This window comes from Marmota flaviventris, chromosome 4, assembly GCF_047511675.1.
Source record: "Marmota flaviventris isolate mMarFla1 chromosome 4, mMarFla1.hap1, whole genome shotgun sequence".
In the NCBI taxonomy this organism is placed as follows: domain Eukaryota; kingdom Metazoa; phylum Chordata; class Mammalia; order Rodentia; family Sciuridae; genus Marmota; species Marmota flaviventris.
The window spans coordinates 70062950-70207128 of record NC_092501.1 but is presented as its reverse complement, the minus strand read 5'-3'; the positions used below and the strand labels follow the sequence as shown (position 1 = coordinate 70207128).

Genomic DNA, 144179 nt, shown 5'->3' with positions numbered 1-144179 from the left:
AAAATAAACAAACAAATGGTATAAACAAACAAACAAAAAAACCAAACAAATCCAAAAATTGTCTCAGGTCTCTAGTTTGAAGACCAGAACTCTGTTGTTCATGCTCAGAAGTAGAATTGCTTATATTATTGTGGCCTAAACTGTGTGACTGATTGACTGAAGCACATTATTGAGGACATTGTCATGCCTCTCAAGGACTTGGAAACATTCCCTCCGAATATCCACATATGTAAGTCAGGTGTCTTTTAACTTTAGGTTTTTTTTTTTTTTCCCTAAAGACAGGGTCTTTGAAGGCTGAGGCAGGAGGGCTGCAAGTTCAAAGCCACTAAATTCAGCAACTTGTGGAGACCCAGTCTCAAAATTAAAAATAAAAAGGGCTGGGATACCTAGGTGCTGTAGCACATGCCTGTAATCCCAGTGGCTGGGGAGGCTGAGGTAGGAAGATGGTGAGTTCAAACCCAGCCTTGGCAAAAGCAAGGTGCTAAGCAACTCAGTGAGACTCTGTCTCTAAATAAAATACAAAATAGGGCTGGGGATGTGACTCAGAGGTTAAATGTCCTTGGGTTAAAAAAGAAAAGAAAAAGAAAAAGGAAAGACAGGATATTGCTAAACTGCCAGACTGGCCTTGAATTTGAGATCCTCCTGCCTCAGCCTCTTGAGTAGCTGGGATTGCAAATGTGCGTTAACTTGACAGAAATCTTACGAAAAATTTATTCAAAGAATTGATTACCAAGAATAGTAACGCATTAGAATTCTGTGAGATTTGATTTCTTTCTATAATTTGTGATGATCTCTGGATGTAATTTTATTCATGAATTCTACATTTCTTTCTTTAAAGGTGTGGTCCACATCAACCAAGATGGTACCTAGGCATCACTGTAATTCATTACATTTTGTTCCCTGAAGCACAAAAGTTTTCTTTGCCTTCCCTTAATTGCAAAATAAACAGATGTTTAGTGGAGAAGATTTCTGAAATATTCTATGCTGTTTGGGAAAACCAGGGATCAGGGTTGCTTGACTTAGCTTCTGATAACAAACCCAAACTAAGTAAGCTACGAAAAGGACTTACTCTTAGAAAAAGCATCTTTTGGTTTGCATATTTCTGAATATAGTTGAAAAGGACGGAGTATTTTTTGAAAATTGCACAATGGCCATTTTAAGGCAAGACAGTTTAATTCTACTTTAAAAACAAAAATTTAATGTGCCAAATTCAAGTAATAAGGAAAAGCAGACCAGTTGATAGGATAAAATATAACAACATTGTAAGATAAACAGGATTTGAGATGTAGACATTAATAGTAAGGCATATTTTAAATCAAGGCCTTCCTCTTACTTGCTTCATCAGGTGATATAGGAGGAGTGATCTCAGGAGCTCTAGCAGCCAGTGACCTGGGGCTACATTCTGGGAAATAACCAAAATAAGAGTTTGTGTCCAGAAAAGAAATTTCAGGTAAGACATGGCTCAGAGTCACATAAATGAGGGATTTGTTTTCTTCGAAAATATACTGTTTCCATCCATTAGCTTTCTCCCAGTTCCCTGACTTTATGAAATTTATGTTAAGGAATAATTTTTAAGTACTATGACCTTTGTTTACACACGTTCTTTTCCTTTAGAGTTTTCTGTAATGTAAAACTGTGCATCTTATAGGAAATGCAGCACATATAGTAAAATGAAGCCACAGAAGAGTACTATTCTTCTATTGTATTTAGAAAAAAATAAAATTTTCCTTCTAAGGTAGGTCTGACAGCATTAGGTTTTTCTATAGAATTCTTTCTGAAGTTTCTATAAGACAAACCTAAACCACAATAGGAGTACTTTACCCTATAAACCTATTCTATTAATTCTAAAATATTGTTTTCATAAGATATTTTCATAAGAAGTACTTTATTATTTCATGAAACCATGGAATTAAACAGTGGTCTGTCAAGGTCAGGTTCAAAAAAGTAAATATAGTCAGGTTCAGTGGCCCACATCTGTAATCCCAAAGGCTCAGAAGGCTGAGGCAGAAGGATGGTAAGTTCAAAGTAATTTAGGGAGGCCCTAAGCATCTTGGTGAGACCATGTTTCTAAATAAAATATAAAAAAGGGCTGGAGATATGACTGGGGTTAAGCATCCCTGGTTTCAATCCCTGGTTTTATTTTCATATATATATATATATATATATAATTTATTTATTTATTCTGCATTCATGTGGTTGAAAATCAAAAGGCATAAAAGAGGAGCATCACATATGAATTTGAATTGTGGCCTTGGAGCTGTAAAAGTGGCCAGTTACATGTCACTTTCCCACCAGGCCTCCTACTCATATTAGTTTCTCATATATTAATAGGGGAATCTTGAAATCTGAAGGTCAGGAGGAGGATATGGGGGTAGGAAGAAAGAAAATAATAAGAGACAGGGATGGAGACAAGCGTGAAAAGATGGATGAAAGAGGAAGAAAGGGCTGTATAAAAGCAGTTTTCTCCCAGCTTTCTCTTGCAATGGCCTATGTGTGCATATGAATATTTGTATATGAACAGAAGAGAAAGAATGGTAACAGCGAAAGTAGGGAAAAGAGGGGAAGGGAATTTTTAACCAGAGTAGTATTGCTTTCTCTTCTCATATCACTTGTATCTCCATACAACTAAGTATATTTTGTATTTTGAGATTTAGGTCTTGGGAGAAAATTCAAAGCTCATAGGCATAAATACTGGCAGAAGAAAGGGGAGTAGTAATGCAGGTATTTGCTACCTTATGCTGGAGACAAGATAACCTTTCTCCAACACAAATTGGCCTGATGAAATCCAGAATTAAACTTTTGTACTCAGACTGGCCTCAGACTGACCTTGAATTTGAGATCCTGCTGCTTCCTGAGTTGCTGGGATTATAGGCTTCGGTCACCTCTGGTTCTGTTAACTGATTTTGAACCCTGATAAAGAGGCTTATAACTGTGTGGCAGCACTTTCACTGACTCCAACTCTTCAGCAGGTGGCAGCATTCCCCTTGTTCTTGGTGTTTTCGTCTTTGAAAGACGGCGGCGGGGGTGGGGTGGGGGGTGGGGTGGGGGGGTGGGGGGGGTCTTTATAGTACTACAGTTCTTTTCTGATTTTCAGTCCCCACACAACACATAACCGCTATCTCCTTTATATCCTTGTCTGGAAGGTACTTTTCCAATGATCTCAAGAACTGAGGATGTAGAAGCAAACTTAAAACACAAGACAATTTATGTTTTTGTGTTTGACTTTTTTCTTTTCTTTTTTTTTTGCAGTACCAGGGATTAAACCCAGGGGTGCTCTACCACTGACCTATACCCTCAGCTTTTTAAATTTTTATTTTGAGACAAGGTCTAAGTTGCCCAGCTTGGCTTTGAACTTGCAATCCTTCTGCCTCAGCTTCCTGAGTCACTGAAATTACAGGCGTGTGCCACCAGGCCTGGTGTTGTTTGACTTTTAAGATCCTAATCCTCATGGGCTAATTTTAGGACACGTAAGGACAGAGAGTATCAGTAATGATATTGTTCACTTATCTCCACCTTTCCCTATTCCAAACCTTATTTATCATCTCTACTTAGATTCCTTGTTTCCTTTGTTCACTCCTGTGCAAGGCTTGAAAATGTCATTAAAAGCCATTGCTAGTCTACTTTCTCTCTAATTAACTTGTTCAGGTTTCTGTAAAAGCTAGGTTTTCTTCCTTCTTTATTCATGAATAGGGTATCAGGAAATTTTCCAGGTTCCAGTCAAGGATCTCTCACTGAGTTTTATGTAATCTAGGCATGTAACCTCTTAGGTCTCAGTATATTCATTTGTAAATTAGGACTGGTAAATTAGGGGGTCTTTGCCGTTTCTTCTAGCTCTTATAAGAATGGTCTTGGATCATAAGACTACTCAGATGCAGTGGTACACTTCAGTAATCCCAGCAACTCTGAAGATTGAGACAGGAGGATTGCAAACTTAAGGCCAGCCTGGGAAATTTAGCAAGACCTGGCCTCAAGCAGACACAAACAGACCTTTAAACCTAAATGATGGAAAGTCCTTAGTATGCTCACTTATTTAAAAATGGAATTAGGTCTGAGCTTCCTCCCTGATTATTTGATATTCTTTTGATAATAGACACTTATTTTCTGCCTTAATGTGTGTGTGTGTGTGTGTGTGTGTGTGCACACGCGCTTGAGGTAATGTCTTGCTAAATTCCCCAGGTTGGGCTTGAACTTGCAATCCTCCTATCTCAGGCTCCAGAGTTACTGGGATTATAGGAGTGCGCCACTGCCTCCAAAATTGTGAGGATTCCTAAATGATAGGATTGTAGCAGAATTGACCTAAGAGAAGGACTATGAAAAATTGTGTTTCTGGGAGTTATTTATAGGGAGAGGGCTATGAGCATTGTGGTAGATTACCACCAACGTCCATCTCTCCATCCCTTTACATATATATCTCGCTCTCATCAAAAGGTGGCACATGCCTGAAATCCCAGCAGCACAGGAGGCTGAGACAGGAGGATCACTAGTTCAAAGCCAGCCACAGCAAAAGTGAGGAGCTAAGCAACTCAGTGAGACTCTATCTCTAAATAAAATATAAAATTGGGCTAGGGATGTGGCTCAGTAGTCCAGTGCCCCTGAGTTCAATCCTTAGTACCCCCCCCCCAAAAAAAAAGGTGGAGACTATTTCTCTCCTTCTTTGAATTTTTACCCTATTATTGCTTTGGTTAGTAGAATGAAGCAAAACTGATGCTATTAATAGTTCTGGGCTTAGGCCTGCCAATTTTAGTTTTGCTCTCTTGAAAGATAATCATCATGTGAGGAAATCTGACTTCTCTGCTAAAGAGGGGTATACTCCCTGGAGAGAAAGTTACTATGGAGAGAGTGAGAGGTTAAGCTAGCCTCTTGCTATTCCAGCTACTCTAGAGGAGGCAATAGATATGTAATTGAAGCCATCTTGGATCTTCTAGCCCCAGTGAAGCCAACCCAACCAACACCACATGAAGCAGAGACAAACTGTCAACACTTATTCACAGAACACTGGTATTGCCATTTTATGCTACTGCATTTTGGGGTCGTATGCTGTATGCAGTATTGATAACAGAAATTGGTATCTGAAAGTTGGGTTATAATATAATAAAAACCTTAGGGTATGGACTTTGGACTAAGGCATTGGGTGGATATTGGAAAGATAATGAGAAATTCTTTAATAACAAATTAATTAGGTTTTGAAAATTTATATTTTGAAACAATTTTAGACTTGCAGAAATGTTGCAAAAATGGTATGGGTTTATATATACTTTTCATCCAGTATCTCAAATATTAATAACTTATATAACCATAGAAAAGGTCAGGAAAAAAGAAAGAAAATGGTCGAAACCAGAAAATGAACGTAAGGTACAGACCTTAGATTTTCTAGTGATGTCCTTTTTCTGTCCCAGAATCCAATCCAGGATCCTACATTTGCACTTGGTTGATATGTTTCCTTAGTCTGGGGAGGAAAGTCTTTTTCTTTTTGGTACCAGGGATTGAACTCAGGGGTACTTGACCACTGAGCTACAACCCCATCCCTATTTTGTATTTTATTTATAGACTGGGTCTCACTGAGTTGCTTAGCTGGCTTTGAACTCGTGATTCTCCTGTCTCAGCCTCCCCAGCTGCTAGGATTACAGGCATGTGCCCCTGCACCCAGTGGGAGAAGACTCTTAATGGAGGACATAAAAGTAGTGAGGAAATTGCTATTGGAGGTTGGAGAAAAGGTGTTATGGATGGTAAAATGTTCGGTTGCACTTGTGTGTAGTAAAACACATGATAAAAAATGTACCTAATGAACCTGCAGTTCTGGCAAAGGAGATGTTCAGGCTCACTGTTCAAAGTGTCAGTTGGATTGTTTTAGTTATGTGAATGGTGCATGAGCAATGTATAACGGTATCACTAGAGAGAGATGTGTTTAAAAAGGAAATATTCAGTCTTTCAAGTTGGATGTAGATACAAGGCCTAGAAGGCTCTCTTTAGCCAGCAAGAGTCTCAAAGTAGGAAGTGACTTCAGGGGCCACCTATACAAGGTGACCACAAGGTAAAGATCCAGTCAATGCTGTGATAGATACTCCTTTTCAGCTAGACAAAAGGGTTTCTAAGAATCTGAAGGACTATGTCTTACAGTAATACCCAAAGTAGAGATGTTTGCTTTTGAAAAAATTATAGATGTTGCTTTCTGGGCAAGGAGGGAACCCCAGTAAGAATAATACAAAACTTACAAAATTTGAAAGAGAATCTATGGATAAAAGTGCCACCAGTGTGGACTAAAGAGACAGTTAAAAGTGAGCAAAAGCTTTTGGTTTCCTACTTTCTATGGGTAGGAAGCAGGAAAGGCAGTTTCTTATAGAAAAAAATAAAATTGACCCAAAGGTCCTAGCCTGAACCCCAGAGAGTGAAGCCAAGAACTAATGAGTAACCACACGAAGAGAAGCTCCAAGCCATTTCAGCTCGTCCCCCTGAGGTGCCGGACATGTGGGTAGCGTTTTCTTGAACATTCCAGACTCTGCAAAACTCATAGCTGGTGGACCACATGTCTATCTTTAACTGATATCACTGGAGAGCTGAAGAACTACTGGATTCTGCCCCCAACCTCGTCCCTATCCCAATCGTGGTGGTTGTCATTAAGTTTTAAAGTGGTTTATTATGAAGCAATAAATCATTGAAGCAGTTATCAAATATCAGGCTATTCTCTATTGCTTTAACATCACTCTGTGGGCTATAAAGAGGTTGTAACGGTATCAGCCAAAGAATCAAATTCTCAAGGCAGACTACATTCCAAAAAGGTGGACCCTATATGCCATAGTCATTATTCTATTATGTGCATAGTGTTGACACATAATATATTCCTGAATATTTGTTGATTGAATCATTAAATAAATGAATTCCTTACCATCAAGAGGACAAAAAAGATACTTTAAAGAGATTTTGTATTATGTATTTTCTCTTTCAAAAAAGTAGTCTTTGTTGTCAGAAAAACTGATGCCTCAGAGGACAGTAGGATGTTCTGAAATGAAAGATTAGTAAGAGTGAGACAATAGTCAACTTTAATTCTTTCTCAATGTTCCTTCTATACCTACCTAGTCAAATGTGAACTACTCTATGAAACACCTGGTAGATGTCCCAATATCTACCCATATTGGAATTATCTCTTTCTATTATTGGACGTAATAAAAGGCAGTATACTTGAACCTTGGAAGAATGAGGCAGTTTAAATTCAAACCAATAGTTATATATTTTTTTCTTTTATAGTTCATAGGACTAGAAGTAGGGTTAGTATTAAGACTAAAGTGCAGTACCAATAGTTAGCTTGGAGACTGAAACAAAGTGTTTTTCATGTTAGGTCTTTTCCTAAGAGAAATTGATTCAAAGGTCTAATTCCCAGGGACTAATTCCCTGGTTACAGGCATGATTCCTGAATGCCATTTGGACATAGTGAATGGCTATGTGGGTTTCCCCAAGAGCACCAAGGCCAACCCCTATTTCTCTGAGAATGATGATCTCATATAGTGCACCTCCTTGAGGGTGTGAAAGGTGACAGAGTACCATCTGAATGGCTTGATTTAGGACGTGGAAAGCTTATAGACAATAATTGGAAATTTTCTTTTAGAAAATAGTTACTTGTATGACCCATAGCAGTGCTTTCTGGAGAATGTCTTAGGCAAACCATCTTTATTTAAAAGAACAATAAAATTTATTACTAGGATAAATGAAAAAGGAAAAAGCCTTCTGAACCTTGGAAGAATGAGGCAGTTTAAATTCAAACCAATAGTTATATTTTTTTCTATTCTTTTATTTAGAAAATACTGGTTAAACATAAAACATACAGAAGATTGTTTAAACATTAAAGTCATTCATTTAGGTCTCTTCTTGAAAGGTCAGTGTGTAGGAGATGAGAAAGATTCTACAGCCACAGAGTTCATATAAAGCATTTTAGCATCAGAACCTCCAAAGAGCACATCAACTATATCACCCACATCAAGTTCCTGGTCAGTTCACTTATCAGAGAAACTAAGAAAGGAATTTTCTTTGGACAAACTTTGGCTGTAGTAACAATACAGTTTTAGAATCAGCTGTTAGAAACCATAATTAAAGCTGGTTTATCATGATCACTAATTATTCTATGTAGTTAGTCTCCCTGAAGCTTTATATAATTCTCCCTTTGTTACAAGCTTGTTTCTCCCTAGGGCATTCTGCAACCCGACAGGTAAGGAAATGAAGTGCTTGGAAACCAGTGTATTGTAATTTATGTAGAGCTAAGCAGATACATTGATTTGAATTTAAAAAAAAAACTAAAACATTTTTTCTGTGCATTAGATGCTGCTAGCCCATTAGAAGTTTCAGCTCTATCACATGGATAAGGACATCCCTGAGTAGAAGGAAAAAGTGAAGAAAAGTAAAAATTAGAAAAAGCTATATCAGTATTTTTTTTCAGGAATATAGTTAACACCAGGAAGGGAGAAGGTGGTGTTTTTTTTTTTTGGTTTGTTTTTTTTTTTGGTGGTGTGGGGGTTGGGGATTGAACCCAGGGCCTTGTGTATGCCAGGCAAGCATTCTACCAACTGAACTATCCCTGTTCCTAAGGAGGAGTTTTTAATGCAACAACCCCCAACAACAATGTGATGTTGCTGTGCCTGGCTGATTATCTGCCAACATTGGTGATCCTTTCATTCACCACTAGAGAGAAGTAGAGAGACCTGATGTTCAGAGAAGCAGCAAAAGACTCATTTCCCATTTGCTTCTGTCAGATGGAAGTGCTTGTGGGTTGGTCTCATATTCCTGCACTTCAATCCTGGTAATGCACAGAGTAACTGTGCCAAGGAAATCAAAAGGATCCTCTCACTTCAAGCCCAAGACCCAAAAAGGATAGGAATGAACCCTGTTTCATTTTCTTCCAAGTAAGCAGTTCAGAGCTTCTCACATGCTTTGAGACTAATCCTTACACTGGGTAGGCTCGAGGGGAGAGGCAGAGTAGGGCAGTGCTAATAACAGGGACTCTGGGGACAGATCAGAAACCTGAGAAACAAATACGGGACATTTTATCCTCTCCAGTCTACTTCCCTTGATCTAACTTCATTTCCAGTTTCCCCACCAAGCAGTAGTAAACACTAAATTGAGCACAGCTCAGGTTTTTACCATGCAATCTAGTAGAACACCTAGACATTAGGGACACCTTATCCTTGGATATTTGTAAAATAAAGAAATCTCTGTCACTGGAGGCTGTGTGGGCAGGATTTGCATCCAAAGAGAGGACTCTTTTCTGGTGTTTCCAGATTGTTCTCTTATTTCCTTTCCCACTTATGGTCCCTGCTTCTTGCAAGGGACCAGGACCATGCAGAAAACCAGCCTATAATAAATATCAACACTGAAGCTTCAGAAGATTGGTAATTCCTGCAGAGCCTTCTTAAAAGAATGTCATACATAAATGCAAGGTTTAAGTAGCCTCACAGATCTTTAAGAACACTGTAAACATCCCTGGCTTAATTAGTAGTCACAGAGTTAGGTAATGGCCTGTGGCTTTCTGAGCGAGGCCTCTTGAGGTTTCCAGTCTTCAGGGGCTGCTTCAACTGTGATGTACACATATACAGTCGTTTTCTTATACATTTCATAAATTCTTTAGACCTTTCCAGGCATCTACTCATAGTTATTGCAATACATTTTTAATTGATTCCTGTTTTCCCAGTTTTCTAAAATGACCCAGTGCCTCAACCTAGGTCTCAAGTCAGATACTTTTGGACTCCAATTGTAACCTTAAATTGTACTTCCCTAGGGAAAGGAAAAAAAAAAAAAGAAAAAGAAAAAGAAACTCTTAGGTTGGTGTTGATGCCCATTCTCTCCAGGTAGAAGGTGGACTACTTGCTTTGTAGCTGGTTATTGGAGGTATGGGCTCCAGTTCTCATTATTTCTGATTAGGTTTCTCAAGAGGATAGGTCAACCAATCCCGGCTGTAAGCAAATTTAACAGGTTTGTTCTGGGCTGACGACCATTGTCTAGGGTCTGCAACCTGGTAAGTCATTATGGCTGAGTCTACAGTAGGCGAAGCGCACTCACCAGTTCAGAGGTAGTGACTGGAAGTTGTAGCATTGGCAAATCCAACCAGAGGGCTGCAGTAAAAGATACCCTTTTACTCCACGAACTCAGAAATATGAGGGTTCACCCTAATTAATAAGAGATGCGTCAGACCTTTGGGGCCCAGCACTTCTCCCCTGGTTGGGATCGTGCGGGCGATAGAGGGTAAGGAGTCTCAGGTTTCAGCCTCTGGGCTTGCTCTGTCGATAGCAGGTGAGGAGTAGGAATGGGAACTCTCCCAGTGGTGTTTGGACGAGAGTGCTTGTGTAACCGGCTCTTCAGACGCTTCTGCGGGAAGCTGGTCTGTGCCCCCTTTTCGGGTACAACCCTGGGGGAATTCGCGGTTTGATGCTTATGCGGGGCGGGAGCACCTAAAGCAAAGGAAGCATAGCACTTGCCTCTGGAGCTACTAGAGGGGAGTGGGAATTTGGAAAGTTCCCCAACTAGGAACACACGTGATGCCCTCCTGAAAGTAGTTCCGACTGTCGCTCGTGTATCCTTCCACCCCCTTTTGAACCCTCCTAGGCCTTCTCGCTCCGCCTACTCGCAGGGCTGTAGCTTCCTACCGTTCTGTACTTCACACTTGGACCCCGTAACCCGGTCCTTGAGCGTGCACGGTCCGGCTGCGGGAGCGCCGAACCTAGCCCCGGGCGATCCGACTTACCAGATTTTCTCGGCGGCCGAAAAGGGGCGGGGCGAGGTGGCCTGTAAGGACTGAGCTTGAGTTCAACGCGGTGACCTGACCTGGAGGGGAAAGATGCTTGTCTCCGGGAGGCGATGGAGGGGAGTGGGGTGCATCCCACTCACCGAGATTCACTTTCAGTTCACTTAGACAGCTGTCTTTTGGATTCTGGAAATTTTGGGGAGATGTGTTTGTGTCCTTAAGCGCGCACAATGAGCGCGCTCGGTTGGTAGCTTTCGTTTTAGGGCTAATGAATCGAGTTGCCTGGGAAGAGAAAGGTGGGGCAATGAATGGGAGCCGGATGAGGTGATACGCGGCTGGAGACACAATAGGGGGTTGTTCTTTGTGCTAAGACTGACACCTTGAGGACACGGAGCGGGGAGTGAAGGGATATAAAGGCTGATACTGTTAAATTACTGCCAATGACTGATCAGACTATAGTGCAAACCGAGTGAGAATCCAGGCCTTGTCAGAGAAACGTAGGGGACGGGTGTCCTTGCTGCATTTTCTTATACACTGACCAGAGCGGTCACCTGGTCATTGTCACCTGTGAGTACAGGTAACCTCAACCCGAGAGTCGGTGACACTTCTCAAAGAAATCAGCTCGTCCTTCACCATCTCTCCCCCGCCGCTACCCTCACTCCGCCACAGCCTACCCTGCCTGGGCTAGGTTTCTGGGCAGAGGTGGAGGTTCAGCTCGTTCCCATCTTCCCGCCGCGCTGCTGCAGAGACGGCCGTGGCAAGTGCAGTTCTTAGCGGGCGTCTCGGAACAAGCCTGAGCGAGCCCCCGGCAGTCACACTGGGCATGCTCAGTAGCGCCTGCAGGTTGGGGGCTCCGCGCTCGCCCCGGGAGCTATAGCTCCCGCTCCCTCCTCCAGCCCCAGCGCCGCCTCGGCTTCCCCTCGTTCGCCTCCCCCTCCCCTCGGGTTCCCGAGGCGCACGGGCTCCCGGCGGGCGGCGGAGGGGGCGGGCAGGCCGGCGGACGGTGATGTGGCGGGACTCTTTGTGCACTGCGGCAGGATACGCGTTCGGACGCTGGGACGCGGCTGCGCTCAGTTCTCTCCTCTCGGAAGCTGCAGCCATGATGGAAGTTTGAGAGTTGAGCCGCTGTGAGGCTAGGCCCGGCTCAGGCGAGGGAGATGAGAGACGGAGGCGGCCGCGGCTCAGAGCCCCTCTCAGCGCCTGTGAGCAGCCGCGGGGGCAGTGCCCTCCGGGAGCCGGCCGGCCTGCGGCGGCGGCAGCGGCGGCGTTCCTCGCCTCCTCTTGGTCTTTTCTAACCGTGCAGCCTCTTCCTCGGCTTCTCCTGAAAGGGAAGGTGGAAGCCGTGGGCTCGGGCGGGAGCCGGCTGAGGCTCGGCGGCGGCACCTCCCGCTCCTGGAGCGGGGGGGAGAAGCGGCAGCGGCTGCGGCCGCAGCTCCGGGGAGGGGGTCGGAGTCGCCTGTCACCATTTCCAGGGCTGGGAACACCGGAGAGTTGGTCTCTCCCCTTCTACTGCCTCCAACACGGCGGCGGCGGCGGCGGCACATCCAGGGACCCGGGCCGGTTTTAAACCTTCCCTCCGCCGCCGCCGCACCCCCCCTGGCCCGGGCTCCGGAGGCCGCTGGAGGAGGCAGCCGTTCCGAGGATTATTCGTCTTCTCCCCATTCCGCTGCCGCCGCTGCCAGGCCCCTGGCTGCTGAGGAGAGGCAGGCCCAGTCTCTGCAACCATCCAGCAGCCGCCGCAGCAGCCATTACCCGGCTGCGGTCCAGAGCCAAGCGGCAGCAGAGCGAGGGGCATCAGCGACCGCCAAGTCCAGAGCCATTTCCATCCTGCAGAAGAAGCCCCGCCACCAGCAGCTTCTGCCATCTCTCTCCTCCTTTTTCTTCAGCCACAGGCTCCCAGACATGACAGCCATCATCAAAGAGATCGTTAGCAGAAACAAAAGGAGATATCAAGAGGATGGGTTCGACTTAGACTTGACCTGTATCCATTTCTGAGGCTGCTACTCGTTGCTTTTCTGTCACTGTTTTATAACGTGGGAGTAGACGGATGCGAAAAATTTCCGTAGTTTGGGTGACTGTAACGTTTACCATGATCATATTTCTGTATCATATTTTGTGTGAATGCATTCAACCTAGGGTGTGTTCGACTAGATGGAACTCTTGCCTGGTTGCAAGTGTCAAGGCAAATTGGTTTCTCAGTCTATGTGGTCTTTCGAAGGGCTATTGTCCGTTAATACAGAATACTGTACGCTGTTAGTGGATTAGTGAGCTCGGTAATCCGGTGTCCTAAATGAAAAAAAAAAAAAAGTACACGCTTTGAGGTTGAGCATATTTCGATTAAATCTTGGCTTAGGCCCTAGATCAAGGGTATAGATTAGATTAAAATGAAAATTAGTGTTGCACGTACGCATATTGCATCAGAATCTTGCAGTGATTGTTTTTAGTTTCCTGGGTTGCATTGATAGATTTTTTTTAAAATGTGAAGTGTGGACTGATTTGCATAACTTTAGAAGCAGAATCATTTTCCACATATATGGTGTGCATCTGAGGACAAAGTAGGTTTGTGTGTTTAAACTAAGTTAACAACAACTTTGAACTGTATTTAGAAGTTTTGTAGTTCGAGGGGGAACTCTTATTAGACCTTTGTTAAATTGGGCTTTTTCTTTTCTAATGAGGTGATGATGGGATGATGTAGGCTGGGCCATGAAATGTACATTTCTGTAGCATTTTATGTTCAGTGGTTTTGGCATAACTAATAGAATGGAGATTGAGCAGTTTTTGATCCTGGATGATAATGTATATGTTCAAGGGTACTGAATGTTGCAAATGGTGATTGTAGAGGTTAAACTTCAGCTCCTACTTGAAGTATTGTAAACTGAAATTGCTACTTTTTTGGGGGGTGCTTTTTAGATTTCAGGTGCTCTATCACCTTTGGGTATATCTTAGTTTTATTCGGATTTGATCCAATGTCCTGTATAAATTACCAGCTTATGTTCAGAAATGCTGGCAAGAGTCTTACTCCAGCTTCAGGTTGTAGGTTTGTTAGTTTTTTTGTATGCAGTGGATTAAATTTACTGAGTCAGCTTGTTGAATAAGACACAAACCCAATAATTTAAAGGTGTATAGTTTTGTCTAAAAGTTAAGCCTTTGTACTTCAAAAGTTAGTGGTCATGGAAAAGCATTAATCTTTGCAGTTTCAGGTATAGCTAATTGGTTTTGATTAGGAATGGGGATAGAGCCCTCCTTTTTGCAGAACGGAATTGAGAGCTATTGGTAGGGCAGTATATAAAATGTGTGAAAACAGAATTGTTATTGGTCCAAAGTGACTGAATCTAAGATTTCTCAAGGCCTCTGTTAAGATCTAAAATTTAGTGCTGTAAATTGTAGCAGTGGACAATATTTAGTTAAAATTATGTAATTGCATAAGGATATGTATATTTTTTAATTGCTGGGAATAGAACCTGGGGCAAATACTCAACCACTAAGCTATGTATGCACATTAAAAAGCATGACTTTTATTCAGAATAAAAATTATTTCTTAGCAGATATTAGTAAGCATTTTGTTCAAAAGTAGAATGGCACAAAGGTGTTTATATGTCCTGCTAATAATTGAGGGGAATATTATTTTTTAAAAAAATGTTTTATTTTGGAAGAGGTTTTATTCTTTTGGATTATAATAGCTGCATATAAGGGTGCACAGATAATTTTGCCCAAGTTTCTGTTTTGAAATGAAGTGTACTGAACAAAATTTAAGTTTAAGAGAGTATTTGGAAAATTTGGAGTCTGCATTAATTGAAAAACTGCTAAGGCTGAACTTGACCACCTTGCCCAAAAGGTTATTGGGGAAAAATTCTGATTTGTGACTTACTTCAAAAGCAGTTTATTACTGGTTTGAATTAACAGTCATCTAGATATATAAGATCAAATTAAATTTCTATTTAACTTTTAAAAAGCTCTCATGCAGAGAAATTATTAAAATGCTGTCTGGTAGACAGATGTAGCTTTCACAGTATAATTATGCTGTTTTTGCTTTTTCCACTTGATTTAAAATTTTCAGGGTTATAAGATCTTAAAATTTTGCCAATTTCTTATGTGAGTAGTGAGGTGATGGGCGATTTCTCCTTGATTTCACAGTTCGTGGGCCTCTGCACATGAAAATTTATGTGAATTAAAGAACTTTCTCTAAAACTACTTTTGGTTATGGTATGTGTACAAAGCAATATCAAATATTGCTTCAAATGAATAATAACTCTTAATTTCTATAATTGTGGTTTTATTGAGCCAATGTTGATATGAGAAAAAGCCAGAAAGGAAATGTTAATGAAGTTCTTGCTCTTTTGTTAGTTGCACTCCCAATAATTTTGATATACCAAAGCAATTTGATTTCCTTGGTTTCACTTTTAATGTTTTGTGCTGGGAGCTGGAATTAAAATGGTCATTGAAGACTGGCAGGTTGTAGTGTCTATTTCACCAGTTAGCCTGGTAAAAGTTAAATTCCTTTATAAAAGTAATGAATGGAGTAATTGTATTTGCTAAAGAAAGGTTAATAATTGATTTCTCAGAGGAAAGTTTAAAATGGTAATTCAGTTTTAAGATATTTTTTCAAATTATTCTAAGAATTTTTTAATAGGGTTTTATTCTTAACGTTAGTCTGGAAAGTAGTGACCAATGGGAGACTAAAAGATTTAGTGTCTTTAGAATTTAGAATGCATGGAAACTTTAGGTGTCTCTTGGATTTTTGTCCTTTGATAGATTTGCATATTTTCAAATGCTCATGTTCATGGGAAGTATTTTTAAATTAAAGGGAGTATAGTAATTATTAAAGTTAGCTATTTTTTTAAGGTAAGTCATTATTGAAATTTTTAAAAAAAATATCTTTTTCACTATTTTTATGTAGCTACTAAACTGTATTTCCTGAAAAACACAACTGGATGACCTAATTGCTATATAATTTACAAGCTTCATTTTGTAAAGCTTATTCAAGAAGAAATTGCATCTGAAAGGAGTAATTTACAACTTAAATAACTCGATATAAGGAAAAAGGAATTTTATTATTGTCAGTTGCACAAGAATATAGTCATCTATGTAGATTTATGTTACTTATAATATATTACTTACTAAATGAATAAAGATAAATATGTTGAGATATATAGCCACTTATTTGTAGACTTTTTTTTAGAAAAAGGAGAAAGATGCATAGTATTATCTTAAAATTTTAATAAATGAGAAAAGTAGCTAGTATTATTTTTGTGCAGAATAGTTTATCTGCTTTCTCATAACTATATAAAGTGTATAAACTTTTTACTGTTATGAAGTGGCTTACTTTTTGGAAGTGAAGTCTTTAATTCTTATTTTCAAATGTTTCATTTTGGAATTTGCCCCCTCTTGCTATTTTTTCTTTTGGTAATAGCTTGATACCTTTAAAGAATTTTAAAGCTACTTCTAAAGTAATCACTGCAGTGATTTTTAATTGAAGAATTATTTATTATAGGAAATCAATTCACAAAGTTTCAACATTAATTCAGTTTTGAGTAAACATTTAGTTTTTAAATTTTTATCTCAGTATCCAAGGCAAAAGTGTAGGATATGTTTTTATATTGATAATGTGTGTGAATTCAGTTTGTAAAGAGAAATTTAGAAGTGTGTGTATGCATATGACAGTTTTTTATATGCTTGAAATGTTAGGCCGCTGCCATACTGTAAGGATTTAGCTTTCAGAAGGTATGTTATTAATGTTGTTTAAGAAATGTATTTGGTACTGCTTCCTTTTCTATAGAAATCATTGGCTTCAAAAAACAGTTTGAACTTACATGTGTAGAACTCATTACTCTTCACCTTGTTTCCTTTTTTTCCTCCTTAGACAAACTGGATTTTCAGAGTCAGCATTGGAGAGTTCATTTGTGGCCTGAATTCATTAAGAAAAGGTTTTAGGGTTGGTTCTAAAGACAGTGAATTAGGATAAGTTTATCAGTTTTTGAGATTATGATCAGAAATGATTTTCGTACTCACTGCCTTATGTCTGTAATTCCAGAAACTCAGGAGGCAGAGGCAGGAGGATCAAAAAGTTCACAGCCAGCCTCAGCAATTTAGTGAGGCCATAAGCAACTCAGTGAGACCTTGTCTCAAAATAAAAAGGGCGGGGGATGTGGCTCAGTTGTTAAGCGCCCCTGGCTTCACTTTCTGGAACTCCCCCCCCCCCCAAAAAAAAAAAAAAAAAGATTTTGCAAATATTTAGTTCTGTTTTACAGTTGCTTTCTGACAGTTTTGAAATTACCTGATAGCTTCTTAAATTTCTAAGGATTTGTGGAGCAAACTTTTACCCTTAATTCTTTTTCATAGGCCATATTACTTCCACATATATTTCTTGCTAGGTGTGGTTGGAAGTGTTTTGGTCGGTGAATAATGGTTGTCTTTTTAAAGATTGAGGATATATGCATTCATTACTGCAAATATATTTGTCATGAAAGGTGAAATTAGTATATTGGATTTGACTCTTCACCTTGCCTTTAATTTCAAATATTTTTCATTAGTTGAAGAAGAGGTATTAGTAATTTCATTTTTTTAAAGTAATTTGCAGTGGAATAATCTTGAGTGGACGTAATTGAAGGATGAATTTATTTTGGCTGGAGTGTCTTAATTTAGTTCAGAATAATTAAGGCAGACTCTGTATTTGCCAGAGTTGACATTAGGGCATGGATGGAGTTATCAAGATATTAGGTATACACCTGTTGATAGTGGTTAAACTATGGAGAGATGACATTGTGGCTAACCTGCTAGCAAAAGAATGTTCTTGTAAGGCTGGGGATGTGGTTCAAGCGGTAGCGGGCTCGCCTGGCATGCGTGCAGTCCGGGTTCGATCCTCAGCACCACATACAAACAAAGATGTTATGTCCGCCGAAAACTAAAAAATAAATATTAAAAAATTCTCTCTCTCTCTCTCTCTCTTTAAAAAAAAAAAAAGAATGTTCTTGTATATAGCATAGAAAAGAAGACTGAATTATTTTTTAAACAATTATGCATATGGTTATCATCAGTAGTCATCACTTCGAATATGAACAGTGAATCAAATGTATTGATGTTTGAATTCTTTGAAAAAAAATATATATAAAGATAGAAAACTCTGTTCTTAATATTTCTAAAAAATGAGTTTTCTTTAAAGAAGAAATTACCTTGGAGAATATTATTTTTATAATTTTCAAACAAGTTAAATCTATTCAAATTACATTAAAATAGTGACCATTTTATCTACTCTTTAAGTGTTTATATTGCTTCATTTTAGATTTTAGGTTGGTGTGGACTCTGGAGCTAGACTGCCTGTGTTGTAATTCTGGCTCATTATTTAGTAGCTGGATAACTTTGAGTAAGTTATTTAACTTATTTCAGTCTATTTTATCTGTAAAATGGTGATGGTACCAACCATATAATGTATATCTTGAGTAAATGAGGTAATGTAAGTAATTCATTGAACATATATTATACCTGCCCTGCCTCATTGTAAATACTTAAATAGTAGCTGATATATATTTATATTTCACTACTTGGGAGGTTGAGGCAGGAGGATTACAAGTTCTAGGTTAGCCTGGGTAAAAAATAAAAGGAGGACTGGGGATGTAGCTCAGTGGTTAAACATCTCTGAGTTCGATCCCCAGTACCAAAAATAGGGGAATTTGGGCTGGGGATGTAGCTTAGTGGTAAAGCTCTAGTCTGTCATGTGCAAGGCCCTGGGATCTAACCCCAGCACCATAAAAACAGAACAACAAAATAGGTAAATTCCTGGACTGGGGTTGTAGCTCAGTGGCGGAGTTCTTGCCTTATAAGTATGAGGCACTGGGTTTGATCCTCAGTACCACATAATTAATAAATAAATAAAGAAAGAAAGATATTGTGTCCATCTATGACAAATATTTTTTTTTAAAAAATAAGTAAATTTTTTTAGGAGCTGACAGTGTAGTATGTCTGTGATTTTGCTCTTTTACCACAGGGTAAAACTCTGCTCACTCATGCTGTTGACTAAAGAAAAGTTAGTCATGCTAATCAAAAAGCATTTGTTTTAAAATACTAAGTTAAGATGAAAACTGGGCTGGGGTTGTGGCTCAGTGGCAGAGTGCTTGCCTGGTACATGTGAGGCACTGGGTTTAAGCCTCAGCTCTACATAAAAATAAATAAATAAATAAAATAAAGAGATTGTGTCCATGTACAACTAAAAAATATTTAAAAAACCATGAAAACTTACTTTATAGCATAATGAAGTAGAATTTTAAAAATAATTAGTTACAAAGTTAAATTTTTAGTGTTACAGACAAGTTGGCTTTATTCATGTCTTTACTCACAAAAAGTAATCTCATGCCTCAAATGAAATAAAACTTTGAATGTATAATACAAGAGATAGTAAACTGTTTGTCAGTAAATATATATTTCTTAGATAAATGGAAATCTATCTATCTATCTATTTATTTCTGGGAATTGAAGCCAGGGGTGCTTAACCACTGAGTCACATCCCCAGCCCTTTTTATTTTTTATTTGAGACAGGGTCTCACTAAGTTGTTTAGGACCTTGCTAAATTGGCGAGGCTGGTTTTGCACTGGTGATCCTCCTGCCCTAGCTTTCTGAGCTGCTGGAATTAAAGGTGTGTGCCACCGTGCTTGGCTTTACATTTCCTTTTAAATTCAGCTTTGTAAGGGAATCATGCAACTCTGAATGCCAAGTTATATATATTACAATAAAATTTACACAATAAATCTTCAGTGTATTAAGATAATATAGGAATTTTAATTTAGTGTTGAGCCTCTGTATTATTGTGTCCTATTTTTACTTTTGGCCAAAATTTTCAGTATACTTTAGGCCTTAGAAATGGGAAGAAAGAGCCAAAAGTTTTTTTCCTTTATTTACTCTTTTTATCAAGTATAAGGATGAATGGAATAAGTTTCAGATCTTCCCAGTAAAGCCATTACATGTGCATAGGGATAAGTAGTTTTTTCCGTTGCCTATACTGTTTCCATCTCTCTCATAGCATTCTCAGTTGTGAAGCATTTCACAGCCATGCATGGGGGTGCATACCTGTAATCACAGCAATTTGGGAGGCTGAGGCAGGAGGAACCCAAGTTGGAGTCTAGCCTTAGCAACTTAGTGAGACCATATCTCAAAATAAAGAATACAAAAAGGACTGGGGATGAAGCTCAGTGCTAAAGCACCCCCAGGTTCAGTCCCGAGAACAGAAAAAAAAAAAAAAGAAGTACTTCGATTCCAGTGAGTTTTTTGCTTGTTAATTTTGTATTGCAGAATGAATGACACTAATTATTCACTATCTGACTCTGTGATTTTTTAAAAACATATTTTGTTAAGAGTTTTGTAATACAGCTGTATTTTTGGTATAAGTCTAGGTTGTAGAATTGAATTGTGCATTCTGACATTTGAGCAAAGCTGAGTTGTGTAAATCAATGTCTTTTCTCGAGTATACCTATTTTTTGCATTATATAACTTCCTAGAACTTACTGTTTAGCATCATAAAAGTTGTTCAGAATAATTTTGACTTTTATTTCTTTTGATTTTTATAGGTTTTTTAAGCTGAAGTGATTTATTAGTGATTGCAGAGATTACATTCTGCTAATTTTATAGTTAATATTTTTCAATCTTTTGAAGAGCATGTAATTATTTAAGGTATTAGGAAATGCCCTGTGGTTTGAGTTTGGTATCTGTAAATGAAATGTAGTCTTAAAATTATTCATAAATATAGTATACTCTTATAAAGTAAGGAACAATTTTTGCTTTTAATGAATGCAATATTTTCCCCTCATTTAAAGTTCTCTCACTATCTTGAACTAGTGAGACTTTCTACCGCTGTTATATCCCCAGTCTTTTTATTTTGAGACAGGGTTTTGCTAGGTTGCCAAGATGACCTTGATTTTGTGATTTTTCCTGCCTCAGCCTCCCTGCAGCTGGGATTATAGGCCAGCACCATCTCACACAGGAGATAATTCTTTTTAAGGGTTTTGGTTGTTTCTGGTTTTAGACCAACATTTGGGGATGTTATCATTTGTTTTTACAGTGCTGGGGATTGAACTCAGGGCCTTATACATGGTAGTCATTCCCATCCCTTGGGGATGTTTTTCAGCTTGATTTTTAGTTGTTTCATTTTTTAATTATGTAATTATGAATTTAGTCTTAGTCTGTTAGATAAAGTGGAATCTGAGCTTCTCTCCTCCCCCAACAATGTGAAAACTGTTTTAGTAGATTTAATTTGGCCATGTTATACATTTTTTTCCAACATTTTGATCAAATCAATTATGAAAGATTGTGGACTTGAGTTAAAAGATTTTTCTTTTTATTAATGTCATAGAATTAGCTAGCATATACTGTTACAGTGTCTTATTTAATACTTTTTGATTAGCAAAGCCCTTTCTTTTTTTTTTTTTTTTCCCCCCTGGTACTGGGAGTTGAACTCAGGGGCATTGGACGACTGAGCCACATCCCCAGCCTGATTTTGTATTTTATTTAGAGACAGGGTCTCACTGAGGTGCTTAGCCCCTCAGCGTTGCTGAGGCTGCTGGCTTTACACTTGAAATCCTCCTGTCTCAGGCTCCTGGGCTGCTGGGATTACAGGCAGATGCCACCCTCCCTGGCTCAAAGCCCTTTTTAAATCATTAGCTCATTTGATTTTGTGAAGAAAAACAGAAGCAACCTAAGAGACAGACAAAAGTCGGCATTATTTTACTCATTTACATTTAAGAATTATAGCTTCAATGGAATCAGTAACTTGTTAAGGGATAGTGGAATATTGAGTCCAGAGAAGGATGCAGGGTGTTTTGGGTACCTGTTACAGTATATTTATCATTATATCAGTGGTTTTCAAACTTTAGTGTCTGTCAGAATAACCTAGATGGTGTGCCAAACCACGGGTTTCTTGCTCCAACCCTAGATGTTCTGATTCAGTAGGTTTTGATTGAGTTCTGAAAAGTTCCTAAGTAATACTGGGTCTGGGTTGATGGTCTGGGAATCACACTTGTGAGAATGTTATGTTACATTATCTTCCACCAAGCAGACCCTTAATATGTTAACCCTTAATCTCTTCAATAGAATTTACACATGCATCATCTCATTTGATCTGTGAACCCTAAATAGCTTGAAATAGAAAATATCCTAATTTTATAGATGAGGCAAAATGAAATGCTGCATGATGTAATGCCAGGACTATAGGTTTGGAGTCAGACGCAAATTCTACCTTAAATTTCTGTTTAGCCACTTTCAGTTGTGTATTAAAAGACAGGCTACTTTAGTGAACCCAATTTCCACAGTTTTTTTTTTTCATTTTTAGGTATGTTAGAAATATTAGGTATTTTCAGAGTATTGGTGTCAACTAAGGATGATCCCTTCCTACCTCATCTGGGAGTTTTGGCAGTCACAGACATTTAGGTGGTCACAATTAGGGTGAGAGGCTGTTAATTAGTGGCTGCTAGTGGTTTGAGGCCTAGAATTTGTAGGACCCCTCCTTTTCATCTCCAGCACAGAATTATCTAGACCCAAATGTGGTGTGGTATAAAGTATCTGGAATATAGTAAATATGGCATTTTATTAAAGTACCTTTGCCTTTAAGTTGTATTTAAGAAGGTCAAGTTGCTAATAAATGATGGAGCAAGGCCTGACATCTAGATTTTCTGATTGCTGGTAAGCCCGTATATACTTTTTTTTTTTGGTATCAGGGATTGAACTCAAGGATGGTTAACTACTGAGCTATATCCCTAGTCCTTTTTAGTTTTTATTTCAAGACAGGATCTCGATGAGTTGCTGAAGGCCTCACTAAGTTGCTGAAGCTGGCTTTCAATTTGTAATCCTCTTGCCTTAGTTTTCTCAAGCCTCTGGGATTACAGGTTTGTGCCACTGCCCCTGGCTAGGCCCATATTCTTTATAACTACTTTGTCCACAAAAGGCATCCCTAAGTAACCAAAAAAGATTTATTTGAAGAGGGCTCATGTTTTCTTTGGCTGATGTGAAAGTTTTGAACCTCTGCTAGAAAAGGTTGGAGTTGTTTTTAGTTAACATTTGTAAGTGTGATGCACTGTATGTAGTATTCAGAAGATTGTTAATAGAACTGCAACAGGGTAGATACACTTATCAGAAGAAAGCAAGTAAAAATTCTAAAAAATGTCCCAATAGTTTTTAAGTAAACTTTCTTTTAGTTTTATACTTTTTTATTCTAGAGCTACTTTTGTTATATTTAGATGTAAATAACGTTAAATTGTACTCATATATAATGGTAAATTTCTTGACAAGTTCTAAAAACTTGTCAACTCAGATCTCCCAAGATAAAGAAAAGAGAGCTGACTTGACTCTAAGATTCTCTGATGCATATTTTACATTCTTTCCTGGGCCCTAAATTTGCTGTCAGACTGTTGAATTAAACTTGCATTGAAGTGAAGTTTTTAGAAGAAAGTAGGATGAGGTTTTAGATTAGTTCAGAGATGGAAAGATGCCAATGGAGTGAGTAGCTTTAGTGGATTCTGAATTTTTTGGTTTTGTTTTGTTTTTAGGGCACATACACGTAATTATGAAAGGATTCTAGGAATAGATTGTTTGCTTTATTATTTTTTGTTTGCTTGATTTAGTTTAGTTTGCCTTATATTTTATATACATAGGTTAAAATATCAAGGCCTTATTATTATTTTTTTTTTTGCAGTTTAACCTCTATTTTTTAAATTTTTTTATTATTTCTTACATACATGACAATAGTGGAGTGCATTACATTCATATTTTTTGCATTACAATTCTTAATATACCTTTATACTACAATTTAATAACTTTTTAACAAGAAGTGTCTTATGTTACGATCACTTTGCATTTCCTACATATAAGTCTAGATTTGTTCTTGCTTTCTCAAGGCCTTATTTTTAACATCTTTTTTAATGGGGGAATGTTTCGAGATATTCATATATTTTGAAACCAGAATGACTATTTATATGATAGCTTCAGATTTACTGTGAAAAATAATAACACTTGTTGCTTTAATTTAATTGAATAAGGTTTATTGTGTTTTTCACATATAAACTCCATTTGCTTCTATACTTAAGATTTCTTTTATAAAAATATGACTATCAGCCATTGTCTTATATTCTTAAAACTTCATGTTTTTTCATGTATTTTTAAAAATCTAATTCATAGTAAGTTTGAAAGAGTGTGATTTTTTTTTTTAAATTTTATACAATTTCCATAGCACTTCATAATTGCTACAGTTATTTTAAATCATGAAACAGTCAAATATTTATTTACCTATTGTTGTGCTCTCAGCTTGTTTCCATTTTTGGCTTTTTTTTGATATTTCTTTAGAGTAGATTTAAGATAACACATACTAGAAAAGATTTTCATTTTAAAAAATCTCCATCTGTAAGTATTGGAGTCTTCAAACTTTTTTTCCTAACTTACTTCTAGGAAATCTATTTTTATATATTAAATACTTAATGCATGTTTTAGTTAAGTGAATCAAAATAAAATTTAGCTACTTTTTGATCTAAAATGCATTAAAAAAACCTTGATCTGATTATAAGAATATTGTGTTGAAATTAAAGTGAAATAGAATTTGAATAAATTATCATGTTATTTTTAAAAAATTTGAATTGATTATAACCCTATTGTTTCTATTTTGTTAATCAGAAGGGATATTGGTTTGCAGTGATGTTATTATTCCCTGAAGCATTGTTTCAACAACATGGTTTATATTTGCATAGTTACCTAAGTAATTAGGTAATTGATCAAAATTTATTAATTTATCACTAATACCACTTGTGGTCAAAAATTAGTTTTGTCACATTTTGTCAGGATATTTAAATGGGAATAATCTATTTATTTATTTTTTTAATTATAGGTAGACACAATATCTTTATTTTATATTTATGTGGTGCTGAGGATCGAACCCAGTGCCTCAAGCATGCTAGGCAAGCACTCTTCCTCTGAGCCACACCTCAGTCCCTGGAAATAATCTTTTTTTTTTTTACTTTCCTACACCAGTTTTATTTAAAACACAAATAAGAATTTCTCTTTCTATAATGGCAAATGGTTAAAATAATGCTGAACATGAATCATTGACTAATACAAGGGCTTTAAATATGAAACAAAATTATTTTTTAAAAAAGAAAAAGAATAAAGGTTATATATACAAAAAGGATCTGGAATCTATCAGCTGATTCCAAATGGAAATAATCTTAACCTTATTTTAATTTTTTTCAATGAAATTTATCATTGATATAGTTAAAACTAAAAAAAAATTGAGGTAGAAATAAAATTGTCTCTTTTTAAAAACAAAATTACTTGCTAGAATAGTATTTTTAAATGAGACAATTTTTTCAACTCTTAAGGCAATTTTGGTGTAGGTATGGTGTATACCTTCTTGGGTGCTAATGAAAATGTAGTGATGGCAGAATATTTTATATGTGTATGCATTTATACTTTTTTGACAACATGATGAAGCAGTCTAGCATTTGAGTTAACCTACTTGGACAAGTTTGGCGGAAATATATTAAATGGAAGTATACTAAAAGGTATGATACAGTTTTTCATGCCTAGGATGTGGTCAAGATCATGTGTAATACTATAAAATATGCTTAGGTGCTGGTTATTAAGACTAGATTCTTTTTAGTGCTGAAAAGGTCACACAGATTGTGATTATTGCATAGTGTCCAAGAACTAAGGCCTGCCATCTGTTACTTAAACGTAGAAACAAGTTAAGATAATTTAGTGATATAAGTAGTTTTGACATCTGTTTTTGGAATTCTCTACTATTTAGAATATTGTAAGACTTAAGGCCAACTTTTAGGCTTTTGCAAAAATGAAACAATAGTTATGCCAGTGTTTATATTTTTCTACTAAAGTACAAAGATTCTGATTAAGAACTAAAGATTATGTAATGACAGCCTGGCTTTTAGTCATTTGCTTTTACTAGATTGTTTGGATACGTAAGTGGATGCATTATGTTTTAACTTGAGATATTAAATTATACAAGATTTTGATATTTTTAAACTGTAGTTTACCAAAGAAGTTGAGATATGCAGGAATTCATTTTTATAGAACTCAACCAGAAAATTGATTTAATAAGATATTACTCAAAGATTTAATTGAAGTATTTTTTTAATACTTTTTAGTTGTTGATGGACCTTTATTTTATTTATTTATATGTGGTGCTAAGAATCGAACCCAGTGCCTCGCACATTCTAGGCAAGTGCTCTTCTACTGAGGTACAGCCGCAGCCCACTTTAAGTATTTTTTATATTCTCTTGTTTCCTCTACATATGAGCTTCCCCATTTAAAATTTTGCTGTTGCATCTTATGCCACTATAGAAACAGTTTCTGATTTTATTTCCTTTTTACCCCTAAGAACTTAGTCTTAACATGTTGTAGTAAAAATTGCCTTTAAAAGGGCTGGTGATAGCTCAGTTGGTAGAGCACTTGCTTCACAGGCACACATCCCTGGGTTTGATCCCCAGCACCACAGGAAAAAAAAAAAGCCTTTAAAAATTGTCTTCTTGGTGGGGGTGGGGTTGTTGCTCAGTGGTACAGTCCTTGCCTGTCATGTGTTAGGGCACTGGGTTGGATCCTCAGCACCATTTAAAAATAAGTAAATTTTAAAAAAGTTGTTCTGTCCATCTACAACTTAAAAAAAAAATTAAAATAATGGTCTACTTGGTTTAATAAAATTGGATTAATTTTTTTTTTTTTTGGTATTGGGGATTGAACTCAGGTGCACTCAATCACTGAGCCACATCCCCAGCCTTATTTTGTATTTTATTTAAAGACAAGATCTCACTGAGTTGCTTAGCGCCTTGCCATTGCTGAGGCTGGCTTTGAACTCGTGATCCTCCTGCCTCAATCTCCCAAGCTGCTGGGGTAACAGGTTTGTGCCATTGTACTGGCGAATTGGATTAATTTTAATCTCTTTATTATATTGACATTTTTATTTTCATGAGTTTTTTCTCATGCCACATGATTAATATAATCGAAACATTTAAGTTTAGATATTTTGAATTTTAACTCTCAAATGCAGCTTTGTGTTTGAGGCCTATATTTTTTGTAGAAGAAAAGTTTTGCCCATTTTTTAGATTAACGTCTATGAGGAAAGTAGGTTGTTTTATTAGAATCAGTTTTGTCAAGGCCATGTGAAAATGGTACTTTTTGGGACCTTTTTGTTTTGTTTTTGTGGTGCTGGGGATTGAACCCAGGGCCTTGTGCATGCAAGGCAAGCACTCCACCAACTGAGCTGTATCCCCAGCTCTCTTTTGGACCGTTTTGAATAGATAATGTGTTCATAAGTGGTATCTTGTACATTAAGAGAGAGACATAAATTGGTGAGATTTTTTTATCCAAGCACTAAAAGTTTAAAAGTCTTTAGCATTCTGTTTATGTTTACTTAATAGTAATTTAAATGGTGCCAAGTGTTAAAAGAGTTCCTGACCCTTGTTTTCATTTCTTTTCTTCCCTTTCAACTGTTGGTATTTTTGTCTTCATGTGTGTTAAACTTTATATGCTTTAAATTTTTAAATTTTATTTACTAGTTGAAAAGTTTATTTCCTTTAGTTTTTTTCTTTTAAATTTTAGCTGAACTATTTTGTAAGCTTTTTTTGTATGTTTTTTGAATGTGAAAATTTTGCATCTGATCTTTGATCAGTAATTGTGCTCCCCCTCCACCTGCAATAATTGAATTCTTTTTTTCTAATTAGTTATACATGACAGTAGAATGCTTTTTGACACATCATAATAAATAGAGTATAACTTCTCATTTTTCTGGTTGTACATGATGTAGGATCACACCACTTGTATAGCCAAATACACACATGTGGTATTAATGCCTGATTCATTCTACTATCCTCTCTACCTCCACACCTCCTCAAATTCTTACCAAAATGGTATCCATTTAGTGTTAAAATTAAGAGCGTTATCTGTTCAAATCAGGATCTATAAGTATATTTTTAAGATTTCATATTAAAATTGCATATTATTACATTCTAAAGTATGAATTTTGACTAACATTTTAGAATATGTGATTTCAATTTTTTTGATAATTCATTACACAAGTGAGTATAAAGTTAGTTTAATGATTCAACTACCTTTAGTGGGAGTAAGAATCATTTTACTATATTAAAACAAGGCAATTATAAAATCAGTAATATTCCTTTTAGTATAGTAATAAATGTCCACATGCCATCATATCTCAAAATACACATTAGTTTTTCTAGTTCATATTGTTTTACACAAGACTAAAATACTACAATTAAGCAAACTTGTAATTGCCAGTTGACAAAAAAATTAGTCATTTCCAAATGATATTCTGGCTTGTAGTACAGGTTAAAGAAATTTGATTTATTATATTAAAGTCAAGTGTAAAATGAAATAGCCTAGTGTAACTTTTTTAGATTTTTTTCTTTTCAAATACTTGTGTGTGTGTGTGTGTGTGTGTGTGTGTGTGTGTGATGTTACCAGGGATTGAACTCTGGGCCACTCAACCTTTGAGCCCAGCCCTATTGTATTTTATTTAGAGACAGGGTCTCACTCTCAAGCACCTTGCTTTTGCTGAGGCTGGCTTTGAACTCATGATCTTCCTGCCTCAGCCTCCAGAGCTGCTGGAATTATAGGCATGTGCCACCGCACTTGGCTTTGAAAATGCTTTTAAATTAACATATTTTATCTTTGAAAGATAAATTTTGATTGTAAGAATCAATTTTAAAAAGTTTTGGCTAAATTATTAGGAAAAAGAAAAAACCCCTAGCTAGAGACATGTTTGTATTAGAGTGTTTTTTTTAAAATTTTTAAATTCTTTTTAGTTTTCAGTTTTTGGTGGACACAACATCATCTTTATTTTATTTTTATGTGGTGCTGAGGATCGAACCCAGCGCCGTGCGCATGCCAGGCGAGCGAGTTACCGCTTGAGCCACATTCCCAGCCCAGAATGTGTTTTCTTAATTCCTTGTGTATAGTAGGTTTCAAATATTGGTAAATTTGTCCATGATTTCATCTGCAAGATCATTACAGATGGCAATTTTGTGATTTATTATTATTTTTTGTCAGAATGCAGCTAATATTGAGTGAATTGGCACTGAATATTAATAGGTCTTTTATTTTTTTTCTATTCTTTTTTGGTACTGGGGGTTGAACCTGGAGGCACTTTACCTTAGTCCTTTTTATTTTTTTAATTTAATTTTATATTTTGGTATCAGGGATTGAACCCAGGAATGCTTAACCACTGAGCCACATCTCAGCCTTTCTTATTTTGAGACAAGGTCTTGTTGAGTTTGCTTAGGGTCTCACTAAGTTGCTGAGGGCCTTAAACTTGCCATTTTCCTGCCTTTGCCTGTGAGCTGCTGGAATTACAGGCCCCACCATGCCTGGCCATTTTTATTTATTTATTTTGAGACAGAGTCTCACTAAGATGCTGAGGCTGTCCTTGTACTCTACAGTCCTCTTGCCTCAGACTTCTCAGTCAGAGGGATTAAAGGTGGCTGTTGCTAGGTCTTTATTCTCAAATTATTGGTGCATCCTTTGGCTTTTTACCTATTTGAATAACAGTTTGAACCTGCTTGAATAACAAGTCTTATATCTTGTTGCTTATAGTAGTCAAAACCTAGTATTTGAGGGTAGTCATTTTTGGTAAAATAAATGATAAATACATACCTTTTATAAGCAAAATGGTATGGGAACTACTTAGAGATGTAGCATTGAATATAAATATTAGAGCATTAAAGCTATGAACTTTATGCTAACATGGGATCATTGTTAACTTTTACAGTCTTTTACATGTGTTAGTATGATTTTGCTAAAGAAAAATGTTTTGGCCATTTTTTAATTTTTTTTTGCTGTAGAAAAGTAAGATCATTTAGCTTAGGTTATATGTATAATGCTCTTGAAGTATGTCTAATACATGTTATTAAAATGATAATCTTTTTGAAAACTCTTATGATGATGATGATATAACCATATTTAGTTTGATTTCTTATTAGTCATTAATGTGTTTTAGTGGGAACAGAACCATAGAAAGAGAGGGGTGTGTGTGTGTGTGTGTGTGTGTGTGTGTGTATATGTACAGCAGCAGAGTTCTGAAACAGGAAACTATTCTTATCGTATTCATCCAGAGACCTAGGAAGAAGGTAATCGTTTGGTGGACTCGTTAAAACCAGTTAGTTGGGCAACTTAACTTTTTAGAGGTTTACAGATGTAGGCTTGAGCATTATAGATACATTATTTCATAATTAACAACTGCTATGGAAAAAGTGGATTAAATTAGTTGAGAATTAATAAGCCTCTAATTAATACATTAAGGAAATTATGTTTGGATTTTAGAGTTACTAACATTGTTAGTGTCTTGGTAAGGTATTTTGTGAGGTTTAATTTGCTTAAATTTAAATAACTGAAGTACTGAGTATTTTGTTCCTGTAAAAATTAATTTCTTTCTCACTGGCCTTGAATTGCTTAAGGAATTATTCTTTAAGGAGTTCTCTTGGAAAAAAGTTAGTTATTTCAGATGTTTGTAATTGGAAATTATCTTCCTGTTAGTGTATATATGCATATTATTACATAGTTATAATCAGTGTTTTTTGTACTGTCGATCTGTTTTTTCACAGATGTAATTTTCGTCAGCAAACTTATTTTTTAAAGCTGTGTAGGTACAATTTCATCAGACGGTGCTAAATATTGTGGTTTACTTACTGTACCTTGTTAGGATTATTTCCATGGTGGGGGATTATTTTCTTATATTGCTAGAGTGAGAATTCTAGATGAAATAGCATTAATAGCTTCATAATTGTTTTTTACAGGTTGCAGATTTTTTTTTTACCAAATGAGCTAATTTATAATACTGTTATTAAGTAGAATAATAACTGGCAATTCTTTTTTAAAATATATGTGTGTGTGTATATATACATATAGTTGTAGGTGGACACAATACATTTATTTCATTTCTGTGTGATGCTGAGGATCGAACCCAGTGCCTCATGCATGCTAGGTAATGGCTCTACCACTGAGCCACAACCCCAGCTCCAATAACTAGCAATTTTTAATATTAACTTTTGAAGAGTTAAAAGTGAGGTCTAAACTTCTACTTCAAAGCAAAAATACATGCAGACTTATTAGTCATCGTAAGTCATATGCTATAAAAACATGAAAGAAAAATATGAGGTCAGGTTTGTTTGGAGAAGTAGAAAACTTTAGTAGAGTTCTTAGATTATTTGGCAGTCTGTTTTCCTTTCTGGTTTGGCATTGCTAGCAGATATCTAAAAAGTATGAAAAGGAACCTTAAATTTATGCTAAAGTAAATTTAAATTAATTAGTTTATCAGAATTCTTTTTACTGTTTGTTTATAAAAACACCACATTGAGTTCTTTGTATTGATCCTTTATCTAAATAACAGGACGTTTTAAACTCATGCAACTTTTAATATTAATAAACTTATTTACAATTACAGAGCCCTTTGCAGTCTTACAAATTTAAAAATACTTTTGCATATCTTATTTGGTCTTTGAAACAACCAATGAGAAAGTTGAAACAAGTATTGTTATTATTATTATTTATTTTATTTTATTTTTTTACAGAAGAACAAAACAAAAATATTTGAGGCCCAAAGATTGAGTAAGTGATTTATGAAGTGATAGGATTTAAATTGAAAGTTGGGATTGGAGTCTTCTGTATTAAATGACAACATTCTTTAAGTGCTTAGCACAGGGCCTGTCACCTAGTAAATATTTATATGTTCCTTCATGTTTCTTGAAACCCCATTTTGGAGTACTCCTCCTCTTAACATTTTTTTTTTAAATAAACTTCTGTACTTATGTGTCCGTTTCCTTTGGAAAATAAGGTTTTGAGCAGTATTGATTTGGTCTGTGTAGGAATGATTATGTGCTTTATATATGACAGAGTTTTCTTAAATAATGAACAGTTAGCACTTTATCAACTGGAAAAATCAAGTTAACTGTTATTTCTGCTTTCCTCTCAGTATGAATCTTCAATTTATAAACAAGAGCCCATTATGAACATTCAGCAAACTTAATAGGAAAAAGTTAAATCTAGTAAGAAATAAAAATTTTTTTACCAAGTAAGAAAGTCTTAGAAATCCATGAGAATGGTATTTAAAGCATAATTTTATTAGAGAGGTTGATAATATGGCATAATTGTGACATACTTGGAAAGTATTTGTTGAATTTAAATTGTTAAAATTTATTGAAAGAAATGTAAACCTGATAGAACTTATGAATCAGTGGCTCAATTTGTTTTCCCTCACATAAACCTCTGCTGTCTTCTGGTTGAAAGCACTGGCAGAAAGCAGGGAGAAAACTCCAGAAATTCTCAGGAAATATAATGAAATCTTTCTTTCCATTCCTATTCTGTTATTAGTCTGTTTCTTCACTTCTATCAGTTTGGCTGTGTGATCCTTTTTTTTTTTTTTTTTAAATTGACCTCAGGGGCATCTTAGTGAGGCCCTAAGCAACTCATTGATACCCTGTCTCTAAATAAAATATGAAAAAGAGCTGAGAATGTTGCTCAGTGGTTAATCTCTCCTTGGGTTCAATCCCCAGTACCAAAAAACAAAAACAAACAAACAAACAAAACCCCAAAACTCATTGAACTGTTCACTTAAGATAATGTGTATAAATTATATGTCTATCAAAACAAAACAAATTGTACTTGTTAGCCCAGTGATGGGGGAAAAGACTGTCCAGTGTATCTCAGATCTTCCCCTGTTTGTGGTAGCCATCCAACCTACGTAGGAAGTACCATGTATGCATTTTTTTTTCATCTTTTTTTTTTTTTTTTGTATGTATGGTAGCTACTGATACTGTGAGAAAAGGACTTCTTTTGGAATATTTTACATATGTTCTTAAGTTATAGTAAATACTTAAAATGCAAATTGATATAGGAACAATTTTGAAGAGTTTAAGTTTGTTAGGCTTTAATGTTTTTTGGAAGGATTAAATTATTCCATAAATCATCATTGAAAAAAAGTAGTTATGGTAGACACTTATGGAATAAATCTGTATCATTTTGTTCAGGTGATAGATAACTGTAACTATGTTCTAAGTATAGTGTTCATATAGTCATGTAATCTTCCTGTCAAACCATATATGCTAAGTATCTTTATTAGCCCTGTTTTACTTAGGAAACTGATGGAGAGGTTTGTAGCCTGCTCAGGGTTAGACAGAAGGTGAAACTGGAAGACATGTTCGTGTGTCCGCGCCCCCCCCCCCCCAGCGATTGAACTCAGGGGCACTCAACCACTGAGCCATATATATCTCCAGCCCTATTTTGTATTTTATTTAGAGACAGGGTCTCACTGAGTTGCTTAGCAACTTGTTGCTGAGGCTGGCTTTGAACTCCGTCCTCCAGTCTGAGCCTCCTAAGCTGCTGGGATTACAGATGTGCCACTGCACCTAGCTGGAGCTTGTTCTTAATCATTATTCCACACTGCCTGCAAGTCGATCTCTAGATCCAGAAATACTTGATTTCTTTTAGTGACCTAGTTAGTATAATTCTTTATGCTTGCTACTTAAAGTCATTATTTCATATTTTTTATCACTTATTCAGAAGGTTGTCCACTGTGTTAGGTTAAGGCTGTTTTGTATTAGAAATCCAAACATATACAGAGTTGGTATTTGTGGGAGTGTATTCTAGAAACCCCCCATACCAAAATTCACGAATGCTTAAGTCCTTCATATAAAAGGGTGTAGTGTTTGCATATAACTTATGCATTCTCCTATGTATTTAAAATCATTTCTAGATATTTTATAATATCTAATACAATGTAAATGATATGTTATACTGTGTAGTTTAGGGAATAGGGATAAGAAAAGTGTATATATTTAGACACCATTTCTTTTTTATATTTTCAGTTTATGGATTGTTAATTTGGCAGATGTAGAACCCAAAGATAGAGAGGGCTGAGTGTGTGTACAGGCAAATATGTGTTTGTGTATATTAGTTCTTTGTGGTTAAATAATTAAGTGGTTAAATATCAAAAGTATATTGTGTGGGGAAGCAAAAACACATTAGAAACATTTTGTTTGTTGGTATAATTATTGTCCTAAGAACTATTTGCTTCAAGATTCAGTACTCATTTAGGTAGTAATCAGTTTTGGAAATAAAAGTATATTTTTTTATACCGTATCAGCTCTTATAAATTTTTCAGTTTTAATATTAATCACTTTTATTTGAACTTGTTGCCTTTATTTGGAAATACAAAATTCTCTGTCTTCTTTGAGGCAGTATTGTATAGAGAGTTTGGACTTTGTAGTTATATATTTAATTTGGGTTTGAATTATAATATACTTCTTATTGTCTTTGGGATCTTGGGCAGATTACTCATTCTTTTTGACCCTTAATTTATTCACCTATGAAATAGTAATGTTATTTGTTAGGATTAAATGAGAATGTATTTGGCATACTGATATGGGATATTGTACAGATAGTAGTTGACTAGTTTTGTACATCTTTCAAACTTGTCATGGCTGTTAAAGCCTTAGTAAAATCTCCAGCTGTAAAGTAAGAAAGGTAGGAATCTAAAGAAAATGAAACTGTAAAAAGTCTGTATTCCTGAATTTTTTTGGGGGTGGGGTGGGGTACTGGGGATTGAACTGGCCCATGGCTTTGTATCTGCTAGGCAAGCTCTTTTCCACTGAGTTACATTCCCAGCTCTTTGAACTCCTTTTAAGAAACAGGGCCACAATCAAAGTCTTTGCTTTGCAAAGAGCTCCCATGTTAATCCTAGTCTTGGACTCCTTAAATCTGATTAAATTGAACTCCCTGCCCTAGTATCCTTAAAACTGATGCAGTGGATGTTTTTGCATCTTTGTGTATGAGCTCCATTGGGCTTCTTTTTCCTGAGTATTTCTTGCATTTTCATTGTGCATTTTCATATTCCTACCCTCTGGAATGTTCTGATTGCTTTTCTTTCTTTATCTACTGATGTCTAACTTAACCTCCTCTTTTTATTTATTTCTGTCTATGTAGTTTTAGGGATGGAACCCAAGAGTGCTCTACCATTGCTATATCCCCACCTGATTTTAGTTTTTTATTTTGAGACAAGATCTCACATAGTTGTCTAAACTGGTTTAGAATTTAAGATCCTTCTGTCTCAGCCTCCTGAGTTACTGGGATTACAGGCTTGTGACACTACTTAGGATATATTTGACCTACTTGGTGAAGCTTTATTTGTGCCTCTGCAGAATAAGCCCCTCTCTCTTTAGCTCTTAAAATGTCTTGATCTTTTATAAAATAAGACCTTTGGTACCATTTTGGGTCTCTGTGTGTGTCTTTGAGAGAATAGGAATTATTGAAGGCAGAAATTTTTTCTTGCTTAGCCTTGGGTTTTCCTGTGCCCCTTGCACAGAATGTTCAAATTTTGTTTGAATAATTATGTGAAGAAGGGGGCCAGCTGAGTTTAATGAGTATTTAACATCCATTTATGTGTATTTAATTGGTAAGTTAACCAAATCCTTTGCCAGTTTATTTGCTTCATTAATTAGTATTTATAGTGCAGCGATACATTTGAGCTTAGTCCTATTTTGACCACATTTTAAGGGGCTGTATAGACTTTTATACTTTTCTAGGAAAAAGTTAGTTTCAGATAATTTTGTTAATGGTAAGAAGCATTCCTTCCTTTAGTAAAACAATTTTTGTTGTATTGTTCAGGGAATCTTAAATAATTTCAATTTATATTTTTGACCAAAATGTATTTATAACTTTTTAGATCGTAATTCCAGACTGGTGATAGCTGCCACTGTTTTAGGTTTTCTTCTGCTGCTCTTGGGGGCCTCATTTTTTCCTTTTCCCATCTTATGTTTGTGCTTCAAGGGAGAGTTAAAAAGTAAAGATTCTTCAGTTCAAGAATTATATTGCTTTAGGCTTGATTGAACCTCTGCTCTCTTCTGTGTATTTCCATCATTAGTGAATATAATATACCAAAACATTTTCATAATTAAAAAAGCTACAGTTTTAGATGAAGCGACTTTGTTATTTTAGAATAATGGAAGATATAGCTAATATTCGTGATGTTAGCAATGGTAATCCTAATGGTTTTCTTTCAGAGTCTTTCTAATAAGAACTCTTTAAGGCTGGAGGTGAACATTTAAATAAAGTAAATGTTATTTAAGTCTGTGATATTTTTGTTAAAACTTTTTTTGGGGGGGTACCGGGATTGAACTCAGGGGCACTCAACCACTGAGCCATATCCCCAGACCTATTTTGTATTTTATTTAAGAGACAAGGTCTCACTGAGTTGCTCAGCAGGTCTCGCTTTTTGCTGAGGCTCTTTGAACTCATGATCCTCCTGCCTCAGCCTCCCGAGCTGCTGGGATTACAGGCATGCACCACTGTGCCTGGCCAAAACTTTTTAACTAGAAATTAAGCTTTATTTATTTATTTTTAGTTGTAGTTCGACCCAATACCTTTATTTCACTCATTTATTTTTATGCAGTACTGAGGATCGAATCCAGGGCCCCAAGCATGGTAGGCAAGCACTCTACCTCTGAGCCACAATCCCAGCCCCTAGAAATTAAGCTTTTTAAAAAAACAATATGCAGAACTGATACTACATCATAAAAATTCCTACTACCTAGAAATAATTACTTTTAGTACCTTAGTTTGTAGTCTTTTTGTCTATATCTATCTGCATGGCTATGTATACATATTCTTTTATCAAAGTGGTGTTATACTACTAGTATTCTATTTTGAAACCTGCCCTTCATGGTCTTAATGTCTACTTTTTCACTTCAAGAAATTTTCATTTCATCTAATTCCCAGATTATATTAAAGGTTTCTCTATTTGGCTTTAAATTTTTTTTTTTTTTATGACTGGTTTGTCTAAAATAATATGTGGGCTACCATTGCACTGGTGATATTGGCCATTAGGAACCTAAAGATTTTATAAATCAAGGGCAGCCACCTGTTTCTTAAAAAAAAAAAAAAAATGGTACTGACTTGTTGAGAGACTGGGTCATGCCCTGTAGACCTTTTAATATGTATGATTTACTTTCTCAATGTCATTTAGCTTGTTCTGTGTTTTTCTGTAAATTAAACTTTTTATCTAAAAAGTGAATTTAAGTACAAGATACTTGGTAATCAGAGATGATTCTCAGTCCTTTATACTGTATTATATCAAGTTATTTGATCTCTGATTCTTGGTAATGCTGAGATTGGCCACTGAGATTGGGCAATGACAATTTTTTCTGCCATTGTTCATCTCCTTACTTTAGAAAGTATTTTCTGTAGTATCATTTTGACTCTTAAGAAAACCTATTTCCCCCTCAGCCTCTTGCTTGGATTGATTATTATTTATCATTACCTATATCAATAAGGCTTGCAAAATGTGTCTACTTTGTGTGTGTGTGTGTTGGGGGGGGTGGTACTGGAGACCAAATCCTGGGCTCTTCACATTCTAGGCAAGTTGCTCTACCACTGAACCACACCCCCAGCCCATTTTTGGTATTTTTATTTTATTTTATTTTTTAGTACTGGGGCTAGAACCCAGGGGTGCTTAACCACTGAGCCACAATCCTAGCCCTTTTTATTTTTTAAGACAGGGTCTTGCTTAGTTGCTTAGGGCCTCACTAAGTTGGTAAGGCTGGTCTTGAACTTGCAATCCTCCTAACTCAGTCTTTGGAGTTGCTGGGATTATAGGTATGCGCCACCACACCCAATAAAATAATGACTTCTGTTTCTGTCTTTTTCACATCTACTAGTTTCAGGTTTTCCCTCAAGCAGAATTTATGAAGTGGGCTGTTTTGTTGTCCTGATAGGTATTTCCTATAGAAAAAGCAAGTTAAATACTTGAATCCCCTACTGTTGCCAATTTTCAAAGTGAAGAACTATTCTTCACTTCACCATCTCAAAAGGTGACAGATGAAAGGGTTTTTGTTGTTGTTTTAACTTTTTAATTGTTTTGAGTATCTTTATAGGTTTAGGAATTTTCATTTTATTCTTTTTTTTTTTTTTAATGGTGGTGCTGGGGATTGAACCCAGGGCTTTGTCATGCTAGGAAAGCACTCTACCATCTGAGCTATATTCCCAGCTCTCAGGTTGTTTTAATTTACTCATTTAAATTTTTTCTGTGATGCTCAGAGTATTATAGCCATTGAGACCTCCTTTATGTCAACTCATATGGCCTTTAATATTTGCTATTAATTTCTATTTTTCTTCCTTGCTCTCAGCCACAGAAGAGTATGCTCACATGAACTTTCCTGCCCCAGATCTGGCATCATCTCTTCCCAAGAAGTTAGTACCTTTTAATGTATTAGTAGAGGCAAAATCTGAGCTCTGGGAGTGTTAAACTACTGTTTGTGTGACATTGCTTATAAGCCATTTCAGTGAAAAGACCTAGAAAATACAGGCTTTTATAAACAAAAATCTTTTTTTTTTTTTTTTTTTAACATTACTGTGGATTGAACTCACAGTCTCATGTGCTAGGCAAGTACTACTGTGCCACAGAGCTATGCCCCCAACCCCTTTGTGGGATGTTTTAAAAAATTGTTAATGGTTTAAAGATCAAAATTTTGACTGGGTTTTTTAATTCAGTGGTGGAACACATGCTTAGTATGTGCAAGACCCTGAGTTCATCCTAGCACTGCTCTCACATACACAATAAAACAAAAAGTTCAAAATTATTCAAAGATATAGACAGCAGTCTTGCTTCTATCTGTTCTTCCTAGGCTTCTCTCTTCCCTTTCCATTCTCTTTTAAGCAACCATTTTAATTAATTTTCATTTATTTGTGTGTGTAAATTCAGATTTAAGCAAATGTGTATGTGAATGGTGTTCAAGAAAATATGTAGTGTAACCAAAAGATGTATACCAAAGATGATATAGTTTGACTTGTGTATTTTTTTGCTTAAAGTATTTATAAATTTCTCTAGTAGTTATCTTATAGAACATATAATTCTCAGATAACCTTTTCTTATGACATTAAAATGAAACCTTTTGGTAATTTGGTAAATTATTTTTGGATTGAAAATAATGTTGAGAATCGGGGATGTGGCTTAGGGATGTGACTCGGTGGAATGCTTGCCTAGCATTCTTGAGGCCCTAGCTTTATTCCCAACATGGAAGAAAAACAAAACAAAACAAAGAAGAAGAAGAGGAGAACATAATAACATTGAAATCGATAATATAAGGTCTTCTAGGACTAAATTTAAAAGATATAGAAAAGGGCACTGGATCAGGTGAATTTTGAATTGTATTTGGAAGGTAAATGGATTCAAAAGTAGGTAGGTAGAAATCTTTAGTGATGGGAGACTTTACACAAATTAACTTGGTTGGTATGAAAGATCTGTATTGGAAAATCATGAGATTAGAGAAGGTTGATGGAATAAAAGCAAATGAAAGCTGGTGTGCTGGACAAGAATCAGGAATCTAGATTGTTGGTGATTTTTGTAGGTAGTTGGGAACACTTTGAGTATAGAAGTTTGTTTTCATGTAATGTATAGCATAATTGAATATAATGGGCATGCTAAATATTGACTACATTGGTTAGAAGTGACAATAATAAAATTTCAACCTCAGATTGATGTATCGAGTCATAGCCAGGACTAGAAGGGACTTTTAAGAGTTTATCTCTTTGAACATAATCATTATGTAAATGGGAAATTGAGGTTTAGAAAGTTTAAATGACTTCTCCAAATTATATAACTAGTTAGAGGTATAGCCAGTTCTTAAATATAACTTCCTGAGACTCATCCACTTTTTACACCATAGTGCCTTTTTTAACATGAAAAATTAGAAGCTTACAGTTAAGTCTTTTCAGGCAAGTGCAGATTTTTTTTTTGTTGTTTTTATCCCCCCATATATTAGTTTTATAATTTACAAAATCTTAGGGTTTTGCTCTTTTTTTAATACATAGATACTATAAATGTGGAAATTACCTTTTACTTTAGGTGCATTTTCAGTGTACTAAGTAGAGGGGTTTAAACATTATTTTGCTATAAAATTGTTTTGAGGATCTTTTTGTAAATAATGTATTTACCAATATTTCTTAATTATGCATCATAGGTTACAGATACATTTCACACAGTTTTATAACTTGCTGTAGTGGGGACACCCTTTTTATTTATTAGCCAATGTTTTAAAATTGTGCATATTTGCATTTTGCATATTTCAGATATTTCCTTAATTTAAGTACTCAGATATTTATCCAAACATTATTGCTATGGGATTTCCTGCAGAAAGACTTGAAGGCGTATACAGGAACAATATTGATGATGTAGTAAGGTAAGAACTCTTTTGATTTTTTTATTTCAAATATTGATGTATTATATTTATATTATCACTTAGAAAAAATTTCCAAAACACAAAAAAGAAAAACATTGTGGTGTAGGCTTTATGATGTTCTGTAACTCCTTTTTTTAACTTACTATTTTTAACTTAATGTTAACTCAGTGGACTACAGCTTATTTGATGAGAACCTAATTAAGTACTTAGATGAAGTGATTTCTTAGATTCCGTAAAATGCCTCTCACTAGGTTAGTGCCTGGATTCCATTACAATATTTTTGTCTTTTTGTTTTTCCACAGTTGGGGATTAGGCTGAAAATCCTTGGGTAGATTAAATACTATGTAGTTTTTTGTAGAACAGCTTTTAATGGGGCACACCTGTACCAAGAATCTGAAAAGTGTTTGGCACAATGGTTAAAGAAAGGAATTGCTTGGCATTCAAAGCCTAGATTAATCATTGAACACTTTTGCATAATTTTCTAAGTATAATTATTATTCAGTTCATAACAGTGTCTTTCTCAAGACCCACTTAAATATTACTTTTTTAATATTTATTTTTTAGTTTTAGGTGGACACAGTATCTTTTTCATTTTTATGTGGTGCTGAGGATCAAACCTAGTTCTCACGTATGCCAGGAGAGTGCGCTACCACTTGAGCCACATCCCCAGCCCCTTAAATATTACTTTTTAAAACATTTATGACCCAAGACTACATGGGAATTTGTCTGCTGTGCATAATCTTAATTTTTTTCTGATTTCAGAGCAAAAATATAAATTCATGACTAAATTAACACTAAATTGTCAATACAAACTTTAATGACTTTAAAAGTTAAAATTCTGGATTTCATATACTCTTTCATAAATGTCTTTGTGTAGCCTTTTAATTTAAATAGTTGGTGATTGTGGGAATTAAGTTTTGGAATGGTGGGAAAGTACTTTGTAATTTATAAAGCATCATACAGATGTAGAATCCTTTTATAATATTTGCATAAGTATATAACTATTAAGCCCTTTTATGAGCTGCATATAAGTTGCTTTTTTAAGTGGTTAATTTTTAGCAACTTGATTGGAACTATAGTCTATTTACATTTTTGAAGTACTGAGTTGCGTTCCGTTCAATTTTTTTGGCATTTATTGTGTTCAGAATTAGATATCATTATCATCTCTTTGTACCTTCTATTAAATTTCTAGGTGGTACATGGGAATGTCAGAGGTACTGTTAAGCACTTGAAAATAGGAAAATGAATTTGCCTTCTCATAGTTAGGCAAGACACAGTGCAGGGATACTACGTAACATTGTAGACCCATGGAAGCAGCAGCTAGATATAGCTGTCAGTGATACTAACACACCTAAAGAAAATGGAGTAGGCCATAGGAAAAAAAAAAATGAGGAAGGTAAATTTTGAATCATGAGAGGTGGCAAGTCTGGGACATGAATAGTACCATTGATCACTAGACATGTATTTTCAGTTGTGATGCGGAAATGTTTATCAGACTCTTTATGGTCTGAATGAGATATCTCATGATGACTTAATTCATTGGCTTTGTGGTGCACCCCTGAAGTGCCAGTGACTCTAGAGGCTGAGACAGGAGGGTGGAAAGTTTCAGGTTAGCCTCAGCAACTTAGTAAGGCTCTCAACAACTTAGTGATAACCTGTTTGAAAGTAAAAAGTTCTGGGAATGTAGCTCAGTGGTAGAGCGCCCCTGGGTTCAATCCCCAGTTTAAAAAAAAAGAAGATTTACTTGACATTACTATAATCCTATACTCAGTCGAGTATTAATTCAATCAAGCCAGATTATTCCTGTAGTCACACTGAAAAAGTATGAGTATTCTGAATAGAGGGCAAGTTTTCTAATGTGTATAAGGTTCTCATGATAAATTAATCTGGCACACTAATTTTTATATTATATTTAGTGTGAATAAGTCACCAAGGGTGACTGATAATCTTTTAGGTTACTGATGGAGTCCAGTTTTTAGAGCTTACACCTTTAGATTATAATAACTTCAAAAAAATTCTGTTGGAAACTATTTTTGTCCCTCATCTTCTAATTTCATAACTCCTGTCTTTATGCCTTTGAATTAAAAGATTCACATATTTACTTTACAAAGTAAAGTAACCAAAGTTGAAATTTATTCTGTGTATCTTTATGTAGTTTGTTTTATTTAGGCTTATGTTTTTTTTTTTTTCCTGAACTGTTTTTCCTAAAAAATGTTTTGTATCTGGATTGTTACTTAGTCAGTGGTTCCTTTAGCCACCTGATCTTGTCACCCATTATAATATTGGTATTAGCCATATCCCTTGCCCTTTTTAATTTTTTATTTTGAGACAGGGTCTTGCCAAGTTGCTTAGGGTCTGGCTAAGTTGCTGAGTCTGTCTTTGAACTTCTGATCCTCCTGTCTCAGCCTCCAAGTCACTGGTATTACACCCAGCCTTTGTTTTGTTTTTTTGATTGGTGAGTAAATGGCCAGTAAGACATTGATAGTTTCTGTTACTCAGTCTCCTCCCCTTTTATAACCAAAAGGATGAACAGTAACCAGGAAGGAAGATGTAGTGTTTTCTATAAACTAAAATGAAAGCATAATTTCTAATAATATTCCTGTTAGGATTGAGTTCTCCAAGGGATCAGTTGATGTATCCAGTGCCTAAATAGCTGTTTTTGGTTGCTTCACACTGTATCAGCCACATTTGTAATAATCACTAGTGACTTTATTTTGGGTTCAAAGTTGATAACGCCTCAGTGGAAATGTTTCATTTTCACATACCTTTTGCTTTTGTGTTAAAATCATTTTCAGTTAGATTTTTTCTTTGCCTTCCCTTTGTGTCAAGATATCCAAAGGGCATTTAAAATTATTCCCGGGCTGGGGTTGTGGCTCAGTGGTAGAGTGCTGGCCTCGAATATGTGAAGCCCTGAGTTCAATCCTCAGCACCACATAAAAATAAATAAATTAAAAAGGTATCAGTTGTCCATTTAAAAAAAAAATAATAAAATTATTCCCTTTTCTCTAATTCCATAGTTTCCCTGTGATTTTCCCACCCATCAGGAAATGTTGTGCAGAGTCTGGTCTTTGTGGTCATCATTACATCATTTCCTTGAGTAAAATAAACTTAAATTTCAAATATATTCATGCTTAAACTATCCATTATTATTTAATTATATATTTGTAATGATCCAGTATTATTATTGATAAGGGTGCATATTTTGTTATGGCAATGTGAGAATTTACATTTGAGATCCAGTATTGATAAGGGTGCATATTTTGTTATGGCAATGTGAGAATTTACATTTGAGATACTCAAAGTATTTTTGAGGCAAATATTTACCGATATTTAACTTCTCCATTTGAGATAACCATCAAGAATCAGGAATTAATGTAAAAAAAAAATCAAGGGAAAGGGGGAAAGTGAACCAAACTGAATTTTTTTTTTTTAAACATCTTAACTGCAAATGTTTTGCTTCATAAGCAATCAGAACTGAAAGAGTAGGACAGAGACATCTCATAGAAGGGGAATTAAAGAGCTAATAACTCTTCCAAAGTTCCTTTTCCTCTTAACTACTATCTTTTCTCCTCCTTATTTCTTGCCACTAAGTTCTTGCATTTGCTTGGTGGTAATATGAAAGTTTTCTTCAGATAATTGATTATTTTTTTATATGTATCTTAATGTTGTTCCTTGGGCTAATATTTTAATTATCAAATTTATATGTGATCTGGTATAAATCTAAAGAGTTTAATAAATTGGTGCTTCATGTGTTTAAGAGGCATAGTTTGAGAACTGTTAAGTCCCTAATAAATCAAAATATAAGTTTAATAATGATGAACTGGCTTTCCTACTGTAGAACTTTTGCAATTCATTGTGAATCTTCCAAGAGTAAGATTGTAGTATGTAACTTTTCTTTTTTCCTTTTCATTTCTTTTCCTTCCACCTCCTTTTTCTTTTCTTTTTTTTTTTTTTTTGTGGTATATTAAATATTTTTTCAAAACAGTGTATCATGGAGCATAATTTGGGAAATGTTGAAAATGAAAAAAATGCTTTCCTCTTTTCTGGATCTATAGGAAATTATTCACTTCCTTTTTTATTGGAAAGTTTTTTGTGGGAAGATTCTTTAAGTTATTAAAAGGAAATACTTGGAGCTCAGTCTTCTGACATGTAATAATTAAAAAAAAAAGACTTATCCATTGTTTTATATGCTGAGCTTCTTTACCCATTCTAAGTATTTGTATTACAGGTTTAAGAATCTATGTTCTTCCTTAATCTGTTATATACATTTTCTTTCTAAAGAAACTTTTCAAATGTTTTATTAATTCTATATTCATCTCTCAGTCGCACTGAATCTTATGTTGGTTTTCTCTTCTTTCTTCCTTCTCTTCCTCCGTGTGTGTGTGTGTGTGTGTGTGTGTGTGTGTGTGTGTGTGTCTCTCTCTCTCTCTCTCTCTCTCTCTCAACTTATTTGGTGGGGATCAAACCCAGGGGTTTGTGCAGGCAAGTTCTATACTACTGAGCTATACTTGTAGCCCATAAGTGGATTTTCATTAACAAGGAAATGTTTTGCCCTAAACATTATCATTATTGGCTATTCTGTTAAAAAGAGAATTTGAAAAGAGATTAGAAGCAGACTTAAAAATAATTTAGAGAAAGGAATATTAGGTCCATTTAACCTTTTTAACAGTTTCTGACCCCCCCCCCCCCTTATATTATCTCCCTGTTTCCCACTTTTTTCCTTTATTGCAGAAATTCACATAACGAAATACTTATTTTACAGTGTATGATTTCTGTGACATTTAGTACCTTCACAGTACAACTACCACCTTTGTCAAATGGCAGAACATTTTTTGGCCGCTCCAAAAGATAACTCTTTTTTCCATTGTCTGCCTTGGTTTTCTCCTCCCCTAACCCTTCTTTACTCTCTCCTCCACCGTCCCCTGCCCTCAATAAGGACCTTCAATGGAATAGACAGTGTTTATAACAATGTTTATATTTATTTTGGGAACCAATTTACTTTTGGTATTTTAATAGTAGATAACATTTTTCATGGATTTATTTACATACTGATTACATGTATAACTTGTATAAGTTGTTTACATGTGCCGTTATATTAAATCTCTACAGTAAATCTATCCCTATTAAAGGAAGTTTAACTGGGTCTGTTAGATTCCAAAGCTGATAATGTGTTCATTTCTGAGAGATGAACATAGAATTAATAAAACATTTGAAAAGTTTCTTTAGAAATAAAAATGTATATAACAGGCCATTAAGGAAGAACATAGATTCTTAAGCCTGTAACACAAATACTTACAACGGGTAAAGAAGCTCAGCATATAAAACAATGGATAAGTCTATTTTTTTTTTTTTTAAATTATTGCAAGACTGAGCTCCAAGTATATAATAACCACAGCTGGTAAATAGTGAGGTTGAAAGTTTGAATCTGGGTCTGTTAGATTCCAAAGCTGATTTTTAAAATAATTATATTATTTCATATACATGAGGACAAAACCTATAAACTCCTGGGCTAGTCTAGCCTGTTCATTTCCCTTGGCTTAATACAGTGTTGGTCCACACATAGTGTTAAAATTGGAATTTATTGTCTATACTTAAAAATAATCAGGAAGGTTTATGTAAAAGGCTGTATTTCTAATTTCTTTTAAAAAGTTGAAGGATCTGCCAAAACTCTGTTCACATGGCATTTGAGATTGTAATGTTGATTCTGTATAAATTCATAAAATCAATAATTAAGTCTCTATGTGTATGAGCTTTTGCTTTGTTAATACACATATAGCCTGCTTTAGATACTCAGTATTGTAGAATAGTATTTGTGAATTGTATTATTTAAGAATGTACTGTAGAATCATTGTGTAGAGGTCTACTTTTAGTCAACAGGCTTCATAAAGAGAAAAAAAGGAGAGCCAGGCAGGATGGCACACATCAGTAATCCCAGCAATTTGAGAGGTTGAGACAGGAGGATCACAAATTGGAGGACAGCCTCAGTAGATTATTAGTGAGGCTCTCAACAACTTAGTGAGACCCTGTCTCAAAAAAAGGAGGACTAGGGATATACTTCAGTGGCAAAATGCCCCTGGGTTCAATCTCCAGTACAAAACAAACAAAAAACCAGAACAACAACAATCTAGGAGGGGAGATCATGAAAGAATTAATACTGGAAAATTTTTTTAGGATTCAGATTTCTCGATAGAAACTACCTGCATAGTATCAAGCAGAATAAATGGAAAAAGGGCCCATGCTAGGCAAGTTATTATGAAATTTGTTTTAAAACACTAGAAATAAAGAGACTATCTTAAAAGATTTTTAAGGATTCTTTATAGGAGAGATTAGGAACATGATTGACATCTATCTTCCTGGTAGGAGAATTAAAGGATGAAGATGGTGGCACACTACCTCAAAAGTTCTGTTTGTAGCCTAGAATTCTCTAGGCGAAACCTTCCAGAATGGGAGAAAATGCTCTTGAATTCAAAACAATGGGATCAAGAAATCCGACAAGAACAACATAGTGAGGGCTCCTGGTTTGAGAAGTCTGAGTCCATAACTGATTCCATAGCTGTGAGACAGAACATCATGGCAGAGGGGTGTGGCAGAGGAAAGCAGCTTAGGACATGGCAGCAAGACAGAAAGCAGTGAGTAATGCTTGCAAAGCACAAAATCTAAATCCCAAAGGCATTCCACCAGTGACCCCCCTCCTCCAGTCACACCCTACTTGCCTAGAGTCTGTCAGTCCATATGAGATTAATTTATTGATCAAGTTGCAGCTTTGATAATTCACTCACTTTACCTCTGAACATTTCTGCATTATCTTACACCTGAACTTTTGGGGACATCTTCATATCCAAACCATAACAAACATTTCTTAGGAGTGTTTTAGAAGATATGCTTTCAGGAAACAAAGGAATAAACTGAGGAAAGGAGAAGGGTCAGAAGCAATAAAGGAAAGCCCATAGATGACAACTGAACTACAAGCTAAAGAGCTACCAGCTCTGTTTGGAACAGGGGGCCAGAAGACTTCAGGAAAGAAAATTGAACTGATAGGTGAATGTTGAAATATTTGGGGGGAAAATGAAGTAGATTCTTAGAAAACTGAACAAATTTAGAAAAATGTACTAGTTAGCTGGAGGGGAGGGGCGGTGTATACCTGTAATCCTAGCAGCTTGGAGGCTGAAGCAGGAGCATAGCTGTTCAAAGGCACCCTCAGCAATTTAGCCCCAAACAAAACCAAAACTCCCAAACCAATTAGCGTTTCTTGATTTAACCCCAAATTGTGATATTACTATTAGTTGGATTTTAAAATAAGGAAGGTACGAGGGTACAACTAATTGTGCAAGCCAGCCCTACCATGATAGGAAAGACGTAGGTAATAAATCCATAGCAAACAATATAATGAATAATATTTAGAAATACTGAATTAAGTATCTCTGGGAAGAAGCAGAAATAAGAATATGATTATGAATAGGGCCAGAGGAGAGTAATTTTTTTATTGTAGTAATATATATTTTTATATATAAAAAGATAAAATTTGCCATTTAGATGTTTTTGAGTGTACGTGTGACATTAAGCACATTTACATTGTTTTGTAACTGTTACCACTATCCATTTCTAGAATATTTTCATCATCCCATACTGAAACCCAAGTTTATTAAATAGTAACTATCTCCTCTCCACTCAGTTACTAGTAACCATTGTTCTACTTTCTGTCTCTATGTGTTTTGACTTTTCTACAAATGGAATCATGCAATATTTGTCTTTTTGTGACTGACTTATTTTACTTAACATGTGTCCAAGGTTCATCCATTTTGTAGCATGTATTAGAATTAACTTTTAAAAGCTGAACAATAAATATTTCATTGTATGTGTATGCCACATTTTGTTTGTCCATCCATCCATTGATGGACACTTGGGTTCCTTTTGGTTGTTGTGAATAATTCTGAATGTGTTGCTTTCAGTTCTTTTGGGTATATACCCCCCAAAATGAAATTGCTAGATAATACAGTAATTTGATAAAATTTTTGAGAAACTGCCATATTGTTTCTTACAGTGACTGCACCGTTTTATGTTTCTTTCTTTTTTTCCGGTGATGGAACCCTAGGCCTTGCATATGACAGGGCAAGCGCTTTACCACTGAGCTACATCCCCAGCCCACCATTTTACACTTCCACCGGTGGTTTACAATGATTCCAATTTCTCAATATCCTCACTAACTCTTATTTTAAAAGTAATAGCCATCCTAGCAAGTGTGAAGTGGCATCACTACGGTTTTGATTTGCATTTCCTTAATAATTGGTGATGTTGAACATTTTTATGTACTTAACTGTTGTATATCATCTTTGGAGAAATGTCTGTTCAAGTCCTTAACCCATTTATAAATTGGGAGTTTTGGGTTTTTTTGTTTTTAATTTTAGGAGCTCTTCTGGATATGAATCCCTTATTAGATTCTTCCATTCTCTGAGCTGCTTTTTTGCTTTGTTAGTTGTATCCTTTGCTGTGCAGAAACTTTTTAGTTTGTTAAAGTAAAATTTGTTTTCTTGGATGCGCTTTCAAGTGTCATATCCATGAAATCATTTCCAAATTCATATCATGAACCATGAATACTCCTGTTTTTGTCTTAAGAATTCTATAGTTTTAGCTCTTACATTTAATTAAATATTGTGTATGGTATGAGGTACAGGTCCAGTTTCTCAGTTTTGCATATGGATATCTAGTTTTCCTAGCACCATATGTTGCCATTCTTCTCATTAAATGGGTTTGACATCTTTGTCAATTAATGAAGGACCTACTTTTGAGCTCTCTGTTGTATTTCATTGGTCTCTTTGTCTTTTTGCGAAGACTACATTATTTCCATTACCGTTGTAAATTTTTATTTCCATTACTTTTGTAAATTTTTGAAATCAGAGTTTCCTTCCTCCATCTCTGTTCTGATATTTAAAGAGATTTTTGGTTGGTTGGTTGTTTTTGGTTGTTCAGGGTACACTTATGTTTACACATAAGTTTATTACTGATATAGAGGGATTAACTTTTGTCATTTTTCTCCTGTATGTTTTATGACTTTTCTGTCCCTCATTTTCTGCCTGTCTTTTGTGTTCTTTTAATAGTTTGTAATGAAATGTCTTACATTTTTTATCATTTCCTTTTTGTTTATGTTGTATAGCTATTTTCTTGGTGGATTACATTTAGCATCCAAAAGTTACAATACTAATTTCAATTAGTATTAGTTTGCTTTCTGTAGCATATAAAAATTTATTTCCTATTCAGCTCCATTTCTCCTTTTCTTTCAGCCGTTGATATCACAGAATTACATCCTTATACATTATGTATCAAGATTAATAATTTTTAGTGCATTAGTGTCTTAAGTCATATAGAAAACAAACAATGGAGTTACAAAACTAGTTATAATAATACTAGCTTTGATAATTGTTCATATACTTAACCATTTAGCAGAGATCTTTCTTTCTTTCTTTTTTTCCTCCTGTACTGGGAATTGAACCCAGGGATGCTTTCCTTAATCACTGAGCTACATCCATCCCTAGTCTTATTTTTTATTTGTAAATTTTGAGACAGGATCTAAGTTGCTCTGGGTCTTGCCAAGTTTGCTGAGACTGGCCTCTAACTTGTCATCTTCTTGCCTTCACCTCTGGAATTACTGGGATTACAAGCATGCACTAGCATGCCTGGCTCTTTTATTTTTTAATGTGGCTGCAAGTTACTCTTCTCATTTGTGGTTTTGCTTTCTGAGGTTTTAGTTAATCAGGGGTCAACCATGGTCTGGAAATAATCAATATTCATCTTTACTCTTTCAGGAGAGAGACCATATTTATATAACTTTTATTATAGTATATTTTGTAATTGTATTTTATTAATATTTTACTGTGCCTAACTTATAAATTAAACTTCATAGATATGTATGTATGTTTAAAAATGAAGACAGTGTTTGTTCTCATGTGTAAGTAAAAAGATTTTTGTATATGGAAATTATTTGAAATAAAATATAGTTTCATTAGAAAGATGTATTTTAGATAACCCAGGTTTTGGGAATATTGCCTTTCTGTTTTTAGTCTCTACTTTCCAAGTATCTATAGGCAAAATTTCCCATTTCCCTTTGGAAAGTGCTGTTTTTTTTGCCTTTTTAGCCTTTCTATTGTGTCAGACCTTCAAGACAATGAGCCAACTGTGGGTGTGAAATCTTTGGGAGGAGAGAGGAGGAAGTGGGAGGGACAGCCATGATGAATGTTTCCCTAAGTAATATTCAAGTTCCTTGAAAGAATGTAAACCCTCACCCCCTCACACACTTTTTAAAATGCTGTACTATTTTCTTTTACCCAGATTGTTTATTCTGCTATCAGCCTGACTGTTGCTCACAGTATTAGCTAAGAAATCATGAAGTTCAGTTTTTAGAGAGGCATATGATTTCTATAACGCTCACTCAAGCTATAGGAAAGTAATGGGGGCAAAAAAGGAAGTTTGAGTTCTTGGTTGAAAAGGATAGAAAGGGACTAATTAAACTTAGTTAGAAAGGAATTTTTTTGAAAAGTACTAGGCAGCTTATATCTTGAGAACTTGGTTTAGAAGTTGGACAGAAGCTCAGGGAAGCAAAATATGACCAGGAGGTTGTAACAAGATCAGTCTGCTTAGACTGTTGCTGCTTGGATGCTTGCTAAAGCGCAGGTACTGCTGCCATGACTATATATTGGTGACTGTGCTCATGAACTCTCAGCAACACCGGTCATGTCTATGAAGAATCCCTAACGTCTGCCTGTTGCCCTTACGCACTAAAATTCAGTGTCCAAAGCAGAAGGGCCTAATTGGCCTCAGGCCTGTACATGTGATGAAAGATGAAGAAAGAAATACCTTCTTCTGATCTCTTGAACTTCTCTCCAGATTGCAATGGTGTTTGATTGCTGAGCAGCCTAAAGATGATAAATGTCCCCTACAGATTTCTCCTACTTTATATTCTTGACCTTCAGACCCTATTCCCAAACATTTATTAAAATTTTTTAAAAAATGATTTTATTGTTCATAAACTTTTTAAAGAGCAAATGCAAAAATATTGCACACTATTCTACATCTCCTTTTTACATTCGATCAATATATCTTTTATATTGGCGTGGACATCTGCTGTTATTTTTTTTTTTTTACTACCTTTAATTTCATTTTATTATCATACCATAATTAACACTGCCATAAGATGAATATTTGTTTCCTTTTTTTTTTTTTTGCCATGAAAACAGTGCTCTAATAAATATCTTCACATGAGTATCTTGGTGTTATTTTGCAAATGTATTCTTAAAGGAAAAGCTGTGGAGTTGCTAGGTCAATTGAGTCCATGATTTAAACTTTTGCCTTAAAAAATGGCATTGTATATTAATGCCAAAATGTTTGAGTGCTTCCTCCCTTCTTTACAACCTCTATAGACATTTAACTTTTTGTAGTTTGTTGGCAAAAAGTGTGATTTGATTAACTTTCTTGTGAGGTTAAGTGACTTTTTGCTGTTTTATTGGCAGTATATATTATATATTTTTGTTGGGGTATGTTTATGTGTGTACTGACCCTGTCTTCAACTTGTTTTTTTTTTTTTCCCCCAGATTTTTTTTTTTCCTTAATGATTTTTTTAAACGAATTCTCTTAAAAATAAGGAAAATTCTTTGTGCAGTCAGTCTTATAATGTCTTGCGTCTCTTGGCCATTTGAATTCTGTGACTACAAAAATAAGCAGTGAGTTGGATGCAGTGGTGCATGCCTGTAATCCCAGCACACCTATGATCTCAGCAGTTTGGGAGGCTGAGGCAGGAGGATTTTGAGTTCAAAGCCAGTCCCAGCAAAAATAAGGTGCTAAGCAACTCAATGAGACCCTGTTGGTAAATAAAATACAAAATAGGGATGGGGATGTGGCTCAGTTGGTTGAGTGCCCCTGAGTTCAATCCCCTGTAAACCGCACCCCCTCACCCCCACAAGTAGTGAGAGATTTCTAGTAGTGAATAGCTGTCAACTTTTGGAATTCTAATTTATTTTAATTTCTTTATGGTTCTGTTGGGTCTACTTTCCCCTTCCTCAGCCTTTTATTTTAATACCATTTCTATGTTCTTTATAAATACTACCATTTTGTATTCATCTATGATTATTTTCTCCTATTTTTGGCCATTATAAATGTTATCTTTTAAATCTAAGCTCTGTAAGTAAGTCTTCATAGCTAAATTGGTTGGTCTTCTAAAAAGTTTGTCTTTTTAAAAACTAGAATTATTTGTACAAAATTTTAGTTGTTAAATCCTCTTCATAGCCTTTCCTTTTATGTTGCTTATGAATTCATAGCCTGTTATTTAAATGAAGCTTTTGAAATCTGTTTAACTGATCTGTATCATATCTAACTATGCCAGTATTTCCTTCCTTGTCTGACGTGAACTCTAAAATTATATGAACACTTTCTCTCTGTTTCCTGGCATTTCCACTCAAACTTGTTCCTCATTCTTTGTTGAAAATATATTCAAAGTTGTAGTTTCCTTCTTTATTTTCATTAATCAAATGATAAAATTAACCAAGCATATCAAGAACTTGACAGAAAACTGCATTTTGTTAAAAATTGTGAAGTCCCTAATTATTAGTGTATTCCTGTTTTCCAATTTTATGCTTTATTTCAAGAATATACCATTTCCATACATGAGTAGGAGGCATGGGTATGGTGTTCAGTGAATTTTTAAAGATCTCTGAACCCAGTAGACACATGTAGCTATTTATGTTTGAACTTACAAGAATTAAGTGACTCATTCATTTGCACTAGCTACATTTCAAGTATGCAGCAGCTACATGGGGCTACATATGTATTGGATAGCACAGTTCTACAACATTTTCATCATTGTGGAAAGTCATATTGGATATATACTTCTTGATAATCAGTGCTGTTCTGCTGCTTATTCTTAAAAGTTCTAATCCTTAAGATGATGATTTCCTTTTTATTGCTGTCCCCTAGTATTAAAATAAATTTGAGAATTTTTTAAAAAGTAGGTTGCATTTTACCAACTGATATTTATAAATCAGGCTATTCGTCTTACTTTTTTATTGCTCAATTTTATTGAGGAGTAAAATGTACCCTAAAAAGTATACTGTTCAATGAATTGACATGTAACCATATCTACCCATCCACCCATGCAAATATCACCATTATCAAGATTTAGTTACAAGAAGTTTCCTTGTACCCATCTGTGTCACCTGCTTTCTATCATTGTAGATAAATTTTGCCTATTCTAGAATTTTTTATAAATATTGTCATATGGTATGCACTCATTTTTTAGCTGGTTTCTTAGAGTAGTATTTTAAAAATTTTCTTTGGGCTGGGATTGTGGCTCAGTGGTAGAGCGCTTGCCTCACAAGTATGAGGCACTGGGTTCGATCCTCAGCACCACATAAAAATAAATAAACAAAATAAAGGCATTGTGTCCATCTACAACTAAAAAAATATTAAAACAATTTTTTTTTTCTTTGTTGCTTGTTAACAGTATAGTCTTCCCTTGGTTTCCATAGCATTGGTTCCAGGACCCTCCTGCTTATACCAAAATTCTCAAGTCCCTTATATAAAATAGTGTAGTATATGCATATATGTTCTCTCTCTCTCCCTACACACACACACACACACACACACACACACATATATATTTTAAACAGTACTAGGAATGGAACTCAGGAGCACTCTAGTACTGAGCTACATCCCCAGCTGTTTTCTTTTGAGACAGGGTCTCATTAAGTTGCTATGGCTGGTCTCGAACCTGCAGTCCTCCTGACTCAGCTTCCCAAGTAGCTGGGATTACAGGCATGTGCCTCCTCACCCAGCTCTTTTGTATATTTTAAATCATCTCTAGATATTTACAACACAATGGAAGTGCTATATAAATAGTTGTGATACTGTATTGTTTAGGAAATAATGACAAGGAAAAAGAAATACATGTAACCCTCCCTCTTCATCTGCCATTGGTTGAATCTACTGATGTGAAACCCATGACATGGAAAGTTGTTGACTGTCATTTTTTTTTGTACCTGGGATTGAGCCCTGGGGCACTTATCCACTGAGCTCCATCCCTAGCCCTTTTTAAAAATATATATTTATTTTAGTTGTAAATGGACCTTTATTTATTTATGTGTGGTGCTCACACATGCTAGCAAGCACTCTATCACTGAGCTACAACCCCAGCCCTTCCCAGCCCTCTTTTAAATTTTTATTTAGAAACAAGGTCTTGCTGGGTTACTTAGGGCCTTGCTAAGTTGCCAGAAGCTAGATTGAACTGGCCATTCTTCCTTAGCCTCCCAAACTGCTGGGATTACAGGTGTGGGCCACCAGTCCAGTCTTCTGTGATTTGTTTTTGTTGCTAATTCATATTGTATGGACATGGCATAATTTATTTATCCATTCACCTGTGGTGAACACTTGTATTGTTCTCAGGGTTTATCATGAGCAAAGTTGGTATGAGCATTCGTGTACAAGACTTCAGGAACATATTTTTGTTTCTGTTGATTAAATACTTAATGGCATAGAATAGAGATTCCACAAAAAAATTTTTGACAAAGATGCTGAGATTAAGTTGGTACGGGAAGGAGAGTTTTTTTTTTTTTTTTTTGGCAGGGTTAAATGTTTATTAAACCAAGCTTTAAATTATATATCCACTTACAGTCTGTAAACAAATACAGTACACATGTAAGTAAATGGGCAGCAAATTAGAATCAGTGGAAAAACTAAAGTTCCCTTTGCACACTGGCACCTCACCAGAACATCCTCCGCAGGCCAGCAGCACAGGGCTGTGCTGGAGTTAAGGGTGAGATGAAAGAACCAGAGGGTGAGTTCCACTCCATCCCGAGGGTGGGTGTCAAGACGGGCATCTGTTCCACACCAGGCAGGGTGGACCACAGCAAGGCCACAGGGTAGTTTTTACATTCACAGATTGGCTGAAATAGTACAAATGAACTTCCTAATCTCGGTGTCTCCCTCCCTATCACCATCATTAGTAAGAAGTGTGAATTAAAATAAATGACGGACCACAGGTGGTTACAAAAATAGATGACTCAGAGTAATAAATATCTATAAGTAGCAGAGCATAAACTTATGTAAAATTTACCTTTTCCCATAATGTGCAGATTATCGTAAGTATGTTTGAGAGGTATGGTCAGCAGAATTCACAGTGGTAAGAAGGGATTTTTTTTTTTTTTTTTTTTTTGGTACCAGGGAGTGTATCCAGAGGCACTTAACCACTGAGCCACATCCCCAGCCTTTTTTATACATTTTATTTAAAGACAGGGTCTTGCTAAGGGAAGGAGAGTCTTTTAACAAACAACACAGAAAACGAAATAAAACTTGATGTATAACTCTCATTATACTCAAAAATTAAAATAGATTATAGGCCAAAACATAAAAGTGAAGTTTTAAAGTATAAAACTTACAGATAGCAATATGGAAGAAAATCTCTGGTTTAGTTGAAGATCTCTTTGATATAAGAAATCTTATATTTCTATTTCTTAGACATAGAAAATTACTTTATAAGAAAAAGTGGACAAATTTGACTTCATCAGCATTAAAAACTTATGCTCTTTGAAGAGCACAATTAAGGAAATGAAAGGGCCAAGGACAAAAAGAGAAAAAGATACAAAGTTTAAAAAAGAGATAAATATATGGTCAATAAACATTTGAAAAGATGTTTCAAATCAGTCTTGAGGGAAATGAAAATTAAAACATGAAATGCTGTTTGATGTTTACTGGAATGGCTAAAATTTCACAGGATTAACAAGGGTGGCAGGGATGTAGATCAATTGGAAAGCTCAGGCCTATTGGTAAAAGCACAAAATGATTCAACTTCTTTGGAGCAGTGTTTGACTTAGCGCCTCCCTTTTTTTCTGAGGCTGGCTCTGAACTCTTGATCCGCCTGCCTCAGCTTCCCGAGCTGCTGGGATCATAGATGTGTGTCACCATGCCTGGCAACATTTCTTATATTAATTAAAAATTTTTTTTTAGTTGTTGATAGACTTTTATTTTATTTATTTATATGTGGTGCTGAGCATCAAACCCAGTGCCTCACACATTCCAGGCAAGTGCTGTACCACTGAGCTCCAGCCCCAGCCCTCTTATATTACTTTTGATGGCCAGAATTTCTTTGGCGAGTTATAGGTCACTTCTGCTATGGCTTATTTCTTCACCCTTTAGTTTTATACCTCTTTAGAGAGAGTAGATTTTCTTGAGTACTGGGAATCACTATTTTTTCAGTGGGATTATATGAAGCTGTTATTTTGGTTCTTCTGTTATGTATGAGAAAACTACTGTGAAGGTAAGAGTTAAGTTTCACCATCATATTTACTTTGTCATTGGATATATATGGGAGATAGTAGTTAAGGTCTAGGATGTTTGGAGCTAACCTATTTTAATGGGGTTAAAGCAGGAATTATTTATGTATTTAAAAAATGGTTCCATGTATTAGTAATAGCTATAACAATTGTAATTATACTCAGATTCTAAGAGCAAGTGTAGATTAAATGTGAATATAGCAGGGGAAATATATATGGTTCCCAAATAACTACAGAAGGATGTAGCAAATAATTTTGCTTTTCCAGATGCTAATTTTTCTGATTCATCTACTTAGGATTATTGGGAGATATCCAATGTCCTTAGGCTGTTTTTTGAATGGGATATCTTAAAAAGGTTCTCCACTGGGTTTCTCAAGGAGCCTTCATAATTGCAATTGTCAGTACTTGAAGTTACATTACTATTGTTTCTGTAGTAGCTCTGGCAAGTGCTTGACAAATATTTGTTCAGTGAAATTTTGGGAAATACAATCTGCCACACCTTTCTTCTGCTGTCTTCAGTTGAGGCTGTCCAATAGACTTTTCTTCTTAGGTATTAGACTTTTGAAGACTGGATCTTCTGTCTTTTAGATTGTCTGTATCTTTTTTTTTTTTTTTTTGAAACTTTTCATCTTTTCACTCATTTTAATCATTTTCCTTTACATTCTTGTACATATTTTGGAACTGGTTCTGTTGACTTTTTTTTCCCCCTCCTTGGTTATGGGTCATATTTTTCTGCTCTGCCTGTCTAGTAAATTTTAATTGATTCTTGAATGTGAAGGGATTCAGATTGTTATTTTCTCTGAGGGTACTGAGATTCATTTTAACAGGCATTTAAATTAATGGTTGATTTGATATTGTTAGGCTTGGTTTTCTTTGTTAAGGTAGGCCTATTTCAGATTTATCTTTTGTACAGTCTTATGGTCCCTACTTCTAAAGTGTGGCCTTTCTGTGGTCTCAGCTGAATATCAGGGGTACTCAGGTCTTTCCTCTCTGGTTGGGCCAGAATTCCAGCTTCTTTTAGTATTGCACTGCCTCTGGTGTCTTCTCATTATAATTTCAGATTCTGCATATATGCAGCCCAGCGCTTTGCCAAAAACCTGAGGTGAAATCTATGCAAACTTGTTTTTCCTTTTTCCTATACATTACCTACCACATCTCTGGCACCCTGCTTTACAGACTCTAGCTAGCTGTCTTACCAACTCAGATTTCTAATTCTCTAATCTCTGCCTTTTCACCTCAGCTAAACCTTTTATAATCTACCTGTAACAATTGTAGTGTGAATGAAATATGTAACTTTTATTAGTGGTAGTTTGAAGTACTGCTTGTACTATCATATAACATGCTTTTTTTTCACATTCAAGTTCATGGACTCTCTTTCTCCTCCCCATTACACACATATTTTTAGATTTCCTCTCCATTTTCCCTCCTTCTAATAGTTATATTGTAGTTTTGGTTATATTGAGCTTTTTATGTGGTTATTACTAGATAAATGGCATTCCTGGCTAGCAATATAGTATATTGTGACTAATATTTTTTCCTACATATTTAGTTTTCCCTCATTTTTTTTTCTTTTACTTGTTTAGTTTTCTATGTTCTTAATTTTAATTAATTCACAAATTCACCCCAATTTTATAAGTCCACCATGTTTGAGCACATTTGGTGTTCTGTCAGTTTTATCGTCTCCAGGATCTTTTTTATCAGCCCTAACCTGGATTAATTGCTCTCTAGACTTGCTATATGGAAGTCTTTGATGCCTCTCCCCATCATTCTGGGGATTCACCTGTCCTCTCCTGTGAGTTGGATTCTTCAGTTCCTGGAACCTGTCATCAGTTTTCATTGCTTTCTACTCTGGTTTTGGCATATCTTTGTAACTTCCTGGGAAAATATAGGAAAGTAAAATTATTTTAGAGTTTGCTTATTTTAAGATACTTTTATTTTATACTCATTTGATTTATAGACTCTGTCTTGGTGTAGAATTCTAGGCTGAAAATATTTTTCATGAAAATCAGAATGTTTTGCCTAATTTTTTTAAAAGATATTAGATACAGTGGTATGTGTCTAATCCCAGTGACTCAGGAGGCTGAGGCAAAAGGATCTTAAGTTTGAGGCCAGCTTTAGCTACTTCGTGAGACGCTGTTTCAAAAAAAAAAGGCCGTGGATATAGCACAGTGGTAAAGTGTCTCTGTGTTGAATCTCTACTGTTGGCAGGAAAAAGGGGCACTGTCATTTTGATTCCACATTCTTTTTATGCAGATGTTTCCGGCAGTGTTATAGGGTCTTCTTTTTGTCTCTTCAGCATTCAAAAATTTCAAAATTTTACTGGGTATTCATGTCCCTTTTTGTTTGAAAACTCATTTTTTAAATAAAGCTTTCTGTTTATCATTTGTCTTCTACATTTTTTTCTGATAGTTCTTCAGTATTATATTCTTATAACTCTTCAATTACCTACCTCATAAGGTTGAGGATTAAACAAATTTACATACATAGAATACTTTAAATAAGTGTCTGACATGTAGTAAAGACTTGTGGTACCTGTAATTGTTACTGTTTAGTTCCATAATTGTCTTGAGGGCATAGTCTTTGGTTTTGATTCTTTTACTTACTAGTTTTGAGATCTATCTCTTTCCTCTGTAAAATGTGAATAAGCTATCCTCTCAGAAGTTTGTGAGAGGTAAATAAGAGTATATATGTGAAAATGCTAATAACTTTTACAGAGTTAATAGTTGCTGCTTGAATCTTAATGTCAAGCTCTTTGTTTGAAAGAAAACTATGGCTGAATTTTAAGAGTACTAGATTTCTTGTACCTTGCAAATTTGTGTGAGCTAGGTGAACTTGAGTTAAATACTAATGCTGCCTTTTTCAATAAATTATTTCTTACTGCTCAATCTTGTTTTGTTATTCCAAAAAGAGAAGATAAGGAAAATATTCTGTGAAAAGCTCTGGCTTTACTTCAGATTGTATAACTCTATGTAATGTAGTAATTATTTAAGAATGACATGATTATTTATTTGGGTTATTTATTTATTTTTACTTAAAGGTATTCGAGATTAGGAAAAATAGAATCTGTCTTTTGGTTCTTCTCAATAGTTTTTAATGTAATTTCAAATGTTAGCTCATTTTTGTTAATGGTGGCTTTTTGTTTGTTTGTTTTGTTTTAAGGTTTTTGGATTCAAAGCATAAAAACCATTACAAGATATACAATCTGTAAGTATGTTTTCTTATTTGTACGCTTGCAAATATCTTCTAAATAACTAATAAGTGAAAGTTATTTTTTTGTTAGAGTAAGGTAGAGTTAAAGATATATATTTTACTAGAATTGTATTCCTAAAACAATTAGTTGAAGAAGACTGAGAACACTGTTAGATCATTTAGAAAGTGTAGTGATGAGATAAAACAATGTTGGCACAGATTCACGTTACTTGATCTGCTTTAAATGACTTGGCATCTAGCCCACTTTTGAGCCCCTAACCCTGTGGTTATTTGAAGTGTAATCCATAGGAGAGCTCTGTTAAGATGTCTTCCATGGAGGCATTCTCCAGAGTGTATATGATTTTGTTTATTCAGTCTCTTGATCAATTGATTGAAGAAGGTATTAGAGTATTTGGTTTGTAACATAATAAGTTATCTAAAATTGTTGAATTAGATAGTTTCTATTGTCTTGGGCAGGGTTTTAAGGGTTGCCTACTTGATAGAGCTAGTTGACCTTATCTTTAATTTTCTGCTTTTTCTTTTGACTTTGGGAATAGAGACATGAAAGGAAAAAAAGAAGGGAAAGAAGGGAAAAAAATACTTAAATGATTTTGCCCTTGAAGACTATTTTTCCTTCTCAAAGTACTAACCATTTTCTAATTTTTGAAAAATTGGAAAAACATTACATTTTAAAGACTGGTACCTGGCCTTTATTTTTTTTCTATTTATAAATGATTACAATAGAAAAAAATATATAAAGTTATATACTTGGTCACAATTGTTTTTGTAGAGTTATTTATCAAATGTTATAACAAGATTCTCTTATGCCTCCAGTGGACATTTAAATCTTTTACCAAAAAGAATGAAAGATTTTTTATGCCTTGTTCTTTTATAATAATAAAACTCATAGGTACTGGGTGTGGAGTAGACACCAATGTTGTTGTCTAATGAGTTTTCAGTGACTTCTTCAGATTCACAAAGGTGCAAACATTTAGTGCTTGCCACATGTTAGACATTATAAAACACACTGGGCGTGGGTACAGAAAGGATAAGATACCAGTTCAGTCCTGAGGTAGCTTGTAGTCTAATGTGAAAATTAAAGTATTATAGAAGATGTAATTCTTAAATACAAGAAGGCATTGAAGAGAACAGTAGAAATAGTAATTGTGTTCCATATGACAGTTTTCATAAAGGAAGGATATTTGAGTTGTAGTGAACAGAATCAGTAGGGACTGACTCTTAGGCCAAGGAAGAAGGAAAATGGCATAGCAGAGTGAATAGCAAGTAAGGAGATTGTTGGCATAATAGTGTTTGGAATGTGGCAGATCATTTATTTTTGTCGGATTGTGATGTGTGTATGTGTGCCTGGGGAGTTTCAGTGATAAAACATGCTTAAGTTTAGGTGAGCCCAGTTTACAAATGATCTGTGCATTTAGGGGTCATCTATTCTAGATTAACCTTTCTTATAGTGCCTTGTTGTTGTTTTGTAGGAAAATAAAAACCACATAGCTTTGTGGTTTTTGAACATCTCTATTCAGAAGTTGAATTAACAACAACAAAAAAGAATTGTCAAAAGCTGAAATCCATTACATAGATCTTGTCAGTCTTAGACTCTCAGAATTGGGGATTTGGAATCTTAAAAGGGAGGTCAAAAGACAAATTCTGCAATTGTCATAATTTTATTCCAGTTTAGCATATCTAAAGGGAAGGAAATTGTTTTCATTCCTGTATGTAGTGGCTTCCTGCTTTCTGGAACTTAGGATTTAGGCTTGTACTATTGATGTTGTGGGTCACTACATTATTATGGTTAAAATTGGCTTTGGGGGATAGCCTGGGAATGGGAATGCCTGATTTGTATTTCTAAACATTGGAATCCCAAGATAATGAAATAACTCTTTATTAGTCTAGAATAGCTTTTAATGCATATTAACTCCCCCTCCTCACATGAAATGTGGACTTTCAGAGCTGGAAAGTACTGAAAGAAATCTTTTAGTATAACCTTCTCATTTTACAAATGGGGAATATGAAGCCTACAGAAGTTAAGAGAGTTAACAGTCATAGTAGCAATCCATCCACTGTTGATGCCAGTGTTCCTTTTATTTTAACCTCCCCCAATTTTGTTCTCTTCAAAAGTTTCTAGAGCTATCAGTCTGTAGTATGTTTCTGATGTTACTTTCCAACCTTTACCTTCTTTCCACCCCTGCTTATTGTATATCTGGTTCTGGGTAAGTGAGTCTAGCATCATTAACAGTTGTTTCTATTTTATTTCTTTAATTTTTAGAATAGTAATTACATGTGATATCTTTTTCTTTGGAAACATACAGATAGGAAGATCTTAAAATATTTACACTAGGTATACCCACATTTAATAATATGTTATGTCTTTTGTAGCAATTGCAATTATGACATACATGGAGGAAGAAGAACTCTTAATGTGAACTTTGTAATAATTAAATATTCATGTCTCTATAGTTTCTTCAGGCTTTCACTAAATTATTTTTAAGACTAGGTAAAATTAGCCTTATAGAATTATCAAAATTTAAGTATACTGATGCTTGTTAAATTAATCAGTATATTTTAGGGTACAAATACTTTTTATTTTTTGTTTTTCCCTCTTTATAATCTATACACTGGTAATGATAGGGAAGGAAGGGAGATAGGAATAAAGTCATATATAGTTAACCTTAGTATTCACCAAATGCTAATTTTCAAAAGATTTATATATTTCATTGCTTATTTTGCTGATATACTTAATCCTTTTGTAGTAAAACTTTAGCTAGTATTGATTTTTTTTTTTTTTTTTTTGGTGGAGGTGCCGGGGATTGAACCCGGGGCTTTGTACATGTGAGGCAAATACTCTACCAACTGAGCTATATCGCTAGCCCCTCGTATTGATTTTTTTTAAAAATATTTTTTTAATTGTAGATGGACATAATACCTTTGTTTTATTTTTATGTGGTGCCGGGGATTGAACCCAGTGCCTCACACATGCTGGGCAAGTGCTCTACCACTGAGCCACAACCCTGGCCCTCCTCCTATATAAGATAAACGTAGCTATGTTGTAGAGTAAAGAAGAGACTCACCTGCTTAGCTAACTATATGGCAAGTATCACTTCTTTGGAAATTTTTCCTATTCTTATCCCTTTCTTCACTCTGCCTACTACCTCTTTAAAAAAAAAAAAAAACCCTCAGTACTTCTTCATTTTTCTTGTCTCATATAAGTAGTATAAGGGTAATAATAAAAAATTATATCTTTTGAGTTTTAATTATAAAGATATTGAAATGATTAAATCCCAATTGTTTTCTAAGTATCTTTGATTTTAATATGTTGAGATTTATCACTAATATATCACAAAAAAATATAAAAGAAATTTTGTTGGGGGGAGTGTTGTGTGTGTGCATACATGTGTTTAGGGAGAGCAGAGTCTTCGTCTTTACCCTTCTAGCCCTTACCCTGAGCATTTGCACCACCACCAGTCCTAGCTTATACTTTCCAGACCCCCATATTACCTGTAAAGATCATCATAATGTTTTTGTTTTTTATCATCACTGTTAGTTGGCTTTGTATTTTGTGACAAATATTGCTTGAGTAGGAAGGTGGCTTTGATTAAAATTTGAATAAAATTTGTAATTGCTTTCATATTTAAAACTTTTAATGTTTTTTATTCTAAGTAGAAGTATGATGCAGTAATAGAAAATGTTTTGTAACCAGTGATACTGAGCTTGAGTTCTGATTCTTCATTAATATATTGTGATTTGGGGCAAGGTTTTAAATGTTCTGCTTTCTCATAAAAATATGAGGCTAATATTAGTCATTATTACATGTTTGTGAGGATGAAAAAAAACATAAAAATTCTTAGAAGGTTTGCGCATCTCATAGCATTTAGTACTTGTTATTTCTCTTTCCCTCCATATATTCATCTTAGAGTACTATGCTGGGATCAAACCTAGGGCTTCATGTGTGCTAGGCAAGTGCTGCACCATTGAGATACAACCTTCAGCTCCCAAACCAAACATTTTGATATCCTGAAAAAAGTATGGGAAGTTTAGAAAACTGAATCTACATGAAACTGACATTTATTTTCTTTTTTCTTATTATTTTTTAGTGTCAATGGACCCTTCCTTCCCTCCTTCCCTCCCTCCACAGTGCTGAGAATCAAACCCAGTGCCTCACATATGCTAGGCAAGCACTCTACCACTGAGTTACCACCCCAGCCCCTGACATTTATTTTCTTTTGAGCTGTTATGAAACTGGCTTCTTAGAGTTATTTTATAGCCTTATATCCCACTTCCTAAGCCTTTACAGAATTCCTTTTAAAATACTGCACCATGGATTGTTCACTACTGGTCAGTCTGCTAAAGAAAGTATAAAATTTAACTATTTTATTGGTCATTTCTCTTCTGTTTATCATGTTTTTCACATTTGTGTGGAATTATTTAACAGGGATACATATGACATTACTAAATACATTTTCTTTTTAGCCAAACTCAGTATTCTAAATTACAATATACTAAAAAGAAAAAAAACTTTGTTTTGAGTGGTAATGTGAAAGTCGATTTATTATAAGTATGACCAGTTTTTTAACAGTTTTAATTTATAATTAGTTAAATTTCTTGTGAATTTGAAACTTTAGAGGAATTATATAAATGTTTTCCATATTTCTAACTGTATAATACAGGTTCACAGTAGCTTATTTAAAAATTTTGGAGCTAGTTATGTTTTAATATTCTGAATTTTTTGGTTTTCAGAAAGGCAATACAGAAGCATATAGAGACTCTTTAAGTATATTAATTAAGGACTACATACAGTCTTAAAACCTCAAATCAGATTCTACAATTGAGATTGCCATAAATTAAAAGAAAATGTTAGCTGTTTTGTAAGTTTAGGATTTTGTAGGTTAAGGAGCAGTAGATCTTAATTTGTTCTAAAATATTGATTTTTATTTTAAATAGTTTTAAAAATCTGGTTTGGTGGTAGTTGGATTTACTATGATGCTGCTGACCACACTGTCAATTATGAGTAAGCCAGTACATAATAACAAAGACATCACTACCATTAAAAAGACAAATATTTGTATGCTGTATGAATGCAATGTTAGAATTTTACTATCCTGTATTGATTTTACTTATTCTTTCATTGCTTTCAGATATTAAAATTTATAATCTGAGAGATTATTTAACTGAATTTTATTCCAGGCATAGGTAAATTCTGTCTCAGAGCCCAAAGAAATTTCCAATTTATTTGTTGAACCCTTTAAACCATGAGAGAACTGGAGAGTTTGAGAAGTTTGCAGATGTAATCTCAGATAGGCATATTTGCCATTGATCCCTCCTGAAAATCTAGAGTGGATTCACTAAAAATGACTTTGGTTTATCTAAAGGGAGAAAGGTCTGGTTTAAAAAAATTAAGTAAGCATCGTGCCCAAATAGATTAGCATCATTCAGTTTTCTTTTGTCCTTTTGCTTTTAATATTTTTAACATGTTTTCAAATAATAGTTTAAGAATTGTATGTGCTCATCTGATGAGATAAAGACAACAATGAAATTATTTACTTGTTTACAGGTACTTGTGAAATAAAAAAGTACATTCTAATAACAAGTAGAATTTTGTAAATTTGAAAATTATAGATGCAATTTAATTTGTAGGGCTGTATGATGAGGGCATCACAAATTTGATAAGCAAATGTATAAGCTCTGTTTGCATATACTTCACATCTTAAACCTTCACTTCCTTAATCATAAAATGGGGATAGTTTTAGTACCTACCTCACAGAATTCTTGGGATTAAATGAAAGAGTGAATATAAAATACTCAGCACAATGCCTGATTCAAGAAACTTTTTGTTATTATGCCCAAGTACAAAAGGTAATTTATGCCACTTTAAATTTTTCTTTTAGATGTGCTGAAAGACATTATGACACCGCCAAATTTAACTGCAGAGGTATGTATAAATGTACTGTAGTATATTGTATAACTTAAAACCAATAGACAATATTGTACTGTCATAACAATAATGAGTTATCATGATATAAATATTTATCTTAAGGATAATCTTAGACAACTTGGAAAAACTAATTTTGCTGTTGTACTTTAGAAAAAAAGTATCATATAAACCTATCTATTGTCTGGAAGACTATAAAGTGTAGAATAGACAGGAGAAATTACTAGACTGTGTTTGTATCATAAGGAGGGGGTTTCCCTACTGTTTAAAGCATTTGATGTCAGTATGCAGTTTCAGAGAGAAAGCAGAACTACTTTTCTGCTTTGAGGAATGACTTAAAGATAGGAAGGATAAAATAACATGGATAAAGAGGAGCTATTTAGGTGAAAGCATGGAACTATTTTTTTAATTTTTTATTTGTTTCAATTAGTTATACATGACAGCGGAATTCATTGTACATGAATGGGCACTTGATCTCTGAGCCGCATCCTCAGGCCTTTTTATTATTTAGTTTGAGACAGGGTCTTGCTAATTTCTCTGATTATGCACAATATAGAGGCACATCGTTCATGTACCTAGGGTAATGATGTCTGTCTCATTCCACCATCTTTCCTACCCCCAATCTCCCTTTCCTTCCCTTTCCTCCCCTCTCCTTTCCTTCCCTCTCCTCCCGTCCCTGCCCCTCTCCTGCCTCTCCTCCCCTTTCTTCCTCTTTCCTCCCCTTTCCTCCCCTCCCTGCCCGTCCCCTCCCCTCTCCTTCCTTTCTCTCCTCTCCCCTCCTCTTCCCTCCTCTCCCTTCTTTTCCCCTCCTTACCCTCTGCGAAATCCAAAGTTCCTCCACTCCCCCACCCCCCATTATGCATTAGCATCCACATATCAGAGAGAACATTTGGACTTTGGTTTTTTGGGAATTGGCTTACTTCACTTAGCATGATATTCTCCAACTCCATCCATTTACCTGCAAATGCCATAATTTTATTCTCTTTTAGTGCTGAGTAATATTCCATTATATGTGTATACCACAGTTTTTTTTATCCACTCATCTATTGAAGGGTATCTAGGTTGGTTCCACAGTTTAGCTGTTGTGAATTCAGCTGTTATGAATAATGATGTGGCTGTTCACTGTAGTATTTTTTTTTAAGTTTTTTAGTTGTAGATGGACACAATACCTTTTAATTTTATTTATTTTTATAATGTGGTTCTGAGGATTGAACCCAGTGCCTTACATGTGCTAAGCAAGTGCTTTACCAATGAGCCACAATCACAGCCCCTAGTGTGTTGATTTTAAGTCCTTTGGGTATAGACAGACCAAGGAGTGAGATATCTGGGTCAAATGGTGGTTACATGCCAAATTTTCTAAGGAATCTCCATACTGCTTCGGGAACTGTTTTTTAACTGAATTTTATTCCAGGCATAGGTAAATTCTGTCTCAGAGCCCATAGAAATTTCCACTTTATTTGTAGAATCTCTTAAACCATGAGAGAACTAGAGAGTTTGAGAAGCTTGCAGATGGAAGCCTCAGATAGGCATATTTGCCATTGATCCCTCCTGAAAATCTAGAGTGGATTTTTAAATGGATGGTTTGAGAATTCTGAAGCATTAATTACCAAGAGTAAGTTTAATTTCACTAAAAATGTTTTTTTTTTTTTTTTTGTGTGTGTGTGTGTAGGAAGGTAGGTAGGTAGAGTTAGGTTTTTGCTTACTAGACAAAGCATGCCATTGGTTGAGGTTTCTTGTTCTCTCTCTCTCTCTCTCTCTCTCTCTCTTTCTCTCTCTTTGGTACCAGGAATTGAACCCATGGGCACTTGATCTCTGAGCCACATCCTCAGGCCCTTTTATTCTTTAGTTTGAGACAGGGTCTTCTTCCTAAGTTGTTCAGGGCCTTACTAAGGTGCTGAGGCTGGCTTTGAACTTGTGATCCTCCTGTCTCAGCTTCCTGAGTCATTGGATTACAGGAGTGTACTACCATGTCTGGCAAGGTTTATCTCTAAAGAGATATTTTACAGATTTTCTTGAATGTTTTTGTGTGCCATTTAGGAAATGAAGATGAAATAATGGTCTAGTTATGCAAATGACTACGTGAAAACTGTCCCACTAATTGTATGTAATAGTAGTCATTATCTATCAGAAGAGCTTTCCTGTCATACCAAAGGATTTAATTGATCGTAGTCTCTACTATGTTATTATGACTCGAAGATTCAAGACATAGTGTTCACATATTTAGATGACATAGAATAAGTAGTACATTGGTGTCAGGATGTTTAAGGATCTTCTTAATAGATTGAAACCAATGCATATACTAAATGATAAAAATTTAATAGTGATATATATATATATATATATATAAGTGTCCTGTTTCTAGGCAAATTTTAAAAAACCTCAACTCTAACTTAGGGAACAGAGAAGTCTTGGATTTTTAATAATTTATGTGAAAAAACTTGAAACTTCATTTTATAACTTTACTACAATTATAATCTTTTGTAAGTAATTTTTTTTTTTCAATTTCTTTTGTAAATGCTTTTCAAGTCATGTATAGATAACACTAAGATTTGTAAAACCATCTCTCTCTTTTTCTTTTCCTTTGGCACTGGGGATTAAACCCAGAATCACATTACTACTGAGGCACATCCCTAGCCTTTTTATTTTTTATTTTTTGAGACAGAGTCTCACTAAATAGCTTAGGGCCTTGCTAAGTTGCTGAGGCGGGCTTCGAACTTGCCATCCTCCTGCTTCAGTTTCATTTATTTATTTATTTATTTTTATATATGACAGTGGAATGCATTACAAATCTTATTACACATATAGAGCACATTTTTTCCCCACAGCATTTTTATTTTATGAAGTTAAAATACAGTCCTTTCCACAGTTGATTCTATTGGTAATCTATACTTTCTTTGAAATATTTTTTGTCATGATGCAGTATTATAAATATTGTTATTCATTGAGAGACCCATGTGACATTTCATTTTGGATTCAGGTATACTTCTGGTGTATTGTGACCTCTGCTCCCAGTCTTACAGCAATTTCCTCCTTCATGAAGTGAGAAACATAATGCTTGGGTACTTTTAGAAGTTAGCAATAGAGTATTCTCTCTTCAAAAATTAGAAAGTTAATGAGCAATAAGGTATTTGTATTTAGTTTTTCTTTCAAACACCTAAGTTTATAATGCAACATTTCTAAAGTTTACCTACTTTTAATTAAAAATTCAGGAGAGATTTTTTTCTTACTCTGAGATTATCTTTTTACCACAGTTGCACAGTATCCTTTTGAAGACCATAACCCACCACAGCTAGAACTTATCAAACCCTTTTGTGAAGATCTTGACCAATGGCTAAGTGAAGATGACAATCATGTTGCAGCAATTCACTGTAAAGCTGGAAAGGGACGGACTGGTGTAATGATTTGTGCATATTTATTACATCGGGGCAAATTTTTAAAGGCACAAGAGGCCCTAGATTTCTATGGGGAAGTAAGGACCAGAGACAAAAAGGTAAGTTTTTATATTCTGTTCTCCCTTTCTTCTTCTAGATCCAAGAATTTATTGCAAGACAGACTTTTTTCTTTTTCTTTTTTTCCCCTTCACCTTTCTTAAGATATAATGTGATATTTTGATACATGTATGTATTGTGAAATGATTACTACAATTGGTCTACTCATCATATCACCTCATATAATTATTGTTTTCTCCCTATTGTGGGGAGAGCATTTGAGATATACTCTTGTAGCGATTTCTTTTCTTTTCTTTTTTTTTTGGTACTGGGGATTGAACCCAGGGGCGCCTAACCACTGAGCAATATCTCTAGCCATGTGGCCCCCTCACCCACATATATTTTATTTTGAGACAGGGTCTTGCTGAGTTGCTTGAACTCATGATCCTCTTTACTTCAGCCTCCCGAGCTGCTAGGATTTCTCTTAGCAATTTTCAAGTTTGTAGTATATTATTATTAACTGTAGTCACCATGCTGTTTATTTAGTCTCCAGATCTCATTTATCTGGCCTAACCGAAACTTTGTATAGTTTATGAGTAATATCCCCCTATTCCCATCTACCCCCATCCTCTAGAAAAGAGATTTTAAAAAGATAGTTGTTAATGCCTAATTTCTTTCAAAAATTTTAATCAAGTACTGCCCCACCCAACTTCTGTATGAACAAGTATCTAATTAATTTTTCAGACCATGCTGCTGTTTTTATATCATGATAGCAAATCTTACCTATTAACTTTATGACATATTGGATCTTACAAAAATCCTTATAAAGTAGCATTTTAAAAACAGCATATTGCTGGCCATGGTGCTACATGCCTACAATCACAAACTTGGGAGGCTGTGGCAAGGGCATCATAAATTTGAGTCCAGCCTTAGCAATTTAGCAAGGCCCTAAGGAACTTTCCTTATCTCACAAGAAAAAATAAAATAGGCTGGAAGTGTAGCTCAGTGGTGAAGCATCCCTGGGTTAAATACCCAGTATACAAAAAACAGACAAACCAATCCAAAACACCCCTGCATATCAATCAAAAGTAAGCTTACTGTTGCTGAAGCTTGCTTGAGAATAAAATGTTTTGGGATAATTACCTGAATATGATTATTACCTAATAAAGTGTGATCATTTATAATAAAATTCATTCTTTCATGTGAATAATTATAAAATGGAGTTACAATTAATCAGAGATTCTTCAGTTTTTTAGAAAACTAAAAACCTTAAAAATCAGCAACAAATTTAACTTACTGCATTTGAGGGCGAAAAGCAAACTCTTGAGAGGTTTTTACAATTTTTCAAAGGGTCAATTTCTTTGGATGGTAAGTATAATAAAACATATTACCTTTTTAATATCCTTTGTATTAAAAAGAGTTTTTGTACGTTTCTTTAAGTAGAACAAAACCCAAACCTCTCCAGATGGAGAAAACTCATTTAGGGAGAGAGACATTAATCAAAAATTTGTTGTAGTTTTAATAATTTTATAACTAGGCAGATTCTTCTCCAGGATAAGCCAATTTCTTCTTCATTCAGCTTCAAAACAAATAGAGGTTATCATATTCATCATTTTAAGCTGAGTAGTTGTATCAGTTTCTTTTTCACCTCTTGTTTTTTAACCATTTGTTTGTCTTTGTGACTTTCTGAGTTATATGTAAGGACGCCAAAGTACCATTTATTGGAAATAGTTCACAAAATTGGGTATTAAAAGTCGGGTAAAAAAATTTTGTTTTGGTAAAGTATAAAAGTTGTGTGATGAGCAGAACGCTAGATTTAGTAAGCTAGGAGCTTTAAAAAAACCTGTTCATGTTATATAGCTTTAAAAAATCTGATGAAAGCCAGACATGACAAACACCTGTAATCCCAGCGGCTTGGGAGGCTGAGGAAGGAAGATCTTGAATTCATAGCCAGCCTCATTTTAGCAACTCAATGAGACACTGTCTCTAAATAAAATACAAAAAAATACTGGGGATGTAACTCAGTTGTTAAGTGCCCCTGAATTTAATCCCTGGTACCAAATCTGATGAAAGTTTTAAGTGTTTTCCCATTAAACATAGGCATGGATACATAAAAAAATTTTACTTATGGTTTTTAATTGTACTGAAACTTATTTAACAACATAGATCATAAAAGACACCTTCAATTTATTTGTGAGTTTTTTCCCATACAAATATCAGTGGCCACAGTATATGAGAATGATGAATAAATCAAAGTGGTATAAATTAATCAAAATTAAACTTTAGTTTTCTTAGTAGTAAATTTTAAGGAATGGGCTAATGTTATTTAACTTTTTAAAGTAACAAGTAAAAACTGTGCCATTTTCTTTGACTTTGCAACTTATATGCCATCTTTGATATCCATTCAATATCTCACAAATAAAAGAACCAAATGGAAGATGTAGAATCCTTTGCCCAATGAAAGTAAGCTTGTGTCAAGAAATAAGAGTATGTCAAGACTCTTAGATAAATTCATGCTGCATCATTTTCCTTGCCTTCAAGTTAATGAAATAATTTTTTGGCAGTATCTGCATCATTAGTGCTGTGTTATGAAGGAAAGCATTATGATTTCACATTTCAGTTTTAAAGTTGAAGAGTTAAAACTCCTTAAAAGAGTTTGAGAACGTCTTGATTTAAAGTCTTGGCTTTTATGAATTTGGCAACTATTACAACAGATTTTTTCATGACAGTTCTTGCACAGACTATGATTCAAAGCTTGGCACTTACAAAGCAGTAGAATACTTTCACAACAACAGATAAGGTTTCTTTCAGGATTAATGTGAGTCTTGCCACTCTGAGGCACATGGATGAATAAAGCAGTGAGTGATGATGGCATGGAGAGCTTCTGTCTTCGCTAGTGCAGCAAAAGCAGATGTGCTGCCTGACATTGAGGTATACTGTTTTTTACAGAATATTGAGGTTTCTTCTTGGCAAAGAAACTTGGCCATTTTGAAAATGTTATCAATGTTTCCCAAAATTTTCAAAAATAACTCTTAAGATAGGCATCATTCATTGATTGTGTGACCATGTATGTATTTGATGAAAACTACTAGCTGGGTGCACTAAGAAGTCATATGCTGAAGGGAGGTGGTATTTCCAGTCATTTCATGACCTGTTTTATAGTCTCAGAAAAAAAAAGTCAGTGATAGAGGTTTTGACATCTCATTGTGATACAAATGAATATCATGTCCTATGCATTTTATTGGGTGAATTAGTCAGCCTGTAGTAGATTGAATTGTGTCTCCCTTCATGAAATAAAAATATGTCCACCTGGAAAAAAATTATAGAGGTTTTGAAACAGTATTTTTCTGTTGCAAGCTACAAACGTGCTTGACTCTTTCTGAGATGTTTGCTTTCATCATGTTCAACTGTGTGGCTTTTTGTTAGTTTGACATTAACCAGTAGCCTGGTAGGTTGCTTTATTCAAGATTTTGAGTCGGGTCAAACAAGAGTTTTGTAATGGTCTGGGCTTTTCTAAGTTGTGCTCTCAAATGTACTGTCGTCTTCTCCCTGTTCCCTTCCTCTTAAGCACACCTTTCCATCCATATGTGCATATATACTCTGTCTGATAATAAGTGCTTCTTCTGAATAGTTGGCTATAGGCTGCTGATGGTGATAATTTGCCATGTAAGAAGCATTTGGGATAATCTGTCTCATCATGTTCAAGATAAAGGTAAAATCTAAGGATGCTCAAACTTTCTCTGTTTTATCCAGTTCAAGTTAAATCCAAGAGAAGTTTTCATAATCAAAAAGTGAAGACATACTTAATTTGTCAGAACATATTTAGTCATCACAATCTGGTAACATTGTCAGTTCTGTTTCTCTCTAGAAGTGAGGAAGGGGTGTTTAATGAAATGGCAAGAAGCCCCATGGAATATTGTGAGATAGGGTCAGAGTAAAAAGATTGCTAGAGAAGTATTTATGAAAATAAAACAAATCTTGCAGTGTCATGTGATAAAAAGTAGTAATACTTCATTAGTAGAACTGCTCTCTCTTGGCATCTCCCCCAAGAGAATGTGATGGGCTAGTAGAAAGTAGAAAATGTAGACCTATGTGGACTGCCAGGAATGTATTTGATAAAATTGTCAAGTTTATTTGTTACAAGGTATTAAAGCACAGTTAAATGGTTTTAGCTAAGTTGATCACTTTAGCTAAGTTGATCACTTTAGCTAAGTTGATCACTTTTAGTGTCAGAATAAAATAAATCATTGAGATCTACTGTTCTTAGCTCATGCTTAGTTCATATACCTAGACCATGTTTTGGATGAATTATTCACAGGTCCTGAAGAAATGTATTCCTACCTTTTATCCCTGTGTGTATATTAAAAGGCAAAAAATAAATTTGTGAGCAGATGATGTTGACTAAATTGTGTTTTACTTAATGTTTGCATTTACATTTTAGTTTGAAACAGCATTAGAAAACTAGGAATAATGGATAAAACTCTTTAAGATTGTTGGGTTCCCCACCCCCTCTAAAGTTTCTTATTTTATAGATGATAAAATGGTAGAAAGGTAAAATATTGTCATCAGTATTATCCATATGTCAATGACTGCATTGAGAGTAAAAGTTGAGTCCCTTGCTGCATTGTTAAATTTCTTTCTACATTATCAAGTTCACAAATATTTGAACTGAAAAAGAATTTTGAGATTCTTCAGAATAATTTATGTAGACTCCTGAAAGTTTAGATAATACTGATGAAATAAGTCTATTTTGAAGGTTCCTCGTTTTATATTCTTATTTTTTAAATGTTATTTATTTATTTATATTTATATGTATGTATGTATGTATTTATTTATTTAGGGGAGCATACTGGGGACAGAACTCAGGGGCACTCGGCCACTGAACCACATCCCCAGTCCTTCTTTGTACTTTATTTAGAGACAGGGTCTCATAGAGTTGCTTAGCACCTTGCAGTTGCTGAGGCTGGCTTTAAACTCTTGATTCTCCTGTCTCAGCCTCCCAAGCCGCTGGGATTACAGGTGTGCACCACCATGCCTGGCTTAAATGTTTATTTTTTAAAAAATACTTTTAAGTTGAAGGTGGATACAATACCTTTTTATTTTATTTATTTATTATTATGTGGTGCTGAGGATTGAACCCAGCTAGGCAAGCGCTCTATCACTGAGCCACAACCTCAGCCCCCTTGGTTTATATTCTTTACAGATGCTAGAACATTTAAAGACCCCTGATTTAAGGAGAAAGAGAACAAGTTGAGGGTATTGGTCTTATAAACTTAAGGCTGTACACTTTCTCAAAATCTCTTCAATTTAGTGATATCACTTCAATTCAGTGATATCACTTGTTTGATGGTTAGAGTTCTAGTGAAATTATATATGTATGTATATATATGTTACGTACACAACAACATGTATGTATATTATATATATACATAAGTATATGTATGTATATGTGTGTAGTTTGTTTATGTATATTTATATTTTATATACACACACGTATATGGGGGATTGCTGGGAATTGAACCCAGGATGCTTTACCACTAAGCTAAATCCCCAGACCTTTTTCTTCCTCTCTCCCTCCCTCTTTCTCCTCCTCCTTTTTCTTCTTCCTCCTCTTTTTTTTTTTTTTTTTGTACCAGGGATTGAACCCAGTGTCCTTAACCACTGAGCCACAACCCCAACCCTTTTTAAATATCTTTTATTTAGAGTCAGGGTCTTGCTGAGTTGCTTAGGGCCTTGCTAAGTTGCTGAGACTGATTTTGAATTCTCTATCCTCCTGCCTCAGCCTCCTGAGCCACTGGGATTAGAGGCTGGATTACAGGCATGTACCACCATGCCTGGTTTATTCTTTTGAGGCTGGATCTCCCTAAATTGCTTAGAGCCTTGTTAAATTGCTGAAGTTAGCTTTGAACTTGACATCCTCCTGCTTCAGCCTCCTGAGTCTCTGGAATTATAGGAGTGTGCCACAATACATAGATAATCATAAATATGATTATCCAAAGTAATTTTATTCTTAAAACATCTGATAGTAGATTTATTCACTTCTTATCAATATTTCCTTTTAGGTTGAGCTTGTGCATTCACATCTTTTTTAAACTGTGAACCACTATTACAGGAGATGAATACATGTTATCTATTTTACAGTTTGTATAGAATTAATTTCATTAAAACTGTCTTAAATGTTATTTTACTTATATCCTTAATTATAGAGAAACATAAGAAGCTGAAGAAAGTTGTGTTCTTGTGACATTCGTATGGGAGCAGAATCTTTTTTCAATTTGTTTTGAAGAGAAAGGAGATAGTTTTCATGAAAATTTGTAGACTTTGCAGAGACTCTCAAAATATTCTGACCTATTACAGTCTAACCCAGTTATGACATATCTGCAGCATGCAGTGATGTAAATTACATGGCAGGGTCTTGGGTGCAAGCTGACCACAAAATGTAGCATTATGTTAGGAGTGTCTAATTAGTACTTGAAGCTGTGACTTGTTGCAGGGAAGTCAAGCAATTGATACCTTCTATAAAGAAAAAATTTCTGGGCGTGAGGTAACTGCTCAAGGGAAGGACGACCCCTTTTCAATACCTTTTAAGAATGAAGGTATGTTAGGCTTCCTTTGGGGTTATTCATTTGTATATTTGATATTTGACTTTATGAGTATGCTAAATTATCCAAAAGCAAACCATTTATGTTTTTTCCCCTCCCCCTCTAAGAAAGCATGTTTCAGGATTCCCATCTCTCCTGTGCCCAACACTGTGTGCATCTACACTTAATTTGTAGTATTATAAAAGATAAAGTCCCATTTATTGTCAACTATGAAAAAAGAGTTAAAGCATGTTAAGAATGCTGGTAAGTATATTGTTTGGAATGATTCCTCAAATTTCCAACTTCAGAGAGGTTAATTTCCATTTTATGACAAACCTACATAGAATCACTGCTATTTTCCTCTTTTACCTTACCACCCTCCCCCACTTCCAGAGTAGTGGCAAGTAAGCATTAATATTTATTTTCTTTCATTAAACTTTTTTTGGGAGGGAATGGGGCTGCTTTCATTTTCTTTGTTTCCAAATCAGTTATTAGAGAAAAAGTTCCTATATATCATGAACTCTGTACATGAGTTCATCGATCCTACCTTTAATGAAAATTTAAAGAAGAAATTTTTTAGTTTTCCTGGGGGATGAATTTTTATGACTTAATTTCATAATCAAGTTTCTTTTTTCTAATTGGTTTACTAAATTTTCCTATATTGTAACCTAATGAACTTTTTGTATTTCTTCATTTGAAACACATAAGGTATATTGTTTTTTTAAAAACTCCTAATGTGACATTATTTTTTAAAAGATATTTATTTTTTAGTTGTAGTTGGACACAATATATTTATTTTATTTATTTATTTTTATGTGATGCCGAGGATTGAATCCAGGGCCCTGTATATGTGAGGTGAGCGATGTACCTCTGAGCCACAGCGCCACCCCCTAATGTAACATTTCTTATTTTTCCTAACATTAATTCTGCTGGGCCAAACTGTGTTCCTGTGATACATGCTATTTAAATCTGTTATCCATTCTGTAGATTCAGGGAACCATAGAATTTTTATACCTGAAGGATCTGATTATTTAATTCAAAACTATTCTAATATAAATAATAAACAGATCTGCAGAGTAGTCTGCCCTTAGTCAAAATCGTTTTATCAAATAACTCAAAACTATATCTCTTAGTTAACTTCAAACCCAGTGTTCTTTCTGTTGTCTAATTTTTTTCTTAGTTATTTCTATCACAAAAGTAGAAACTGAAACTTAAAAAAGAAAAAAAATAAAGTAGTTACCTTACAATGTATGAGGACTTTTTCAGTTTCAAGTTGCAGAAACCCAACTCTCCAAGTAAGCTTAAACAAAAAGAGACATTTATTAACTTATATAACTTAAAAGCTTTGGCCTAGATTTAGATGCTAAACAGTTATCAGGAGTGTCTTTCCCTTCCTTGCTCCCTCCTCTTCTCTCTTCTGTATATACTTCATATTTTCATGTAGGCTCTCTCTGTAAGTAATGGCAAGGTATTGTTCCTTGTAGCTTTAGGCTTGCATTCTAACTACTTCATCAACTGCAACAGGAAGAGACTACAACTTGAGCGAAAATTTCTCAGTTAAGTTATGATTTTCCTGGACTGTGCATGTGCCCATTTCTGAACCAAATATTCTGACCAGAAAATGGAATTCTCTGATTAGGACAAGTATCTGAAGGTTAAGAAAAAAATTCAGCATCCCTAAATCACGGGGAGAATGATAACTTCCCAAAAAGCAGGAAGAAAAGATGCTGGGCAGAGATGTCTGCTTCACAGTTAATTGTGAAGGATTCTGTGGATAATGCAGCACTATTTTAATATGGAACTCATAATTACTTTCATAGAACTGGAGCATAATAATGCTCTAAACTTTGAAGATTCTTCATAGATGTGAAAAATAAGAGCTTAACGAGGGTATGACCTCATTCAAATCACATAGTTAATACACCTGCTGTTCGTAAGTAAGGACTCCTGAGTAAGAGATTCAGACTCATTCACATTTAGGTTCAAATCCTGGTTTTGAGTGAGGTAATTACATGCAGTTAGACTGTTTTCTTATCCTTAAAATAGAGGTGATAACATCTTGTTGAGTTAGAGTTAGGAGTATATGTAGAATATTGGCAAATAATAACAGTACTGACTGTTACATGTTGTCATTACAATAACAGCCATTTCTAAATCCATATAATAATTTTATTGTGATCATTCTGAAATACAGCTTTGTAGGCTTCAAGCAAACACTGATATGTTGAAACATCTACATTATTTCTAAGTGCCAGAAAAGTACTGAAGTAGAAACTCACTTTGAGGGACGGACACTAGAATTGAATCCCGGGGTGCTTTACCACTGATTTAGTTTTTATCTTGAGACAACTCTTGCTTAATTGTTTAGGGCATTGTTAAGTTGCTGAGATTGGCATTGAACTTGTGATCCTCCTGCCTCCACTTCCTGAGTTGCTGGGATTACAGGCATGTACCACCATGCCTGGCTAGAAAATCACTCTTTAAACTTGAGTCAGATTGTGAATTTATCTTAGGGAAGGTGATCTGAGAGTATTGACACATAGAATATGAACAAACATTACACATCGTGTGTTGTGGTATTAAGGTGGTAGTCTAGTCTGACAGTATTGTGGCAGTATTTATAGATTTAAAAGGTGTGTAATCTATGCTTTAAAGTCTCTTTCCTAAGAGTAATCACATAAAAGAGATTTACATAAAATAAGGCTTAAAAATAAATGGTTGATTAAAGACAAATCAGAAAATGTAAGTTTCAAAAGAGGATGATGGTATTTCAGTATCTGAGTAGACTTTAAAGCAAAAAAGTGTATAATTGGATCAATCATGTCATTTTATATTAACACAGGATATACTCCACATATTAGCAGTTACGAACTTATGGGTGCCATACTAACACTAAAATGTATCAAGCAAAAGGTGAATGAAATGGAAAAATTATTAAAAAATTAATGACAGCAGAAGCCTTTAATATACTTCAAGAAGGCACAAAATAAGATATGTGGGTGGTTTGAATAATGTGATAAAATTAGCCCAAAGAATGTATTTATTTTTCTGTCATCCACAAAATAGTTACCAAGATTAATAATTCATTAGTCCATCTGCAAGAAACAAAAAACAAAACTCCCAAATAGAAATTATACAAGCCCCATTTCTTGATTATAATTTATTTTTTTAAGTTCAATTGAAGTCTATATGGAAATTTAAAACCATGTTCTTAAACAATTTTTTAGTCAATGAGGAAACCCAGATTCATATTAGCGTTTTTAAGATTAATAACAAGAATCAACAAAGATAATATAATGAATTGGGAAACAGTAAATCATTTGAACTAATAAATCTAAACACTGACAATATGAAAATGCCAATAAAATCATTGTATCTCTCTTAAAGCCAATAAGGGAAGACAGAAAAGAAACATAAGCCCTTAAAGTATTAAAAAGGAGGTAGAATTATAGTGTGGAGGTGACATTAGAAAGGTTTCTGATGTTAGGAAATATGTAAAACTCAATAGGTGACTGCCTCCTTACTGTTACATCTTAATCTGATAAAAGATTTTTTTTTTTTTTTTAAGAAAGAGCAAACCAGAAAGTACAATTTAGGAGAAATCAAATAGTTTGACCAAAAGTAGGAGTAATTGTTGGCACAAGAGAATTGTGAGAGGTAAAAGTGGAAAAAGAGGTTGGGGCTCTATATTTATGTGATTGAATTATACTATGTGATAAGTCCTTGTTTGGGTGGACACCAAGATATCATTTAACATTTGAATTAATCAGCAATGTGATTATCTTATACTTTTATAAAATTAGTTCAATAGTGGTATGAAAGATAAATTGACCTCCTTTCTTCTGCCTAGACCTTTGCCATATTGCTGAGGTTCCTTAACTTCTTTTCTCTATAACTCTGTGTATATCACTACTGACTCTGAGCTTTGTTTCCTTCCATAGCAGGAAGAACTATAGGGATTAAATGGATGTTATGAAGTTTGTAATTTAGATTCAGCTGGTATTCACACATAAATTATTCGCTCAGTGATGACAACTAGTAAATTCATATATTCTTCACTTTGCCTACCTCCTTTTGTTAAGGATTAACTGAATCTTGAAACACCTACATTATAGATGTATAGTCACTTGCTACTTGAGAAAACTTTAAAACTCTGAAAACCTTTTATTATCACATGCAAACTTGTGCCAAAGATGGAGATAAAGAAAAAAATATCTACCATTCATTAAGTCCCAAAAAATGATAACTTTACAACTTGGTTTCTTATAGACTTGTACTGACTTTTTTTTTAGATTTATTAAATTTTTTGACTAGATAATAAATTCACACGGTTCAAAAAAGTATCATTCCCATCTATACTCCATCTATTATTTTCTCCATTAGCAATTATGTATTTTATTTTGATAAACATGAATGACAGGGGCTCGGATTATACTCAGTGGTGTGAGGCACTGGGTTCAATCCTCAGCACTACATAAAAATTAAGATATTGTGTTCATCTATAACTAAAAAGATATTTTAAAAAATGAATGACAAGTTGTTTAATGAAGTTGCATAAAATAATGTATTGATAAACCATCTGGAGCCTAAACATTTTTAAGTGCTAAGGACACTTTTTTACTGTTAATTTTTTTTAACACTTCTTCAAAATAGTGCTACTTTACTACTGTTCCTGTAAGAATACAAACAAATAAAATTCCAGCTATCCCAGAATTATATCTTAACACAGGTAGACTTTATTAAACTTTAAGACTGTTAACTATGTATCATTTGTAGTTTTTAGCTTGCTTTTGTGTAACTGCTTTGGTGTTTATTCTTCACAAAAATCCTGTTACGAAGGAAGGGTACACGATATTGTCCTCAGTTTCCTGAGGAAACAAATTGGGGTTTGTGTTTTGACTATCAGCATTCAAATAGAAGTCTTCTGACTATAAAATGTTTGTTCTTTACTGTGACCAAAATCTTAAATCACTTGTTCTGATTTCAAATGATTTATATCCATTTTTCAACTGTGTGTGTATGTGTGTTTATAATAAAATCATGCTAACCTTTAAAAAAAACACTGATTCTATTATAGTAAGTATCTTCTTAAAAAATACTGATTGTATTATACTAGTTTGACATTCAGCATTTGTGTTTTTAAATTCACAAAAATGTGCTTTATATTTTTCATTGAAAAAGGGATATTTGTGTACAGAATTTTTAACACATTGGGGAAGTTTAGGTGCTAATGATAACTTAAAAGAGAAATACTGTGAGAATTTTTCCTCTTGAATATACTTTAAAGAATGATTTTTCAATAAGTTTCTTCTAACGATTATACTTAATGTTGTTTATTATTTTCCTTATATTTCTAAGTTGAATTTTTCTTAAGTCACATTTGTAGTAGAAAAAACCTTAGATAAGCACTTTAATACCTCATTTATTCAGCTTCATTAGTGAACATATTATTGCATACATCAATTTTTTTAGAAATTCAGGTTCTCCTTTTAAATATGTTAAATATATTTAAAGCATTTTTAATACTTGGTATTTTCTAAAACATTTTATACTCTCCTTGCTTCTCCAACAAAGAGATGTATGTGACAGAGACATCTTTAAGTAACTTTGTTAGTGGACTATTGGATTCATTTATGTAAACTGAATACTCCTATTTTTTTTCCTGCTCTAAAGCCAACGTTTCTTTTTGCTACTGCCTTGTCTGCCTCTTAAAAGGCAGTTTGCATTATCTAATCTGCTGATTCTGATATACTTTTGCTTGGAAAAATTTGTGAGGAATTGTGTGTTTAATAAGAGTCCATAAATCCTTGTGGGATATATTGGTATAAAGAACATAGCTATAATGCTGAGAGGGCTTTGACAATTATTTTTGGATATGCAGTGACCTTTGCTAATTGGATCAGGGTCAGAGCATATTTGTGAGTTTTGAATAAATGAGGTGTTATTGTATTTGAAGGAAGTAAAGTTATTCAGATATTTTTCTTTGTATTGATGTTGTTCTGATTTACTCTGTTATTGAACTGGATTTAAGTATTAATTATTTAAGGTCAATTTTTTTTATGTGTATATGTTTTCCAATGGGTACAACCCATTTACCATAGCAGCTTAGTAGAATAACTATAATGGAACTTTCCATTTGAATTTGGCTTTTCTCTTTCTTTTTTTCTCTGTTTCTCTATTTTTTTTTCTTCTATCCTCCAGGGAGTAACTATTCCCAGTCAGAGGCGCTATGTGTATTATTATAGCTACCTGTTAAAGAATCATCTGGATTATAGACCAGTGGCACTGTTGTTTCACAAGATGATGTTTGAAACTATTCCAATGTTCAGTGGCGGAACTTGCAGTAAGTGCTCTAAATTCTCTCATCCTTTTATGTTTTGGAATACTTTTCTTAACACATGTAGAAGTGTATATAAAAATCTAGAAAGAAATTTACCACATTGAAAATTTTATGCAAAAGAGTTTATTTCTGAAGTATCCAAATTAATTGGCTCTGTTGTTCATCTCCTTGGACTGAGTTGCCAAGAACAGTGGGTTTAATGTTTTTGAAGTCAAATTTTATTTTATTAAGGAAGTATTTTGTGTTACAACCACCAAATGGAGCTTAAATTCTGAGCAGATGACTGAAAAACCTATCTCACAGAGGTTCAACATAAGAGTGACAATGAGATTCATCAGTTTATGGTCTTGGGGCAGGGACTAATTCTTTCATCTTAAGAATATTAGATATTTACATTTATGGTGACAGAACAATGTAAAGGAAAGTGATAGGACTTGGCAACAAGCTCAAGTATAATGAGTAGGGGTGGGGTGGGGAAGACTGAGTCAGAGTATGTAAAGTGAGGAAGAAAACCTGGATTCAGATGTGAGTTCCAATCGTAGCTCAATCATTAATGTACTGTACAACCCTGGTCATACCATCTACCCTTCTTTGAGTTTTCTCATCAAATAAAATACAGAGATTTTAAAATCTGGAACTCCTAAATAAATACTAAGTATAAATAATGTCACTGATGTCTGCTTCTAGTTTATTTATCTTTTATCCTAACCTTTGTAAGCCTACCTCATCCATCCCTATCCTATTCTGCTTCTCTGCTATTCTTGGCTAGAGTTCTTAGCTAGACTGATGGGAAGCTTACTACTTGGATCAAGAGACTCGTAACGGTTTTTAATCCTGGAACTTAAATACAACCAGGAAGTGGTCAGTCATGTTTTCATGTTCAAGAAATATATTTTGTTAGTATTTAGAGGACAATTATGTGGTTTCTAGATAAGATACCACTTTATTATTTCTTTTAACAACTCTAATATTATTTCAGTGATATTTTGCAATGTTAGTGGTTTTAGCTTTTTTTTTTTTTTTTGGTGGTACCTGGGATTGAACCCAGGGGCATTTAACCACTGAGCTGTATCCACAGTCTTTTTAAAATATTTTATTCAGAGACAGGGTCTTGCTGTCTCTAAGTTCCTGAGTCTGGCTTTCAACTGGAGATCCCTTACCTCAAGTCTTCTGAGCTACTGGGACTACAGGTGTATGCTACTATGCCTGGCTAGGTTTTTAGCTTTAAGTTTTGTTTCTTGAAAATATTTGTTTAAATTAAACATATTTTGTCCCTAAATTAATTTGTACCTAGAAAATTACTTCCTTAATTTTTTTTCTTTTTTAGTGTTTGACAAGTAGATGGGATTATCTATCAGATCTTTCCTGTTTAAGAGCAAGGCAACTTTATCAAAGATCACAGATAGGCTTCTTAAGAACTGCATTGATTTTTTTTTTTTTTTTTAAATCTCAGTACAATTTTTAAAACTGTTGAATGCAAGGCACTGGGGTGTTTGAGGTGATTAATGTAGGGACTTAGCAGAATCAGAGGAAAGGAAAAGGAAGAAAATAAACTTCCTATAGGGTAGATTTTAAAAGCCAAATAAAAGGTTTTATGGAGATAATGAGAAAAAGAATATTCAGTTCAGTAATCATTAGTATAATTTTTTTACATTGACCTCTCTAGCAAATTTTTTTTTCAGTTCTACTTTGCCTGCCCATATTTAAACCCTCTCACAGCATTACATTTCTAGACTTAAAATTATTAACTACTAAAATATTTCTAAATTTTTTGTGATATTCTGGTTTCTTGTTTATATACTGATTTAATTCTGTGTATTAAAATAATTAAAATACAGTTAATATAGTGTTAAATTGGAGGCTTTATTTATAAATTATTCATGTATTTTTCACAAAAAGAAAGTTTGGAAACTGTCAACACATTTTCATGAAGGAAGTCCTTCAGCCTGTGTGTGGGCAAATTTTTTTTTTTTTTTTTTTCTCTCTCTTTTTTTAGTTACTGGTGCTTGAACTCAGGAGCACTTTACCAATGAGCTACATCCCCAGTCTTTTTTATTTTTTTTATTTTGAGACAGGCCTGTATAAGTTACTGAGACTAACCTCAAACTTGATATCCTCCTGTCTTATCCTCCAGAGTTGCTGGGATTATATAGGTGTGTGCTACTGTGCCTGGCAGTTCACCAGCTCTTTATTGAATATTGGGGAAAGCATGCAGTTTAGGTTGGCATTAAATCTGAAGAAAGTATTGCAGGTAATAGGAAATAGCTTTGAACTAAAGCACATCAGAAGGAAGTGAACTGGATAAGAAGTGTAAAGAGCATAGAATAGGAATGGAATGTCTGAGTTAGAAAGTCTTGAAGGGGATTTCAGGCTTGGTTTGATAAATATAGTATTACAAATAGTATGAGAGATTTAAACCATGTTTTTCGGACAGTTGTATAGAAAGTTGTGATTGAAGAAGGCAAAAGCCTTATGCCAGATGTGCTAGAGTAAGCAAATGGATGTTTATTTTTTTCTTTGCTATTGATATACAAAGATTTCATCAAAGTTTCAGTCCTGCTCATGTAGATGATTCACAGGAAGGAGAAGAAAGAAAAGTGAGTCTGAGATTAATTTTTGGTTTCAAACATGTTTTAAATCTGATGAAAGTGAATTTTTCACATGGAGATATTCAGAGACTACTGGGATTTAGGTTCAGATAGAGGCGAGAGATATCTGGTATTTTGGGATGCATAAAGATAAGACTTCTTAAATGTTTTCATGTAAATATGTTGTGGAGTTAGGAATAGGAAGACTTGGAGTAAAGCAAAGGATGAGGACTGAGATGATGAATGGCAACTTGGGTTCAGGAAGAAGAAGGGAGTAAGTGAAGAAAGCTGGTGGTGAAAAGTAATCTACAAAGTTGTCAGGGGTTAGCAACCATTTTCTTACTTATTTTAATATTTTGAAATGAAGGGAAAGTTACTGTTTTATTTTCTAAAAGGGTTAAGAATGTTAATAAAGTTGGCCCATGTGGGTTTCTGTCTCTGCACATACACATATCTATACCTATAAATCTAGGAAATTTTAAATTTGATTTTTATTTACTCTAGGTGTGGCTCTTATCATTTCCTTAGAACAGTCAATCATATCAAAGAATATGTATCAAAATGGTGTCTTAAAAGACCACACCAATGTTGGACTTTATCTAAAATGTGAAATTCATATTGTATTTTCCTTAATGATTTGAGGAAACTTACTAATTTTTGGTACTGAAATTTAACCCAGGGTACTTCACCTCTGAGCTACATCTCCAGCTCTTTTTGATTTTTGAGATACGGTCCTACTAAGTTGGTTAGGGCCTACTAAGTTGCTGAGGCTGACTTCAAACTTTTTGGGATTATAAGCTTGTACCACCGTACCTGGCAAACTTATTAATTTTTGTTTTGTTTTGTTTTGATATCTGGGATTGAACACAGGGTCACTCAACCACTGAGCCACATACCCAGCCCTATTTTATATATTATTTAGAGACAGAGTCTCACTGAGTTGCTTAGCACCTTGCTTTTTTTTCATGATCCTCCTACCTCAGCCTCCCGAGCCGCTGGGATTACAGGAGTGCACCACTGCACCCTACACCAATTTATTAATTTTTAGTAAAACATTTTAAGCCTAGCTTTTAGAGGAAATTCTGCATAATGCCAATTTGTAATTAGCTTGTGGATTGTTTGTAACAGTTCTCAAGTTCTTGAAAATGTGCATTTCAGATGTAGTTTCTTTGAAATCTGGCTTATACTGTCACTTTTCTTTTTCAAATCCTAAAATCAGTATTACCAGATTCTGAATTAGTAGGATTTAAATTAATAAGATTATAACACATTTTCATCTTGACTAATTTATCACAGCTTTGAAATTATAACTTGGTCTTTTGCTTTATTCAAGCTAGATTTCCCATGAAAATTTCAGTATCACATAAAGACTTGTAAAATGGTTCCCTGTACTTTGAACCTTAGTCAAAGGAGTGGAATTTATTGACAGGTTATTGGTGTAGCATTTCCCCTTTTTGGGGTGACCTTTCCTCATGATATGTGTCTTAACAAATCCATGTTAGAATAACCCCACACACTTTTAGCAAACATTTATGGGTATTAATTAAATGGAAATTTCATTCAGCTTGGTTTGACTTTTTGCCTCATTTGCAGTCTTGGGTCACATTGATAAATCTGAAACTTTTTTTTTCCTTGAAAGATAATAGTGCCTTTTGAGGTGCTGAGGATTTTAACTGATATATGTACACACATACACATACATACACATATACAACATTTATATATTTCTCATATACTATATGCAAGCTCTTTTTTCTGTTTATTTTCTTGTCATGTTTTCTTTGAGACTTTATTATCTCCTAAGATTAATCAATGGACTTTAAATAAAATTCTTCAGTATACTACAAATAAATTATGCCTCAAATGAATTGGCAAGTTATTTAATTTGAAATTTTTAAAGTTGTAGAATCTTAACATTAATGAATCTTTCATTTCTGTCACTGAAGTTATTAGATATAAATGAACTTTTGAGTAGAATTTTAAAATAAAACAAAAATCTCTTCCACACTTTTATCACCTTTTTTAGTTAAATTGCTAACATAAAAGCAGGATGAATTTTGAGAAGTTATACTTTACCAACTATTTAAAAACAGATACAGCCCAAAGTCAAAATGGTTATTAATGTGTTTTGGAGGGAAGGGAAGTTTATGCTGCAATTTACACTTGAGATCATTTCTTAGCAGACATCTCAATCATTTCCTCTTTCTCATGGTGCTGACTTTATATACTTTTAAAATGAAATGTGGGCTAGAGGTTAAATAAAAAAAAAGAATGATGGGTAATATTTTCATAAATACTAGGTCTTATGCTTGGAATTTATTATGATTTTGTTATAGGTTATATATTCTTTCCTCTTGCGAACATGTAATAATTTTTATTTTGTGATTTTTGGCACAGGCTAGAGCCTTCACAACACCAAAGGAAATGTTTTAAAAGTTACCATTTATGTAACTTACAAATATTCCAGAAAACTATTAAAATTAATTTTGTACTTTATATTAAGATTTTTAGTATAATTTAAAAGTCAAGTCTTGATGTTAATATATTGCTAGATATCTATTTTTGGGACTGGTTCATGAGACAGGAATTGACTGTCCTACCAGTGGAACCTTATTTTATAGATTCAAATCGTAGAAAACCATACCTTGATTATGTCATTGACTTCATTTATTTCCACTAATTCGTTTTAGTCAGGATTACAGATGCGTAGTTACCATTTTGATTATATTGCTGATAATTGATCATTAAAATAGCTTTTGGTAGTTGAAGGCATTTCCTGTGAAGTAAAATAGTATGTATTTAACCATGCAGATCCTCAGTTTGTGGTCTGCCAGCTAAAGGTGAAGATATATTCCTCCAATTCAGGACCCACACGACGGGAAGACAAGTTCATGTACTTTGAGTTCCCTCAGCCATTGCCTGTGTGTGGTGACATCAAAGTAGAGTTCTTCCACAAACAGAACAAGATGCTAAAAAAGGTTTGCACTTTACTTTTTTGGGGGAAATTATCGAAATAGCCATACCTGTAAGAGTAGCCCTGGATCTTTTATTTAAAGCCTTTAGTTAGGCAGAAGTCATTCTATAAAGAGAGATTGATTAAAAGCTGTATTTTATTTTATGATGAACACTTAATTAACTGTGGTTAGCTTTCTTAAACATAGTTAAATATACAGATGCTTTACTTTCTTTTGGTGTTAATGGAACATCACAATGGTAAATAATCTTGTTAAAAGGAAAACTATATGACATTGTAACACGAAATTAATTTTTCTTGGTTTATGCAAAGAAGTTTTGTAAAAGTGTTAGATTGTGTACATACTCCCATTCAGTCACTTATAATTCCCCCCCCCCCCTTTTTTTAATTTTTAATATTTATTTTTTAGTTTTCCACAGACACAACATCTTTGTTTGTATGTGGTGCTGAGGATGGAACCCGGGCCGCACGCATGCCAGGCGAGCGCGCTACCGCTTGAGCCACATCCCCAGCCCCTATAATCCCCTTTTAAAAGATGGTGAATTAACTGAAAAGAAATTAGCATGGGACCATAGGTTTAAAAAGTGCTAGACTTATAGACAGCAATAAGATCTTTTCTGTGGTCTTCTGTAATGACACAAACCACTTTTCCCCATTTTATGTTTCTTGAGAATTGGTTGTTTTATTTTTAGTTTTCCCAGATTCACTAAATATTTAGCCTTTTATCTAGGAGAGAAATAGTTATGGAGAGGAAATAATAAGGAATGAAAAAAATGTGGTATTTAAATATGCAGGTTTAGAAAGTGAGGTTTGTGTTTTACTAAGCTGTGTTTAGAGAAGGCAGAGAAGGCAAGAGCTCGATTATAAAATAAACTATCTTGGTTTAAAATATTAAGTGTGGACATTAAAAGTGAGCTTAAGGTGCAAAATTTTTAGGTAGTAATGGGAAAAAAGCACTGATTTTGTGTGGTGTTGCTGCCTCATTAATCATACTAGATATATAAACAGTACTATTTTTTAGACATGTCAGATTGATTTAGTTTTCTCAATTTTTAGTTTTTCTTTTGAAAGAAAATAAGAGGAAGTTTCATTTATTACTAAAAATTTTAACACTGTTCTGACTTATCAGAAGAAATGTTATTTCCTTTATTCAGAATTCAAGTAGTTAGAAAAAAAAATTACTGAATATTAAAGTGATATTTTTCACCAGAAATACATTTTTTACTCCTGTGTTTAAATAAAAATTAAATATATCTCAGTAGCTTTGAAATAATAATTTTTGGGAATCCATAAAGTGTTAGCAAATGCTTCAAAATCAAGATAATTAGTAAGCTATGGGTTTTTGTGGGTTTTTTTTTCTCTCTTGTACTTTATAAGACTGACATACATAATACACATAAAATTTTATATTTTTCTCTTAAAAACACACACCTGCTTCACCATTTCTTTGTACTTGTAGGAAGGTGTTAATTTTAATTTTAGTCCTTCTGTACTTCACACTTAGCACATAAAATTGAAGATTAAATATTTATATTTTTGTATGTCTTGGATTACTTTACATTAATTTCAAATTCTACATGATTTTCCCTGTCTTATTTAACTGTCTGCTCTGATTTAAACAAAAAACAGTTTTAGTATAATCAGTACATATTAGAAATCCACATTTTTGGAAATTTAAATATTATTAATTAGCTATTTTCTTCTAAGTAAAATATAATTCCTAACTTGTGACTTTGCTAAAATAATTGTAATTAACAAGTTTTTTTAAATATTTATTTTTTAGTTGTAGATGGACATAATACCTTTATTTCACTTATTTATTTTTATGTGGTTCTGAGGATTGAACCCAGGGTCCCACATGTGCGAGCCGAGTGCTCTACTGCTAAGCCACAACCCCAGCCCTGTAATTAACAATTTTTAAAAGGACTTGTCATGTATAAGATTATCTTGCTAGGTAGGTATATTATGAGTTAGAAAGAAATTTAAGATCCTTAAAGAGTCTTAGCATCTTCTTGAGGAAAAAACAAAAATTTCAAGGTAAATTAAAATAGAAAGTTTATATGGCAGTGTAAGGCACCAGATAAGATGCCACAAGGCTTTACATCATTAACTGTCAAATGACCATACAAGCTTAACTTTTATGTTGGTAACCTCCCCCACTCCCATTTTATTATGAAAGCTTTCAGGCATACATTTTCATAGAAGAAAATGGAGTCAGTCAGATTTAAATATTGATTTAGAAGTAAAAATGTATTTGCCATGCTTCATGAGGGAAGTACCTCACAAGAACTTTTATGAAAAATATCTGAGTTTTGTTTATACCTACAAATGCATAAACACAAAAAACATTTTTAACCCATTTTGTCCCATCATCCCAGATGCAGAATACCTATAAAAACTTGCATATATATTCTGTATTATGTGTAATATATAATAGAATTATATAATATATACCAGACTTAGGTAATTATAATAGAATTATAATTATATTAACTGATATTAGTTAACACATGTATAATTTCTAGATTGTGATTTCCAACTTATTTATTTATTTATTTTTTGGGCGGTGCTGGGGATTGAACCCAGGGCCTAGTGAGGCATGCACTCTACCAACTGAACTATATCCCCAGCCCCTGATTTCCAACTTATTTTAATATACCTGTATCGATGCAGAATTGAAAATTTGTGATTTAATGGGTTAAAGCTAGTATTGGACTAAAAAGGAATATTTTACTTATAATTTTAAGACAAAAGTAAGTTATCTCTGATCATATGAGATTATATTTTTGAACTAAAAATTTGAAAGAAAAATTCTCATAAATGTAAATGCAGCAGATAACCCACAGATTGTATTTACCTTTATTTGAAATATCGAATGTATATAGTTTAATTTGTTGACTTCTTGGGGCAAGTATTTATTTACAGGTGACATTTAAAAAAAATTAGTAATTTGTTTCTTTTATTTTCATAGGATAAAATGTTTCATTTTTGGGTAAATACGTTCTTCATACCAGGACCAGAGGAAACCTCAGAAAGAGTAGAAAATGGAAGTCTATGTGATCAAGAAATCGATAGTATTTGCAGTATAGAACGTGCAGATAATGACAAGGAATATCTAGTACTTACTTTAACAAAAAATGATCTTGACAAAGCAAATAAAGACAAGGCCAACCGATATTTTTCTCCAAATTTTAAGGTCAGTTAAAAGCATTGGGATGTATTGGTGAAGACATGCATGCTTCCGTGTGTGTGTGTGTGTGTGTGTGTGTGTGTGTGTTGTCCTCTAGGGTAAAGAACTGAAGAACTTATCTTGACTCATTTTTAAACTAAATTATTCATTACTTAGAAGTATATCCCATCTGATTCAAATGTATGATATGTCAAGGTCATTGTATTGTCATGTGTAACTAATTAAAACAAATAAAAAAAAAGTAGTGTTTATGTAGCAATAACCTACAAGTTTATAATGAAATACTATTATGCACACAGACTACAAAAAGCTGCATTTTTCCTTAGCATATTCTTTTTCATTGTTATTTGATGAAATCTGGGGTAGACGTGTGGAAGAAGAGTTAGGTGAGTGGGATATGAAGTAGGAATTGAGGAATAAAGAAATGAATAGAAGCTCAGGCATTTGGGAATGATTTTTAGATAATTTTTATTGGTGCATCGTAATTATATATAATAGTGGGATTCATTATGACATATTCATACATGCACATAATTTGGTCAATTTAGAAAATAAATTGTGTGGAATGTTTTCACCACTTCCACTCTCGTCTCCCCTTCAATTTATTTTCAAGTCTTCAGAGTATCATAAGAATAGATTTGATTGTTTCACTATTATTAACGTTTTTTAAAGACCTTGTAGGTACTATAAAGACCCATATGATTTAGCACAGACCTACCTCCCATCCCAGTTCTAGCTACGTTCTCTGTTTGTTCCCCAAAATTTAGCCACACTGGTCTTGCTTCAGTTCTGCAGAATGCAACACTTCTGCCTCTACTGTTTACAGTTTTATTCTTTCTTCCTCTACCTCTCTTCCCTACCCTTTCCCCCGACCCTTATATGTCTCCTGACTTCTCATGTTTCCAGCTTTAATTTCAGTCTCATCTGCTCTGTAAAGCCCTTTCTGATTGTCCTCCCTTGTTATTCCCTTTTAAAAATTATTTCTATTTCCACATGTATGTCTTGCAATTATTTGGCTTCATTTTATTTTTTGTCTATATATGATAGGGGTGTATGTGGTTGGGTGTGCATGTATTTCTATTTATAGACAAGAATTCTTCAGATTAAGAAAATTGATTTGTGAACATTCTTGAATGGTTGTTTGCCATTTTCTTCCATTTCTTATTCTACTTTTTTTTTTTATCTTTTAGCATATCTTGTTTTCTTTTATGTATTTGTCATTGTAACAAATCTAACAATAGCTTATAAACACATTACTAGTAATACTTAAAATGTAGAGGGAGATCTACATGTTCATAAGTGAAAAGAGATCTAACATTAAACACCTTTGGATCTTAAATTTGTGTTTAAAAGTTTCCTTTAGAATTCACAGGTTTCCATCTCCTTTCTTTTCTCTAAATCTGAATTTTCCTCAACAATTAGACTTTAAAATATCTTTCTACTTTTATTTTTTTCTCTTTTAACATTACCAAAAGTTTTATATTTGTGATTGCAAATAAAAGCTATTTTAGTTGTCAGTGCATAGTTAACAATGTTATACATGGTAAGTGCTATGAAAAATAGAGATGGGAGTAATCTTGTCATTTTTTTTTAAACCTATGATAGCTAGAGAATGCCTGATCAAGTGAATGACATTTAAGTAGAGGCCTAAATGAGATGAGTGAGTTATACAAATATCTGGGAAAAAAGGGAAGTATAGATCAATGCAAAAGCCCTGAGATAGGAATAAGTTTAGTATATTTGAGTAACATTAGTCATTTTGACCAAAGGAAGTAGATGAGAAAACCCGTCCTAGGGTGGAAACATTATGTTTTCAGCATAAGAAAGATATAATCTCAATTTTGTCTTTGAGTGGAAGCTAGGAAATCAGTTAAGAGTCTGTTAGCAGTGGTTTAAAACATTCAGGTGAGAGATGGTTGCTTGGATGAGAATAGTGGCAGGGAGGGGTAATGAAACTGTCAGATTGGGTATATGTGGTATTTTAAAGATAGAACTTAAATGATTTACTGATGAAATGGATGTTGGTTATTAAAAAAAGAAGAATTGATAACGACTCTTGAATAATAGAGTAGAGGCTATAGATACCACAGAATAAGCAGGGGATTAAGATCCCACATCTATTGTCTACCAGATATGTTTCTCATTAAAATGAAAATACCTAATATATCAGCGATTTTTGAACAATTATTGTAACTACGCATATAAAGGCCATTGACCCACTGTTTAGGCCACTATATGGTCTATGTTAACTTCCTTCTCCTCAATTTAGGCAAAGTTTTTAGGGCTGTATGCTTCATTGAATCACTATGTATGTTTGTATAGTATGGTTAGTATCAGAAAATATATTGAGTTTTAGACAGGTAATGAGAGAAACATTCTTTCAGAATTGAGCCATTTGTGAATTGAACTTTGTGACTGAAAAATTACATTATGTGAATACTGGATGATCTTCAATCTGCATTTCTTTGTAGGATTATTTAGTTAGTGCTTATAGCTTGTGTATCTTAAAAAATATTTTATTAACATCCCACTTTGTCTTTTCAGTATTTAGCAAGAAAGAATATGTAGGAACTCTAAATAAGAAGAGGGTTATTTGAAAGGCAGTTGCTCTTTAAAGATATGTTTGTTATAGTATTTTAAAATGAATCTATTAAAATATACGTCTTTATAAGTAACTTAAAATTAGTCATAATAATGGATTTTCATTTTTAATTTTCTTTTTCTAGGTGAAACTGTATTTTACAAAAACAGTAGAGGAGCCATCAAATCCAGAGGCTAGCAGTTCAACTTCTGTAACACCGGATGTTAGTGACAATGAACCTGATCATTATAGATATTCTGACACCACTGACTCTGATCCAGAGAATGAACCTTTTGATGAAGATCAGCATACACAAATTACAAAAGTCTGATTTTTTTTTTATCAAGAGGGATAAAAATACCATGAAAACAAACTTGAATAAACTGAAAATGGACCTTTTTTTTTTTTTTTTTTTTTTAATGGCAATAGGACATTGTGTCAGATTACCAGTTATAGGAACAATTCTCTTTTCCTGACCAATCTTGTTTTACCCTATACATCCACAGGGTTTTGACACTTGTTGTCCAGTTGAAAAAAAAAAGGTTGTGTAGCTGTGTCATGTATATACCTTTTTGTGTCAAAAGGACATTTAAAATTCAATTAGGATAAATAAAGATGGCACTTTCCCATTTTATTTCAGTTTTATAAAAAGTGGAGGCAGACTGATGTGTAAACGTAGGAATTTTTCCTTTTGTGTTCTGTCACCAACCTAAGTGGTCTAAAGAGCTTTGTGAATTACAGGTTCACATCCTACCCCTTTGCACTTGTGGCAACAGATAAGTTCACAGTTGGCTAAGAGAAGTTTCTAAAGGATTTTGCTACCTTCTAATGCATGTATTTGGGTTGGGGGAATGGAGGGAATGCTCAGAAAGGAATATATTTTATGCTGGACTCTGGACCATATACCATCTCCAGCTATTTACACGCACCTTTCTTTAGCATGCTATCATTATTAATCTGGACATTTGAGGAATTGGCCGCTGTCACTGCTTGTTGTTTGTGCATTTTTTTTTTTTTTTTAAAGCATACTGGTGCTAGAAAAGGCAGCTAGAAGGATGAATTTGTATTGGGGTACAGGAATGAACCTTTCGCAACATCTTAAGAATCCACAAATGAAGGGATATAAAAACAATGTGGGCATAGATAAGAAACACAGCAACAATGACTTAACCATATAAATGTGGAGGCTATCAACAAAGAATGGGCTTGAAACATTATAAAAATTGACAATGATTTATTAAATATGTTTTCTCAATTATAATGACTGCTCCATCTCCTGTGTAATCAAGGCCAGTGCTAAAAGTCAGAAGCTATTAGTACCTACATCAGTCAACAACTTACACTTACTTTATTAGTTTTCAATCATATACCTGCTGTGGATGCTTCTATGTGCTGCCTGCAAACTTCCTTTTTCTCATTAAATATAAGATATTTTGTAATGCTGCACAGGAAATTTCAATTTCAGATTCTACAGTAAGTGTTTTTTTTTTCTTCAAAGATTTATGATGCACTTATTCAATCCAGTAGCTGTCAGCTGTTCCACCCTTTTGACCTTACACATTCTATTACAATGAGTTTTGCAGTTTTGCACATTTTTTAAATGTCATTAACTGTTAGGGAATTTTACTTGAATACTGAATACATATATGTGTATATTAAAATTGTGTTAAAAAGGAAATTAGAGTTGCAGTAAATTTTCAACACTGCACAAATAAGGCATTTAATTTTTCAATAGAAATTGTTCTACATAGGCTTTATTGATTTGCTATTGAATAGTTTTTTTAATTTTTTTTTTTTTAACGTGCAGTGTTAAGTCATTTCATAGTATTAGAATTGGGACTAGGGCTTCAATTTCACTTCTTAAACATCATATATTTGATATGCCCAGACTGCATATGATTTTTAGCAGAGTACAATGACTATTGTAAAGCTAATGTGAAGATACTATTAAAAAGGATTTTCCCCCAGAAACTTGGTATCTTTCAAATTATACCTTGACCTTGACATTTGAATACCTAGCCATTATATTTCTTAATGGTGTAGAATCCCATTTTCAATAACTTATTGGTGCTGAAATTGTCCACTAGCTGTGGTCTGACTAGTTATAATTTACAAATACAGATTGCATAGGACCTACTACAGCAGCATTTATAGACTTTAATGGTAAATAGATTAGGCAGAACTTCATCTAAAGTTTTCTTGGTAAATAATGATGTTTTCCATACTTCATCAATTTCACTCAACAAAGTTTTTAAATTTTTAACAAAGCTCCTAGGATTTACACATTTATAATTAAACATTGATATATAGAGTATTGATGGCTCATAAGTTAAATTGGTAAAGCCAGAGACATCTATTCCTAAAATCTCACCATTGAAATTTATGACACCTTATGTTTCATAAATGCTGAAAATAATTGACTAAAATGAGATATCTATTCCTGTTTTGAAATTAGTTATTAATATTGTTCTTTATTATAGTTTTGGGCACAGCATATTAAAACATAACTTGTATTGTTCCAATATGTAACATGGAGGGCCAGGTCATAAAAAATGATATTATAATGGGCTTTTGCACTGTTATTATTTTTCCTTTGGAATGTGAAGGTCTGAATGAGGGTTTTGATTTTGAATGTTTCAGTGTTTTTGAGAAGCCTTGCTTACATTTTATGGTGTAGTCATTGGAAATGGAAAAATGGCATTATATATATATTATATATATATAAAAATATATATTATACATACTCTCCTTCCTTTATTTCAGTTACCATACCCCTAGAATTTGACAAGAATTGTTATGACTGAAAGGTTTTCAAGTCCTAAAATTTATTTATGTCAGTATTCATAATTAGCCTGAAATACATTCTGTAGGTAATCTCTCCCAAGTTTCTGGAATATTTTCTTAGACTTTTTGGATGTGCAGCAGCTTACATGTCTGAAGTTACTTGAAGACATCACTTAAGAAAGCTTACATTTGGGCCCTGTACCATACCAAGTCCTCTGTAACTCCTCTTGAACATTTTTGCCATAATTTTGAAAGGGTAGTTGAATAAACAGCATCACCATTCTTTGCTGTGGCACAGGTTATAAACACATAAGTGGAGTTTACCGGCAGCATCAAATGTTTCAGCTTTAAAAATATGAGTAGGGTACAAGTTACATGTTTAGTTATAGAAAATTTGTGCAATATGTTCATAACGATGGCTGTGGTTGCCACAAAGTGCCTCGTTTACCTTTAAATACTGTTAATGTGTCATGCATGCAGATGGAAGGGGTGGAACTGTGCACTAAAGTGGGGGCTTTAACTGTAGTATTTGGCAGAGTTGCCTTCTACCTGCCAGTTCAAAAGTTCAATCTGTTTTCATATAGAATATATATACTAAAAAATTTCAGTCTGTTAAACAGCCTTACTCTGATTCAGCCTCTTCAGATACTCTTGTGCTGTGCAGCAGTGGCTCTGTGTGTAAATGCTATGCACTGAGGATACACAAAAAAAAAAAAAAAAAAAAAAAAAATATGTGTACAGGATAATGCCTCATACCAATCAGATGTCCATTTGTTATTGTGTTTGTTAACAACCCTTTATCTCTTAGTGTTATAAACTCCACTTAAAACTGATTAAAGTCTCATTCTTGTCATTGTGTGGGTGTTTTATTAAATGAGAGTATTTATAATTTCAATTGCTTAAATCCATTGAAATTTTAAATAATGGGCAGCCAAATATGATTAAGAAGTTTTCTGTATCTTTTTTTTCCCCTCTGCTGTCCTTAAAACCTACTATTTATTTTAAAAGAATAGCCTTTGTCAGTTTCGGAGTAGAGTATATGTCTACTCATGTGGCTTTTCTTTATAATTCTGTATTCTGCCATCAACATATGGGAAGCGTCATCTACTCAGTGTGACTTGTGCCATATAAAAATTGATATTCCAGAATAGTCTAAAGGACTTGTGTACTTGAATTTAATCTTGTTATTTGTTAATATTCTTGAAAGATTAAAGACTAAGGCATATCCTTTCAACAAAACATTATAAGGTAATAAGTAAAAGTATAGCTTGTATAAATGTTCTACAAAAGTAGACAGACCACTAATGTAACAGTGGAATTTAATGTTATTTCAAGTTTTACATGTTCTCTGTGTGACTTTTTAAAAGTAATGTGAATGATGTGTAATAATGTAAAGAAGTATGAAGGCATGTGTGTATTCACACACTTTTTTATAGGAGTACTAATTACTATGGTTGGAGATAATACTGGAGTCAAAGTATTTTGATTTATAAGAAAATATTTTGGTGATGTTTGAAAAATAGGAGTTTACTGGCATTTTGTTTTATATCATGTCCTCAATATGCTGTAATCTGAGCTAGCTTGGTTCAAGTGAATGCCATCACCATTTCCATTGAGAACTTAAAAATCACCAGTGTTTAACATGCAGGCTTCCAAAAAATCAAGACCCTTAACGTTTAATTTGCTGTTAACATGAAACTCTCTTGGTTCTTATATTTTTGCCAGATAATTAGCAATATATCCAAAGTTTACTCTTAAAAATGGCTTAACATGTAATTTTTAATTAATAGTTGCTAGTGTAGAGAGAAATATTTTTTAAGAGAACAGTAATAGTCCAAACTGGTATAGGGACAGAACCTAAAAACTAGTAAATAAGATATGGAGAAAAAATTTTGAAGATGCGAAGTAGACACTGATTTTCCTCTAGAATTTTGTAACGATAGGTAGATTGGTGGTCAGGTAAAGTTACTTTAATCTAACTTTTTTTTTTTTTTTTTTCTTTCCAGTACTGGGGATTGATCCCAGAGGTACATTACCACTGAGCTACATTCCCAGCCCATTTTATTTATTATTTTTGAGACAGAGCCTCACCAATTTTCTGAGACTGGCCTCAAACTTGCAATCCTCTAGCTTCAGGTGATCCTCTAGCTTCAGTTACCTGAGTCACTGGGATTACAGGCATGTGCCACTGCACCCAGCCTGTTCTTCCATCTTTCAAGATCTGTTAAGTGTGTTAGAATGTAGGTAGCCACTGTGACAAATTTGATGTTGGTTGGTAGCTTTAAATGTTTGTAATGTGAAGAAAGGAAAGGACAAAATAGTTTTCACTGGTAGTACTCTGGTTCTTAAATTGTCTATTTTTAGAATACTTTCCCAGCATAACAACAAAATAATTATAATCCCACCACCTGGAGACATAGCCATTATTAATATTTTAGTGACTATACAATCGTTTTTTCTGTATATTCATGTATATATTTTCTTTAAAAATGGAATTTATACTGTGCATATTCTCAAAGCCTTTTAACTTGGTGTTTCCATCATGAATTTGTAGAATGTTCCATTGCCTCAGAAAGTGAGCAGTAAGTTGATCACTTTCTAATGCTACAGAAGCAGATTTTGTGTGGTCACTGAGAGTCCTTTCCAATTCAGTCGGTTAATCATGAATGTTTAAATATTGTTGGCATTAAATACATGTCTAAGTAAAAGTTACATTTATTTAGCATAGTCAAGCTTAACTTCAAGAGCCATTTTAAACAAAGCAGAATGCGTGAAACACTGTTAATTTCATCACCTTTCTATTCCTCTTTTTTTAATTTTTTAAATTCTAATTTGTTATATATATGTGACAGCAGAATGCATTATAATTCATATTATACTTATAGAGTATTCCTCTTTTAGATTGGAAAAAATAACTTTGGTTTTTATAGTTCCCAAATAGTTGCTCAATTTGGAGCAAATTAGTTTAATCACACACACACAGAAGTAAAACTGCTTTTATCACTGGTTTATCACTCAGTTGTCTTCAAATCTGTGCTCATGTGACTTATATCAAAAACTTGAAGTTTCATGAATACTTACCCCTCTTTGCTCTGAAACCATGTTTAGTACTAAGGTGGGTTTAGAACATACATTTCTTTTTGACAATTATTTGAGAATTTTGGTGGAAAAAAACATTTTAGCTGAGGGCAGTATATAACTTATAAACCAATGTATTGATACTTTAAAAAACTTTTTACATATATGAGTGAAGTTAACTGCCATCTTTGAGCATTACCACATTTTAAAATAAAGCTGCCTATTTTTAAATGAAGTGTTTAACAAGGATTTATATTTCTCATTTTTTAAGATTAAAAATAATTTATATTTTCTCTGTTGCATGTGGATTCTTATAATGTAGAGATTTGTTTGTGTGGAATGGAGCAAGGCTTGTAGTCATGGCTCTAGTGATTCAGTTTGCCAAATTTGTTTAGTGAAATTCTTAATGTTTAGGTGTGGTTTTCTGTAGCTATCACTGGCTATTATTTATATGCGCCTTTAGGATTTTCTGCGTATTCTATAGAGTTGTCCAAACAGTATCCCACATTTACAAATGTCCTTTCAACATCTAATTTCTGTGTCCATTAAATTGCCCTCATGCCCTAATGAGCAGTTTGTAAGTGTGTGCATGTGTATGTTTGTGGGTGTGTGTATGAGTGAATTAGATTTTCAAGAATGCTAAACTCCAACTTAAATAGTTTGGTTCAGGTGAACATTTCTCACTGGAATTTCACAGTTCATTGTAATGAAAATGTTAACCATAGATGACCTTTGACATACGGTAATGAATCTTGAATATAAATGAATTGTTAGTAGCATCTTGATATATGCATTAATGAGTTATTTTAAAAGTTGTGCATTAAACCAAAGTTGGTGTTTTGAAAATGTTTATATTGAGTTCCATTTGGCTACTGATGGACATAAGAATAGAAATGCCTTCCTATGGAGAGTATTTTTCCTTTAAAAATTAAAAAGGTTAATTATTTTGACTATTTGTTTTTTAGCTTTTTATTCTTTCAACAAATATTTATCAAGTGCCTGCTATATATAACAGGTATTTGGAACACATTAGTAAGCAAAAGAAACATACCCTGTCCTTGCCCTGGAAGAGTTTATACTCCAGTAGAGGAAACAGACTTTTCTGAAATAATGATATGCTGTGATACATGCTGTGAGATACGAGATGCATATGATACAGTGATGATCGCCAAACATTCCACACATCCCTAAATTTCCACCCCACTTGGAGTTAAATGGGGTGCATGAAACTAGTTCATTCCAATGAAATACAAGTTAAATAAAGGCATGAAAAAAATCCCCTGTACCATCCAGTTTTTCTCTTTGCCTACCGCGTGACCAAGGGTTTGACATGTTTAAGGTGGTACAGCTATCAGCCGGAGTCTTGAGTCAATATATGGAGCAGGATTCCTTCAAATTCTCCCCACCCACACTAAACTTGTATGACATTAGCACAAGCCAGAAACAATTAGTTTATACATACTTTGGGACAACTTGTTACTACAGCATATATAGCATTCTGACTAAAGTAGTGTTTTGAGAAAATCAGGGACGGTTTTCTTCAACAACAAAGAGGGAGTTAAGAATGAAGCAAAATGAAATATCTTTTAAACAGCTTGATGCTATAAACTAAATTGCAAGACTGCCAGAAGTTATGGAATGATAGTTCTTGAAATAGGTTACTGAAGCATTGTTCTACACAACTTTGGTGTACAATTGCATGAACAGAAGATCCTTTCCCTTGTGGAGCTTCCATTCTAGCAAGAGAAAATAGATAAGAGGAAGCATGCCATATGTCAGGTAATAAGTGCAATTGGGGAAATGTGATCAGTTAAAGGAGATCAGGATTGCAGAGTAGAGAGATTGCATTATTGAATAGGGCAATCCAGGATAGGCCTCACTGGGAGAGTGAGATTTGGATAGACTACTGAAACAGTGACAGAATTTTCTTTCACCCTTTCAATCAACAAGATGCACCCAGAATCCTCTATAAAATTTTATTCTAATCTTGTACAACTGTCCATTAACTTCTGGGTTTCAAAATTATTAATGGTATGCCAAGGGAGAATTTTTAAGAATACACCCAAGTAGCCACAATGTTCTAAACCATTTTGTTTTCTAAATTGGTTTGCTAAAACCTGTGCAAACACTCTTCCTCTTGATTCTCAGAATTTAGCTTTTTAGTTTTGTGTGTGTATGTGTGTGCATTTTGAAAACACTACTTTAAGAAGTTTAAGTTCTGTTATGTCTTAAATATTTCTGTAAGGCTGAAAGGAAATGTCATTTATGATTTACTTATAGAAAATGTTATAAATTTTGAGTTAAGAAAACAGATGAGATTTATAGCCCAATGTTATATGTTTTAATTCTTAACCCATAACCAAAAATCTGGAAAAATAACCAATTTGCAAAAGAGTGTTTTTGTTTGTTTGTTTCACAAAAAGGGTTCACCCAACCTCAAGGATCCAAGAACTTTAACTTTATGGAAATTTGCAACTATTTATTCATCAGAACATAATTTACTTTTTGCTAGTCATCAGTTTCTAATGAAGTCAGATATATACAATTGGGCATGAACACTCGAAAGAAAATTGTTAACTATTAGCTTTTCCTCTTTCAATTCTAATTTAAAAATAGATTTTAAGCAATTTAGAAGACATGTTCTTGGACAATTTTTTTTTGACATTTCATTTTTTTTAAAAAAAATTAAGGTAGCTGAATGGATTTCCCTAGTGTGAGAAATGGATTTAACCTTGTGTGAGAAAAATCATCATATAAATTTAGGGAAAAAAATTGTATATATCCTTTGGTTTTGGCTGGAGGGTTAAAATTTACTTAGAGTGTCTCCTGAACTCATATCCTTGGTAATTTCAGTTGCTCTTTTAAATATCCATAAATAGGCCCAACACCTAATTTTCAAGGAAGAATACTGTAGTATTCTTTTTGAAAAACCTGAAGGTGGAACAAATTTAGTAATCAATATATTAAGTAATATACACAGTTCAGCTGGGCACAGTGGCACACATCTGTAATCCCAATGACTGGAGGCTGAGGCAAGAGGATTCCAAATTCAAGGTCAGACTCAGCAATTTAGTGAGACGCTGTCTCAGAAAAGGACTGGGGATGTAGCCCAATGGTAGAACATCCTTCAGTTCAATCCCTAGTGCCAAAATAATAACAATAAAAACAATGACAATAACTTCAACGTGATTCATAGATAGCATGAAATTTAGCAAAATTATAATCTGTAAAAAGTACTAAGTGTGCCAATACTCTTTAAGTAATAAAACTTAGAAAGCTAAAGTAAGATGAGGTTAAATTATCAGCAAATTAGAGTCATATTAACACTTTTTTCAATTATGATCAAGTTTTTGAAATGAGATCTCCCCATTTATAAATCCCTATTATCTTTAAGGAAGACAAGTATATTTAAGTTTCCCAAATGGCATATGAAAATCACTTAAATTTTTAGTTTAATATTTCCACAAACGCGTTATTGGCAGGAAAGGCCAAAATTTTTATTTGATTATCTTTAACAAGGGAACCACGAGTGGCTCTTTACGTAATTATCTAATAGCTTGTTTACTGTGTGTAGTCATCATTAATAATGAATAATGCATAGGCTTCTTATGATTAGTAGTATTGTATTTTAAATGAACTTTCAAACAGGAAAATAACGTTTCTATAGGAATCCAATAAAGATAAAACAAAAATATCACTATGAACATTAATTAGGCAAACTCTTGGCTAGGAGGTATGTTAAAGTGACAAGCAATCGAATCTTTCTCCAGAACACAGTTCTACACAGAAAACCTGAAGACTCCTATTTAAAATTCATAGAAATTCTGTGAGTTCAGCTCAGTATGTATCAGCTAAAATAAAGGGGCAGAGAGAGCAAAAAAGCAGAAGCAGGAGGAAAAGAAGCTTCTGCAGAGCTCAAACTACCTTTTTATCCATGGAAGGCTGCTAGAGTATTAGGAAAATAATAAATAACTGTTTCATGATTTTGAACCTGCAGTACATACACAGCTTCACCCTTTATGATTTTATCTCATAAAGAAAAACTTGAAGTCAAGGTGCTTAAGTTACTCAGGTTTTACAACCAGGAAGTTGGGAAGTAGAAGTGAACCCAGGACAGTGTATTATTCCAACAATACTATGCATGCTATTTCTTAAGCAGAATCAAATTTACAAAGCACACAGAAAAGAGAAACCTGGAACTTACAGGCTGCGGAGTCATGCCAATACTCTATTACTGACAGAAAAAAAGCAAACTTCAATGAAAGGTACAAATTTTGCAAAATGAACATCAAAGATAACAATCATTTTAAAATTGTTCAAGCTATAAAAAAGAAAGTATCCAACTTGTGAAGTTCTTGAAAGGTAAGATGGGAAGATATTGACACACATTTTGCTCTCAAGACTCTGAATGAGAACTTCTTGATTTGCCAGTTTGGTGTTGAGTCCACCTAAGAAGCTTATTTTTGCTTGAATTGGAATACCCAGACTGTTTAAAAAAGTGATCAATTCTCAGTTTAGCAGGCTTACCAGCCAAACAACAAGTCCATTGGGATTATAATAGTGCAGAAGTCAGAAAAGGTCATACATTTTAAACAGGGAGAGGAGCAGATACAATGGCTTGATGTAAAAACCAACTTGGCCATTTAGGAAACTGGGAAGAGAAAGGCTAGAGCAGAGTACTGTCGTGAGAAAGATAAATTTTGGGGAAGTAGGAAGAGGAACTAGTGGTTTCCCCTAAGGCAGAATAAAACAACTAAAATTTATCTCTCCTGCTAATGACAGCTAAAGACAAAAATGTACCAAAGACAAAAAGTAACTATCTGAGAATTTGAAAATAAACAAAAATAGGTAAACTGAAGGATCAAAACAGAAAAGCAATCTATATAGGGATATTTGCTGGGGTTTTGTCGTTTGCTTACTTTTGTTGTTTTTTGTTTGTTTGTTTGTTTTGTTTTTTACTTTTTTCTCTTTTAAGATGAGCCCCACTTGGGGAGCTACACAGTGCCATGAGTAGCTAAAACAGAGAAATACAGTTTTCTGGCCCAAAGAGTCAGGGTCCAGAGGGCATGGGAGATATAGGTGAGGGATTGGGAAAATCCTGGTGAGAAGTGAGTTTGGAAAAAGGGATCCTCTAATTCTTTGTTCCACAAGTTCTAGGTTCACCCCTGAGCTGGCATGTACAGAACAGACCCAAAGGAGCATAGCAAAGCCTTCAGAGATGAAACTGAGGTTGGAATTTCTACTCACACCTGTGAGTAGAAATTACAATCTTGAGCCTAATGGTTGATTGCCTGTATCAATCAATCAACCTTTTCCAGAAAATTCTAACAGAACCCAGAGTCTATATGACTCAGTATCCAATATTACTTAAATAGGAAGAACCAGGAAAATGTGACAAATTCCCAAGGAAAAAGATAATCAAGAAGATGCCAACTGCAGGATAACCCAGATGTTGGAATTATCAGATGTAAAAACAACTATTATAATTATACACTGAGATAAAAATAAACACTTGAATGGAAAGATAGATGGTCTCAGCAGAGAAATAAACTTACGAAAAGAATCATGGAAATTTTACGACTAAAATTTTCATTATCTAAAATAAAAAGAACACATGTAATGGGTACTTGAAGAATGGAAATGAAAAAAGAAGGGACAGTACATTTGAAGATAACTGGATAAATATTTAATTTTAATTATGGCTTTAGAGTCTTAAAGGTGGATGAAGCTTTGAAAAGAAAATGTATTTGACTGTAATTAGCTACAGGAAGCCTTACTAAGATACTAATTCAAGTGCTTTTATAAGGCTTTCACAGATAAATATGAAGTTCCTGCTGTTTGTCAATTATATTAAGGAATCACCATTATCGCAGGTCCAACTGTAATAATTATGAGAATTTTCTGTTACAGTGTTAAATAGGATTAAAACATGTTTTGAAAGTTCTATCTGTGGATTACAAAGGTCCAAGATACTGTATGTATTGACATAGAAAAGTTTTCTGATTGAGTCCATTAAGTTGTATATCTGCAGTAAAAGTAATTTGGAAATATAGTAAAGTCATCATTAGCTAACTGTCAAGTTCATCTCCAGAGTTGGCACTTGGTAATTGTTTGTCTGCTTATATTAACTCTTTGATGCAGTGTTTGCAATAGGATGTTTTTCCACTTGTGATTTAAAAAAAAATTTATTTACTATAATTTGTGACAGCATAATGTGTTTCAATTCATATTACACATACGTAGCACAATTTTTCATGTCTCTGTACGCAAAGTAGAGTCACACCATTTGTGTCTTCATACATGTACCTAGGGTAATGATGTCCATCTCATTCCACCATCTTTCTTACCCCCATGCCCGCTCTCTCCCCTTTGCGCTATCTAAAGTTCCTCCATTTCTTACATGCTCTCCCCAATCCCCATAATGGATCAGTATCCACATATCAAAGAAAACATTTGGCATTTGGTTTTTTGGTTAACTTCACTTAACATAATATTCTACAATTCCATCAATTTACCTGCAAATGCCCTGATTTTATTCTATTTTAATGATGAGTAATAGTCCATGGTGTGTATATATACCACATTTTCTTTATCCATTCATCTACTGAACAGTATCTAGGTTGGTTCCACAATTTAGCTATTGTGAATTGTGCTGCTGTAAACATTAATGTGGTTGCATCTCTGCAGTATGCTGTTTTTAAGTCCAAGGAGTGGGATAGCTGGGTCAAATGGTGGTTGCATTCCAAGTTTTCCAAGGAATCTCCATACTGCTTTCCATATTGGCTGCACCAATTTGTAGTCCCACCAGCAATGTGTGAGTGTGCCTTTTTCCCCATATCCTTGCCAACACTTATTGTTGTTTATCTTCATAATAGCTGCTATTCTGACTGGAGTGAGATGATATCTTAGTTTTGATTTTCATTTCTCTAATTGCTAGAGATGATGAACATTTTTTCATATATTTGTTGATTAAGAAGTGATTGATACTTCTGAGAAGTGTCTGTTCATGTCCTTGGCCCATTTATTGATTGGGTTATTTTTTAATTTTTATTTGTTTAGTGTTAAGATTTTTGAGTTGTTTTATATCCTAGAGATTAGTGCTCTATCTGATGTAGATGTGGTAAAAATTTGCTCCAATTTGCTATGCTCTCTATTCATCTCACTGATTGTTTCTTTTGCTGAGAAGAAGCTTTTTAGTTTGAGTCCATCCCATTTATTGATTCTTAATTTTATTTCTTGTGCTATAGGAGTCTTGTTGAGGAAGTCAGGGCCTAATCTGACATGATGAAGATTTGGGCCTACTTTTTCTTCTTCTATTAGGCATAGGGTCTCTGGTCTAATTCTTAGGTTCTTGATCCACTTTGAGTTTGGATTTGTGCATGGTGAGAGATAGAGGTTTAATTTCATTTTGCTACATATGGATTTCCAGTTTTCCCAGCACCATTTGTTGAAGAGGCTCCCTTTTCTCCAATATATGTTTTTGGCAACTTTGTCTAATATGAGATAACTGTATTTATGTGGGTTTGTGTCTGTGTCCTCTATTCTGTAACATTGGTCTACAAGTCTATTTTGGTGCCAATACCGTGCTGTTTTTGTTACTATTGCTCTGTAGTATAGTTTAAGGTCTGGTATAGTGATGCCAGCTGCTTCACTCTTCTTGTTAAGGATTGCTTTAGTTATTTTGGATCTCTTATTTTTCCAGATGAATTTCATGACTGCTTTTCCTAGTTCTATGAGGAATGTCATTGGGATTTTGATTGGAATTGCATTAAATCTGTGTAGTGCTTTTGTACTATGGTCATTGTGACAATATTAATTCTGCCTATCCAAGAGCAAGGGAGATCTTTCCATTTTCTAAGGTCTTCTTTAATTTTTTTCTTTAGCATTCTGTAGTTTTCATTGTAGAGGTCTTTCACATCTTTCCTTAAGTTGATTTCCAAATATTTGATTTTTTGAGATGATTATAAATGGGGTAGTTTTCCTAGTTTCTTTTTCAGAGGATTTATCACTGATGTACAGAATGTCTTTGATTTATGAGTGTTGATTTTATATCCTGCTACTTTGCTGAATTCATTCATTAGTTCTAGAAATTATCTGGTGGAATTTTTTTGGATCCTATAGGTATAAAATCATGTCATTGGCAAATAGTGATAGTTTGAGTTCTTCTTTTCCTATACATGTCCCTTTAGTATCTTTCCTCTGTCTAATTGCTCTGGCCAGTGTTTCAAGAACTATGTTAAATAGAAGTGGGGAAAAAGGGCATCCCTGTCTTGTTCCAGTTTTTAGAGGGAATGCTTTCAATTTTTCTTCATTTAGAATGATGTTGGCCTGAGGCTTAGCATAGATAGTTTTTACAATGTTGAGATAAGTACCTGTTGTCCCTAGTTTTTGTAGTGTTTTGAACATGAAGGTGTGCTATATTTTGTCAAATGCTTTTTCTACATCTATTGAGATGATCATAGGATTCTTATCTTTAAGTCTGTTGATGTGATGAATTACATTTATTGATTTCTGTATGTTGAACCAACCTTGTATCCTTGGGGCTGACCCCACTTGATCATGGTGCACTGTATTTTTTATATGTTTTTGTATTCAATTTGCCAGACTTTTATTAAGAATTTTTGCATCTATGTTCATTAAAGATATTGGTCTGAAGTTTCCTTTCTTTGATGTGTCTTTGTCTGGTTTTGGAATCAGATAATATTGGCCACATAGAATAAGTTTGGAATTGTTCCCTCTTTTTCTGTTTCATGAAATAATTTGAGGAGTATTGGTATTAGTTCCTTAAAGGTCTTGTAGAACTCAATTGTGTATCCATCTGGTCCTGGGCTTTTCTTGGTTGGTAGGCTTCTGATGGTGTCTTTTATTTCATTGCTTGAAATTGATCTGTTTAACTTGTGTATATCATCCTGATTTGGGCAAACCAAATGACTCTAAAAATTTGTTGGTACCTTTGATATTTTCTATTTTACTGGAGTACAAATTTTCAAAATAATTTCTAATTATCTTCTCTATTTCTGTAGTGTCCATGGTGATATTTCCTTTTTTTTATCACGGATGTTAGTAATTTGGGTCTTCTCTCTCCTTCTCTTCATTAGCTAAGGGTTTATCGATTTTACTTACTTTTTTGAAGAACCAACTTTTTGTTTTTTTCAATTGTTTATTTTGTTTCAATTTCATTGATTTCAGCTCTGATTTTAATTATTTTCTGTCTTTGCTTTTGATGTTGAGTTGTTCTTTTTCTAGGGCTTTGAGGTACAATGTTAGGTCATTTATTTGTTGACTTTTTCTTCTTTGAAGGAATGAATTCCATGCAATGAACTTTCCTCTTAGTACTGCCATAATAGTGTCCCAGAGATTTTGAAATGTTGTATCAGCATTCTCATTTACTTCTAAGAATTTTTAAATCTCCTCTTTGATGTCTTTTGCAACCCATTGTTCATTCATTCAATAGCATATTATTTAGTTTCCAAGTATGGGAGTAGCTTCTATTTTTTATTTTATCATTGATTTCTAATTTCAATCCATTATGATCTGATAGAGTGCAGGGTAGTATCTCAATTTTTTTATATTTGCTAAGAGTTGCTTTATGGCATAATATATGGTCTGTTTTAGAGAAGGATCCATGTAATGCTGAGAAGAAAGTGTATTCACTTGTTGATGGATGAAATATTCTATATATGTCTGTTAAGTCTAAATTATTGATTGTATTATTGAATTCTATAGTTTCTTTGTTCAGCTTTTGTTTGGAAGATCTATCCAGTGGTGAAAGAGATGTATTAAAGTCGCCCAGAATTATTGTGTTGTGGTCTGTTTGACTCTTGAACTTGACAAGAGTTTGGTTGATGAATGCAGATGCTCCATTGCTTGGGGCATATGTATTTATAATTGTTATATCTTGTTGATGTATGGTTCCCTTGAGCAGTATGAAGTGTCTTTCTTTATTCCTTTTGATTAACTTTGGCTTGAAGTCTACTTTATTTGATATGAGGATGGAAACCCCTGCTTGTTTCCACAGTCCATGTGAGTGGTATTTTTTTTCCCAACCTTTACCTTCAGTCTGTGGATGTCTTTTCCTATGAATCTGTTGAAGGCAGCATATTGTTGGGTCTTTTTTTAAAAACGCAATCTACCAGTCTATGTCTTTTGATTGGTGAGTTTAGGCCATTAACATTCAGGGTTATTACTGCGACATGATTTGTTTTCCTGGTCATTTTTGTTTATTTTTGGTATTTAACTTGACTTGGTTTCTCCTTTGATTAGTTTTTCCTTTAGTGTAATACCTCCTTTTGCTGATTTTCATTGTTGTTTTTCATTTCCTCCTCATAGAATATTTTTCCAAGGATGTTCTGTAGTGTCTAGGCTTTCTAGCTGTAAATTCTTTTAACTTTTGTTTATCATGGAAGGTTTTAATTTCATCATTAAATCTAAAGCTTAATTTTTCTGGATATAAGATTCTTGATTGGCATCCATTTTTTTTTTTTTTTCAGAGTTTGGTATATGTTGTTCCAGGATCATCCAGCTTTCAGGGTCTAGGTTGAAAAATCTGCAGCTATCCTAATTGGTTTCCCCCTATATGTAATCTGATTCCTTTCTCTTATGGCTTTTAAAATTCTTTCCTTATTCTGTATGCTACGCATTTTCATTATAATATGCCTTGGTGTGGATCTTTTGTGACTTTGTACATTTGGCATCTGTAAGCCTCTTGTATTTGATTTTCCAATTCATTCTTCATGTTTGGAAATTTTTCTGATATTATTTCATTGAATAGATTGTTCATTCCTTTGGTTTGGACCTCTATGCCTTCCTCTATTCCAATAATTCTTAAATTTGTTCTTTTTATGTTATCCCATAATTCTTGAATATTCTGCTCATGGTTTCTTACCATCTTCACTGTGAGATCAACATTCTTTTCAAGATTATATATTTTGTCTTCATTGCCTGAGGTCCTGTCTTCCAAGTGACCTAATCTATTGGTGGTGCTTTCTATTGAGTTTTTAGTTTTGTTTATTATTTCTTTCATTTCAAGAATTTCTGAATTTTTTTTTCAGAACCTCTGTCTTCTTATTGAAGTAATCTTTTGCTTCCTATATTTGCTTATGTCGCTCTTTATCGAAATGATCTTTTGCTGCTTGTATTTGCTCTCTTATATCATCCTTTAATTCACAGAACACTTTAATTATGTACATCCTGAACTCCTTCTCTGCGGGGTTTCTGTTTTCTCGACTAAAAGGCTCAGGGGTCACTCCAGTTGAACTGGGCTAACTGGGCTGCGCAAAATAACCACACAAGAGACACAAATACCTTTTTCTTTGGGGTCACTATGATGGCTCCTCTGACCTTAAGGGTCCGCAGAAAGAGAGAGCAAGAGCACATGCTGACCCCTTTTATTGAGGAGAAGTTATTTAAATGAGGCAAGGGGTCAGGTTTCAGGGGGCTGAGTCTATTTTCATGATGTGTCCACTGTCAGCAGGTTGACTGACACCTGGGTAGGCCACACCCAAGGGCACAGTAAGAGATGGGGACACACACAAGCCACTATCATGGAAGATTCTATCCTAAACAGGACAAGGGGTTATATTACAAAGGAACAGGTGAGCATAGCTTCACCCATGGAGCTGTAGTAAGACACACCCATGCACAAGACACCGACCCTCGAACCCAAGAAGGTGAGGAAAGCTCTGCCACATTTCTGTGACTGAGTGCCTCAGCACCCAGCTGGGGAGTGTGAGTCAGTCACGTGTAAGGTTGGTCTCCCACACTTCTCTGTATTTTCTTCTGTTGTGCTGGCCATGGATTCCAATAATATAGTATCTTGGTTGGTTTGGGGCATTTTCTTCCCTTGTTTTTTCATGCTGTTCATATGTCTTCCCTTCTAGTAGTGTGGATCCAAGGCATTACAGTTTTTATCCTATAGGCTTATAGTGTCCTTAGAGGGTTCCAATACCTCTCATTTAAGGGGGAGATCAATATTAACTGATCTCAATACAAACAATATACAACCTAAAACCAAATAGTTGCTATTAAGACGTCTACAGTTTTGTCACAATATTTAGAAATGGTAAGTTCAATTATTATCTATAATATAAGCAGTAGGTTTGCAAAAGGGTCTGCGTTTTCTGACGGTGAATAAAGAACTTGGGGTGAGGTGTAGGATGAGATGTTGAGGGAGTAGGAGGTAGGGATATACAGTTATTTGATCTTATAAAGCATAAAAAAGGAATCTAAAGAAGTTTGTTAGTAGCAGGAGAAGTCAGAGAAAGTGATTTTGGGAAGACAAGTAAGTGGGAAGATAATAGAGTACAAAAACCAAACATAAATATTAAGAAAAAGAAAAAATGTAAAAATAGGAGGTAAAAGAATATACAACACAACTATAATAAACTATTCAGACATCCCAGTCCTCAGAAGCCTAATTAATGAAAATGTTGGGGATGTGAGGGTGGGAGGAGAGAGAGAGAGAGAGAGAATCTCAAAGGATGATACAAGGATTGTTTTTATATAAGATCAGTATCTTTCCTGCATCCCTTCTCATCCAATAGGTGGGGTTGTCTGTTGTTTGATGCTATCTCTACCCTCATGACGATGAAGGTTATTAGGGTGGAAGTTTGGTCTGGGGGGTGTAGCTTCTGGAGGTGGGGTATAGCACTTGCTGGTCCCCATTGGGAGACAGCATCCCAAGGATCTCCTTTGGGGCCTGCTCCTGTGATGTGAGCACCTGGTCTTATCTCTTTATATCACTGTGTGATAGTAGGAGCAAATGTGACTCCATTTTGTTTTATGACTTCATCCTGTAAAACAACCATGCCAAGTAGAAGAGTCATGACTGGGGCAAGATGTTCTTTTCCTTTTGCTATAGAAACCTTTAAGAACACGGAACTACCTATTGGGGCATTGTTTCTGTAACTAGGGTAACGGGGCTCTGTTTCTGTAACTGGGGTGACTCGGCTAACTGTGATTGGTTAGGCTTCCCTCCGCTTGACTGCACTGTCCCGCTTCTGTAACCTGGCTTGCTTGCATTGGCTAGACCCCCCAAACATCCCTTTTGCGGTTTTCAGGCTTATAAGGAGCGCCCTTGCAATTGTTCGGGGCTGATCAGGGGAACAGCTTTATGTTCTGGTCAGCTGCCACCGGCGTGCTTTAATAAAGGCTTGATTCGATTATATGTGGGTGGTCTGGAAGTCAGTTTATGAAACCCTGGGACAAAGCTTTAACTATAACAACTGTAAACCTTATAATTCCTGGTCTCTAATTTAGTCTCTAAGCTGTATATCACTCACCCCCTCCCTTTCTACTTCCCAATCAGGAACCTTTCTCTCCCCGTGTCTTGTGGGTTGTGCTCTGGGTGCTCCGCACCTGTTGCAGAGAGCTGTTTTGTATTGGGCAGCTCAGGACCAGGTTTTGCAAGCTACAGACCCAGGCATAGCCATAAGCACTGTGCTAGGTTAGTGGCTGCTGGGGAGAGGGGGGAGTTGGGGACATTCAGTACCTTGATATTGCTTCTAAGCCCCAGCCTGTGTCCCAACCTGAGAGTTGCCCCAACTAAAGATGGTGATGAAGGTGTCCCTAGATGAAGACAGCTATTTTCAGTGATGGGTGTGGCATTGGGTGGGGCTGGGTAGTGGCGGTGTGCAGCATGTTCTGAGATGCAGTTCTGTGGAATATAGTGTTGTGGCTGGCGGCTGTCTCCAGACCCTGTGCAGTGTTCCCGGGTGCAGGCTACTGCATGTAGGGGACTATGGCAATGGTTCCAGTGTCCCAAGATGGAGGCGACCAGGGGGGGTCTCATGTTGGTAAATGGGGGTCCACACAGGAGTGGCAGCTGGAGTTCCTGCGCATCCCATGTGCAGTGGCTGGGTGTCCTGCATATGAGCAGAAGCCGGGATTCCTGGGAGGTTAGGTGGCCAGGAGTCCAGTGCTGGTGCTGTTGCTAGTATTCCTGCTCACGCACCAAGAGGTCCTGCGTGGGCAAGTGGTTGGGAGTCCTGTGCTGACGCTGAGGCCTGGAGACTTGTGTGGACACCATGGCCATGACTCCTTCATGGAAATAGTTGTCGTGAGTCCTCTAATGACTCAAGGAGAAACAGTATTCCCACTATTTGACTCACAGGTCACAGAGTGACATAGAATGCAGCCTCCCTCTAGCACGCCATCTTGGATCCTCTCTCTTGTGACAGTTTTTATATAGATGTCATATATTTTTTTTCAGCAGAAAAAGACTGTAATAGAAAAAAATGCAATGTTTAACGCTACTTGTACTGAGAAATCTGTTAAAACAAAACAACATTGAGTTTGGAGAAAAATGTAGCTGTTTTGCATTTGCAGAAACAGCTTCCTGATAAAGGGGGAGAACTTCAAGGATTTGGAATACCTCCCACTGTTATATTAGAACCATATTACCCTTGAAAGGTAGTAAAAATTCTTGTAATGACAATGACAATTCTTGGTTTAAAAGTTTAACAACTGTTGCATTTAATTCTCATAAAGTAGGAAATATAATTCTATACATCTTACACATGAGGAGCTGAGAAACAGAAAACTCAAGCCTTGTTGAACATAGAAGATCATAAGTGACAGATCCAGGACTTAAATGCAGGTGTCGTAGTTTGGATCTTGAATATCCCAAAGACCAATATGTTGAGTGCTGATCATCTGATCCCCAGCCTCAGGTGCTACTGGGAGGTGGTGGACTTTGAAAGGTAGGGCATAGAGGAAAAAAACGCATTAGGGGTGTTCCTTCAAAGGGGATAGTAGAACCCCAGACCCCTTTCTGTTTGTATCTCTCTCGGCTCCCCTGCTGCAATGAGATGAAAAGGACTCTTCTATCATGTGCTCCTGTCATGATATGCTGTGTCATCAAAGGCCCAAAACAACAGTGTCAACTGACCATGGACTGAAACTTCCAACACTGTGAACCAAAGTAAACCTGTCCTTTTAAATTTAGTATCTCAGGTGTTTTGTCACAGTGACGGAAAGCTAACAATTATGCCAGGTCAATTTGATTGCCAAGCCTGGGCCATTAAGTACTGTGTTATATGTGTTACTTTCCATAAAAATTGAGACATTTCATTTTTTTCTTTTGAGGATATCATCTTTGAACTGACATAAGTATAACCGTGGTATAAAAAGATCTCAAGCTATTAGGTCTCAGGACTCCTTTACACTCTTTTTTTTTTTTTTTTTAAATATTTATTTTTTAGTTTTCGGCGGACACAACATCTTTGTTTGTATGTGGTGCTGAGGATCGAACCCAGGCCGCACACATGCCAGGCGAGCACCCTACCGCTTGAGCCACATCCCCAGCCCCAACACTCTTGAATTTTATTGAAAACCTCAAATAGCTTTTGTTATATTTACCATATTTGATATGGAAACAGACATTATTTGTTATCTGATAAATATTTGTTAATTTAAAAATAACAATAAACCTATTACATTTTGGCATGTAATGTATTTTAATAAAAATAGCTATATTTTTCAAACCAAAAATTTTAGAGATAAGCATTTAAAAAACATTCATGTCTTTTGAATGCTTGAAAACCACTGAATTTTCATAGGCTTTTATATTTGATATGATACAGTTTTATTTGCAATATATGAAGAAAATATGACCTCAAACAAGCATGTCGTTAGAAAAGAAAGCTATTTTAAAAGCCTTTTCAGGTAATTGTAGATATACTTATTTGATACTATTAAACTTGTCAAGTTGTTATTTCTTTCTTTCTTTCTTTTTCTTTTTTTTTTTGGTGCTGGGATTGAACCAGGGCCTTGTGTGTGGTAGGCATGCACTCTACCAGCTGATCTACATCCCCAATCCCAAGTTGTGATTTCTTAAAGATTAGTTGCAATGTAGAATTTAAAACCCACAATGAATTTTTTGTAGTGTTCCATTATCTTGTCTCTGACCTTTACCCATGGTTGATTTTGTAATATTATCCAGTGGTTATTTGGAAAAAGTTCCACTGAGTTTTCCAGATCTTCCCAATATGGGTACATTTTATTATACAACATAAAATCACATTTGTTAACATTACTATTAAGCTTACCAGAAAAGCATTTAAATATTGGGAAGCTGTCAAGTTTATGGTGGTGGGTACAAGATTTGTAAAATATTAACAGTGAATTTTAAGCCAGGCACCAAGTTACATGCCTGTACTTCCAGTTTCTCTGGAGGCTGAGGCAGGAGGATTGTTAATATCAACCCAGCCTCAGCAATTTAGTGAGTCTTCGAGCAACTCAGTGAGACCCTGTCTTTAAATAAAGTATAAAAAGAGCTGGGATGTGGCTTAGTGGTTAAGTGCCCCTGAGTTCAATGCTTGGTACCAAAAAAAAAAAAAAAGAAGAAAAAGAAAAAAAAAAGTGAATTTTATTACTGACAACAAATATTGTTAGATGTTTTACTGAACAAATCTTGAAATCACATGGCCAAACACTTTGAGGATCACTGATGTAAAAGGTTTGATCAGGGAGAAGCAAATAGGGAATGTTTACCTAAAAAGTCCAAACAAATTAATCTTCAGGGTGCCAAAGATTTCTAAATGGAGTTTCAAAATCACTATTAGTAATCTCTGATAATTTAAGGGAAATAGAAGAGACTCCAGACCCACAGAAGTGAGTAAGGATTGACTACCTTCACTCTCCAGAGGGAAGGATTCTGGGAATCAAAGGCCATAGTGTTTAACGATGATTCCCAGAAAAAGACTTAATATATATTTGGTAGCAGGCAGTTTAAAAAACATTAGAAAATAATTAGTATGATTACTAGATGTCACTGAGGGATAGGTAGGTGTCTTAAAATCATCTCAAATATAGCTGGGCCCAGTGGCACACTCCTGTAATTCCAGCAGCTTTGGAGGCTGAGACAGGAGGATCACAAGTTGAAAGCCAGCTTCAGCAACTTAGCAAGACCCAGTGTCAAAACAATAAAAAGGTTGGGATGTGGCTCAATGGTTAAGTGCCCCTTGTGCGCTTTCACTCCAAGGAACGTTACTAGAACTTATGAATGGAATTTTTGGAGAGGCCCAAAATTTATATTTGGTTTGCTTCACAATGAATACTTTTCTAACTGCAGTCTATCTGATTGTATAGCCGATAGCCTTGTGTCACTATGGAGCACTTGAAATGTGACCAATCCAAAGGGAGGATTTTTGCAACTATAAATTTTACACCAGGTTTTGAAGACTTGGTATGAAAAATAGAATGTAAAATAGCTCATTAATAATTTTATATTGATTACGTATTTAAATGATAATATTTATGATTTATTTGGTTAAATTAATATATTTTAAGATTATTTTCACCAGATTCTTTTTGTTTTAAAATGTGTGCCTACTGAAAAATTTAAAATGACACATATGGTTTGCATTATATTTCTATTAGATATATTCTATCTAATTGTTTCAAAAACAAAACTTGAAGAGGAACTTGATTTTACCTTTTGAGGTAAGAAAGCAGAAGATGTATCATTATTCTGATAAGAGAACCTCACCAAAGACTCCATGTGATAGGCATTGTTCTACATTTGTGTTCTCAATCTACCCTCAGATGCTGGCTAGAGGTCCACCAGCACAGGGTGCATAGGTGGGGGGAGGATCAAGAAGATTGCTAGTGTGAAGAATTCACTCTTCCTCCTTTCTCTTTTCCAGTGGAAAACTGATCAATATGCATTAATAAGATGAATGAATGAATAAGTGTACAAAAATGTATGCATGTATTTCAAGTAAATGGTCTAAGGCTCAAGATTTGGACAATGGATCAAGCCACTCAGTTGATTCTCAGTGCCACTACTTACTAACTCTGTGGTCTTACACACGTATACCTTAGTTTCTTCATCTGTAAAATATGATGTATGTGTGTATAATTTTGAATACAGTATAGTGTTATGCTTTGCATTTGAGGTATCCCTCAAAATCTTGCATGTGGGACAATGCAAGAAGGTTCAGAGAAGAAATGATTGAGTTGTGAGAGCCTTAACCCATAGGGAATAACTGAGTGGTAACTGAATGCTGGTAGGGTGTGGCTGGTGGAAGTGGTTCTTTGGGGCTGTGGCTTTGGGGTATATATTTGGTATCTGGTGAGTGGAGTCCTTCTCTTTGCTTCCTGTTCATCATGTGAGCTGCTTCCCTCTGCCTCACTCTTCTGCCATGCTGTTTAGCCTCACCAGAGCCCTCAGAATTGGACTCTGTTATCTAAGGATTGAGATCTCTGAAACCATGAGCCCCCAGATAAACCTTTCTTCCTCTAAAATTGTTCTGGTTGGAACTTTTAGTCACAGTAGTGAAAAAGCTGACTAAAACAGTATAGTAAAACATGGCTTGCTACTAGGCATATTTAGCAATGTTACAGTGTAAATCGTGTATTGTGAGACAAACTACACACAACAACAACAAAAAACTTTTATAAAAGTTTTACCTTTAAACAGGTTATTAAACATATTCTCACTTCCTTACCTTCTGACACCACCTATGCAGCATTTTTTTCAAAGCAATTCCATAGTGCTTGTGATTAAAGCAGATTTGTACACTGCTTGGACACTCTTAGCAACTTGATCCTGTGGTGGGAGAGTCATTTGTGGAGAAATGAAAACTTCATATTCAGTGAGGACCTGTAATGTGCAAAGTGACCCAGGGTGCTGTCTCTATTTCTGACCTTGACCATCTGACAGCATGGGCAGGGAAGGTGTTTATGCGGTACACTTGCCTTCTCACTCTTAGGATTTTAGAACTTAGGGCTGGGTGGTGAGTAGCAATTCCTTTTATAAACAGCACTGCTTGGCATCCTATCATACTCCTCTGGCCACCTCTCTTCCATTCCCCTGACTTTCATTGTTATTCTCAGTTCATACCACCCTCTTCTTCATCTCTCTCTCCCCACCCCTTCCTTCTACCGATTGAGAAAGTTAAGACCATCATACTGCATTCCTGTCCTTCTTATCTCTGCCATTGACAACTCTCAGTCTCCCTCAGCCTGCCTCCCTCTTATTTTAGAGGAAAAAAATTCTCTTTCTTAAGGTTAAATTTTCTCCAGTACTCTTATTTCTCTCTTGCCCAGAACAAAGATAATATTTATTTGGATTCTGATTTTCTTGCATTATTTTCAACATTCAACTCTCTTTGGGATAATTTTTGGGGTCTATGAATATTCTGAAATTCCTTTCTGCCAGGTGCGGTGGCGCATGCCTGTAATCCCAGTGGCTCGGGAGGCTGAGGCAGGAAGATCAAAGCCAGTCTCAGCAACAGTGAGGTGCTAAGCAACTCAGTGAGACACTGTCTATCAAAACAACAACAACAATAATAAAATAGAGCTGGGGATGTGGCTCAGTGGTTGAGTGCCCTTGAGTTCAATCCCTGGTACAAAAAAAAAAAAAAAATCTTTTCTTTTTTTAAGATAAAAGGAGGAAAAATAAAAAAGAGTCTTCTCTATCTTTTATTCCATTATTCCATTATTACTCTCCCTTCTCTTTTAAAAATCAAATTGAAAAGGAAAATATACCTTTGTCCCAACTTCTTCACATCTCATTCACTCATTTTTCTATTTCTAATATTTATTATATTAATTTAATTACTTATGCACATCCAAGGTGCCTGTACCATAACAGCTAAACATTGCAAGGTAAAATACAACTGTGCTTACTGGTCTCATAAATGAAAAATATACTTTATCACCACCTAATTGTTCTTCTATGTTTTGCTAGTATTTTTACATTCCCATTCTTGAAGATAACTTTTATACCTTCTCCCTCTCTACATAAAGAAATAAAGAACATTAGAAATAGAAGAATATATGTAAATACAAGTGGAGTTTATTCCAGGGATGAAAGTTTGGTTCCATATATAGAAATCAATAAATGTAATTCATCACATCAACAAACTTAAAGACAAGAACCACATGATTATCTCAATAGATGCAGAAAAAACATTTGACAAAATTCAGCATCCATTCATGTTTAAGACACTAGAAAAACTAGGAATAGTAGGAACATACTTCAACATTGTAAAAGCTATATATGATAAACCCATAGAGAAAAATTGGAAGCGTTCCCTTTAAAAATAAAAAGGCAGGGATGCCCTCTTTCACCACTTCTATTCAACATAGTCCCCGAAACCCCTAGCCAGAGCAATTAGACAAAAGAAAGAAATTAAAGGAATATGAATAATCTTTTCAATTTTTTAGCTTCCTTAAAACATGATTGAGTTTTCCATGTAACATCAAAAGTTTTCTAAAGAAAAAGACCCAATGGGATTCATCTGTATGTCTTTATCTGTATATCTGTGTCTGTGTTGAGATAGATAGAAAGATAGACAGACAGACAGTTTCAGATGTATTGTAAGGAATTGGTTCATGCATTTGTAGATGTGTGGTAAGTCTCAGGATATGCCAGCAGGTAGGGACTCAAGGAAGAGTTGCAGTTTCAAACCAAGCTGGGAGCTGGAGTCTCAGGAGAGCTGTGGTGCAGTTTTAAGTCTGATGGTCTAAGAAGCAAGAGAACCAATAGCATAAATTTCAGTCCAAATGCAGAAGGCCATTGTCCCAGTTTGGAAACAGAGTAAATTCTCCATTATTAGAGAATTCTTTCTTTTATTCGATTTAGGCCTCCAACACATTGAGGAGGGCCATCTGCTAACTCAGTTCACTAATCAGATGTTAATCTCATTTAGAAGTACTTTCACAGACATACTCAGAATAGTGCTTAACCAAACATCTAGCATCCCATGGCCCAGTCAAGTTGACACATAAAATTACCATCACAGGCAGTTTGCTGACAGAATTCCTTCTCGTTTAGGGGATGTCAATCCTTGCTCTATTCTGACATGCAAATAATTTTCAGATGAAACATACTCACTTTGTGGTGGGTAATCTGCTTATTTAAAGTTCAATTACTTAAATGTTACTCTCATCTAAAACACACCTTTGTCAAAGCATCCAAATATCTGGGCACTATGGCATAGCCTTGATGACACATAAAATGAACTATTGCTATTATTCACTATTTAATAATAATAATATCAAAGTACTATAGCATTTATAGCATATTTTGAATTAAAGTGACAATATAAAAATGGTAGGGAGGAAATGTAAATATATATTATAAAGTTCTTACACTACACTTGAAGTGGTATAATGTCTTCAAGTAGACTAATTTGTAAAAAAAAATGTATATTGTAAATCCTAGAATAATCACATTGCAACAAACACAGAAAGATCTAGTTAATTAAGCCATTCATGAAGATAAATGCAATCATAAAAATATATCCAAACAATCTAAAAGAAAACAGGGAAAGTGGAAAAGAGAACAAAAACCAGATGAAACAAATAACAATAAGGTAATTTAAAATTCAACCATATCAATAATTAATTAAACATAAATGATCTAAGTACTTCAATTAAGAGACAGATTGTTTGCTGAGATAAAAAGAAAAACCATACTCAACTCTGTGCTGCTACTCATTTTTTATATAAAAACACATACAGATTTTAGGTGAAAGAATGAGAAAATAAATATGATACAACTACTAATTAAAAGAAAGCTGGAGTAGTTACATTGGTATCAATGAAACAACAAGAAGAAATATTACAAAAGTAAAAGAGAGATATATTCTAGTAATAAAGAGTAAATAAATAATATGAAACCGTAGCTATTTTATTTATTTATTGTAGCACTGGGGATTGAACCCAGGGGTGCTCTACCACTGGGCTATATCCCAGACCCTTTTATTTTATTTTGAGACAGGATCTCACTCAGTTGCTGAGGCTGGCCTTGAACTTGTGATATTCCTACCTCAGCCACCAAAGTTGCTGTGATTACAGGGGTGTGAAACCACTCTAGGCCAAAGCTTCTTTAAATGTACATGCATTTATTAACAGAGCTTCAAATCTATGGAGTTAAAGCTAATGAAACTTAAAGGAAAAGCAGACAATTCCCCCTTTGTAAACATGAAACAAGACATAATTAGACAGAATAAATTTAATTTCAATATATTTTGAATGAGCATTATCTTCACATTGTTTAAAATCAGAAAGACCATCTTATAACATGTTCCTCAGTTATCCTTAGCGGCAACTCTGTTGCTGACACCAATTTGTATGCATCACCTAAAGACATTTTAAACATATATAAATTCTTATTTTTCTTTTTTTTTGTACAAATAATAGAACACTACATACATTTTGGAATTTTATTTAATAATTTAATAATTTTTGGTTTCATCATTGGTACATAAATGTCTATATTAGATATTCTCTAGGTCTTCACACTTTAGGTATAACTTTCTGGACTCTTATATTCAAGTTGCATGGTATGACAAATCTTGGGAAGATGGCATTGGAGTATGTTTTATATAATTAGTTACACCAATGATTGTGGTATAAATATTTACTATCATTATATATTTTTGTTTGATTTTTTTCCCTTCATCAGTAGGAATTGATTTTCTTTTTATCTTCTGATTAATTTTGGCTTGGAATTTACTTAGCTGAATATCAGAATAGCTATCCCTGCTTGTTTTCAGGCTCCACTTGCAAGGTATATTAATTCCCATGGTTTCACTTTCAACCTGTGGCTTTCTTTGCCTGTGAGATGAGTCTTTTGCAAACAACATATGCTTGGTTCTTGTTTTTTAATCCATTCTTTCAGCCTATGTCATTTAATTGGACAGTTGACGCCGTTTACATTCAATGTTATCATGAAAAGATGTTTATTAATTCCTGCCATTTTGATTTATTTCTAATGCTTAATTTAGATTTGTTTAGCTACTCTTCAAATAAGATTTGTTTATTTTTGAGTTCTGGGGTTTGTTTTTGATTTCTTATGTGTAAAGTATTTCTTTAACTATTTTCTGTAGTGCTGACTTAGTAAGTCATGAATTCTTTTATTTTCTGCTTATCTTGGAAGATTTTTATTTATACTTCAGTTTTGAAAGATAGTTTTGCTGGACATAGCAATCTTGGTTGACAGTTATTTTCTCTTGGGGCTTGGAACACATTATTCCCAGCTTTCCTGATTTTTAGTGTATGTGCTGAGAAATTAGAAGTAATTATGATTGACTCTAAATGTAACCTGATGTTGTTCTCCTGTGGAAAATTTTCTGTTATTATTTCCTTGAAGAGATTTTCCATGCTATTAGCATACATCTCACAATCCTCTTGAATTCCAATGATTCTTAAGTTTGGTGTCTTAATGTTGTCCCAGAATTCTTGTATATTCTGGTCATGGTTACTTTCTTTTCTTTAGTACTGTCTGAATATAGAAAGTTGATCACATTTTCTTCCAGCTCTGAGATGCTGTCTACAGCATGGTCTAATATACTGCAGAGACCTTCAACTGAAATTTTTATTTGAGTTATTGTCTTCCTTTTCCAAGATTTCTGTTCTTTTTCCATATCTCTCCTTAGTGAATTCCTCATTCATATTTTGTACTGACTTCCATTATTCAGTTTTTTTCCCTATGTTCTCTGAGAATTCCTGGATCATTTTTTATTATCATTCTTTTGAATTATTTATCTGGTACTTTACTCACTTTGATATCTTTGGAGTCAATTGCTGGTGAATTATACACTTTAAGAAACATTATGTTACTTAGTTTTTTCATATTTCTTGTATTGCTGTGTTGGATTTTATGCACGTGTTATGAGGGATTTTTCTTCACTCTTATGCATGGGCCTTTTAAAGATATAGCCTCCTCTTGCCATAGTGTCCTAGAGTGATCTAGATCAAGACCCCTCATAGGTGTGGTATCCACAGCCGTTGTGTTAATTTTCTATTTTTTGCCATGGGAGTAGCTGTCACATGAGAGGAAACAGAACCCCATCACAGCAATTTCTACTTAGAATCTGGCCACTAGTTTGGAGATTTTATCCCTTCTATTCTTTATATAGTTTTATTGCTGATGTTCAAGTGTAGTTATTTTGTGTGTGAGCAAGGTACACTGTCTCTTGGCTGGGTTTAGGTCAGCAGATTAGTCTCTACCGTATGAACTTACAGTGTTCCTGTAGATTCCTAGTACCTCCCAGAAAAGGAGGAAGCAAATGATAGCAACAACTGAAGCCAACAATATACAGCATTAAAATCAATACCCAGTGCCTATTATGGCCTCTATAACACTAATTACCACAAAAACAGGAGTGGTGAAATTAGCAGTTGCCAAAACCAAAAAACAATAAATAGCTGTGAACTAGATCTGGCATTAAAGTAAACAAGAGGTATAAACTATGCCACGCGCAGTACTAATAACTGCCACAACATGAATGGTTGTTATATAAACTTAATAATTCTTAAAGATGGTAAAAATACAGAAAACAAGAGAAAAGAAAATTTTCTCATTAAGAGAAAAGAAAATTGGATAGGAAAGTAAAAGTCAGTTTAGAATGTTCAAGATGTGAAAAGGGAAAAAGTAGATGAGATACAGCAAATGATGACTATAAAGAAGGAGGAGACAAAATAGAAAAAGTAAAGGGAAAAAGAAAGAGGATTAGAGACTTTGGTTGTTTGTAAGATAAGAAAGGAAAAAGAAAATCAAAACTAAACAAAACCAAAATAAATAAGCAAATATTTCCTAACCCTCAGAAGACAAAGAAAAATAACTATCATAAAAAATGCTAAAAATGAGAAGAAACAAATCTCTCTCTCTCTCTCTCTCTCTCTCTCTCTATATATATATATATATATATATATATATATATATCCACAAACCAAGCATCACAGCAAGAAAACAACACACACACACACACACACACACACACACACACACCGCACACAGAGAGATACGGATAAAAAGAGTCTTAATGAAAAATTAAAGAAATTTTCTCCACTGAGGTCAAGACTGTTGGCAAGGATGAGTGGTGACTGCCTATGCCCAACTGTCTTTCTTTTCATTTCTTCTTGGGCTATGTGCTGAGAGAGCAAGCCCCTTCCTCTTTTTTGTGTTGCTCACCAAGCTGCCAGTTGCAATGTTCTAATACTGAAGCTGGTTGAAATAGTCTCAACTTTCCCTCTCACCAGCAAAAGGTGTGATGGAATAGGAAGTACTGTTGTTGGAGTTTTATCTGCACAGATTAGATCAAATAACTCCCAGGCTGAGGCTATTGCAGTGTTCTAAGAGGGGAGTTCTGGCTGGTAGGGCTTTGGTCTAATCAGGCCTTAGGGACTTTGTTGGGTGGTATCTGCTCTGGAGAGATTAGATCAACATAACATCTAGGGCTGGCAGATGCTGCTCTTTGCTGAGAGTCTGGATCTCAGAGTCTGGATCCTGAGATTTCTACTCACAGGCAGGGGAGCTGACCCTCCACAGGTCTCACACACTTCGCTGTCCATCAATACAGACTTCCTAGGCTTGGTCCCTGACTGTATTCACACTCGTCTGTTCAGATTCCCAACCTGCTTCCACTGGTCATATAAGCACTATACTCAAAAAGAAAGCAAGTCGGACTCCCCTCTCTATTTCTGACTTGAATCACCCTGGGTATAATTTTTCTATGTGCCTGTTCCACTTACATTCTTCTAGGTATATGCTAAGCCACTTGTTAGGCACTGGCTGGGACACCATGGCAATGTCTGCTGTGATCTCCCGGCTTTTTTAGCAGCAGCTGCCGCAAGGCCACCTCAGGATGGCTCTCACCTCTGCTCTCTGTGACCAGTTGAGAAACAGCACTTTTCAAATACCAGTTTGCTGTGTAGCCTCTGGATCAGCTGTGTTCAGTCTGCTTTTCTGATCTACAGATTTTTCCATGGCAATTTGTCCATCATGATTCTCTCTGGGGTATCCCTCCCTTTTGCAGTGAACCAGCGCCGCTGCCACAACTGGCTTACCTGATATTGAAAAAAAGGAGTGTTGCCCACTTTGCTAAGAAGCAGTGATCTCCCACTGCTTGAATCCTTAGCCAGGGAGCAACTGGAATTGCAGTTTTCCTTTCTATGTCACCATTTTTAGTTAAGTATTTGCATCACTGGACTAAATAAATATTCCTCTTCTTTGCCAAGTAGCATAATGATTGTTTCCTTTCTTATATCACATTTTGTTTTTCCTATAGTCATTGCCTGATTTATGTTTATTTCATTTCCTTGTAACCTTTGCTACCCTTTCTCTCTCCTTTCAGTATAATATTCCTCATGGTCAAATTTGGCATGAAACCACCCACTTCATTTATTTCCTTGAAAGCATTCCTTTGATTTTCGTAGGTTCCTCTTTATGCCTGCCATCCTGCTTTCATCCTGGTCCTTTTCTTGGTTTTTCTTCTGTATTATATTTCATTTCCTGGTTACTGTATCTTCCTCTTAGGTTGATTCCTATTTTAGTGATGCTCATAATTCTGGAGCTCCCCAAGGAAAGGCATAGAGAAAGTGAATTTTAAAACTAAATTTTGCATGCCTGAAAAGACTTCCTTTTTTTTTTTTTTTTTTTTCTGATCACGTACCTTGTTGAAGAATTTTAACTACCTGTTGACTTTGAGTGGTAACTCATTGACCTTCATAACTTGAAAACACTTGTTCAATTTATCTTCTTTAAATTCTTTTGGAAAAGAGTTAAATAGCAAATATTAGGTGCCAGATACTCTTCTGAGCACTTCAAAAATATGAACTCATCTATTACTCATAACAACACTCTGCGATGGTTATCATAATGGATGTTTTCACATGAGGAATTAACTGAGCAAGGGCAGGTTGCAAGTAGAGTCAGGATTCAAACCCAGGCAGCCAGTCCCCCACCTTTGCTCTGTGCACTGCCTTTGAAATGGCTGCTGTAAAGTAAAGTGACATTTGGATGTCTCTTCCTTTTATGGGATTTGTTTTCTATGGGAGTTTTTAGGCTCTTTTTATTTTTGGTGTTCTAAAATTTCACAATCCTGTGTCTTAGGTATCCTTTAATTCTGGAATCAAGTATGTGTGTGTGTGTGTGTGTAACAAATAATTTCCTCCCCACTATTTTCTCTGTTCTTCCTTTTTGGATATCCTTTTCTGGATCACTACTTTATTTTTATTATTATTATTTATTATTATTATATTCAGAGCAGCCTCATCAGATCAGTACTTTAATTAAAAGTTGGGCTGGGGCTGTAGTTTAGTGGTACAGTGCTTGCCTCGCACGTGTGAGGCACTAGGTTCGTTCCTCAGCACCACATAAAAGTAAACATATAAAATAAAGGCATGCTGTCCATCTACAACTACAAAAAAAAATTAAGAGAAAATAACAACAAAAAAAAGTTTCTCCCTTTTACTTTCGAGAGGGATTTTCTTGATTTTATCTTCCAATCCTTCTACTGATTTTTTTAAAAAAGCCATTTTTGTTATATTTGCATTTCTAGTGTCTCATTCTTGTTCTCTGAATTTTCCTTTCATGTTATTACTATTGTTAAATTATAGACAGCATCATTTTGAGAGGAAATTACAGGTTTTTTTTTTTTTAATTTCACAGTTTCTTCTGCCTTTTCACCCTTTTTTTCTCTCTTCAATTTCCTTTTGTAAGTTTGTTTGGATCTCTTTTTTCACCTTAGTAGAAATGTTTGGAGATGCTGCATTGTCCACTCACTTTATGAAGCAAGAGATCTAAACTCCCAAAGCTCTGTTTTCAGTTTTCTGCCCCCTTTGCAAAGCAGACAACTTCTCTTTCTGAGCATTTCCAAGGTTTGGCAGCATAAATGGACTTTTTCATCAGTACCTCCTCCTGCATGCACTTAAATCTCACATCCTACTGTTCTGATTAGTCATAAATATTATTCCATCCCTTTCAATCTTCATGTTTTTGTTCTTTACGGATGTGTCCAATTCATTAAAGCTGGGAAGTGTGTTTCGGTTGTCATTCTGCTTGTTATTTGGAGAAGATTTGGGGAGGAAAAATGTGAAGAAGTATCTTGACTTTGCCATTGAAAATGGTCATCACCCATGCCTTGTAGAAGGCTCCCCCGGCCCTGCTTGGCTTCTGGGACTCCAGTCTTTGGGTTCTCCTCTCATCTACTTGTCCTCAGTAACATCTCTACACCTGGGGGGTCCCTCTGGCTGTGGTGTTTGTGTGCCTTCCGATCTCCCTCTGTGCTTTTACACAAGGTGCTCCAGTCCATCCATATGATACTGAATACCTTCTGTATCCTGATTAATCCCTAATTCATATTTCCATCCCTATTTCTCCCTAGAGTCTCAATCTCATTTGTTTTTCCCCATGTGTTTCAAAATCAACATGTCAAAACTGAACTCTTGATTTCCTGCCCTAAACCTGTTCTCTATATAGTTTTTCACATCTTGGCAAATAGCAACCACTACCTATCCAGCTGCCCAAGCCAAAAGTCTGGTAATTTTTTCTCTTGTTTAATGATCCCCCAAATTTAACCTAATCAATTTAATTTAACATTCTAATACCAAAGTATAACCCAAGTCTTTCTGCCTTAATGCAAACTATTATAATTTTTCTTTTGAATATTTTACTAGTCCTCTACATCTGCTTTTATCTTTCCATCCTGTTCTTCAGACAGCAGTCCTAAATGAACTTGAAGCATCACTCAAACCATGTGTTGATTTTTTCTGATAACCCTAGTAACTTCTTTTTTTGTTGTTGTTTAAGAGTTTTACACTTTTTTTTCTTTTTTGATATACATGACAATAGAGTGTATTTTGACATATTATACATACATGGAGTATAACTTATTTTCCTAATAACTTAGTATTGCCTTGCCAAGAACATCCAAGCTCACATAAGACTGGGGATGTGCTGGGTTTATTTAACTTTGTCTCCCTCAGAGTGGTTAGGGTAGAGAGAAACAATAGTGTTTCGGGCCTCAGGGATTTTTTCCCCCCTCCTGTGATGTTTTTAAACATTTTTTTTAGGTGGACACAATATCTTTAGTGTGTATGTGGTGCTGGGGATTGAACCCAGGGCCTTGTACATGTGAGGCAAGCACTCTACCAACTGAGCTATAGCCCCAGCCCCTTTGTGATGTTATTTTTAACCTTTTCCAATCTTTCACACTGTCTTCCCAATGAGCACTCAGTTTCATCCTTTAAATCTCACCTTAAATGCTACTTCTCAAGTGGTCTACTGAATCCACCAATCTAAAGCTGGTTACCAAAGCATTTTCTCAGATGACTTCATCTTTTTCTTCAGTAACTCTCCCCAGTTCATATTGGATATTTGTTAGCTTACTTGCTTAAAGTTCTTTCATATTAGAAGGCTAAAATGCAAGCTAGTGCCAAGATATTTCTATTCACCATTATCCTTCCAGTGCCTGCTCTGTGAAGATCCTCAATAAACATGTTTTTAAATCAAATGAATGAGGTCAAAAATAAGCAAACAACAACAAAATAAAGCCAAACCAAAATGAGATAAATGACAAAATTCTGCCGCATACAATGAAGTATTTTAGCATCTCGGAACCAAAGATGAGCATACTTCTGGAAGGACAATGATATTTTAGGGTGTCTTTGCTGAGCATTTTCAGGGCACTTAAATTGTGAATTCCTCAAATAAGAGATAAAAGATACTGTGGTATCTTTTATTTCAGAATAAAAGGAAAATGTAAGACTGAAATGTAAGGGAATAAGTAAGACTATAACAAACATTACAATGACATAGAAGCAATCAAGAGCAGAATTAACACAGCAGAGAATCAAATCGGTTCAGTGAAAGATGAGTATAATAAGCTCTTTAAGTACAACAGAAGACAAAGAGATTAGAGAATTAGAAGGAATAAAAGAGACTCAGAAGATAAATATGAATGGTAAAATCTGTGGGTAATTGGTAACAATAAAAGAGAGCAAAAATGAATAAAAGAATGATCCAGATTATGCTGCTCATGATGTAACATCAAAGACAATGTTAGCAACATGCAAAAATATCTTGGTGACTTTCTTAAATTTAAGGTTTTGTGGAATTAATTATCTATACTTGGGTTGGAAAATTCGAATTCATCACTAGAATGTAAGCTTCAGGAGGGCAGGTGTTGTGTCTCTATCATTTTCAAATATGCCCTCTGTACCTGGCACATGGTAAGTACTCAATACCTACATTTCAACTTAATATCTCAAGATCTAGAGCAATTTCTCTCAAAAGCTTTCTCTAACTTTCTTAGGATTCACTTGTGCCTGATCTCTCTCTTTTTTACATGCGTGCGCGCGCGCGCGCGCACACACACACACATTCTTTTTTTGTTGATTATTATGTTTGGTTGCCTTCAAACTTATACTCCCTGTACCTGACTGCAGAAAGTTAGTAGGGTAGAATCTGCAAATATTTATGACCAAATAATTTTACATTCAGTTAATTTGTCATTCACAAAACAGTGGTATGTTAGTTTTGGACACTCAAGGATTCAAAATATATGCTACACCAAACATCCATTTTGAAAAAAGTAACTACAGTCAACCAAAAGTTTAAATATAAATAAATAAAGCTTATTGAAAGAGCAAATCAGGGTATGGAAGGGTTGGTGATGATAATGATCCGTCAAACCATTAAATTTAGAACAGGGCACATAAGAGTGTGATAAATATGGTCATAAAATAGATTACAAAAACCACATTACTGAAAAAAATGTTTAAATGTGTAAATAATAAAACATACTATAAACATTAACAATAATATACTTGGGGACAAAAATCCTAAATCTTAGTCAGATGTGGTGGTGCATGCCTGTAATCCCAGCAACTTGGAGGCTGAGGCAGGAGGTTTGAAAGTTCAAAGCCAACCTCAACAATTTAGCAAGGCCCTAGGCAACTTAGAAAGACTCTGTCTCAAAAATAGACAAACAAAAATGGGCTGGGGATGTTGCTCAGTGGTTAAGCCCCCTGGGTTTGATCTCTGGGTATTGGGAAAAAAATTTTTTTGAAATCTTACTACCCACAAATTGACTAGCTAGCAGGTAAAAGGGAGGCAATAAGAGGGAATACAATGTATAGGAGATGACAAAGATACTGCTCATTTGAGATAGAGGATGGAAATATTAAAGAGAAGCATAAATTTAAATAGTTTTATTTTCTTTTTCAAAGATAAGCAGTAGTAGAACTAAAACATTTCAAATTTCTCTAGGAGGAAAAAAATATCAGAGACTGATGATCAAATTATTGAGGATCCTCAATGTGTCAGGCACTGTTCTAGACCCTGGGTTAAAAATGTAAGAATTAGCAGAAACACACCATGCAAATATAAGAAAAAATAAAATTTTAACAGAAGAATGTTTTATGTTTTTTATGAAAATCAACAAATGCAGTGGCACATACCTATAATCCAGGTACTTGGCAAGCTGAGGTGGGAGGATCACAAGTTCAAGGCCAGTCTCAGCATGATGGGGAGACACTCAGCAACTTGGCAAAACCCTGTCTCAAAATATAAAATAAAAAGGTCTACAGATGTAGCCCAGTGGTAATGCATGTTCTTGGGTTCAATTCCTAGTATTAAACAAACAAACAACAACAAAAAAGAAAAACAAAAACATCCTAAGGAATCAACAAATAGAACAAAGAAGATTAGTGTTTTTTGTGGTTGTTGTTATTAACATATACAAACCTCAATAAACACCTAGTGACATTATATGGACCAAACAGTATAACTATAAAATAATGAAATATCGTTTGTGATGTGTGAAGGAAAAGACCCAAACAACAGTGATGGGGGATGTTAGAATATTCCCTTGAGTCATTAACCAACCAAAGAGACAAAAGTATGTATGATTGCAGTAGTCCTTCCTTATGTGTAATTTTCTCTTCCACTGTTTCAGTTATCCACAGTCAACTCTAGTCTGAGACAATTGGGAAATTCCAGAAATAAACAATTCACAAGTTTTGAATGGCATGCCATTCTGAATACTGTAATGAAATCTCCCTCCATACTGCTACTGCTCCAGTCTGTCTAGGATCACCACATCGGCCAGTTTAGCCATGCTGTATATGTTACCCTCCCATTCATAATTTAGTAAACATTTCGATTATCAGCTCAGTTAGCACAGTATTATAGTGCTTGTGATCAATTTTATTTAATTAGGAACCCAAAGTGCAAGAGTAATGATGCTGGCAATTTTATTACAGTAGATTGTTATTGTTCTATTTTATTATTAGTTATCACTATTATCTTTTACTTTGCCTAATTTATAAATTAAACTTTATCATATATGTAGAAAAAGAGTGTACTCAAATCTCTCTCTCTCTCTCTCTCTCTATATATATATATATATATATATATGGTTGGCACTATTACAGTTTTAGGCATCAACTGGAGGTCTTGGAACATATTTTCCATGGATAATGGGGGGCTACTGTATAGGTAATTGAATAATATAATTAATGAGGTTTATTAGAACATATGACAACTCTTATTCTTTGCAAAAAGCCCTTATTTTTAATGTCCATGAAGTTAATTAATGAAATTAATTGTTTGAATGATAAACTATTAACAAAAATTGCTTGTATGAAAAATATAATTTTATCTAAAAATTGTACTCATATACTGTATACAGATATATCTATATAGATAAAAATAGAGCAAAATGAAAACTATAGTATTAATAGTTTTTTTTTTTTTCTGGCTGTTGATATTTCTAGTTTTTAATATTTTCTTTTATTTATAAGTGCTTTCTAATATTCCTGCAATGAAGATATATGGCTAGTATAATTTTTATTTTTTTAAATCTTTTTTCCACATTTTTAAATTGGTGAATTATGGTTGTATATATTGATGGTATTTGTTGTTACTTCTTCATACATGCATACTTGCATAATTTTTAAAAGTTAAGGAGAGCTAGTTAATCTATGCTAAATGCAACATTACTAGAAAGGAGAGAGGTGGTCAGTAAGAAGCAGGAAGTGTGAACAGAGAACAACTTCAGTGTGTTCTGGGAGAATTTAGTAAACTATGAGAATTGAGAGAACTCCAAGACAAATACATTATGAGTTCATATATGGAAAAGGAAGCCAAGGCACTCCAAAACTAGAATGAAAACTCTCATCATTGGCAGATTCTTTACTGTGTTTCCAAGCAGAGCATACCACACAGTAAAGAACAGAATGAGAAACGGAATGTAGATATTAAAATTAATGCTAACCCTGGAAGGAATATTTTATTCTGCTGTTGATTTTGGAAAGCGAGCAAAATTTGAAGCTTCTGGAAATGATAAAAGACAGTGGTGTATTAAGAACCCTGTGGAATGGGCATACTTTTTTTTTTGGTACCTGGGATTGAACCTAGGGGTACTTAACAACTAAGCCACATCCTCAGCCCTTTTTGTATTTTATTTAGATGCAGGGTCTTACTGATTTGCTCAGGGCCTCACTAGATTGCTGAGGCTGGCTTTGAACTTGCAATCCTCCTGCCTCAGCCTCCCGAGTCACTGGGATTACAGGCATGTGCCACAGGGCCTGGCTGGAAATGGCATACTTGAGTCAGAATTCAAGTTTTGCCATTTAACCAGCTTATAACTCGATTAATGAAAATCTTCTGATCCTCAGTTTCCTCATCTATAAAATGGAAACTAAACTGTTTCTTTGGATGATTAAATCATATATACACATATATGTATGAATATATGTATCCATACACACATACATCTAACATTAGCGTAAAAGAATTTTGAGGACATTAGGAAAAAAATTTCAAAGAAATTGAGCTGGATCTTTTCTTTCTTTTTTTTTTTTTTGTGGTACTAGGGGTTTAACCCAGGGGCACTCTACCATGGAACTACACCTCCAACCCTTCTGTATTTTTATTTTGAGATAGGATCTCACTAAATGCAGAGACTGGCCTTGAACTTTCGATCCTCCTGTGTCAGCCTCTTGAGCCACTGGAGTTACAGGCATGCACCACTATGCCTGGCTTGATTTATTTAGTCCATATGTATTGAGAACTTACTGTGGACCAGGCAGAGAGGACATAGAAAGAACCAATAGAGAATCTTACATTTCTGTGATAGAAATTTTGTAGGCTTTTTCCTGAGCTAGAGAATAATGGAAGTTGGCAATATGTATCAAATACTTATGAACAAGTATAAAACCTTGTCCTTTTAAAGTACCCATTTACCTAGTATTGCAATTTATATCAAGAAAAAAATGTATGTATTCAATGAGCACTTTATGGTAATCTTCAAGACTCTGAAATGCCCTTTAAGGATAACAAAATAAGAAAAAAATATATATATGATTTTTAAAAGGAATCTGCAATGAATAGTATGTCAAAATACACTCTACTGTCATGTGTATTTAAAAAGAATAAATAAGAAAAGGAGAAAGTAATAGGCAGTACAGGGGGGAAAGTTAACGTGTATACAGTTATGTCTACAGTACAGTGTAAAAATAATAGAGAAGGGATTACGTTAAAGACAGAGAGAAATTGGACATCATGGAAATTGCAAAGAGTTGAGATGTTGACATTCTCACTGATCTTGCAGGAAAGCTTGAATCTGGACATACCAAGTTGTGGGCAGTAGGAAGGAAGTATAACAGAGCATACTCAGGATTTAAAAAAAAAAAAAAAAAAAAAAAAAAAAGGCCAGAGAAGAAAAGTAACCAGTTATCAACAGAGTTGTTGGATTTGATTAGATCAATAATAGTCACAGCATCACTTTTTCTTTCTTCATAATGTTAAACTTGTTGCTTGGGATGATGATGCAAACCAATGGAATTGAGTAGGAAATTCTGAGAAATTGCTAAAAATCAGATTCTTAAGTCAGTCAGCCTGTCTGTCTGTGACCAGTATTTCTCGAAACCAGTGGGAAATGAGTACCCACATGCTGAGTAAGATGTTCATGAGAATGTCAGGAAGTCTGTTTGTCAACCTTAATTGACAACTGATGTTTAAAAGGCAATAGAGTTATTCTCATAATTTAATGGGCACATATTGCTATTGAATTCCAGAAGAAGCACTAATATAGGGAAAAGACTGTAGAAGAGATAAATATGGCAAAATAATCCCCTTATTGTTTTAGGGAAATGTAAAGTAGTAGTGTCCCAGGGATTATTGGCAAATATTATCATCTTTGAAAGCTACTATTTAACACAAATTCCGGGAAGCTAGAGGCTTCTGGGTAAAGTGAATCACAAGGAAAGAATATCCTGTTCTGTGGCTGAAACTTTTTAATGGATTACTGGTTGATTTTAATAAAGAAGATCAGGGGTCATGGTTGGTTTGGATAAATTTTCCATCAGTTCCTGTAGAGGCCCCTGTATAAGGCCCTGACTTTGGTTTTCTTCTTTCTTGGCCTGATTATAATATCTCATACGAGTGGGAGCCACTTGCTTCTTAAAGGACATAGCCCTTTCTTTTTTCCCTAATATATAAATTACAGGTGTATGGATTTTGCTTAAGACAGAGCTTAGTGAATATTAAATGAATATTATAAGCACTGGTTGCATACGTGGTTTCTGCCTTTGAGGATTTTGATGTAGTGGCAAGATTATATCTCATGTATACTATAGAGAGAAATGTATTAATGTGTATATGAGTTAGGATCTGGTCAGTTAAACAGAAACCACCTTTGCATTTTAAATCAGAAGATATTTAATATAGGGAATTGGTTATATGAGATGTCAGAGAGGATGGTGAGGCAATCTAGGGATTAGTAAGAGAAGAAATTGCCACTTCCCTAGGACAGGGCTAAATCGGGAGGAGATGGTATTACCAGAGCCCAGGAACCATCATGGGGCCTGACTGGTGCAGTTGGTCCTGCAGAGGGAACATGTTCTATTTCTTGAACATGACAGAAAGCTGAGGGGGTGGGAGGCCTCTCTGGCTACCTGAGTCCTAGAGTTTTCAATCTTTCCCCAGTGTCTTTTATTGTCCAAACCTATCTAGAACTAGAGGAGAGGGAACCTGGGAAAGGTAGACCTCTGTAATACAGAACAGATTAAGAAATGAGTGAGAGGTGAAGGGCACTGGGAGAGGAACGCCTCACCAATGAGTGCCATGTGGTCAGGGATGAAGTAGCTCTTTATGATAAGGTCAGGTGAGCAGGGTGCACAAACCTCTGTCTGGGAGTTGGAGATGACTTCAAGAAAAGCTCCTTAATGAGGAATAGGAGATTTATGGCAGGAAAAAGTAGGGTGGAGGGACATCACTTTGAAAGAGATGGTAAAACACTTGGAGGGGAAAAAGCTTACGTTATAGTCAAGGAATTCTAAACACCTCTGTGGGTTTGAAGCACCAATGAATGGGAATAGCACAGGGGATGAGGCTAGAAAATTCGGGACTTAATCAGGACCAGCCTTGTGCTTAGGATGAGCAGTCAGCATCGGAACTGGCAAGAGGATTAATGAAAGTTTCTACCGAGATCTACCGCAGTGTGAAAATATGGTGTAGATGGAGGGCAGTTAGGAGGCAGGAAGCGGGGAAAGGGTTGCCCTGGGAAAGCATAGAGAGGGAGGGGGAATCTAGAATACCAAAGTGGTGGAATGTGTTGCATTTGGTGCTGTGTGCATACACCACGAGGGGAGATGAGGGACGGCAAGGGACATAAGGCAAGACTGTTTGGGGAGCGAGTAGTAGTGAAGGTCCCGAAGGAAAAGACATTTGTTTTTCTTTCCTGTGGCTCAGTCGGTGGGTTCATCCTTCATCTTTTCTTTTCTTTTCAGAATTATATTAATTAGCTGAAGATACTAGGTTGTCTTCTTCCATAGTCTGCATTTTGATCACTGTGGTGTTATCATTTTTCTAATTTCTCAATATTAAGATGTCATCAAAGAAAGAAGGGTTTATAAATAGATAATTTTGCTGAATGTTCTGGTGTTAGGACCTGTATTTGGTCTAAAATGAATACATTATCACAGAATGAAGTTCTGACACAAAAGAATACATTTGAATTCTTATTTTCAAATGTAATTGTTACTATTATTTTATGATTACTATTAAAATCAAGTAGTTGGTTTGAGAACTTTGTTGTTGCAGCATAGAATCAATCCTTCCTTGGTATTCTGTCGTCCCAGTTGTCTTGTGTGGTCAAGGACCTGCATGCTGACAATACTGAATTGTTTGCTTTCAGTTGAGGTCCGTGAGGGAGCAAGGTATTTGGGGTACCCCATTGCTTTCCATTTGCTTTTCTATATCCATTAGGTTCTTTCTTATGTTTACACTAAAGATAACTTGTTGTGTCTAGATTTTGGAGAGCTTCCTGCTTGTGACACTGAGGTAGCAAAGCTTACATGTTCCTTTCAGTTTATCCTCACAAGACATTAAAAGATCCCAGATAGGACTATTTCTTGAAAAATTCGTGGCTTAATGCAATTAAATAATGGATAATTAACATAGCCATTACAATGATTTGATTTATTGTTATGAATGCCAGTATACCAAGAAACCCCACAAGACTAAGCTTATATCTTATTTTTACTATTTTAACTTATATGATTATTATATATAATTTTATAAACATTTGTCCTTTAAAGGATGTAATACTCATGCTAAAAATATATAACATTTCCTTTACATCTATAAGCTATATCAGTTAATATTTATATGGACTGAAACATATTTTCTTATTTGTTTGAAATCCTTTAATTGCTTTTTTTAGATGAAATTGGCCCCTTTCCCAATTGTAGTTTTTATAATTTTACTTTTAGAGTGGTATTTATTTTTTAATGGATATTTTCTATACATGCAGCATTGAAGGTTTTACTCTGTCTGGAAGGTTTATCTTTATATACAATAAATCTGAATGATGTGCTCTTCCTATATTACTGTGGTATAATTGGAGATGAAGGAAATGTATGCTATCACATGATCTTTGGTTATGCACAAGTTCGGGGATGCTAGAAGTAAGAATGATATTGGTCTTTGGTTACTTGATCTTTCAAAGTTGAAGCTTTTTTAGAAGGATACTGAGAAGGTCCAGAAAAGCAGGGGAACCAGGAAATAGTAACTAATTAATTCAACATGTATTTATTCAGAGCCTATAATGGGCCAAGCACTGTTCCAGGATCTTGAGATGCATTAGTGAACAACACACAGATTCATGTCTTCATGGAGCATATACATTCTCATGTGATGGAATCAAGGACACTGCAGAGGAAAGAATTTCAGGGAGGGAAATAAGATCAACGGTTTTAAGTAGGTCACTTAAAATAAGGACTGGAAAATGTCTACTGGGTTTGGCAATTAAGGAGTTAAGCTCACAGTCTTGGTGAGAATAGTTGGAGAAGAATTGTGCTGGAGGCCAGATTACCTTGCACTGAGTAGGAGATGAAGTAGAGTTCTTAGTCTGTTTTTGCTGCTGTAACAAAATGCCTTAGACTGTGTAGCTTATAAACAACAGAAATCTATTTCTCACAGTTCTAGAGGCTGTGAATTCCAAGATCAAGGCACCAGCCCTTTCAATGTCTGAGGGCTTGTTTCTTAAAGAGGGTGTCTCCTCTGTTCTCAAATGGTAGGAAGTTAAAGTTGACTCCTTTCAACCTGCACTAATTCCATTAAAAGAGTGGAGCCCTCGTAATTTAATCACTTCCTAAAGGCTCCATCTCTTAAGATTATCACACTGGGTGTTAATTTTCAACTTATGAGTTTTGGAGTGGGGGTGGGGGCACAGATGCTCAGAGATTATTGTATAGAATTCATTTAGAAGTTTAAGTGTCAGAAGAAGAAGAAAGGGTAGAAGTTAGAAGAGGGACTGAAAGGATATTTGTTTTAAGCTGGGAAAATCTTGAGTGTGTCTATGTCTAGAATAAAGAGAATAGCAAGCGGTCATTGGTCAAGGGTGAGGCAAGGCAGTTCTTTTGAAGGAGCCAAAACTGATGGGAAGGAGAGCAGCAGGCATCTCCTCAGCCTTACTGTAGTGACCTCTGTAACAGCCTCTCCATTCTCACTCCTGGGAAGCAGCGACTCACACAGCACTAACTTTCAAGAGCTCCAACCTCCAACGCCTGGGTCCTTGTTAGGACTCAACCGTCTAAGCACAGGGCTTTCTTCTAAACCACAGAAAAGACAACCAGAAGTGGTGTCCTCACCCTCAATCCTGCCACCCAAACCTGAAGTCATTGTGCAGGAAGTTTAAGCCATGGAAATAGGGACATGTCAGAATTTCTCCCGGTTTGGCTTGTTTTTCAGAAAATCAGGCGTTCTGCATAGAAACTCAGAGTGACAGACTTGGTGTGGTAAGGTAAGGTCAAGGAGATTGCTTGCTGTTCAAGGACATCTTGACTAGGGAGCAAGTGGGGACCAGTCCCCTTTGTTCATCAAGTGTCATGTCGAGGACTTGGAACTGCATGCCTGGAACCAGATCTTTCTTCCTAATTCTCACAGACTCCATATGGGCTAGCAGTAGCCCTGGAAAAACTAAAAGATACTACTATAGGAATTCTATCCACTGGCTCAAATGAGGAAATGATTCCTTATCTTTAGGAGCTTAATTACACAATTTTATGTACCTGGAAGACATTTCTGTATCCAGAGTTAAGCAGGGCTGCTTGAGTGGGTATTTTTTAAAGTGCTATCTTTGTTAACCAAGGGGTCACTCCATGAGTCACACAACAGGGGATGTGAACATTAAAGACACACATGGGAAAAATCTACAACCTTATTAGAGAACAAAGGAAGTAGAATGGAAAAGCCTGGGGGCGACATTTTATACACATCAAAGTTGAATGATTGTGCCCTATGTGGGGAAGTTGATGATGATACTGTGACGTTCACAGGACAGCTGGCATCATTTGAGGACAAAATCATTAACAAAGCAGCATGACAATGTTCATCAAGTACTATAAAGATGTTCCTATTCTTTTTTCCCCACATTGTTATCCCATGTCTGGAAATTTATCCCATTAAATTAATTCAGGAAAACAAAAGCTTTATGTATGGAGTTGTTCACTGCAAGATTATCCACAGTAATAATAGGGGCTCAAGAAATAATCGTGCGATGTAGCAGTAAATGAATTAAGTTTCAGCTACAGAAACATTTTATATAGGGCAGACCTATGGTAATGGGATATTTCCAGAAGTCAGATGTGCAAAATGTGTTCTGCTATTTTATAATCAAATAGCATTTACAAATTATATAGTGGTTTCTCATGTGATTTTTTAAAAAATTTTGTTCTTTTTAGATATACATGACAGTAGAATGCATTTTGACATATTATACATACATGAAGTATAAATATTCTTGTGGTTGTACATGCTGGGGAGTTACGTTGGTTGTGTATTCCTGTGTGAACATAGGAAAGTTATGTCTGATTCATTTTCTTCTCTTTCCCATTTCCATCCCTCCTCCCTTCCCTTCATTTCCCTTTGTCTGATCCAATAAACTTCTATTCTTCCTTCCCCTACCTTATTGTATGTTAGCATCCGTGTATCAGAGAGAACATTTGGCCTTTGAGTTTGGGGGATGGGCAAAATTTTTACAAGGAAAATAATTTAAGCACTACTCTTCTACTTAATACAGAGTAGTGGGTAATGGCTCTCAAACTCAAGTGTACCTTGGAATCACCTGGAAGACTCCCTGCACCCGAAGAATCTGATTCAGTAGGTGGGATGGGACCTCAGAATTAGCATTTCTATTACATTTCTAGGAGATGCTGACCAGGACCTCATTTTGAAAACCACTAGTATAATGGTTTGGATTGTAAATGTCTCACAAAGGCCCTATGCCAAAGGTTTGGTTCCAGCCTGGGGCACTCCTGGGAGTAGTGGAACCCTTAGGAGGTAGGGCCTAATGGAAGGAAATTAGGTCATTGGGGCAGGGCCCTTCAAGGACATATTGGGACCTCAGCCCCTTCCTTCCTCTCTCTTTTTGCTTCCCACCTGAACACCATGAGGTGAACAGACCTCTGCCATGTGTTCCTGCCAAGAGGGACTGTGTCTCTGTAGGCTCAAAGCATCAGGGCCAAGCAACCACGGACTGAAACTTCCCAAATTGTGATCTAAAATAAATATCTTTCATCTGTATCTTGTCACACGAATAGGAAAGCTGACAAACAAGGCTAGTTTACAGTAACTAGCTTTTCCCCAGGAACTAACAATTGTCACTGCATCTGGAATAAAAAGCAAAGACATAAATTTCCTGAAATTGTAAATTGTGTCTCCCTCATCCACAACGACCCCACCCCCAACCCCAGGTAGAGTCAACATGCCTGCGGAATTGAGTTGTGTTCATAGTCAGGAATTTCAACAAACAGCGCAGGTCTTCATTTTACTTTCCAGTTGTTGGTGATATGCTGGATGTAGGTGTTACGTAACCACCTGGTAACTGTAGTGTTGGTGTTGAAGCTCTGTTGGTTGGCACAGTCCCTCTGTACTGACCCTTGGAGTTGTCAACTGCTGCTGAGTCTGGGTGTTGGAGAGTGTGGTGAGTTTTGCTCTTATTATCTCTGCCTTTTAGACTCCCGACTCTTAGCAATGGCGGCTTTAAACTGACCCATGGCCTAGGATGGGCCTCATCCATTTGCAGCTGTGAAGGAGGAAAAGTGAAGAGTTGTGGTGTCAGTAGACTTAAGTCTATGGAATGTGTATTACAATTTAAAAAATACTTCAATTCATACATATATGTATGAATTATTATACATTTATTATATATACACATAATTGTAGTACACTTATATATATGTACACACACACACACATATACATATTTATTTATTTATTTGGTACTGCGGTTTGAACCTAGGGGCGCGAGCCACATCCCCAGCCTTTTTTAATTTTTAAAATTTTGAGACAGGGTCTTGCTCGATTGCTTGGGGCCTCACCAAGTTGCTGCGGCTGGCCTTGAACTTGTAATTCTCCTGCCTCAGCCTCCAAAGTGGCTGGGATTATAGGCATATGCTACTGCGCCTGGCTTTCAATTAATATCTTTACACAGTCTTCTTTTGTATATTCACAAATTGTGGAAATACTAGTTGTATTGCTTTCAAATGAATATGCAGAGGGGTTTTGCCACGGTTTTAAAATTTTACTTCTAGCAATAAGTTTTCTTTGGTAGTTTTGCTGGTATTGAGTGTTTTAATCTCTTAAATTCTTTTTATTTTAGGGGAAGTCATATTTTTATTTTCTTAAGTTGCATTTTTCTGACTCCAGTGAGGCTGAGCAAATCTTTGTTTTTCACCCATTTGTATTTTCTTATGTGATTTGCTTGTTTTCATTTTTTGTGTGTGTATTTTTGACTGAATTGTCTTTTTTCCTACTTATTTATAGTTTTTCTGAATTGTAAGTATTCATTCCTGATTGTACATTCCATCCGTCTGTTAATTATCTTTTAATATTTTCATGGTGTTTGTTAGTTCATATATGTTTAATGTTTTTATGTAGTCAAGGCCATTATTTTCACTTTTATTTCTAGGTTTTCTCTTCCACACTAAACATTCATGAGATTATAAATAGAGACCTTCTATCTTTTAAACTTACATTTTATTTTTAAATATCTTATTTTTTCATCTATCTGGAACTTATTTTTATCAGGGCATGAGGAGGTGATCTAATGAATATCTATTTTCACACTATCATGACTATCCTTTCTCTACTTGTTTGAAATGCTGCCTTTGTAATATTTTTAATTCTCTTGTACTTGTAGCACTTTATTTTGTTTCAGTGAGCTACCTTTCTACTCATTACTAAATTTGATGCATCTTTAACTTTTTTGTATTTATCAAGTTCACCATTATTTTTTTATTCCTGGTATTGGGGGTTGAACCTACGGGCACTTTACCACTGAGCCACATACCCAGCCCTCTTTATTTTTTATTTTGAGACAGGGTCTCACTAAATTGCTTAGGGCCTTTCTGGGTAGCTGAGACTGGCCTTGAACTTAAGATCCTCCTGTCTCAGCTTCCCAAGTCACTGAAATTATAGGCATGTGCCATAATACCCAGCCTCCTTACTGTTATTTAAACAAAAATCTTCGATTCTCCCATTTATTTTCATTTATATGAAATTTAGAATCCGTTTTTTAAATTCTAGAAAATTTTCTTTAGAAGTTTGATTAGCTTTAAAAAATATTCTATATTCTCAGTTAAAATGATAGTATTTCTCCAATTATTTAGGTTTTCTATTATGTAGTTCATGTAATTCTTGAATGTTTCTTGTTGGATTTTTTTCAAAGTTTGTTGCTGTTATGAATAGTATCTTTTTTTATTTTAACTTTCAAACTGATTAACACAGATAATTAGAAATTCTGTTGAATTTTGTGTTGCTCTGGTACTAGCCATATTTATTCTCATCAGTTCCAGAAATTTCCTAATTTATTCCTTATTTTATTAGTATTAGTATTAGTTGACAATAATACTGTCTACAAATAATAATTATATGTCTTTTCCTTTCTTATATGTATATGTCATTATAAGTTTTTCTGTATTTAATTTGCTATTGTTGATAGTAAAATATTTTCAGAGATAGCAGGTTTTCTGATTTTTTTTTGAAAATTTAAAAAAAAAAATTTCTGCATTGAGGGACTGGAGTTGTGGCTCAGTGGTAAGCACTTGTCTAGAAAGTGTGAGGCACTGGGTTTCATCCTTGGGACCACATAAAATAAATAGATAAAATAAAGATATTGTGTCCATCTACTACTGAAAAATATTTTTAAAATATATTTCTGCATTGATATGATGCTGACTGTAGGTTTCTGTCATATATCCTTACATCTCTTTGTAAGCTTTTCTTTTTAAAATTGGAATGACTATTGAAATTCATCAAAGACAGTTTAAGTTCTATTAAAATTTGTATATATTTTACTTTGATCCATTATGTTGAATTACATTAATGTACTCTAAATAGAATACATAGAATGAATGATATTTGCTCGTAACATATTATTGTCTTAATATTCTGTGGGATTCAATTTTCAAATACCATGTATCAATTCATAAATGAAATTTGCTTATGAGGTTCTGGTCACATATTGATTGATCTAAGACTCCTGTTCTTGTGTTTGTTCAATCTCAGTTGAGGTTCCTGTGTTCTGCTCTATTCTTCATAGCATTTTTCATTTGTGTGTATTTCTACTTTCAAAGAATTACTCATGATTTCTTGTTGCCCAGGAAACTTTCTTCTGTTTTCCAATGCTCCTTTGGTTTATCTTTGTAATATTAGGAAAATATGGGTGTGAGAATCAGTGGTCATCTACATTTAGTCTAGCATCTTGATCCAATTTCAATATAGTTTCTGGTTTTTTTAAATATTTATTTTTTAGTTATTGGCGGACACAACATCTTTGTTTGTATGTGGTGCTGAGGATCAAACCCGGGCCGCACGCATGCCAGGTGAGCGCACTACCGCTTGAGCCACATCCCCAGCCTTTGTTTTTTTTTTTTTTTTTTTTTAATATTTGTTTTTTTAGGTGTAGATGGACACAACACAATGCCTTTATTTTTTTTATTTATTTTTTTTTACAATGCCTTTATTTTTATGTGGTGCTGAGGATCGAACCTGGGTCCCGCCCATGCTAGGGGAGCGCTCTACCGCTGAGCCACAAAATCCCGGTCCCCTAGTTTCTGTTTTATTTAGGAAAAAAAATCTTCTGGTTTTATATCTTTTTGTTGTACTAAATTTTATTTTTCAGATTAATAGTTTTTTCATTAATTGTTTTGGAGTTTTTAGATAAGCAATTATATGCAAACAACAATTTTGTTTCTTTTCAATGAAGCTGTATCTTCCTTTTTCTTTTCATTTTTTATTTCACTGGCTAGAAATTCAAGACAATGGGCTGGGGATATAGCTCAGTTGGTACAGTGCTTGGCTTGCATGCACAAAGCCCTGGGTTCAATCCCCAGCACACACACACACACACAGACAAAAAAAAAAAAAAAAAAAAAAGAAAGAAAAAGAAATTTAAGACAATGTTAATATTCATGGCGAGAGAATATATCCTTATCACCATGTCCATAATATTTGTTGATTTTTTGACATTCTTTTGTTTTGGGTTTTATCTTTGTTACCCTTATTTCTAGATTACTAAGCATTTTTTTAAAATTAGGTATCATGTTGAATGTTTATCAGATTTTTTTGAGCTTTAATCTAAAGGCCAGCCCCTTTGAATTAAAGAAAGAAATAAGAAATAAATGCATTTATTAGTTGAGGTAGGTCACTGTCATTCTGTTGTCATTGTAGAGCAGGATGAACAGTCAGCTTTTTGTTGCTGTGACAAAATACCCAAGAAAGTCAACTTAAATGAAGTAATATTTGCCTAATGGTACACACACACACACACACACACACACAGACAGAGATAAGGTATAATCTTTAAGGACATGTCTCCAAGAACCTACTCCCTTTAGCTAGGTCCCACCTCATACAACTTCCACCACCTCCCAATAGTCCATTATCCATGAGTGCATCAATGGGTTAACCCATTGATGAGCTCAAAACCCTCATGATCCAATCACCTTC

The 144179-nt window shown here is 34.9% G+C and overlaps 1 protein-coding gene and 1 pseudogene across 2 annotated transcripts; both read left to right on the top strand.

The window, feature by feature from the left end:
- Window positions 1–10655: 10655 nt before the first annotated feature.
- LOC139705435 (PTEN upstream open reading frame MP31-like) lies at window positions 10656–11909 on the top strand (annotated as a pseudogene).
- A 27928-nt stretch (window positions 11910–39837) lies between these two features.
- Window positions 39838–99873, top strand: Pten (phosphatase and tensin homolog). 2 transcript variants are annotated; one of them, XM_027949222.2, is made up of 8 exons: window positions 39838–39939; window positions 59409–59453; window positions 65336–65379; window positions 68631–68869; window positions 81590–81731; window positions 87128–87294; window positions 90262–90486; window positions 93207–99873. In XM_027949222.2, exons 1-8 carry the CDS (start codon window positions 39878–39880, stop codon window positions 93390–93392), a joined length of 1110 nt encoding a protein of 369 aa, XP_027805023.2. In that variant the 5' UTR covers window positions 39838–39877; the 3' UTR covers window positions 93393–99873. The 2 variants fall into 2 exon arrangements, with proteins under 2 accessions (XP_027805023.2, XP_071467349.1); XM_071611248.1 differs by lacking the exons at window positions 39838–39939; window positions 59409–59453 and adding an exon at window positions 63603–63621.
- Window positions 99874–144179: the final 44306 nt, after the last annotated feature.

Bases quoted from the DNA above. Each gene is read 5' to 3' on its own strand.
- Pten (XM_027949222.2), top strand. From the start codon at position 39,878: ATGGGATTTCCTGCAGAAAGACTTGAAGGCGTATACAGGAACAATATT. The intron at 68,870-81,589 runs GTAAGTTTTTAT...TCTATCCTCCAG, and splicing joins TAAGGACCAGAGACAAAAAG to GGAGTAACTATTCCCAGTCA. The intron at 87,295-90,261 runs GTTTGCACTTTA...TTATTTTCATAG, and splicing joins AGAACAAGATGCTAAAAAAG to GATAAAATGTTTCATTTTTG.